Source organism: Ovis canadensis, chromosome 24 (assembly GCF_042477335.2).
Source record: "Ovis canadensis isolate MfBH-ARS-UI-01 breed Bighorn chromosome 24, ARS-UI_OviCan_v2, whole genome shotgun sequence".
Taxonomy (NCBI): domain Eukaryota; kingdom Metazoa; phylum Chordata; class Mammalia; order Artiodactyla; family Bovidae; genus Ovis; species Ovis canadensis.
Window position 1 is genome coordinate 17,884,196 of NC_091268.1, and position 141,630 is coordinate 18,025,825.

General features: G+C 44.6%; 5 protein-coding genes, 3 long non-coding RNA genes, 1 other non-coding gene and 1 pseudogene across 17 annotated transcripts; 7 read left to right on the plus strand and 3 right to left on the minus strand.

The window, feature by feature from the left end:
• Positions 1-4,532: 4,532 nt before the first annotated feature.
• Positions 4,533-13,807, plus strand: LOC138429284 (olfactory receptor 1F1-like). Of its 2 annotated transcripts, XM_069570608.1 has the most exons (2): positions 4,533-5,441; positions 13,775-13,807. In XM_069570608.1, the coding sequence occupies exons 1-2, from the start codon at positions 4,533-4,535 to the stop codon at positions 13,805-13,807; spliced, it is 942 nt and encodes a 313-aa protein (XP_069426709.1). The 2 variants fall into 2 exon arrangements, with proteins under 2 accessions (XP_069426709.1, XP_069426708.1); XM_069570607.1 differs by lacking the exon at positions 13,775-13,807 and having other exon boundaries at positions 4,533-5,474.
• On the minus strand, positions 12,223-24,050 carry LOC138429282 (zinc finger protein 200). Its single transcript, XM_069570604.1, has 5 exons — positions 23,609-24,050; positions 22,547-22,873; positions 21,711-21,802; positions 21,282-21,405; positions 12,223-14,720 (listed from the first exon to the last, which is right to left on the minus strand). Exons 2-5 carry the CDS (start codon positions 22,791-22,793, stop codon positions 14,002-14,004), a joined length of 1,182 nt encoding a protein of 393 aa, XP_069426705.1. The 5' UTR covers positions 22,794-22,873; positions 23,609-24,050; the 3' UTR covers positions 12,223-14,001.
• On the plus strand, positions 15,633-15,739 carry LOC138429811 (U6 spliceosomal RNA). The gene has a single exon (XR_011252901.1). It is a non-coding gene; the product is annotated as a U6 spliceosomal RNA (small nuclear RNA).
• A 5,575-nt stretch (positions 24,051-29,625) lies between the features above and the next one.
• MEFV (MEFV innate immunity regulator, pyrin) lies at positions 29,626-42,688 on the minus strand. 4 transcript variants are annotated; one of them, XR_011252752.1, is made up of 10 exons: positions 42,219-42,627; positions 39,538-40,359; positions 36,927-37,306; positions 36,405-36,500; positions 33,324-33,554; positions 32,902-32,924; positions 31,380-31,495; positions 31,170-31,202; positions 30,578-30,829; positions 29,626-29,784 (listed from the first exon to the last, which is right to left on the minus strand). XR_011252752.1 is itself a non-coding variant. In XM_070289477.1 (10 exons), exons 1-9 carry the CDS (start codon positions 42,493-42,495, stop codon positions 30,591-30,593), a joined length of 2,037 nt encoding a protein of 678 aa, XP_070145578.1. In that variant the 5' UTR covers positions 42,496-42,616; the 3' UTR covers positions 29,626-29,784; positions 30,578-30,590. The 4 variants fall into 4 exon arrangements, 3 of the variants coding, with proteins under 3 accessions (XP_070145578.1, XP_070145577.1, XP_069426683.1); XM_070289477.1 differs by having other exon boundaries at positions 30,578-30,649; positions 42,219-42,616; XM_070289476.1 differs by having other exon boundaries at positions 29,626-30,649; positions 42,219-42,688.
• A 6,692-nt stretch (positions 42,689-49,380) lies between these two features.
• LOC138429289 (uncharacterized) lies at positions 49,381-68,028 on the plus strand. Its single transcript, XR_011252754.1, has 2 exons — positions 49,381-49,722; positions 67,482-68,028. It is a non-coding gene; the product is annotated as an uncharacterized lncRNA (long non-coding RNA).
• Positions 68,029-71,758: 3,730 nt separating this feature from the next.
• Positions 71,759-99,427, plus strand: ZNF263 (zinc finger protein 263). The gene is given in 17 exon segments (XM_069571467.1): positions 71,759-73,193; positions 74,035-74,215; positions 74,658-74,731; positions 74,998-75,124; positions 76,561-76,677; positions 77,161-78,330; positions 89,579-89,658; positions 89,733-89,918; positions 90,095-90,367; positions 91,702-92,160; positions 93,350-93,545; positions 94,251-94,342; positions 94,619-94,745; positions 95,804-95,895; positions 96,182-96,308; positions 98,376-98,486; positions 98,666-99,427. Coding segments are annotated over 17 exon segments (4,512 nt in total). The 5' UTR covers positions 71,759-72,806; the 3' UTR covers positions 99,379-99,427.
• LOC138429290 (uncharacterized) lies at positions 84,299-89,994 on the minus strand. Its single transcript, XR_011252755.1, has 2 exons — positions 89,516-89,994; positions 84,299-87,507 (listed from the first exon to the last, which is right to left on the minus strand). It is a non-coding gene; the product is annotated as an uncharacterized lncRNA (long non-coding RNA).
• Positions 85,380-87,936, plus strand: LOC138429288 (uncharacterized). The gene is made up of 2 exons (XR_011252753.1): positions 85,380-86,485; positions 87,582-87,936. It is a non-coding gene; the product is annotated as an uncharacterized lncRNA (long non-coding RNA).
• A 6,638-nt stretch (positions 99,428-106,065) lies between the features above and the next one.
• On the plus strand, positions 106,066-107,561 carry LOC138429278 (sorting nexin-17 pseudogene; annotated as a pseudogene).
• Positions 107,562-111,715: 4,154 nt separating this feature from the next.
• On the plus strand, positions 111,716-120,752 carry ZNF75A (zinc finger protein 75A). Of its 5 annotated transcripts, none has more exons than XM_069570596.1 (9): positions 111,716-111,935; positions 113,039-113,123; positions 113,522-113,650; positions 113,747-114,040; positions 115,232-115,427; positions 116,094-116,185; positions 116,467-116,593; positions 118,541-118,651; positions 118,838-120,752. In XM_069570596.1, the coding sequence occupies exons 3-9, from the start codon at positions 113,630-113,632 to the stop codon at positions 119,434-119,436; spliced, it is 1,440 nt and encodes a 479-aa protein (XP_069426697.1). In that variant the 5' UTR covers positions 111,716-111,935; positions 113,039-113,123; positions 113,522-113,629; the 3' UTR covers positions 119,437-120,752. The 5 variants fall into 5 exon arrangements, with proteins under 5 accessions (XP_069426697.1, XP_069426694.1, XP_069426696.1 ...); XM_069570597.1 differs by having other exon boundaries at positions 111,875-112,368; XM_069570593.1 differs by having other exon boundaries at positions 113,522-114,040.
• The last annotated feature ends 20,878 nt before the right edge of the window (positions 120,753-141,630 follow it).

Consider the following 141,630-nt stretch of genomic DNA (forward strand, 5'->3'; position numbering starts at 1 on the left):
AAGATTAGGGTGCTATTTTATAGAATACAGTGTAAGTTTCATACCAGGGGACAATATATGCTGAACGTTTTCCCAGGTAGCAATTTATGGGGCAAGGAAACAAGAAGTAGAAGTAGGCACCTCTTTTTGTAATACCTCATGGTGTATTTGTAACATTTTGCTTTTTACCCCAGCAGTACTGGGCTCTGAAGAGACTTCCTGCTGGCCAATTTGGGATCCTTTTGCTACTGGATAAACTGAACAAAAGGAGATTCTAATATTGTTATGAGTTTGACTGTCTATAGAGAGTAGTTTTTCTGCCGCACAGTGGTAGCAGAGAGGATTACAGGTGGAAAGATCTCCCTGAGAGATTCTGGAATTGCCATGTCCTGTGATGGGAGTTAATAAAAGACTAGGAGAGTCTTATATGGGCAAGATCATAAGAAGGTCAGATCTCTCAGACATGAGAATTTAGGTTACTATTCAGATTTTTTTAAAACCTTGAGTAGCTGAGATGCTGGCTAAAGGAAAATGGAACATGAATTCAATTGTGCATAAGGGAGACTTCCCAGGTGGGTCACTGGTTAAGAATACCCCTGCCAATGCAAGAGGCACGAGTTCAATCCCTGGTCTGGGAAGACTCCGCTTGCCACGGGACAACTAAGCTGGTTTGCCATGACTACTGAAGCCCACACTTCAGAACCTGTGCTCCATAACAAGCGAAGACACTGCAACAGGAAGCCCATGCGCTGCAACTAGAGAGTAGTCCCCACTTGCAGCAACGAAGACCCAGCCCAGCCAAAAAAATAAAAGTCAAAAATTTAAGAAGATTGTGGAGAAAGGAAATTATTGATATCAATTAATCATTCGTGGCTACCTATGGAAATGAATATTACATAATTCAGTCATGTTTCCCTCTTTCTGTTATGTTTATATTTATCTCTTGAGCTAGTTAGCTTTCTTCTTTTGTCTCCCTCCTTCTGTTTTACATGTACATAGGGTATGTAGTTATTGCTTAGCTTTCAAGTTTGATTCAGAAGTTATAGAAAGTCATAATGGGATCATGATTGGAGAAGGGAAGATCTTAGTTTGGCTCCTGGATACAGTAACTCATGTTATTCTGTGGTGAGAAGGATACTTGTATTATGTTAGACCAGAGAATTTCTCTATTGAAGGGTAAGTAGGTGAGAGGAGTGTGTGTTAATATACAGCTGGGAGGATGGATTCCAATGGGAGTTTATCTTCTTTGGCTTCCCAACTTCTGTGACTCCTTCCAAAGCTTAGGTAAAAATACCTACCTTGTCATTCTGGTGGGGAAGAAAAGCCTACTTCTTCCTGTGTCACAGAAAACTCTGCATCACTTCTATCCCAGCCCCTCTAGGAGCTAAGCGGTGGGCATGTGTGGACCCATTAGATATCCTGAGTCAGCCTTGACACAAAGAAAGGGAGCAAGGAGATTTTCCTAGCAGTGGCAGCTGTTGCAGCAAAAAGGCATTGCTGGGCAACAGCGCTTCTGGTGGCAACTTGTGCCCAGTGCTAGCTGTGTTGGAGTCATGAGCTGTGAGGTTTCTGCTGGGATAAACCTGCCAATCCAGCCTGTGCTGCGGATGATCCGGGCCACTCCAGCTGCCGTGGGGCCTCCTGAGCCTACTTCTCCAGTTGCACCATGTTTTTAAAGTAAGAATTATCAGTTTCAAGAAAACTTTTTCTGCTTAATTGGCAAGACTATTGCCACTCACCTAAAAACTGTGAGTGAGGCCACAGTACTCAACCATCAGAAAAGGACTTGAGGGACTTCCCTGGTAGTCCAGTGGCTAAGACTTCAAACGCAGGGGGCTCGGGTCAGGGAACTAGATCCCACATGCAACTAAGAATCCACATGCTGCAACTAAGACTGGGCACAGCCACATAAACAGATATTAGGGGTTTCTCGGGTAGCACTACTGGTAAAGAACTTGCCTGTCAATGCAGGGGATGTGGGTTTGACCCCTGGGTCGGGAAGATCTCTTGGAATGTGCTGTGCTTAGTTGCTCAGTCTTGTCTGACTCTTGGCGACCCCACTGACTGTAGGCTGCCAGGCTCCTCTGCCATGGGGATTCTCCAGGAAAGAATACTGCAGTGGGTTGCCATGCCCTCTTCTAGGGGATCTTCCCAACCCAGGGATCAAACCCAGGTCTCCCTCATTGGAGGCAGATTCTTCACCATCTGAGCCACCAGGGAATTCCCTGGAATAGGGAATGGCAACCTGCTGTAGTATTATTGCCTGTAGAATCCCATGGACAGAGGAGCCTGGCGAGCTACATTCCATGGGGTCACAAAGAGTTGGACACGACTGAGCACACACAAAGAAAGAAATATTTAAACAAAGAAATATTAAAAAAAAAAAAAAAAGGAAAGGACTTGAACTCTGAACAGGGTGGCCACTAGTATTCTCTCCAGCTCATTGCTGTTTCTGTGCTTTTATTCTTTTTTTAAATTTTCTGCATAGATTGTTGCTTCTCCACCTACAAGGCAGACAAGAGACAGTTGCAAGCTTCTGGATTTCCCCATCCAGACCAAGTCATACTGGGAATAACCCACAAGTCTTCAGCATCAGTGCAAAATTCCCAAATCCATCACAAATCCTCACTGGGAGGAGATGGTGGATTCTAAATTGGGCTGCTGGAGCCCACACTCCTGTGGGTACGAATTGATGACCATCCCCAGAAAAGGGTGATCCACTGCATGCTGGGAAGACATCCCCACAGAAGTCTGCTCTGGGAGCCTGGGGTTTCTCAGTCGTGAGATGCTGTGCTGTCTGCTACATCTCCCTCCAGGCTGATCCTTTACATCAGATGCTTTACAGGAAGAAGCACAACTCTCCCCCACCCCAGCTTCCCTATCTGCAAATACATCACTAGCTCTACACAGTAAATGACCAGATATTAGATAAAGAAGAGGCTCACTCAGATAACACTGCAATAACCCCACTTTCTGAGCTAAGAAGAAGACCTTTTAATAGCTGAATTGTCAAATATGTAAGCATAAGCCCAGATCAGCAAGGTGATGAAATTAGAAATTTCAAAGGATTTTCTCTGGGACTCCTCTCCACTCAGACTGCTTTATCTCCAAGTTCTGACCCTGAAGTTAGATTATATACTTTGTTTTCATTGTTGGGCTCATAGGGACCAGGAAACAGGTGGGACAATTATTTTCTGCTTGTCTCTAATAAGGCTCTCAGGGAATCTGGTCCCAGTGGCCATGGAGGCTACTGTAAGAAACCATTTCTGGCCAACCTTCCCCTCCTCCAAAAAACATCCTTCCTGCACAGAAAGCTGAGGTCATGAACACTCTGCCCCTCACCTGCTCAGGGCCTACCTATCCTTCTAAGCCTTTCCAAACCTTATAATAAAGAGGAGCGCTGGCCAGTTCCTCAAAGGTGAAGTACACTTGATGGCAACAGCACAAGCTTCTCCAGGTGAGATGGTAACAGTCAATATTTCTTTTTTTTTAGGGGAGGGGGGGCGTTGTGCTGTATAGCATGTGGGATCTTAGTCCCCTGACCAGGGGTTGAATCCACACCCCCTGCAGTGGGAGCTCAGAATCTTAGCCAGTGGACCATCAGGGAAGTCTAAATATTTCTTTATTAATGGGTGAAGTTTTTGGAAGGACCTCCTTCATTAAATCTTTCAGATCCAGGGAGTAGTAGCTGTCCTCAGCCGGAGCTTGAGATAAACCCAATACCAACTGTTTCTCTTCTCTCTATGAACTACTAAGTAGGAGAAAGACTGGGAACCTTAATAGAGACATGCATAGAGGCAGGGGAGGGCTGTGCATTATTTTTATATTTGATATAATTTAAAAAATGAATCCAATGGGAGCAGCAGCGTCTAGGACTTGGAGTTGGAAGTTGAGGGTGTGGGGAGTAGGGGCAGATTCTGACTGAGCAATTCTGCGTGCATGGAGTCACTTCAGTCGTGTCCTACTCTTTGTGACCCCACGGACTGTAGCCCACCAGGCTCCTCTGTCCATAGGGTTCTCCAGGCAAGAATACTGGAGTGGGTTGCCATGCCCTCCTTCAGGGGATCTTCCCAACCCAGGGATTGAACCTGCTTCTCTTCTGTCTCCCACACTGACAGGTGGGTTGTTTACCACTACTGCCACCTGGGAAGCCCTTGAGCAACTCTAAGGGAGGGTTTATTAGCATAACTATGGCTGCTGCTGCTGCTAAGTCACTTCAGCCGTGTCTGACTCTGTGTGACCCCATAGATGGCAGCCCACCAGGCTCCCCCATCCCTGGGATTTTCTAGGCAAGAACACTGGAGTGGGTTGCCATTTCCTTCTCCCAATGCATGAAAGTGAAAAATGAAAGTGAAGTCGCTCAGTCGTGTCCAACTCTTCGCGACCCCATGGACTGCAGCCTACCACGCTCCTCCGTTCATGGGATTTTCCAGGCAAGAGTATTGGAGTGGGGTGCCATTGCCTTCGCCCTGGAGCTTTGATTATTGTACCCAAACCATTAGCTTCTAGGTTTCTGACCTCTGCTTATCATCTCTGCATCTTAGTCCAGCCCCATGGGAGAGGCCAACCAGTCAAGAGTCTCTGAGTTCCTCCTCCTGGGGCTCTCCAGGCAGCCCCAGCAGCAGCAGCTCCTCTTCCTGCTCTTCCTCACCATGTACCTGGCCACGGTCCTGGGAAACCTGCTCATCCTCCTAGCCATCAGCGTGGACTCCCGCCTGCACATCCCCATGTACTTCTTCCTCTGCAACCTGTCCTTCGTGGACACCTGCTTCTCCTCCACCACTGTCCCCAAGGTGCTGGCCAACCACGTACTCGGGAGCCAGACCATCTCTTTCTCTGGGTGTCTCACGCAGATGTACTTTGTTTTCATGTTCGTGGACATGGACAATTTCCTCCTGGCTGTGATGGCCTATGACCGCTTTGTGGCTGTATGCCACCCCTTACACTATTCAGCAAAGATGACCCCCCAGCTCTGTGCCCTGCTGGTCACTGGGTCGTGGGTCACTGCCAGTCTGGATATGCTCTTGCACACCCTGCTGATGGCTCGACTCTCCTTCTGTGCAGACAATGCCATCCCCCACTTCTTCTGTGATGTGACCCCCCTCCTCAAGCTCTCCTGCTCTGACACACACCTCAATGAGGTGATGATACTGACTGAAGCTGCCCTGATCATGATCACCCCGTTCGTTTGCATCCTGACTTCATATGTCCTTATCACCTGTGCTGTCCTGAGGATCCCATCCACAAAGGGGAGATGGAAAGCCTTCTCCACCTGTGGCTCCCACCTGGCTGTGGTGTTCCTCTTCTATGGCACCATCATATTTCTGTATTTCAACCCTTTGTCCTCCCACGCAGCTGAGACAGATGTAGCAGCTGCTGTGATGTTCTCTGTGGTGACCCCCATGCTGAACCCCTTCATCTACAGCCTGAGAAACCAGGACATAAAAGGGGCTCTTGGAAAAGTGATTGCTATGAAATTTTTTTCTGGTCAGTAATGAAATGGGCTAAGAAAATCACAGAGGGAACTAATTTCTAAGAAAATTATATTTTTATTTTTTCCATCATGTAAAACTTAAATTTTGTCTTTTAATCTTGATACTGGAAACCTATATCCTGATCTTTCACTTACATATTATAACAGTCTTTCTAAATTTCTGAATAGTCTCCACAACTTTATTTTCCTTCCCTTTTGTATTTTCATCAAGTTGCTCTAGCAAAATAAACTCACTAGTCACCCTGCTACTGAATTAAAACATAAAGGAAGTTTTACTATTTAAAAGTACAACTTTATATTTTGAAAATGACTGCAGAAAACAAAACACTGATAAATAGATGAAACTGGTTAAAACATCACTGAGAAGGATGAGGGACAAAGACAAAAAATAGGGCACTTCCCCTTAACTTCAGAGAGAGCTAAGATGATATCTTTTATGAAAAAGCACAGAATTTGAATCCAAGGCGATTTCTGTTTATAACAATGATTTTTTTTATTATTCTTTGTAATTGTGTGTTGGTATTTTTGTCTAAAGGGATAAATGGTAGCGTTTTCTATTTTTAGTCTATATATCCAATAAGTATTTGTAATAAGAGGGACAATACCTGTTCTTTCAAAGTCTGAAAGAAATCCCCAACTTTTGCTCCATATATTTTTGTGCTCTATTAGCTACAGGCATATTTATATGTTTTATATAATCTTGTTTTATCCTTTTATTGTTATAGTTCAGTTCAGTTCAGTCACTTAGTCGTGTCTGACTCTTTGCGACCCCATGAATCCCAGCACGCCAGGCCTCCCTGTCCATCACCAACTCCTGGAGTTCACTCAGACTCACATCCATCGAGTCAGTGACGCCATCCAGCCATCTCATCCTCTGTCATCCCCTTCTCCTCCTGCCTCCAATCCCTCCCAGCATCAGAGTCTTTTCCAATGAGTCAACTCTTCGCATGAGGTGGCCAAAGTACTGGAGTTTCAGCTTTAGCATCATTCGTTCCAAAGAAATCCCAGGGCTGATCTCTTTCAGAATGGACTGGTTGGATCTCCTTGCAGTCCAAGGGACTCTCAAGAGTCTTCTCTAACACCACAGTTCAAAAGCATCAATTCTTTGGTACTCAGCTTGCTTTATAGTCCAACTCTCACATCCATACATGACCACTGGAAAAACCATAGCCTTGACTAGACAGTCCTTTGTTGGCAAAGTAATGTCTCTGATTTTCAACATGCTATCTAGGTTGGTCATAACTTTTTCCCCAAGGAGTAAGCGTCTTTTAATTTCATGGCTGCAGTCACCATCTGCAGTGATTTTGGAGCCCAAAAAATAAGGTCTGACACCGTTTCCACTGTTTCCCCATCTATTTCCTATGAAGTGATGGGACCGGATGCCATGATCTTCGTTTTCTGAATGTTGAGTTTTAGGCCAACTTTTTCACTTTCCACTTTCACTTTCATCAAGAGGCTTTTTAGCTCCTCTTCACTTTCTGCCATAAGGGTGGTGTCATCTGCATATCTGAGGTTATTGATATTTCTCCCGGCAATCTTGATTCCAGCTTGTGCTTCTTCCAGCCCAGCGTTCTCATGAGGTACTCTGCATATAAATTAAATAAGCAGGGTAACAATATACAGCCTTGATGTACTCCTTTTCCTATTTGGAACCAGTCTGTGGTTCCATGTCCAGTTCTAACTGTTGCTTCCTGACCTGCATATAGGTTTCTCAAGAGGCAGGTCAGGTGGTCTGGCATTCCCATCTCTTTCAGAATTTTCCACAGTTTATTGTGACCCACACAGTCAAAGGTTTTGGCATAGTCAATAAAGCAGAAATAGATGTTTTTCTGGAACTCTCTTGCTTTTTCCATGATCCAGCGGATGTTGCCAATTTGATCTCTGGTTCCTCTGCCTTTTCTAAAACCAGCTTGAACATCTCAAAGTTCATGGTTCACATATGCTGAAGCCTGGCCTGGAGAATTTTGAGCATTACTTTACTAGCGTGTGAGATGAGTGCAATTGTGCGGTAGTTTGAGCATTCTTTGGCATTGCCTTTCTTTGGGATTGGAATGAAAACGGACCTTTTCCAGTCCTGTGGCCACTGCTGAGTCTTCCAAATTTGCTGGCATAATGAGTGGAGCACTTTCACAGCTTCATCTTTCAGGATTTGAAATAGCTCCACTGGAATTCCATCACCTCCACTAGCTTTCTAAGTGATGCTTTCTAAGGCCCACTTGACTTCACATTCCAGGATGTCTGGCTCTAGGTGAGTGATCACATCATTGTGATTATCTTGGTCTTGAAGATCTTTTTTATACAGTTCTTCTGTGTATTCTTGCCACCTCTTCTTAATATCTTCTGCTTCTGTTAGGTCCATACCATTTCTGTCCTTTATCGAGCCCATCTTTGCATGAAATGTTCCCTTGGTATTTCTAATTTTCTTGAAGAGATCTCTAGTCTTTCCCATTCTGTTGTTTTCCTCTATTTCTTTGTACTGATCGCTGACGAAGGCTTTCTTATCTCTCCTTGCTATTCTTTGAAACTCTGCATTCAGATGCTTGTATCTTTCCTTTTCTCCTTTGCTTTTTGCTTCTCTTCTTTTCACAGCTATTTGTAAGGCCTCCCCAGACAGCCATTTTGCTTTTTTGCATTTCTTTTCCACGGGGATGGTCTTGATCCCTGTCTCCTGTACAAGGTCACGAACCTCAGTCCATAGTTCATCAGGCACTCTATCTATCAGATCTAGTCTCTTAAATCTATTTCTCACGTCCACTGTATAATCATAAGGGATTTGATTTAGGTCATACCTGAATGGTCTAGTGGTTTTCCCTCCTTTCTTCAATTTAAGTCTGCGTTTGGCAATAAGCAGTTCATGATCTGAGCCACAGTCAGCTCCTGGTCTTGTTTTTGTTGATTGTATAGAGCTTCTCCATCTTTGGCTGCAAAGAATATAATCAATCTGATTTTGGTGTTGACCATCCGGTGATGTCCATGTGTAGAGTCTTCTCTTGTGTTGTTGGAACAGGGTGTTTGCTATGACCAGTGCATTCTCTTGGCAAAACTCTATTAGTCTTTGCCCTGCTTCATTCCGTATTCCAAGGCCAAATTTGCTCATTACTCCAGGTGTTTCGTGACTTTCTACTTTTGCATTTCAGTCTCCTATAAGGAAAAGGACATCTTTTTTTTGGTGTTAGTTCTAAAAGGTCTTGTAGGTCTTCATAGAACCATTCAACTTCAGCTTCTTCAGCATTACTGGTTGGGGCATAGACTTGGATAACTGTGATATTGAATGGTTTGCCTTGGAGACGAACAGAGATCATTCTGTCATTTTTGAGATTGCATCCAAGTACTGCATTTCGGACTCTTTTGTTGACCATGATGGCTACTCCATTTCTTGTAAGGGATTCCTGCCCTCGGTAGTAGATTTAATGGTCATCTGAGTTAAATTCACCCATTCCAGTCCATTTTAGTTCGCTGATTCCTAGAATGTCGACGTTCACTCTTGCCATCGTTTGACCACTTCCAATTTGCCTTGATTCATGGACCTGACATTCCAGGTTCCTATGCAATATTGCTCTTTGCAGCATCGGACCTTGCTTCTATCACCAGTCACATCCACAGCTGGGTATTGTTTTTGCTTTGGCTCCATCCCTTCATTCTTTCTGGAGTTATTTCTCCACTGATCTCCAGTAGCATATTGGGCACCTAATGACCTGGGGAGTTCCTCTTTCGGTATCCTATCATTTTGCCTTTTCATACTGTTCATGGGGTTCTCAAGGCAAGAACACTGAAGTGGTTTGCCATTCCCTTCTCCAGTGGACCACATTCTTGTCAGACCTCTCCACCATCACCTGCCCATCTCGGGTGGCCCCACGGGCATGGCTTAATTTCACTGAGTTACACAAGGCTGCGGTGCTAGTGTGATTAGATTGACTAGTTTTCTGGGATTATGGTTTCAGTTCGTCTGCCCTCTGATGACCTCTTGCAACACCTACCATCCCACTTGGGTTTCTCTTACCTTGGACATCGGGTATCTCTTCACGACTGCTCCAGCAAAGTGCAGCCACTGCTCCTTGGACGTGGGGTAGCTCCTCTCGGCCGTTCCTGCGCCATCGCAGCCTGGCACTCTCGGCTGCTGCCCCTGACCTCGGATGTGAGGTAGCTCCTCTCTGCCGCGCTGTGTGCCCAAGTCGCAGCCGCCACCCACGCTATGCATGTTATAAGGTATCCCTTTTATCTAGAGTAACATTTTGTCTAATATTTTGTCTAATATTATTGTAACCATTCAGGTCTTCTGTGGTTTCTGTTTGCATGACATCTCTTTGCATCCTTCTTTCAATTCAATGTGTCTTTGAATCCAAAGTGTGTACCCAATAGACAACATATACTTTGATCATGTTTTTTAATCCAGTTTAATGATGTCTGACTTTCGGTTGAATTTTTAACCCACTCACTTTTTTTTATGGCTGTACTGGGAAGCACGTGGCATCTTAGTTTCCTGACTAGGGATCGAACCCGTGCCACCTACATTGGGAGCACAGAGTTTTAACCACTTGACTGCCAGTGAAGTCCCCCCACTCACTTGTAATACTGATATCTACCATTTAACTTTCTGTTTTCTGTATCTTGTGCCTTTTTTGTCTTTCCTGCTCTTTTGCATTTTTCTGTATTTTCTAATGTAGCATTTTAACACCAGTAATTTTTACTATATTTTTTGGGTTTTTTTTAGCGGTTGCTCTAGGATTAACTGATCATCAGCATCAAATTCATACTAGCTTAATTCCTGTTATATACAGAAATGCTTCTTCTATATGGTTTTATTCTCTCCCCATTTTAAGCATTATTATGTATTATCCATTTACATATTGCATCAATGTTACAAACTAAACAATACAGTCTTGTAATTATTACCTTACTGTCTGCTGTCATTTCCTTAGTCCCATAAAGCTTTACTCCCACCCAGCTTCTTTGCTGTTATTGGCAACTATATTGCTACACAGATGTTACATTTCTATGTGCTATAGACCCAACAATACATTCAGTTCAGTTCAATCACTCAGTCGTGTCCGAATCTTTGCGACCCCATGGACTGCAGCATGCCAGGCCTCCCTGTCCATCACCAACTCCCAGAGTTTACTCAAACTCATGTCCATCGAACGGGTGATGCCATCCAGCCATCTCATCCTCTGTCGTCCCCTTCTTCTGCTGCCCCCAATCCCTCCCAGCATCAGGGTCTTTCCCAATGAGTCAACTCTTTGCATGAGGTGGCCAAAGTACTGGAATTTCAGCCTCAGCATCAGTCCTTCCAATGAACACCCAGGACTGATCTCCTCTAGGATGGACTGGTTGGATGTCTTTGCAGTCCAAGGGACTCTTAAGAGTCTTCTCCAACATCACAGTTCAAAAGCATCAATTCTTTGGCGATTAGCTTTCTTCACAGTCTGTCACATCCATACATGACCACTGGAAAAACCATAGCCCTGACTAGATGGACCTTTGTTGGCAAAGTAATGTCTCTGCTTTTTAATAAGCTATCTAGGTTGGTCATAACTTTGCTTCCAAGGAGCAAGCGTCTTTTAATTTCATGGCTACAATCACCATCTGCAGTGATTTTGGATCCCAGAAAAATAAAGTATGACACTATTTCCGCTGTTTCCCTTTCTATTTGCCATGAAGTGATGGGACCAGATGCCATGATCTTCGTTTTCTGAATGTTGAGCTTTAAGCCAACTTTTTCACTCTCCTCTTTCATCAAGAGGCTTTTGAGTTCCTCTTCACTTTCTGCCATAAGGGTGGTGTTATCTGCATATCTGTTATTGATATTTCTCCCAGCAATCCTGATTCCAGCCTGTGCTTCTTCCAGCCCAGCGTTTCTCATGATGTACTCTGAATATAAGTTAAATAAGCAGGGTGACAATATACATCCTTGATGTTCTCCTTTTCCTATTTGCAACTGGTCTGTTGTTCCATGTCCAGTTCTAACTGTTGCATACAGGTTTCTCAAGGGGCAGGTCAGGTGGCCTGGTATTCCCATCTCTTTCAGAATTTTCCAGTTTACTCTGATCCACACAAAGGCTTTGGCATAGTCAATAAATTACCTACATATTATTTTATCTAATTGCTTTTAAAACTGTTAACAGCCTCTCAGGGTGCTCCCTTGGAACTTGACTTTGCATACTCTACATGTGGGGCACGGAAAGCATTTTCTGGGTGTGGGGAAGGGGTAGAGGTCCTGAGAGTCACCTACCCAAACATCTTGGGGACTCTGTGGCCCAACCCTTGGGCAGGGGACAGGACCCTCTCACCTCTGGGACCTCACCTTCGCCCTTTTCTGTCCAACAGTCATTTAGCCTTTGAAGTTTTCTGGGCGTGCAGGTGGGTCCCTCTGCGTGATAACTGGGTAAACCCTGGCCAGACTTGCAAATGAGTAAGAGAATAATGCTGACAGCCAGTTTTGTCCCTTATTTTAAAGGGTACTGCTGCTGCTGCTGAGTCGCTTCAGTCGTGTCCAATTCTGTGCGACCCCATAGATGGCAGCCCATCAGGCTCCTCCGTCCCTGGGATTCTCCAGGCAAGAACACTGGAGTGGGTTGCCATGTTCTTCTCCAATGCATGAAAGTGAAGAGTGAAAGTGAAGTCGCTCAGTCGTGTCTGACTCTTCGTGACCCCATGGACTGCAGCCGACCAGGCTCTGCCACCCATGGGATTTTCCAGGCGAGTACTGGAGTGGGGTGCCAAAGGGTACAGTAGGCTTGAAATACACAACATGGATAAAGGCCTGTTTTAATGTGGCTTTTAAGTGTTGGGGTTTCTTTTTCTATCTTTGACTACGACTCAAGACAACTGTATCATAAAACATCCTTCTCTTAGTATGCTTTGTACCACAACAAAGTTTAGAACCACTTATTTTAAATGTAACAACAACAACAAAAAAGAGCAATGGGCAGAAAGGAAGAAACAAAACTATTATTTATAGATGGTATAATTTTTAATCACAAATTTTAACAGAACCAAGAAATTACTGAAAATTACATTCAGAGAAGTAGCTAGTTTTGCAAATATATAATTAAGAATAACTTTCCTATGCAAGAGCAACAACCAGAAAAACACAATGGGAAAAAAAAAAACTTACTTTCAAAAAGAAAATTTTGTTTTGTGTAGAATTTACCTGAAGAAAATTAGAAAAACAAGTACTCAGAATACTCTAATCAGTGGAAGGTAGGTTTCTGGATGGGAACAAAATGTGTAAAGGTAATTTTCCACCACTAGTGTACAGGATTGAGCCTATTCCAATCCAGATACCAATTTAAAACCTAAGGAAATCTAAGAGGAGTAAGACTGATGCAGGATCTGAAAATGATACACCACAGGATGGGTCCTGTGAAGGCACCGCTGGCCTTGCCTCCGGCAGACAATTCAGGAAAGTGTGGGTACCAGGAAGCCACAGAGAACAAATGTCCACTACAATGACGACACTGGAACCCTACCTCCTGAGGGTTAATGGGAGCGAGCCACTGGGGAGATAATTTCTAAAAGTAAAACACTATGCTTGTGAGGTAGTGACCACCCATTGCCAAAGGTCTGATGGGAACTAAACAAATGGCAAGGTTCTTGACCAGCCATGGATCCAAGCCAATGTCTTCCTCCCCCTCTGCAGGTTCTTGGGGTTTCCTTCCTGGCAGGTTTTCCTGACTCAACAGAGGGACAAAATTCAGAAGTTTTTCCAGGAGTGGGGCTGGGTGGCCAGGCCTGAGTGACCCAAACTTCTTCTGGCAAGGCAAAGGCATGAGAGAGCTGTTTGAGCAATTAACAGCTGGACAAAATACAGTAAGAACAGCAGACACTTTTAAATTACACTGTGAAGAGGATTTCTGTAAATGTCACTTTTCACCACAAACTGCAAGCTATTGAAATTGATCATTAGTTTTCAGATCACATACAAATGATGGAGTAAGTCTTTGACATTCAGTTGCTGTTTTCCTATATTCCAAAGTAAACAATCCCTTTCATCTCTCAAGCTTTCAGGGTATCGTTAGATGGTGATATGAATGGCTAATAAAAGCTGTTGACTTACTACCAAGTCGGCAGTTTGGTTCTTTTAGGGGAACAGTTTCAGATAAAGATCTTTACATTATTTCTCAGGTGTGAAATCCTATGTGTGTGTGTGTGTGGGGGGGGGGGGAATGGAATATTCTGATATTTCAGTACACTTATCAGTCTTCACCTTAAGGTAAGTGGCCCCCACACTCCTATTTCAAAGCCTTTTTTGGGAAAGGGATCTGTGAGCTGTACACTGTTGCTTAAGTTCACAAAAGAAAGCTCTTTAGTCCAAAAAGCCTGGTTGCTAACTGAGGTATAGCCCTTGAGGATGTTTTGTTTTCCCTGTGAATTTTCTAAAAACTTGAGATTTCAGCAAATTTGAATATTTATCCGATTTTGGCTATAATGAGGTTTTCTTGTCTGTAACTTTTCAGACAGCCTGGCAATTCAGAATTATTTATGGAATATTTCAGTCTGAGGTGGTATCATCAGACCTTTCTCTGATGTCACTTCTGTTTTCGGGTCTTACATGCTGAGTGGGTTTTTTCATGCCGGGTACAGTTTGACAGCCGACCAAATCTTCTCCCACACTTTTTACAACCATATGGCCTCTTGGCCTTGTGACTCTGCAAGTGAATCACAAACTCTTTGTTTTCTGGGAAGGTTTTCCCACATTCTGGACACTTAAGTATCTTTTCCCTTATATGGATTCCTTCATGGCGACTTCGATGAGAATTCTGACGGAAGTTTTTTCCACACTGAGAACACGAATAAGGCTTCTCTCCTGTATGGATTCTCTCATGCTTATTAAGGTTTGTTTTATGATTAAAGCTTTTCCCACAGTGACTGCAGTCATAGGGCTTTTCTCCAGTGTGAGTCCTCTGGTGGGAAATAAGGTAAGAACTCTCATTAAACTGTTTCCCACACAGCGGACAAGTATACCATCTTCTTGTTCTACGATTTCGGGTAAGTGCAATAACATTAATATCCACGTATTTTGAGAGTTCTTCTAGAGGAGTATCATTTTCAATGGTAACTAAAAGATTTCTCATTTTCCTTTCCTTTGGAATAGATGTATTTAACCTTTCTTCTTTTTGGCAATCTGGAAGCTGCTCAGGGACCATGGAACAATCCATTTCATCACAATCTGAAGACTCTTCTCTATGATCTTCATCCTCTACAGGTTCTGTCTGAAGCTCTTCATCCTCAGGATTATTGCCACTGACTGTGGAAACAGAGAGAAAATCTAATAATTTTTGAGGGATATGATACCATGCAGGAAAAACCAAGTTAGATTTCTCATGAGACCATAACCTTGAAAGTCAGAAATCTGACTGGCAGACATTTGCCATCAACACTTCCTCACCCTTACTGAGGATGGGATACATGACTGATAAATCTTTCCTTACCCATAATGCAAGCACACAGTCCTCTTTTTTTTTTTTTTAAAAGAAATGTGGAACTAGACTGAAAGATTTCCATGTTTGTTTTCTGAATAGGTACCAATTACTCAACAAGTTCATACTGATCTTATATTATGTGTAAATCACTGAGCTAATAAGGACCAGGGGGTGAAGGACATAAATATTAAAAGGTACACTTGTAATCTTTAGGAGGCTAGTAAGTAAATGGTAAGATGAGTTACTTCCAGGTTTTCACTATATTATAGTATTAGCTAATATTATTACATCCAATATAGTGAAAAACTGCAAACAAGTCAAATGACCACAACTAAAGTAGGCAAAGTATTTTCACATGGTGTATTATTTTTTTGGACATGAAAGGATTACTACAGCGAACTTTCCTGGCAATCCAATGGTTAAGAATCTGTGCTTCCACTGAGTTTGATCCCTGGTCAGGGGACTAAAGATCCTGCATGCTGCACAGTGTAGCCAAAGAGAAAAAATGATCTACATTAAAAAAAAGGCTACTACAATTGATAAAATGCAAACTATGGTAGAAGTCAATGGTTGTCATTTTTGGGGGGAGAATGGAAACTAGTGACCGAACAGGACCACAAGAGGGATATCTGGGGTTTTAGTTGATTTTAGACAAATATGTTCATTTTGTGGAAATCTGAGCTGTATACTTAGGACTTGTATTTCCCAAAAAAGTCCGTGTAAAATGACAGATTACAGCGCTTGCTCCGGCAGCACATATACTAAAATGGGAAAGATACACAGAAGACTAGCATGGCCCCTGTGCAAGGACAACACGCAAATTTGTGAAGAGTTCCACACACACAAAACCCCCCCCACCAGATTACAAAGAGTAGGTAACAAAGCAAAACAAAAAAGTATGCTATGAACAGGTGGAATGACAAGGGACTTTGTCTGACTCTGGGCAACTTAGTGAAATTAAAGGATGAAATCAACCAGTTTAGATAATGTGACTGATCATAAAGCCAGAATCTGAATTTCTGCTGGATTTAGCACTTTCACACCAATAGATTTTTAAAATTCATTTCATTTAATGATTCCCTTAGGATAATGAAAATGTTGGGCCAAAGCACAGGAAAATTTTTTTTTATTACAGCTCTTGAGATGAACTGACATACTGCTTTCCAAAGGAACTATACAGATTTCAATATAACCATCAACATGTGGCTAGGTATCAATTTTAACTAATCTTGCTGGTAGTAGATATAATTTTCAAATATTTAATAGGTATAAAATGGTTTCTCATTGTAGCTTTATTTTACACTTTGATTACTGCAAACTAATAATTTATCTATTGGCTGACACTTTTATAAATTTAAATAAATTTTATAGGACTTTCCTGGTGATCCAGGGATTGAGAATCTACCTGCCAATGCAAGGGACATGGGTTCAATCCCTAGTCCAGGAAGATCTCACATGCCAAGGAGCAACTAAGCCTGTGCACCACAACTACTGAGCCCAAGCACCCTACAGCCCATGCTCTGCAACAAGAGAAGACACTGCATTGGGAAGCCTGAGCACTGCAACCAGAGAAAGCTTGCCTGCAGCAACAAAGACCCAGTGGACCCAAAAATAAAATAAATAAAAATACATAAATTATATATATTATAAATCTTAATCTCTTTATCACTGATATTTTTTTAAATTAAAGTCTTCCTCTATAATAACCCCACAACTTAAAAGCAGAAAATGAGTCTTTTAAAATCCAATAAATTTCTATTGTTTTCTGGCCATTCTTTTATGATTTATTTTTATTTAACTCTGATACTTTTGAAGTTTAGTATCACACTGTTTGTTGTTCGTAACGTGTCTAATATTGGTAGGTAGTCAGAACATTCACCACTTTCACCAATTTGACGGAGTACATTTACAGTACAAGTCTGGCTGCTGCTGCTGCTGCTGCTAAGTCGCTTCAGTCGTGTCCAACTCTGTGCGACCCCATATACGGCAGCCCACCAGGCTCCCCTGTCCCTGGGATTCTCCAGGCAAGAACACTGGAGTGGGTTGCCATTTCCTTCTCCAGTGTATGAAAGTGAAAAGTGAAAGTGAAGTCGCTCAGTCGTGTCCGACTCTTAGCGACCCCACGGACGGCAGCCCACCAGGCTTCTCCGTCCATGGGATTTTCCAGGCAAGAGTACTGGAGTGGGGTGCCACTGCCTTGGGCACTGATATCTTTACATGATTTTAGTTTTCCTATTTAGACCTGTTTCTCTCCAATATTCAAAAAAATCTCTTCTATTTACCATATAAAACATCTATTTTACTCCTATTTCATAGTCATTCTGAAGGAGAGCTCTCATTATTTTGTGTTTAAGAATGCTACTGATATTTATTTATTCCTACTGACCTACTGTAAAACTATTAAATATCATGTTTTAATTGATCCTTTAAAATTTTCTAAATATAAATCATATTTTGATTCCTCCTCTTTTCCAATATTCATTCTCCCTAACCCCTTTTTCTTATATTAGGTTAAATTAAAGAACTAAGCATCTGTTTTGAGAACAATTAACGAAACTCAACTGCATTTTACATCCCTTTATTGCACTAATGAAGGCGATGGCACCCCACTCCAGTACTCTTGCCTAGAAAATCCCATGGATGGAGAAGCCTGGTGGGCTGCAGTCCATGGGGTTGGTAGGAGTCGGACACGACTGAGTGACTTCACTTTCACTTTTCACTTTTATGCATTGGAGAAGGAAATGGCAACCCACTCCAGCGTTCTTGCCTAGAGAATCCCAGGGATGGAGGAGCCTGGTGGGTTGCTGTCTATGGGGTCGCACAGAGTCAGACACGACTGAAGTGACTTAGCAGCAGCATTGCACTAACTTTAAAAATAGAGAAGAATTTTAGTAGCTGATATATGGCTCTAAATCAAAATATGAAAATTACACTGAAAAGCCTTACTCTAATCCCCGTCTCATTCCAATCCCAAAGAAAGAAAGGCAATGCCAAAGAATGTTCAACCCCACAGTTGCATTCATCTCACATGCTACCAAAGTAACGCTCAAAATTCTCTAAGCTAGGCTTCAACAGTATGTGAACCGAGAATTCCCAGATGTTCAAGCTGGATTTAGAAAAAGCAGAGGAACTAGAGATCAAATTGCCAACATCTGGTGGATCAGAGAAAAACCAAGAGAATTCCAGAAAAACATCTACTTCTGCTTCATTGACTATGCTGAAGCCTCTGACTGTGTGGCTCACAACAAACTGTGGAAAATTCTTAAAAGAGATGGGAATACCAGACCACCTTACCTGCCTCCTGAGAAATCTGTATGCAGGTCAGGAAGCAACAGTTAGAACCAGACATGGAACAACAGATTGGTTCCAAACTGGGAAAGGAGTATGTTGAGGCTGTATATTGTCACCCTGCTTATTTAACTTATATGCAGAGTACATCATGCGAAATGGTGGTCTGGATGAAGCACAAGCTGGAATCAAGATTGCCGGGAGAAATATCAATAACCTCAGATATGCAGATGACACCACCCTTATGGCAAAAAGTGAAGAGAAACTAAAAAGCCTCTCGATGAAAGTGAAAGTGGAGAGTGAAAAAGTTGGCTTAAAGCTCAACATTCAGAAAACGAAGATCATGGCATCCGGTCCTATCACTTCATGGCAAATAGATGGGGAAACAATGATGGACTTCATTTTCTTGGGCTCCAAAATCACTGCAGATGGTGACTGTGGCCATGAAATTAAAAGATGTTTGCTCCTTGGAAGAAAAGCTATGACCAACCTAGACAGCATATTAAAAAGCAGAGACGTTACTTTGTCGACAAAGGTCCATCTAGCCAACGCTATGGTTTTTCCAGTAGTCATGTATATACCTACAATTTACTGCACTTTATCTGTTTAAATATTTATTTTGTCATAAAAAGTTTAAAAATTTTTATGTATTTACCTTATTGATCTTTTAAGACTTCTGGATTTTTGAGTCTTTATTAGAAAAGTCATCCTATCCCATGGTTATAAAGGAATTCCCCCACATGCTCTAATTGTTTTTTTAAAAAAACATTTAAAACCTTTGACCCACCTGGAGTTCTTCTTGGTTTGCAAAGTAAGATATGATTCACCAAGAGGCTAAGTTTTCATTGGACCTTTTATCAAAAAGTCTCTCTTTACCGTGCTGACTGGGGATTCCAACTTTATCACAAACTAAATCCCCATGTGTATTTGAAGCTATTTCTGCACTTCTTATTCCATCCCATTGGTCTATCCACTCACATGCCAAAATTATATATTGTTTTCATTGCAGGTTTTAGAGGCTGCTTCGCTAAGAGTCGGACACGACTGAGCGACTTCACTTTCACTTTTCAATTTCCTGCATTGGAGAAGGAAATGGCAACCCACTCCAGTGTTCTTGCCTGGAGAATCCCGGGGATGGGGGAGCCTGGTGGGCTTCCGTCTATGGGGTCGCACAGAGTCGGACACGACTGAAGCGACTTAGCGGTAGCAGCAGCAGCAGCAAACACCTGGTAGGCTATAACTCTCCTGCCCCACTGCTCTTCTTTCCAGTTTTCCTGGTTACTTGCAGTTATTTTTCCACTTGAATTTGAAATCACACTGTCCAGTTCCGGGGGGAATATCCTATTGGTTTTAGTAAAGGGACTACATTGAATTCATAAATTAACTTGAGGAGAACTGACCTTTTCAATATTAAGTCTTTCTAACCAAGAACATGGTATTTCTTTCCATTCATTCAAATTTACTTTTATGTCCTTTAGAAGTGTTTTATTTTCATCATTTTTGCACATTTCTTAAGTTTATTTCTAGATGCTTAATCTTTTTTTGTTCCTAATGCGTATCTTCTAAATCACTGGTCTCCAACCTTTCTGGAACCAGGGACTGGCTTCATAGGAAGATAATTTTCCCATGGACCCTTTGGGTAGGAGGGTGGGCTTCAGGATGATTCAACCACATTACACTTATTGTGCACTTTACATCAGCCCCATCTCAGATCACCAGGCATTAGATCTTGGAGGCTGGGGACCCCTGTTCTAAATGACTGTATTTCCATAAATGATTTCTGTATAAAAATTTTACATCTCATTGCCTTACTGAATACACCTATCATACGTAATAAGTTTTCAGACATTCTCTAGAATTTTCCAGCTACATATATGTATCATATGTAAATAGATGTAGTTTTATTTTTCTCTTAAATTCTTGTAAGTTTAGTTTCTTTCTCATTTAACTGTACTAGCTAACACCTGAAAAGAAAGTGAAAGTGTCAGTTGCTCAGTCGTGTCCGACTCTTCGCAACCCCGTAGACTATAGCCTGCTAGGTTCCTCTGTCCATGGGATTCTCCAGGCAAGAATACTAGAGTGGGTAGCCATTCCCTTCTCCAGGGGATCCTCCCAACCCAGGGATTGAACCCAGGACTCTTGCATTGCAGGCAGACTCTTTACCATCTGAGCCACCAGGGAGGCCACCCAAAACAAAATGTTAAATAGTAGTAGTGATAGTGGGCTTCGTTGTTGTATCCTAATTCTAGTGGGAATGCCTCTCAGTGTTTCCCTTTAAAGATGATAATGGTGGGACTTCCCTGGTGGTTTAGTGGCTAAGACTTTGTCCTCCCAATACAGAAGGCCCAGATTCAATCCTTGTCAGGGAACTAGATACCACATGCAGCAACTAAGAGCTCACATGTTGCAAGTAAGACTCGATGCAGCCAAATAATAAATATTAAAAAAAAAAACCCTGCTCTACTACTTACTGCTGTGTGACCCTCAACAAATTTAACATTTCTCTACTTCAGTTCCATCATCTATAACATAATAATGATTCCTATACCCCACAGTGCTATCATGAGAATTACATGAGATAATAAATGCATGTAAAGTACTTAGAATAGTGTCTAGCACATACTGGCATACATGTGCTTAAGAAATGCTAGATAATACTTCCATCAAAAATGGGATATATTTTCTCTTACACTAGTAGGTTTCAACACCAATGACAAAATAAGACTTAAAAAAGAATTAGTCAAGTGTCCAATGAAAATAGTGATGTAAAATGTATCTGTTGAGAATACCACTGGATACAGAAAGTGGATTCAGAAACAGTATGCGTGCGTTTTCTGTTTAAATGTATGATGTTAGCACATCAGCTGCAGGTCTTGATTACCAAGACAGATGCCCTCCACCCTCACTGCCCCAAAGATACAGGAAAAATGGCCACTCATAGCTGAAGAAGGCTCTGCCACATAGAATAAAACAAAAATATGCATGTGAACATGTACTTAGCTGGTGTGACCAGTGTCTCAAAAAAAATTTGAGATGAAATAGAATCATGCTTTTCCCATATCCTTCAATCTAAACTTACAAGGGACTTGATTTCTTACCCAGTAACATCATCTCCCCAATGCTGTCTTCTTCCATCTCTGAGGTGGGCTGCTGAGCAGGATCCAGGCTTACACATTCTTCTTGGGAGTGAAATACATTCAAATCCTCAAAGACCACCAGTTTCTGAAAGAACAACAGGCCCCCTTCCTCTTAGCAACAGAGGTTCCTTGACAGCCTTGCTGTTAAGAAAGACTGAGACCCAAAGATTGGGGAAGGGATGGTGAAAGGGATCTACAAGTCTCACGCAGACCAGAAAGCCAGGCTCCAAGAGAAGCCAGAGGAAAAACAGAACAGAACTGTCTAAGAAGGCAGTGAAGAATGAGCCCAGTCTTCCTGCTGACTCCCTAGAGTGTGTTTTTATATGTGGGAGGGCTGCGAGAGCAGAGAGGGTGATGTACCCAAACAATGAACAGGAAAGCTGAACCCACCTCAGATTCAGATTTCAGACACAGAGATACTGTCTCCTGTTTCTGTTGGATTCCTTCTCTAGGTAGAAGCTTCACTAAGGGACGAGGTTGCACTGGGGAAAGAGGAAGGTGCAGTTAAAAGAAAGTCAGTGACCCTAATAGAAAGATTCTACCCACATTTTGAAGCCAGATCATTCCTTCGGTAGGTAACTCATAGCTTTTCTGCTCCTACGAGCCCAGTCAAAGGTCAAGCCTCAAACCACAGGGTCTTGAACTTACATGGCGTCTTTTCATTAAGAAAAAAAAGGTGATTCCCCTAAGCACCTTTTAAAATTTCCATTACCATTAAGGGGAAGGTTGGGGTAAAGTCTGAAGATGTCCACAGCAAGCACAAAAGTTTACAAGATTCCACATAAGCTGAAGTCAATTCAATAATTCATATACATTTCTTTATCCTAAAAACATACTCCCCAGGCTTCCCTGGCCGTTCAGTGCATAAGACTCCACCTTTCTAATGCAGGGGGCACAGATTTGATCCCTCGTTGAGGAACTAAGATCCCACATGCTGCATGTTGTGGCAAAAGAAAAAAAAGATTCCCCCTCCCGCATGCGTGAGTAAAATTGACACTACAAAAAAAGTTAGTCTATTCTATGGCTTTACAACACACTTAGCAAATCACTCAAACCCAGCTTGGGGAAAAAAAAAATACTCCCTCTTCCTGGCATGTTGACTTATCAGAATCAACTCCTTTTTTCAAAACCCACCTTCCTAACTTGAATTCCCTATTACTATGGAAGCCTAGCTCAATCCCCAGTACCACCCTCTTTCTTCTAGTGAAACAGTATGTGCTTCTTACCTCTATTCTGAAGGTTTGAGCTCACATCCTTGACAATAACCAAGGTCTCCTTGATTTTCTGACTGGGTTGGACTAAGCTTGGCTTGGGCAAGAAGGTGAGGAAGTGCTCCAAAACCAGTTGGTGGATGGTCTTGGGTCCACTAGTAGCATCTCGGAGTAAGTCTTGGCCCAGCTTGGAGTTGGGAGGGACTCTCAGTATAAAGGACCGTTTTGGCTTGGTGGGCATAGGGACCACTTTTGCAGCCATCGTGCCTTGAAATCACACACCACACTTGTTTCTGCAGAGCTTCAAGAGCCACCTCTTACTGGAGAAAACCTATCAGTCAGCTGTAGATGAGAGAAACCATGGGTCAGGCTGAGCATGCCTCTACTCCAATGTTTCTTGGGCGGTGAGGCCACGTGAAATCTAAATCAGTAAGGAAAGATAAGCTGGGGTAGGGAACTCACGACTGAAAGGAAGACCCCTGCACCTGATACTCTCAGCAAGACCTGAAAGGAATATCCTGCGAATGGAAGATGTCTAAACCTCAAGGGCCAAACAGAAGGGAGCAAAGACAACCGGCAGAAGACCAAGGGTCTTCCTCATGATAATGCGAAGCTCAAACTCCAAACTCCAGGAAAAATGGTTTCACTCACGCTGGGAAAAAAAAAAAAAAAAAAAAAGCAACGGGCCAAAAGACAGGAAATCCGAGGTTCAATAACGAGGGCATCTGGTTAGAGGTCAGCTTGGCAACTGAACCTGGCCTCACCGTAGCCCTTGGACCGCATGTCCCTAGGATGTCATTCAGGGGGCAGTTGGCCCAAGGAGCAACCGCAAGGCAGCATGAGGGGTCTACATGTGGCCAGCCGACTCTTTTCCGCCCTCAAAGTCTTGTAAGAGGAACAGGGGGCATCCCGGTAGGGCTCACCGGTCCAGGCCCACTCTGCAGCCTCTCCCACTGGCCAAGGAGCACCTTCACCGCAAAGCCCAGCTGGTTGCCTGGGGTGCGCTCCAGCAATGGCCCCTGTTTCGCTCCCTAGAGGCCGCCTCAGTCTGGTTCCCGCCCTCCCGGAGCCCCTCACCTTTTGGGGTTCTGCTGTGCCTGGGCGCACGCTGGGGACAACCCCGGACCCAGACTCAGGGAGGGACTGGGAAACTAGGCGCGAGAGGCCCAGCCCAACCCTCGCCCTTCGGGGTGTCCTCACTGGCAGCCAGCTATTATTTGTGTGAGCTGCGGTTAGTTGGTGAGGACGACCGGGACGCGGTGTCTTCTGGGAGACCGGGTGTCTAGGCGGCCGTGATGTCACGCCCGGTGCCTCGTTTCCGGCGCGGAAGCCTGGTCTCCTCGCTTGGAGCGGGCAGTCTGCGCTTCAGAAGGCGAGGCTCGAGGCCGACCAGCAGGACTTTCAGGACCGCAGGGAGGCCAGGTTGGCAGCATCCGCTTTCTCTGCGGCTGTACCTGGGAGAGGGAAAGCTAAAGGCTAGCTCCAGCCCGCCAAACCTGGTTGGCACCACTCCAAGTACAGAAGAGCCAAATACAGGGGCTGCTGGGAAATGTAGTTCGGCGCCACACAGCCAATGGGAGATCGTCAGGCTCAGCGGTTGGGGCCGAGCAGGATCTGGGCTCGACCGGAAGCGGGCTGGCGGCAGGACCGGAAGGTCTGTGCGAGGCGGCCGCAGTTTCCGCCGCAGCACCTGGGGTCTATCAAAAAACTGAGGTGGCGGTGAGTTGGTGGTGGGTTTTGGCCTCTATCGGGTCTAGGGTTCTGTTCCAGCCGTCTCTTTCGGTAGGGGCCGCCCGTTGGTCAGAGCCAGGCGACGCTCCCCTACACTGCGGTCTGGACCGGCCATCTTACTTTCTGAGGAATCCTAACTGTCCATTCCGCTTCCGTTCTCCGTTTATCTTTTCTTTCTGCCTTGTTCACATACTCGATTCATTCGCCAGGGAGGTATTGGTCAAGATTTTGGGCCACACAAGAGCAGAGATTGCCTTATTTCTCTGTGTAAGTCATTGTCAGTCAGGATGACTAAACTGAAAATATAAACGAGTCTCTTTTCTTAACGGAAACTGAGTGATTCAGCCATGGTCTAAAATGTGTTTTGAAGAGACTATTGTCAAAACTGTGTGGCAAAAAATCGCAAACAAAAACTGTATAGCAATAAGTTAAAGAATACCTGTCTTTCCAGACATCAAAATTACCAAACAAAAACCTTCTTTAGCCAAAGCTGTATAGTGTGAACTACGAGTGAATAAATACAACAATAAATGCTAAAATTGATCTGAATATATGTGTCGACCTTATGAAAGGGTGGCTTTTAAGCTTGGTACTAGCAAAAGTTGTGTGTGCTTCCTGCAAAAAAGGAAGACTCCTGTCTTTAAATACCGCCAAATTGGGATTTAGTAGCTAATGAAAGAATATTTACGAGAACGCTAAGTTTAATATTGAGGCAGAGTAGGAAACTGAGGCGCCTTAAAGTAGAATATAAACTTGTGAGAATGTATGAAAAAAAGAAACTTTAGAAAATAATATTGATCAAGTCAAACAAGCGGTAGACTGGAATGTAATTGTGCAAGATAAGTCAAATAAAGAATAAGGCATTCCCAGCATACAGAGCTCCTGCCAACTGACCGAAGACTGAGGCAAAGGCCATGGAACCATTCCATACAGGAGGAAAGCTAAATGATATTGACATTTGAAAGATGTTTAGTGGGAATTCCCTGGCCGTCCATTGGTTTGATTCCTGGTCAGGGAACTAAGACATTGCATGCATGACAGCGTGGTGAAAAAAAGAAAGAAAAGATGCTTAGCCACAGTTTGGCAGTCTTTCAAAATATCAGCATAGAATTATTATCAGTTCAGTTGCTCAGTCATTTCCGACTGTGCAACCCCATGGACTGCAGCATGGCCAGGCCTCCCTGTCCATCATCAACTCCCAAAGCTTGCTCAAACTCATGTCCATCCAGTCAGTAATGTCATCCAACCATCTTATCCTCTGTTATCCCCTTCTCCTGCCCTCAATCTTTCCCAGCATCAGGGTCTCTTTCATGAGTCAGTTTTTTTTATCAGGTGACCAAATTATTGGAGATTCATCTTCAGCATTAGTCCTTCCAGTGAATATTCAGGGCTGATTTCCTTTAGGATTGACTGGTTTGATCTCCTTGCAGTCCAAGGGACTCTCAAGCGTCTTCTCCAACACAATAGTTCAGAACCATCAAGAATTACTATAGGATCAAATAATTTCATTCCTAGGTATAAACCCAAGAGAAATGAAAACCTATACACAAATGGCATTGTTCATACTGGCTAAAAAGTAGAAACAACCCACTTGTCTGCGGAACAGATTAAGAAGATGTATATCCATATACTGCTAAGTTGCTTCAGTTGTGTTTGACTCTGTGCGACCCCATAGACGGCAGCCCGTCAGGCTCCTCCATCCCTGGGATTCTCTAGGCAAGAACACTGGAGTGGGTTGCCATTTCCTTCTCCAGTGCATGAAAGTGAAAAGTGAAAGTAAAGTCGCTCAGTGTCTGACTCAGCGACCCCATGGACTGCAGCCTACCAGGCTCCTCCGTCCATAGGATTCTCCAGGCAAGAGTACTGGAGTCGGGTGCCATTGCCTTCTCCATATAATGAGTTATTTAACAGTTAAAAAAGGAACAAAGCAGTGATACATGCTGCAACATGAATGAACTTTTGACACACTGTGCTAAGCCAAAGAAACCAGTCACACAAGACCATATATTGTAATTCTTATGTGAAATGTCCAGAACAGGCAAATCTGTATAGATAAAAAATAGATTAGTGGTAGGCAGGGCCTGAAGGTAGAGGGGAAAGACCAGTGATTGCTAATGGGTGCAAGGCTTGTTTGGGGGGTGATGAAAATGTTGTGGAATTAGTGTTGACCCACACATTGTGGATATACTAAAATCCATTAATTGTGTATTTAAAAGGGTGCATTTTATGGGCTGTGAATTATATCTCAATATAAAAAAACCACCTGACAGGGAAAATTACATCCTACAAATACAAATATTTAATATTTAAAATATTTATGTCAGTTCAGTTCAGTTCAGTCGCTCAGTTGTGTCCGACTCTTTGCAACCCCATGAATCCCAGCACGCCAGGCCTCCCTGTCCATCACCAACTCCCGGAGTTCACTCAGACTCACGTCCATCGAGTCGGTGATGCCATCCAGCCATCTCATCCTCTGTCGTCCCCTTCTCCTCCTGCCCCCAATCCCTCCCAGCATCAGAGTCTTTTCCAATGAGTCAACTCTTCGCATGAGGTGGCCAAAGTACTGGAGTTTCAGCTTTAGCATCATTCCTTCCAAAGAAATCCCAGGGCTGATCTCCTTCAGAATGGACTGGTTGGATCTCCTTGCAGTCCAAGGGACTCTCAAGAGTCTTCTCCAACACCACAGTTCAAAAGCATCAATTCTTTGGCGCTCGGCCTTCTTCACAGTCCCAACTCTCACATCCATACATGACCACAGGAAAAACCATAGCCTTGACTAGAGAGACCTTAGTCGGCAAAGTAATGTCTCTGCTTTTGAATATACTACCTAGGTTGGTCATAACTTTTCTTCCAAGGAGTAAGCATCTTTTAATTTCATGGCTGCAATCACCATCTGCAGTGATTTTGGAGCCCCCCAAAATAAAGTCTGACACTGTTTCCACTGTTTACCCATCTATTTCCCATGAAGTGATGGGACCAGATGCCATGATCTTCATTTTCTGAATGTTGAGCTTTACACCAACTTTTTCACTCTTCACTGTCACTTTCATCAAGAGGCTTTTGAGTTCCTCTTCACTTTCTGCCATAAGGGTGGTGTCATCTGCATATCTGAGGTTATTGATTTTTCTCCCGGCAATCTTGATTTATGTAAAAGTACTACAAAAAACTCATTCACTATCTGGATCCCACATAGCAAGTAGTTAAAGGAACGGTACCATTTTTATAGACTTGATGGAAGCAGGTTTTCACATGTTGAGGTATGGGGAAGTCATTCTTGCTTATAAATGATTTGGCTTGAACTTTATGCTAATTAGAATAGCCTGCTTTATGGCTTGTCTAACTTACACTGTACATATGCTTTAACCATTAAAAAAAAAAAAAAGAATACAGCTACCAGACTGTTGAAAATGTCCTCTTTGAAGATAGGGATAGATGTTCCCTTCCCACCCCCATAACACCAATGCTAGTACTCCATTAAAGATGAGTTTCTCTTCCCAGACACCAGGGTCATGCTAACTAGTTGTGTGCACGCTAATCTGCCTCGTTTGAAACCTGTCGTGTTTGATGTTTTTGTTCTTTTTTATTAATGATTACTTTTTGGCCATGCTGGGCCTTTGTTGCTGTGCATGGGCTTTTCTGTAATTGCTGGGAGTGAGAATTACTCTCATTGCAGTGTGTGAGCTTCTCATTGTGGCTTTTCTTGCTGTGTCTTGAGCTTGAATAGTTGCAGCCCGTGGGCTCAGTAGTTACACCTCTCTGGGTCTAGAGCACAGGCTCAGTAGTTGTGGAGCATAGGCTTAGTTGCCCCACGGCATGTGGAATCTTCCTGGCCAGGGATTGAACCCATGTCCCCTGCATTGCAAGGCAAATTCTTAGCCACTGGACCACCAGGGAAGCCCGTGTTCCTTGTTCTGCCAAAATATAAGACTGTGATTCAGGCATCCAAAATAGAGCAGGATAGTGATTGTGATTCAATTTCAGACTTGTGCTTGCATTATTGAGAACCTCAATTTTCTGAACTGTATCAAACTCAAGGATGGCACAAACCATTCTCAGAAATGTATTTGCTAGTAGCTGCCAGCTGCAACCTAGTGGGCCAAAGTCTCCCCTTGTAACTTTGTAGCCATTTTGGACCCCAACCAGTCCTTACTTAATAAGCACTCTTATTCTTACCAGCATCAATTATAATTCTTGACAAACAATTAGCTTTGGGGTTTTGCCTATAGAGCCTCCCCCCATTTTGAGGTTCTATGGAACACAATTCACATACTTCTTAAATCTGTGTCTCCCAGGCTGTAGTCCTCAGTTTGGCTTGACTAAAACTATTACTATTACAGATTGTTTATCAAATATGTGTGTTGACAGAATGAAGCAAAAAGTTGAAATTCACATGGAAAAATTCATAGCCTCAATTTCAGGTAATGAAATAAAACACAGGTAAAATCTCATTACATTTCGACCATATGAGCAAAAATTTTGTAAATGATCAACACTACTTCAGTCATGAAACATTTAAAATCTCTCTGAAGGATTGTATGACCAACCACTGCAAGTGTTGTCAAATAGTTCACATTCTGAAACAGTTTTAGGATAATGGGAGGGAAAATCATGTGTATGGGAAGGTGGCAGAAAATATACACCAAGATGTTCATGGAAAGATAGCAAGGGAGAATTGGTAACCACAAATGCCAAACACAGGGAACAGCTGAGCAAACAGGGCACATGAGCTGTGTCAGCATGTCGATTATGCATGTAGAACAAAGCTCCATGAAGAAAGGAAAGCATGTGTTTTGTGCTCTGGTCACAACCATGGAGAATCTAGGCTCCACTGTGAAGATGGGAAGAGAAGTTAGAGTAGCAGGAGTTTGTGGTTCCGTCTTCCTTTGATCCTCCTTTTTTCTTACATCCCTCTCTATATGTCATTTTATTCTTTGGGTGTGTGAATTTTTTTCTTTTGAAGTATAGTTGATTTACAATGTTGTGCTAATCTCTGCCATACAGCAGTGTGACTCGGTTATACACATACAGACATTCTTTTTTTATATTCCTTTTCATTTGGTCTATCTCAGGAGACTGGATATAGTTCCCTGTGCTATACAGTAGGACCTTGTTGTTTTCCATTCTCAACGTAATAGTTTGCATCTACAATCCCCAAACTCCAAGTCTGTCCCTCTCCTTCCCCCTCTCTCTCTCTATGTCTCTTTAAATGGAGAATTAGCTAGAACCTAACATTCCACAGACCCACAGATTCGCCGATAGAGCTCAGGAAGAATAGTAACAGCAGCCCCATCTCCTTCATGGTCTTCTGTATGCAAACAGCATCTCGCAGTAATCAACTGAGTGACAACAAATGCAATTAGAACTATATTTTTAAGTGATTTATTTATGAGGTCCAGCCACAGTTCATTAATCCAGGTACAAAAGTGATGTGTAGTGATCTAGTCTGCTTGTTTGTCTTCAGGCTTCCTAAGTCCTCAAGACAGGGGAAGGTAGAATGAAGGAACACATCCTTGCCAAAGGTCCTGAGGGAAAATGAGGATAGGCTCTGTCTCAGGAGCATCTCAGGTGCTAATTCTTAACAAGGGTTTATTAAGTAATAGCTGTGTACTCTGAAATCCTTGTATCATCTGTATGTGTGTTCTCTTTACCCTTACCAGTATTTGTGACCCACCCTACTTCTGCTTCTGTTCCATAAACTCCTTGGGCACGGGGACTGTTTTTTTATTGATTATATTCCCCACAGCACTGGAACCCAGTAATGACAGCCGAGTGTATGGATTCAAGATTCAAGGCCAGGAGCCTGAAGGGAGATGCAAAGTATCAGGTATTCAGGGAGGCCGTGGCCACCCCCACTGGACAGATGGTCAGAGGATCCATGTTCTTCTCTCCATCATGTGTCCTGGGGCTGAGGATAGGTTGAAGGGGCTCAGGGGGAAGGTAGCCAGTGGCTGTGAGGGATGTGGGATTTGGCTGTCACATTGTAAAAGGAGATGTCCCCATCTTGTAGTCCACGGAGATGCCCCTATGCCAGCAGGCTTCCCCCATCTGGATCTGGAGAAAGGTGCATGCCTGGCATTCATTTTACTGCCTCATTGTTTCTACCAAATGCCCATTCTCTGGTGACAGAGTCATGTTCTCCTTGCTGCTCGTGGCTGCGTTGCAGACACCCAGGACCCACCCTGGCTTGTCTCCCACCTTCACTTCTCAGTCATGGTGGCTAGAGAGCAGGCTCAGAGAGCCCAGCACCACGAATCAGCTATTGAATTTTCCTGGACTAGCAGGCAGATGGTCCCACTTATTTTCCCCAAGGCTCACACTCTTCATGTCATCAGAGAAGATGAAAGATGAGGTTGGAGTGGACAGTTTCTGCTTCCAGAATCACATTAACTGCAGAGAGAATTAGAATTCCTGACTTCAGGTCCATGGACAACATCCCCACAGGGTTTTCCCCACATCCAGGAAATGTGGACAGGGTCCTTCTTCAGGAACGCACTGGGGGACCGATCAGGGACCCAGCAGGCCAAGGCTACTCGCCTCAGAGTGCCTGACCACCAATCAGTTCTGCAGCTACAGAGAAAAAGGAGATAGGGGCAATGCTGAGCATCCCCAGTCAGAGGGACTACATCCACCCCGGTCCCCACAACAGGAAAGACAAGGACCCCTCCTCCCTGCTCAGGACCTGCCCGGCTTCCTCTGACTTTATAGGCCCCTGTTCCTCCCTGGGACCCAAGCCAGCCTTGGATATTCTGTGGTCTGGCAGTGACCCCGGCTCAGAGACTGTGAGAACTTGTCATGACTTTTCTCCCACCTTTGTTATAGGTATTTTTTTTTTCTCTTCTAAATAATACCTAGAAATCAACAGCACAAGGGACCCCTGGCCAGCACAAACTACCACCACCATACTCACCATTGAACGTTTCCACTTCTGACCGCAGGGTCTCTAAAAGGAGAAAAGGAGTTCGAGTTAGGTTCTCCAGATGGGGACAGATCTGGGAGAGGCTGAAGGCAGAGTCAGGATGGACAAGGAAGACGGAAAAGGGATACCAGGGGGTCTAGGCTATACGGCTCTTGAGGGCAGGTGAGGGTGCGCCTCCCACTGTCCTGAAAGCCCACCTACCCAAGAAGTGCTTCACGCGCTTCTCCACAAACGCTGATTTCTGGTAGAGCAGGTGGATCTTCTCTTTCACCTCTGGTGGTGTGGCCCACAGCTCAGGGACAGTCACCATCTTGGCCCTAGAGACAAAAAGACCATTGGCAAAAGAGGGATGGAGCATGGGGGTGGCCCAAGGTCTCATGAACTGGAAGGGAGGTGCAGCTTCCACCAGGCACACCCAGCCCAGACCCACTTCACAAAGAAAGCTTCCTTCCTGGGCTTCAAGTTCTAAACACTGGTCCTCAACGCTGGCCATGGGGTGGGCTCTCCGGGGGGGGTTTTAAAAACCACAGACACCAGAGGACTTTCCTGGCGGTCCAGTGGTTTAACACTCTGAGCTTCCAATGGAGAGGGTGAGGCTTGATCCCTGGTTGGGGAACTAAGGCCCTGCATGCCACAGAGCAATTAAACTCACACAAGGAATGCCCAGTGCAGCCAAAATTTAAAAAAGGAATAGGGGATTTCCCTGGTGATTCACTTGTTAAGGCTCCACTGTAGGGGCCACAAGTTTAATTCCTGATTGGGAAACTAAGATCCAAGATGCAGCCCAGCCATAAAATAAATGTAAAAAATAAAAGGAATGGAATTCTGGTACATTCTACAACATGAATGAACCTTGAAGATATGCTAAGTGAGATAAACACAAAAACACAAATATTGCATAATTCCACTTATATGATGTAGCTAGAGTAGCAGAATACATAAAGATGGTAAAATGGTGGTTGCCAAGGGTCGGGGGAGGGGAGATTGGGAAGTTGTATAATAGTATGGAGTTTCTGTTTGGGCAGATGAGAGAGTTCTATGGCTGGATCATGGTGATGTTCAGTACTGTGATGTACGATGATATGAAGGTACTCACTGAATTGTACATTTTTAAATGCTTAAAATGGCAAATTTTGTGTTATATGTATTTTACCACCAAAAAAAAAAATTCTTAAAAAAATTGATGCTTGGGTCATACTCCTGAAGATTCAGATTTAATTTGTCAGCCAGGGCCTGAATGTCAGGATCTCGTAAAGTTCCCCTGGGTGATTGTAGGTTCCAGCCTCCTTCCCCTTCCCTTCCTCCCCTCCCTTCCCCATCTCTTCCCCTTCTCTTGCCCACCCCCTCCACCGCTGCCTGCTGTGCTTAGCAGATCCACTTCTGGAAAGTGCCTCTCTCCCTGTGCCTGCAAGCAGGCAGTCCTGCAGAACAGTTTTCACAAGGTGAATTGCACAGGACACAGGCTGTTATTCCTAGAAAGCCACCACCATGCGACAGGTGTGTTCATTGGGTTCCGTCTTCAATCCTGCACTCCCCTCCTGATCATGCTCCCATTCTTCCTACACAAATCCAGAAAGGCCTTCGGAAGCTGCAGGAGATGGGAGGAGGCACATCCCCGGGGTTGGGAGCATCTCCCTCCTAGGGCTGCCTCCCCAGATGCTACCTGCAGGACCCTCCCCCCCCCCCCCGACCACCAAGGGATCATCAGGGGATCTCTTGGTACCTGTGCAAGGTGACTCCAATGTCCTAGGAGAGAAAAGAGAGAAGTTCTCCATCACCAGTGTTGTAAGGGCTGTGCTGACTCCTGGCCTCCCTGTCCCAGAGTGTCAGCAAAAACAGGGCCCCTCTCCCCAGTTCTAATCACCAAGGTGGCAACTCAGCTGGGGCCTGACCACAACCGTACCCAAAGTCTGCTGACATCTGGGAGATGCTGATGGATACCCTAGATTCTAGGCCACCATGGGTTCCTGAGGGTGCATTGCAGGGGCCTGAGCACAAGAGGCATTATGGGTCACCAAGGACAAGTCCCACCCCAGCCCCAAGGGCCTCACCACTGGGTTGGGGAGAGCTGATGGCAGTATTGGGAGCCCCTGTCATCCTACTGGGCATGGTGGACAGAGGAAGGCCAGGCCCAGCCGCGCTCACCTTCATAAGCTCCCACTCTGGCTGGCACTGCTTGGCCTCCAGCTCCCCAATCAGCTCGTCGAGAAGGGCGATGTCCCTCGTCCCTCGGGTGCCATATGTCTCCCTAACCTGGCCGATGGTCTGGCCCAACTCCTCTAGCCAGGCCACAAAGAGCCGCTCCTGCTGCTCTAAAAACTGGCACAGCTGCTCCAACTGGTACTGGATTCTCTGCTTTTGGGTTTCAGCTTGTTTCTGGGGAACAGAAGTTAGGGAGATGTAGGGGCCTGTCTGCTCAGGGAATACCCAGAAGCCCACTTTCCAAAGGGAGAGTCCTCTCTCCTCCCCCTGATTGGGGGCAAGTCAGTCCATCTATTTGGATGCAAGTGAACTTGACTTCCAGTACTCTTGCACACTGGCCACGCTTGACTTTCTCATCACTAGAAAGTTGTGGTGGACACATGAAGTTGCTCTAGGGTAACTTTCCTTCGTCCAAGGAGGGAGAGGACCCTTCACATAGACCGTACAGAAGAAATCTCATTTTTGGCTCAGAAGGACAGGACTAAATCTCAAGTTCTTTAGAACCAAAAATGTCTCTGCACCTTTTGTTGTTAATTTTAATATGGGCACATTCCTTTATTAGCAAAACTGCTAGACACAACAAAGACTGCTAGTGGGTAGAACTCTGGTGTAAATTCCAGACAGCCCAGGGCCTCCCAGGATGCTTTATGGATGTTTGCCTGGCCCCTGTTCCCCTGCCACCTGTGGTCCCCTAGTTGACATACGATAGTGGTTCCGACACTGCCTGGTATCTTTCTGTAATTAAGGAGTAAGACTATGAACTCGATGCATGTGGAACCTCACACCTTCCCCTGTAACATCAGCAGCCTTTGCTGAATCACATGCTGGGTTTCGCATGCGGAAGAGTGTTCTCCCGGTCTTCACAGCACAGCACCGCAGACACACACCCGTGCCTCTGGTCTGCACAAGTCACTTTCCCCATCACTCACTGTCTGAGTCTAGACTATCAACAAAAAAACCAAGACTGGGATGCGGCATTTGCTGTTTCTGTGGCGTAGATGGGCTTCTCTGGTGGCTCAGACGGTAAAGAATCTGCAGTGCAGGAGACCTGGGTTTGTTCCCTGGATTAGGAAGATCCCCTGGAGGAGGGCATGGCAACCCACTCCAGTATTCTTGCCTGGAGAATCCCCATGGATAGAGGAGCCTGGCTGGTTACAGTCCATGGGGTTGCAAAGAGTCAGACATGACGGAGCAACTAAGCACTAAACATGTGGGGGTAGATACTCCCACATGTGTCTAACTTGAGACTTGTGGCCAGTCTCAAGCTTCCAATGTGGTGTTCCTAAACATGGAATCTGGGACACCTTTTGTTGTTGATGGCAGTAATGTGGACTTTTTTTTTTTAAGAGGACAGGTCAACCATCCTGTTCAATGGCCTATATTCTAAAATTCTCTGATAATTTTGCTCATGATTAAATTCAGGAGAAACATGCGGTGGGGGTGAGATTGCCATAGACCTAATGCCGCGCTCTTTCTAGCCCATCCCATTGGGAGGCAAAGACTATCCAGTTTGCCATCATCAGGATAGGGATTCTATGGTTGGTAATTGGTTAAGGAGGGGTCTGCCAGTCACTACTGTAAATATATATTATTTCCTTTATAATTACTAAGTAATTTGGGGAGTGGTACTTTGAGAGTGTGTAAGTATGCTATTCTCTGCCGGTTTTTTCCTAAAAAATTTAGCTGCTGTTGCTGATCCCTGTCAGTGTCAACTGTATAGTGGAAATCTTCTAATTTAATTATTCTTCTTCTGTACTTGTTTTAGCTGGCTTTCTGCTGTAAAAAGGCGCTTTCCCTACCCTCTTTTCTATGATTAAAAAAATTTTTTTTCATTATTTGAAGAGGAGGAGGTGAAGGCCTGAATACAGCATTTCCTTTTCATAAGGGCCCATTGTCACTGTGCCTGAAGGGAAGGCTGGACACTTTTCTCTCCCTGGGTTTCCCTGAGCAGCCCAGGAGCCCAGTTCCTGCCTCACCATCCTCCACCCCACCGGGAGCACCCCTGACCTCTGCTCCACCCACAGGTTCAAGCCACCTGGGGTTATAGGAAAGGGTTTTCATTTGACTACCATTCAGCTGGCTCAGAGGTTAAAGCATCTGCCTCCAATGCGGGAGACCTGGGTTCGATCCCTGGGTCGGGAATATCCCCTGGAGAAGGAAATGGTAACCCACTCCAGTATTCTTGCCTGGAGAATCCCATGGACCGAGAAGCCTGGTAGGCTACAGTCCACAGGGTCGCAAAGAGTCGGACATGACTGAGTGACTTAACTTTCTTTTTTTCAGCAGTTTCCCAAAAGTCAGACACCTGGACAGCTGCCACCCACCTCCCTCTCATCCTGCCCTTTGTTTTCTTTGCCTGTCTCTTACTGCCGTATGGTGTGTCCTGACAAGTTTGGAACTCAGGGAGATGAAATCCAACCAACAGAAATGCATCAGACAAATCAAGGCTCTGTGGGTTAGTTAGGCACCTTTGCACGAAGGGAAAACAGGAGCAACTAAAGCATGCAAGAGTCTGAACAACAGCTTAACAGGAAGGCTACTAAGTGGTACTTGTTGGAATCTGGGGTGTTACAGAACCACAGTTTTAAAAGAAAATGTCCACTTTAACCATTTGAATTTTAAAAATAAATATGGCTTTTGTAAAAAAAAAAAACAGCAATTATAAAAACAACATGGAGCAGTATTTAAAGTAAAAAGTCTCTCCTCCCCTTTCCTCAATCCCATTCCTCACTTACAGCATCCGTTTCTCTAAACCATTTTGTGGTGAGTCTAAGAAAGTGTGACCGGGTCCTGGGAGATGCCCCTTCTTGCTAGAGGCGGACTCCATCCCCAGGGACAAGCTCATCTCTGGACACCTGTTATTCCTTGCCCCCCAGGAGCAGGTGACTCTAAATATGTGATCAGCTCTGTTTCCCTGTGAGCCAGTACAGGACTTGAGGGACCCCTGCTCACTCTGGGTTCCCTGCTTCCTTCTACAGGGGTGAACCCAGTCAATGACAGGCCACAGACCACCCCTAACCTTACCAGGGAGTTTACTGTTTTCTTATCCTCCTGAGATCTCTGCTCCTCTCCAGATTTTCTCAACTCCTTCAGATGGTCCAACTGCTTCTGAATTTGCTCCTGGAAAAACACACACACACACACACACAACACTTGTTGAAGCTTAAACTTGGCCCCTGGCATCTTTAGTTGGTGCCAACCCTAGATGGGAAAATTTGCTTCAGGGAATAAAGCTGAGGGTGCTGCAGCCAGGAGCATGGGAAGAGGTAACCAGAGGAAGAATGACCCCATCACACCAAAAGAAGCAGGGCCAAGAGGTGGTGAGAAAGATTTCTTGTGAGCACCTGGATTCAGCCGTTTCTGAAGTTAGATTCCCATAGACCTCTGAGCTGCATGCAGCATCCCTCTTTGCTGGCTCTATTTGTATGTGTTTGCCATTTACAGCCCAAGGATGCTGGCTAATGCACCAGCTCCTAGCATTTCAGGGAAACCCCCTGGTGTGTTCAGATGCCCAGCAGAGAAGGGTCCCAATGCAGGAAGCCCTACCTTGTATTCCAGGGCAGCCTCCTCAATGGGGCGCACCCGGTGGCCCCGGTGCTCCTGGCTCAGCCGGCAGATAAGGCAGATGAGCTCCCCATGGTCCTCGCAGAAGAGCAGCTGCGCTTGCTTCATGTGACGCTCACACTGTGGCAGGCTCTTGGGGTTCAGGCTGGCCATCTGCAGGCCCTCCTGCCACTCACGGCTTCCATGGCCCTTCCCCGGGAGCAAGTCCTGGCACCGGGGGCAGCTGGATGAGCGGCTGAGTGAGGCCTCAGGGTCCCCGGAAGCCGAAGAGCAGCTGCAGGAGATGTGCACACAGCTGCCACCAGCCGGGTCTCCTTCCTGGGCACGGCAAAGAGGACACACAGCCTTGTCCTGCAGCCTCCCTGAGGACACAGCAATGGAAAAGCCTCCTGAGTGACAAACCCAAGATGCTACCAGGAGACGCTGTCAATCAGCGTGGTGAGAATCTGTGCCTGGGACGTGAATATTCTGTTAGACTGAGGCCTTTTCCTAGCTTGTCCTCCCCCAACTTCCCTCCAGTGAGAACACTCGAACTGAGGACTAAGGCCTGGATCTCAGGCCAGTCCTGAAACTTGGAATTCTCGGGCATTTATCCTAAAGAAAGGCATTTTGCTATAAATTCTATGCCTTTCTCCTGCACATACACTGACACAGGTGATATAAAGATGGGAAGACATTCTACCGGTGTTGGCTTTACCACGTACCACCACTGAGAGGGTGCATAACTTGAGTTCCCAGAGGATGGTTACTCGCTTGTGGTTGAACCCACAGACCCTAGCAGAACCCCTGGCACCTGGTAAACATTTGGGAAGTGTGTGTTGAATGAAGGAATGAATGAGCCACTGCTCGCATCCAGATTCAGAAAACATGATGTGAAAGTAGAGAAGTAACTTTACAAGGCTGAAGGGTGTAACCCACCGTGATGACCTACAGCTGTGACCAGCTCTGCTCCAACACCAGCACAGCTTCATAAAGCAGAAATGATAGGAGACACAAGAGGAAATAGAAACACAATCCACGAGTCCCCTCCCACCTCCTCCTCTCTCAGGGTCCCAGGAGCTCATATCACATCTGTAAGAGACTGCGAGCTCCCCAGTGACAGTTTCCCACTTCCCTTGTGATGACATTGTTTGCGGTCCATATGACTGCTTCCCACCCCTGCTCCCCCAAAACTACATTTCCCAGCCTCCCTAGCGGTTAGGTGTGGTCATGTGACTCCAGACACACCTCGTTTCATTGCACTTCCCTTTATTGGGACACTTCATTTTTTACAAAATAAACGTCTGTGACATCCCTGTGCTACCAGATGAGGATGAACGTTCTTTATCAATAAAGTATTTTTAAATTAAGGTGTGGATGTTCCCTGGTGGTCTCGTGGTTAGATTCAACCCTTTCACTGCCATGGCCCAGGTTCAGTCCCTGGTGGAGGAACGGAGATATCACACACGCCATGCAGCGAGGACAAAAATAAAAGGTATATACATGGTTTTTTTTAGACATAATTGTACACTTAATACAGACTACAATATAGTGTAAGCATATGTACTGGAAAACCAAAACTTTCCTGTGACTGGCTTACTGCAATATTTGCTTTATTGCAGTGGTCTGGAACAAAACCCACGTTATCGCTGAGGTATGTCGCGTACATTCTGGCCAAGAGGATGTAAAGAGAGGCATCATGGGCAGCATCTAGAAACTTCCGAAAACCTTCCCTAAGTGATACCATTCTCCTTTGTCCCTCCAGCCTGTTGCCTGGAATGAGGATGCTGCCATCTGAGACCATGAGCTTCAAACTCTGTGGAGCAGAAAAGCAGCAGGAGCTGGGGTTCCTAGCCAGAGGGTACCACATTCATCCCAGACTATGTGTGTCATTTTTATGAAAGGGGAACAAATGTCTATCTTGTTTCAGTTCTGTTACTTTGGTGTTTCTGTCATTCACAACCCATCAGAATCCCAAGTTCTGCCTCTTTAGTAAAAGAGACCTATGATTTTGGCCACCAGCTTCCCCTCTGCTCAGAGAGACAGACTGGCAGAATCTCAGCCCCTTGACATACTGCCATGGAATATTGTAAGATGATATTTACCTAGTCTTTCCCAGATGATCAACCTGAGGTTCAGAAGCCCTTGGGGATTCTAAAGAAGTGTCTAAGAGCTAACTAGCTGAAATGTAGGCAACATTGCAACATTTTGTGAAGATGTGCAGATATGCCTTTTTTCAGGATTCAGGGCCTACAATCAGATTTTCAAAGGATTGAGGCCCTCAAGGTGGACCCAAGGGTCCAGTGAAATGGATAGAAGAGAGATAAAAGCAGGCTTGTGCATCTTCCCAGGTGGTACAGTGGCAAAGAATCTGTCTGCCAGTGCAGGAAACACAAAGAGACACAAGTTTGATCCCTGGGTTGGGAAGATGGCCTGGAGTAGGAAATGGCAGCCCACTCCAGTCTTGTTTGGGAAATTCCATGGACAGAGGAGCCTGGCCAGCTACAGTCCACAGGGTCACAAAGAGTTGACTGTGCACAACACACGGGAAAACCTGCACCAGTCATCATTCCTAAGGGTACCAGGTCTTCTGGACTCTGAGGTCCTTTCTTACCTGAAGACGGAGAGACTTCTGGATCTGAAGGCTCATGGGGCACACTGGAGGCCTTCGGAGCCCCAGTTCCACTCCTCTCTGCAGGAGCTTTGGGTTCTAGATGCTCCCCAATCATCGTCTTTCCAGCCAGTGGTACACTGAAAGGTGTATTCCTAAGTGCTGTCCCCTCCAGGGTTGTGGCATGCTCTGGATTCCTAGAGCCTTTCTCCAGAGTCACAGTCGGCCCTGTTTTCAGAGTGGCCACTTCGCTGGCAGTGGTTGCTGAGCTTGGATTCTCAGTGTTCATTTTCTCCTGAAGCAGAAGAATTTCTGGATTGAGGGGTCCTGTCTCTTCTGGAGAAATGGTAAATTCAAGACTTTTGGGTCGCTTCTTTCCTGAAGGTAAATACACTTCCGATATCTTTGTTTCTCTCCTTCCTGGGGATCCAGCGAGTGACCCGCTGGTGAGTCCCTGGAGCCTTCCTGCAGAGCTGGCGTTCCTCCGCAGCCTGACGCTAGGACAGCTCCCTTTCTCCTTCTCCCGCAGCACCTTGCCGAGGAAGGGGCTTCTCTTGGAAGACAGAGTCGTGTTCCTGGCCCCCAGCTTGCTCTGCACCTCCAGGCCCTCAGGGCCTTTCTGATCTCGCTGTTTTCCCAGAGGCTTCTTCTGAGACCCCCTGCCAGCCTCAGGCTGGCTGGAGGATGGGCAGCCAGCCCCATCAGCACTTTGTCGCTGTTTGTCACCTTCCAGGCCATCTAGGGTCTTTAGGCTCTTGGGCTTCATCTCCCCAGAGGAACCCGACGTTGCTGAGCTGTCTGTGTCACCTTCTTGTATCCGACACACTGAAAAGACAATGAGATGGAAAGGCATGGGAATGCCCGATACTCAGAGTCAACATTTGGGGAAAGGGAGAGGAGAGAACCCCCTCCGAAATTAGGGGAGTTCGGGACGTTCTAGACAGTGGCAGTCAATTAGCATTTAATAAGATCATATTCATTATCTGCTGTCTTATTTCTGAAGTAGTACTTTTCAAAACTTTTTTAGGCAGGAGAACTATTCTTACATAGAATAGTTTATTGGAATACATTTGTGTGTGAATTACAGATCTACAAAACTCAGTTATCAGTCAATAAAGATAGGCACAGAAGTTTGAAATCAAGGGTCATGAGGGACAGGATGGGGAACACGTGTACACCCGTGGCAGATTCATGTTGATGTATGGCAAAACCAACACAATATTGTAAAGTAATTAGCCTCCAATTAATATAAATAAATTTATATTTAAAAAACTTTAGAAGCGAATTTTTTGCTGTAACTTTGGTTTCATGAAATGAAGAAAATCCTACCTCATCCAGTTTGGTGTAAACAGTTTAAAAAACAAGTTTGCCTGGAAATTTCAGGGCAATATTTAATTAAAGAGAAATGACAGGGCTGAAATTCAAGGTTCCAGAAAAAGTTCAAGTACAATATGAACTATCACACCGATGGCCTCCAATATTTTAAAATTTGGTTAATGGCACATTTTAATATGAATTAGTTAGTTTTGTAAGTTAATTCATAAATTTTGAATCAAGTATTTGCCAACTTTCTAAACAATCCCTGAAATGTCTTCCTGGGATACAATTTGAAAACCGCTACTAAATAAAATAACCTATAATTAGCACCTTAATTTTGGTTTGAAAAACCCCATAGTAAAATTAAGATTGCTTAAAACACTTTGTTGTTGGCTTTCCAGGAAAACATATTTTACAAAAGCTGCCTCAGGAACTGGTGAAAAACCCTGAAGAGGCTCATAAACAAGTTTTAAAATACAAAAAAATTAATTTTAAAATTATCCTCATTAAATTATACCAGGTTCAGGTTATAGTCTAGCTTTATCACTCTTTCAAAGAGCAGAGAAATTTTGTTATGTAAACTCTTCTACCTCATAGGAGGACATGAAAAGCATTCCTGGTATATTCTTAAAATCTAGAAATAGAAGAAAATTTAAGACATGAAAGAATAGTTTTTTTAAACTGGTCCCAGAGTAGCACCCCTGCCCCCACCAAATCTCAAAAAAACAAAACAAAACAAAACTCTTGAAAAGTAGAAATCCAACAGACCACATTCTTTGATCACAGTGTAATAAAATCAGAAAGTGACAACAAAGGGGTAGAAGAAGAAGGAAGGAAAAGAGGAAAGAAAGAAAAGATGAAAAAGAAATGAGGGAAAGAAAAGGAAGGAAGGAGAAAGCCCTTTTGAGAATTTTAGAATACTTTTGTGACATGTGTTAGAGGAGAACTCAAAACTGAAAAGAGTTAACAATATTACCCATCAACCCAGTCGATAGGAGTGGTTAGTTTCTTGCTCAACCAAAGACTCATCTGTAGGTGTTAATGACAAATGAAGTGAAGAACTCTACCAGCAGGCATCCAGCTCCTGCCTCTCCTGATCTGGCCCCATAATCAGAACCTCAACCTCCTGGGTTTATTTTTTTAAAGCCACTGGGAGCCTTAGCTTTGCTCCAGCTGCAAAGACCAGAGAAGGGGACAGAACTTGATTGGCTGAAGAAGTCACAGGAGTTGTCGCAGACCTGGGACTCCTGACCCCCAAGTCAGTATGATGCACTGGTCTGAACACAAGTTCCCTCTTGTACCTTCCACCCGACTCCACGAACAGCCAGCAGTTGCACTGAGAGAGGAGGGCACTTGGGGCCGCTTACCTGGGCTGATCAGCTGGTGAAGCTCCTCTGCCAGGAGGTGCTGGTTGATGGCCCTCAGGACCTGCAGGGTCAGCTGCACAGCATACTCCTCCCCGTAGTGGTTGACCAGCAGAGAGGCCAGCTTCACCGGCTCGGCTGTCTGCAGTTGGCCCCGGGGGATCCGGGTGTGCTCCTTCTCCAGGCTGGTGTTCTGCAGCTTGAACTTGAACTTCTCGAAGTCATAGGGCAAAAGCTCCTCCAGGGAATAGAGTAGATGGTCACTCCGGGTCCTGACCATGGTGTTGACCAGGAGAGACTGGAGGCAGTCGTCCTGCTTCTGAGGGAAGAAACTACTGTCTGTCCTGGTGCCCCGAGAGTGAGAAGATGCAGCTTGTGAAATAACGGAAAAGGCACAGGAAATGCTCTGTGTTTTGGTGGGAACTGAGACTCAGGCTGTTAGTGTGTCATTGCTGGCTTGCGTCCTCTTCCTCAAAGAATCAGAGGCTTTTCCAGGTGGGAGGGCTCAATGCCTTGTCAGACACGTGGTGGTCCTGCACGCCAGCTCTCGCTGACCCAGGCTGGACTTCGGAGTGGTGGGTTAGTCTTTGAGGGAGGGTCTGGGATTGGATTTCAGATTCTTGCTCTTTGGAAGCCTCTCAGATGCTTCCCTCCTCCCTCCCAGGAAGGTGGGAGTGAGAGTGAGGGGGAAGGTGGGAGTGAGAGTGAGGGGGAACAGAGTCCCTGGTCCCATGCTGGAGAGAATCATGATAGGGTCAGTCCCTCTGGTCAGCTTCTCTCCTCCAGACTTGGGGTTTTATTGACCCTCTGTAGCCAATGGCAGGAGGATGAGGAGCAGCAGATACAGCCCTGCAAGCTCTGCTCTTCCCTGCCGGAGGAGACAGGTGAGGTCTGGAGGCACGGCAGGAGAAAAGCCCTGGGATAACTCCTTTGGACGTAGTTACAGTTGTCTGGTTCTTCCAGCAACAGAAAGGCCTAGGAATGCCACGCCTGGGACCACCATCGTGATTCGTTTGTCCCAGCGTTGACTCTGCCATGACTTCCTAGGAGCAGACCCCGGAGGGAGGGTGTCATACATGTACGGTTACTGAACACATGTTCTGGACCAGGATGCTGGAGAAACAAGGGTGAAAAAGGTGTCCTTAGGGCTCACAGCCCAGTGTGGGGCCTCAGCCATGGCTCCGAAGCTAATGGAGGTGGTATGGGCGGAGTGACTTCTTCCTCTTTGAACTGCTCTCTGTCTGCTACAATGATTTTTATCCTCAGTTTTGTTTTTGAAAAATTTCAAGTTCACAGAAAAGTTAAGGGCATAGTACAATGAACACGTATATGCTCTCAACCCTTGTTCATCAGTTGTTTATGTATTATTTTTGGTGATTCTCTCCCCTCATGCACATGTGCACACTTCTGTTTTTTCTATTTTGAAGCATTTAGTAATAAGTTGAAAACATATCAGGTATCATTCCAAATACCCTAACCATCCTAAATACTAAGAACAAGAATATGAGGATAATTACTTATGTATTTATTTATGGCCATGCCTCAAGGCTTGTGGAATGGAATCTTAATTCCCCGACTGGAGATTGATCCTGGGCCACAGCAGAGAAAGCATGAAGTCCCAACCACTGGGCCACCAGGGAATTCCCAAGGATATTGTTTTTTTTTTTTTTCCCCAAGGATATTATTTTAAATAATTAGAATACTGTTATCACACTCAAGGAATCTAATATTGTTAACAATACTACAATCAGTCTGTAATCAAATGCCCTGGTTATCCTGATAATGTCTTTGATAGCTCATTTTGAAAAAAATTTTTTCCAATCTAGAATCCAGTCAGAGATCATGCATTACTTTTAGTTGTCATATCATTGTAGTCTCCTTTTATCTAGAACACTTTCACATTCCCCCACCTTTTACTTAAAACATTTTTACTATTAATATTTTTTTTGGCCTTGCTGTGCAGCATGTGGGATCTTAGTTCACCAACCAGGGATCAGACCTGTGCCTCTTGCACTGGGAACAGAGTCTTAATCACTGAACTACCAGGGGGTTTTCTCCCCTCACCTTTTAAATTAATTAATTTGTTGTTTATTTTTGGCTGCACTGTGTCCTTATTGCTGAATGTGGGCTTTTCTCTAGCTGCGGAGAGCAGGGGCTACTCTCTGGTTATGGCACAGGTTTCTCATTGCAGTGGCTTCTCTTGTTGCAGAGCATGGGCTCTAGGGTGCTCAGGCTTCAGTAGTTGCAGCACATGGGATCAGTTGCTCCGAAGTACGTAGGATCTTCCCAGGCCAGGGATTGAATCTGTGACTCCTGAATTGGCAGGTGGATTCTCATCCACTGAGCTACTAGGGAAACCCACCCCTCACCTTTTGAAATTCTTCGTTTCAAGACATTAATGTTTTTAAAAAAGTCTGTTTCAAGTACAACGTCCCTCAGTGTAGATTTGTGTGATTGTTTCCTCATTATTAGATTGGGGATATATCCTATTTATCCTTGGGAATCTCTCCATTGTAAAAGGTCGCTTTCTTTCTTTGTTATTAACATGTACCTGGCGTGTGGAAGGGTCTTGTGCTCTCAGTCTTTCACCCCACGGTGTTAGCCTTCATTGATGATCCCTTCCGAAATCAGTTGCTAGAGTGGTGGTTGCAAAATGGTGACATTTCTATCACTGAGTTGGCAAATGATGCCATATCCTGATTGAAACTTGCTGTCTTCGTCATGAAATGTTTGGCTTACAGATATTTTTTCCAAATGTTTTGTTGGTGATACAGTTACCCCTGAATGATGCTTACTCTGTGCTTTTTTTTTTTTTTTAAATTCTGTGCTTTATACCCATTGTTCTCTAAAATCTGTGCAGCATCCCTTCAGAGCAGGATTTATCACCTACATTTACAGCTGGGATTAGTGGGTTAGAGACCTGCCCCAGAGTCAGGGTTCAAACTCTCTCTATTAACCACTTTGTAATACTGTCTCCCTCCAATAATGATACTTTATTTTACTATTCATCACTAACCCTGAACGTCACCTTTTCAGCTGACCAGTGAGGCTCAAAATGGGCCATGCTGACCATTCCAGCAGGTCAGTGACAGCATTCTGATGCCTGGCTGAACAAACAGCCCTGAGTATGACCAACCTGGGATCAAGGCTTCCTTGAGTTCCGATTGGTTGAATTTATTTTGTTGTCTGGATGGTCCATGTGATTTGTATTCCCAGTGTTTGGGATTTAACAACTGATAACACCCAGTTTTCTGGATCCTGGTGAGAAAATAAGACCCAAACCCAACATCTTCCCTTAAAAAAAATGGATGAACTCAAATGCACCTTTATGGTGCAAATATCAGATGTGTGAAATTCACAGTTTGGGCCAGAAGGGTTTTAACTGGGATTTTTCTGGGACCAGGACCTGCACAAGATTCCGGAAGGCAGTCTCCCACTGCTTCCACAGAAGTGATGAAATTGTGCAATGCCACAAAGCATCCTTCCGGTTCCTGGGAGTTCTGACGTTGATCTGACTGGCCAGGAAACTCCTCTAAGCTAAGACTAAGGCACCTATGACCAAATCGCATAGGAAGTGGGACTTTCCACTCTACAGCAGGATGTTTTGCAATTTCAGTGACGCTCTTTGCAACAGGAGCAATTCTGAGGCAGAGAAGTATTGAAAGATAGTGCTTTGCTGCCGCTGAGGCTTTTCTAGGTCAAGAGAGGCTCATAATGCTTTCATTTTTTGTGGTTCCAGTGATTGTTTTCCTTTTTAATATTTATTTATTTGACCACCCCAGGTCCTAGTTGAGGCACTCAGGATCTTTGTTGCCAAGTGTGGGATCCCCAGTTGCGGCATGTAGGGCGTAGTTCCCTGACCAGGGATTGAACTCAGGCACCCTGAATTGAGAGCTCAGAGTCCCAGCCACTGGACCACCAGGGAAGTCCCATCCAGTGATATATTTTTAAAATTTTACTTATTTATTTATTTACTTTTGCCTGTGCTCGGTCTTTGTGCTGCTCAGGCTTTTCTCTAGTTGCAAAGAACGGGGGCTTGCTCACTAGTTGTGATGCGCCGACTTGTCAACACGGTGGCTTCTCTTGTCAGGGAGCATGGGCTCAAGGGCGCCCAGGCGTCAGTAGCTGCAACACATGGACTCAGTATTTGCGGCTCCCAGGCTCTAGAGCACAGGCTCAGTAGTTGTGGCACACGGGCTTAGTTGCTCTGCGGTATGTGGGAATCTTCCTGGATCAGGAATTGAACTCGTGTCTCCAGCATCGTCAGGGAGATTCTTTACCACTGAGCCACCAGGGAAGTCCCCAGTGATTTTTTTTTTTTTTTTAATGAAGAAATTTGAAAATAGCATTATAGTCTTCAGGATGCATTTTAGATGTTTGATTAACAAATGGAGTGTTGATGAGCTCTTCTTTCTGTACATCTGTGACTATACGTGTGTGCACATCCCCCAAATAAAGGGACATGACAAATCTAGATCCAGTGGAACTGCTGCCAAGGGTCCAACCTGTGCGGTCAGCCCTGACCCTTGACCTTTTCTCCATTCCGGGTCATCAGAGGTATCACATTCGACAATGTTCAAATTTGGATCATTTGGGGCCTTTAAAATCAATATGTATTAACTTTATAATAAGAAAAAAGATAAGTTAAAAAAAGTCATTTCATAATTAGTTTAGCTTCAAAGCACATATCAATCCTGTCTTCCCAGCCCTCATGATTAAAGAGGTTTATGGTGTTGAATATAATTAAGTGAAAGTGTTAGTCACTCAGGCATGTCTGACTCTTTGTGACACTATGGACTGTGGCCCACCAGGCTCTTCTGTCCATGGAATTCTCCATTCAAGAATACTGGAGTGGGTAGCCATTCCCTTTTCCAGGGGATCCTGAACATAATACATATCTATTATTAAGAGAATGGAAAGCCCTGTTGGGAAGATCGTGGAAGAGTTCCTGTGTTAATCTTAAATTGAAAATAATGGATCCCACTGTAACTCAAATTCTCCCTCATCCACCAGTATATTGAATTTTAAGGGAGAAATCTGACACTTTGAGAGGCTAACCATTCAAGTTCAAAGTGAGTTTCCAGGTAATGAACTTCCCTCTGAGAAACATATTGTAGCTGTTGTCTCTGCTGCTGCTGCTAAGTCACTTCAGTCATGTCCGACTCTGTGCAACCCCATAGACGGCAGCCCACCAGGCTCCCCCATCCCTGGGATTCTCCAGGCAAGAACACTGGAGTGGGTGTTGTCTCTGAGGGTGAACCAACTTCTGGGACAACCTCTGACTCCCTCAGCGGGTGGAAAAAGTGGGAGAGGACGCCAACTCTCCAAAGTGGGGTGTGATGGGTGGCTTTGACCTGTCCCAGGTAATGCATTAAGAGTGTCAGAATAGGTTACCAAATGAGAGCTTCATTTGCATTATGGTATGGATGTGAGAGTTGGACTATGAAGAAGGCTGAGTGCTGAGGAACTGATGCTTTTGAACTATGGTGTTGGAGAAGACTCTTGAGAGTCCCTTGGACTGCAAGGAGAGCCAAGCAGTCCATTCTGAAGGAGATCAACTCTGGGATTTCTTTGGAAGGAATGATGCTAAAGCTGAAACTCCATTACTTTGGCCACCTCATGCAAAGAGTTGACTCATTGGAAAAGACTCTGATGCTGGGAGGGATTGGGGGCAGGAGGAGAAGGGGACGACAGAGGATGAGATGGCTGGATGGCATCACCGACCCGATGGACGTGTTTGAGTGAACTCCGGGAGTTGGTGATGGACAGGGAAGCCTGGCGTGCTGGGATTCATGGGGTCGCAAAGAGTTGGACACGACTGAGCGACAACTGAACTGAACCTTAAACCAGAGGCTTTATACGTTATAAAGTGCTGTGTTTGCTGTTTAGTTGCTAAGTCGTGTCTGACTCTTTTGTGACCCCATGAACTGTAGCCTTGCAGGCTCGTCTGTCCATGGGATTCTCCAGGCAAGAATACTGGAGTAGGTAGCCATTCCCTTCTCCAGAGGATCTTCCAGACCTCAGGATCAAACCTGGGTCTCCTACACTGCAGGGAGAAGCTTTACCATCTGAGCCACAGGGAAGCCCCATAAAGTGCTCTACACATTATTTATTCTGATTGTTAAATCTAGATGGAGAGTAAGTGGGTATTCATTTTACTCTTTAAGTATTTAAACATTTTACATGCGCCCAACCGTGGGAGGCATGTGGAATGGAGGATCTTAGTTCCCCCACTAGGAATGGAACTCGTGAACCAAGCAGTGGAAGTGTGGAGTCTTAACCACTGGACCACCAGGGAAGTCCAAACATTTTACAATTTAAAAAATTGGAAAACAATTTATTGTTTGTTCTACCAGTATTTATATGGCCCCTATTAGGAGGCTGGCCTTGAGCACACAGTCCCTAACCGCCAAAGGCAACTGCTTTCCCTTCCATGCATCCTTTGAGGTTAGGTTTACCTAATTCTGTCTCCTTCCACCTCCCACTTCTCATCACTGGCAGAGCTGACCCCTCCTTCCTGGTGCTCTGGTCATTTCATTCTTGCTCATCACCTTGCACTGAAACTGTTGGCGAGTTCGGAAGCTGCATGGAGTGATGAGGAAATATGCGACTCTAATATCTAGGACCTGTGTGACCTGGGCAAATTATTCCACTTCTCCGAAATTGTTTTCCTATCTGTCAAATGGGTTGATAATGGAAGTCAACCAGATAATGTTTGCAAGCGCCGCCGGCATCGTGGAAGAAATCCTAGCTTCATTCTATGGTGTTCCAACGCCTGGCACGTCGTGGGAGGTGTCCACAGATGAGGACAGGAGATTCCTGCTCCAGCACTGTCATCACCTTCAGGACCCCTTCGGTCCAAACTCCGCGCTTGCGGCAACAGCGGTTAGTCTGCACGAAGAATGGCCCGAGGATAAAAAGGGGAAGTGTCAGCGCAGGGCAACAGCAGGCGGGCAGGCGCTGAGGTGGAAATCGGCTGGGCACACCATCTCTGCCAGGAGCCCGCAGGGCCTGCTGGAGGCAGAGAAAGGCCCGACAGGCGCGACTCACCGCTGGGTCTGCCCTTGCAGCGCCCGCATTTGTGCGCAAGACGCTCGGAAGTACATCCCCCAGGAGGCCCCGGGAGTGTGCGGAGTCAACAGGAAGGCGGGTGGGCGGGCCCTCCGGCGCCGTGTCTCTTAGCGGTGCTGGGCCGCCGTGGTGAAGATTGGCGGCTGCGGTGGCCTGTAGTTGCTTCCCGCCTGAGCGGCCGCTCGCCGTGCTGAGAGGCGCGGTCGTAGTCGCTGGTATCCCGGGAGCTACGCGGGCAAGTGGAATTCGCTGGGCCCGCGGCGGCCGGCGATTCCCGGGCTTCGGCGCCACGGGGCTGCGCTGGGTCTGTAGGTCCCCAGTTATGGCAAGTATTTACCGAGTGCCTGCTGTGTACCTCTTCCAGTGGCAGGGGCGAGGTGGTCACGGGCAGGCAGGGTCCCTGCCTCGAGGAGCTTATCACCTGAGGAGGAGAGAGGTGTGTAAACGGTAATTTCCAATCCTAGGAAGAAGTGTGAAATAGATTGTTCAGCCCAGCACCAGCACTGCCGTCTTCTCGGTTTTCAAATGCTGCTCCTACTAATCCTGATTAGTACCGATTCTTAAACTTGTCTGTATCGTGATTCCTTTTGAAAAGTCTAGTGATATGGCTATGGACCGTTAGGGCAGTGGTTTTTTGGCCGCCCCGCGCGGCTTGCAGCATCTTAGTTCCCTGACTGGGAATTGAACCCCGGTCTGGTAGTGAAAGCCCTGAGTCCCAACCAGTGGACTGCCCGGGAATTCCCTTTCGTTTTTCTTGTTTGTGTGTTTTTCAGGAAAGAAAAAAAAAGGCACTTGCAACTACAGTTATGTATATCACTTCAGGGGCTTCATGGGCTTTCTGAAGCCCACCTGCAGAAATCTGCAGGCGGCTCTAGATACAGACACCCCCTCCCCTATGTCAGCTAGAGCAGCCCCTACGTTTTAACTGTTTTACCTTCAAGAAAGATCTACTGCAGGAGAAAAGTAAAAAAGAGGGAACACTCAGGTTGATGGTCTAGCTGTAATTGTAGATCCAACATTCTTTTTTGAAGTCCTTGCCATCAAGACTACTTTCTAGTCTCAGATAAACATAACTAGACTGAATTCTAGTTAACTAGACTAACATGGCGGTGTGGGGGGCATCTTCTTATTCAGATCATTCTCAATCTTATGGAACATTCCCCTGCCTGCTACACTTGCCAGTTAGAAACTGTAAACAATTTAGATGACCATCACTTGGGGGATGGCTTAGTAATTTTGGAAAATCCTTCTATGCGCTGTACTGCATCCCTTAAAAGGGAGTGTAGATTTCCAGGAATTGGGCCACCGCCCACTTTTTGACCTTTCTGGTGCGCCTTGGAACTGTCATGGTGCCTGTGGGAGTGTCGTTTAGTTTGCTGATGTGTTACAGTGAGCACTTCCCAGGTGGTGCAGTGGTAAAGAACTCGCCTGCCAATGCAGGAGATGCCGTTTCAGTCCCTGAGTCGGGAAAATACCGTTGAGGAGGAAATGGCAACTGACTCCAGTATTGTTGCCTGGAGAGAGGAGCCTGGAGGGCTACAGTCCATGGGGTTGCAAAGAGTTGAATATGACTTAGCCACCAAGCATGCCTCCCTTTCCATGTGCTAATGTGCAATGATGGTCAATATATTAATATATTATTAAATGAGAAGAGCACGTTTACCATGAGATGTGATAATATAATCCCATGTTATTAAATAACGGGAAAAATTTTTGTTCTTGCCCGTGTGGCCTGCAGGGTCTTAGTTCCCTGACCAGGGATCAATCCTTGCCCCCTGCAGGGGAAGTGTGGAGTATTAACCACTGGATCGATCGCCAGGGAAGTCCTAGGAAAAATAATTTTTAAAATTTGAAAATCTGAAGATAGATTCAAGAAATAATATGACAACCTCTAGAGAATAGAATTGGGATTAGGAGGTTGTGCTTTTTACAGTTTTAAAATGTTCTCTATGCATTTTTGTGGTTTTCAGTGAGTATGTAAACATTTTATGACACATGGAACATACTCCGTGAATGTATTTCCAATGTAAAACTTAAAAGGCAAAACAGAAAATACAGCATGCTTAATCTTAGAGGCAGACTTTCATACTTTGCTCATTATTTTTATAGTAAAAACTGTAAAAAAAAAAATCTCATAACTGAAATATTTTTAACTGGAATGCAGACGATTAGAAAAGTGGTTTTTAAAAAGCAGATTGTGCCCATAGAGAAACTAATGTGTGAAGTTTTCAAGTAATATGTGAAGTTTGCCAGTAATGAAGGAAACACGTTGTTGTTGTTGCTTAGAGGCTAAGTTGTATTTAACTCTCTGCGATCCTATGGACTGTAGCCTGCCAGGCTCCTCTGTCTATGGATTCTCCAGGCAGGAATACTGGAGTGGGTTGCCATTTCCTTCTCCAAGGGATCTTCCCAGCTGAAGTCTCCTGCCTTGGCAAGCGGCTTCTTTACTGCTGAGCTACCAGGGAAGGGAGCACTGCACAGACCTAGCTGCAAAGTAGGCACACACGCAGAAACATACACACGCTGCAGGTATCAAATTAACACAGACTTTTTAACAAGAATCTATAAAGTCTCATACCTTAACTCCCCTGAAGATATAGAACTGAAGCTAAAATTTTAAAAATATAGTTGAAATAAGAAAAATGACTGAAAGGCTGTTTGCTCAGGAAAGCCTTAGGACAAGTTTCTTCACCCACAGATCAATATCAAAATTCAGGTGGCATTTCACCTGTCCTGTAGAGAGCACCCTCACATGTGAACTCTGCGGCTGCAGCTGGAAGCACAGTGGACACCACCCCACTCCCATCCCACCCCCAAGAACAGCCCTCCAGCAGCTTTCTTTCTTTGCAGCACAGGGGCTCTTTGTGTCTGCTTCAGTTATTGCAACACACAGGCCTCGGTAGTTGTGACTTAGCTGCTCTGTGGCATGTGGGATCTTAGTTCCTGAACCAGAGATTGAGCCCATGTACCCTGCGTTGGTAGGAGTATTCTTAACCTCTGGACCACCATGGAGGTCCCTGGAAGCAGTTCCTAATGTTGCTGAGAGATGATTTCAGGATGGGTACTCATTTCAGAATTAAAGATCATGACGTTTCCTGGAGGGCCCTTAGGATGTATTTTTGGGAAACTGTGAAATTGCCTGTAAGCAGAGTGTACCATGCTTCACTCCTTACCATACTGTGAGCCCCTTGAGGGTGGATTCAGCAGTCTCTTCCTTGAGTTCCTTGATTTTAGCCTAGATAACATTCTCATCACACTGAAAGAATTGCTGCAGATTCTGAAAAGTCACAAACGAAAAAATCTTAAAATGGCTTCCGCCAGATTTCTCTGCTCAGAAAACAAACAACACGGCATCTTAAGGAGGCCTGTCTCAGCTAGAGAAAGGGATGAGCCTCTTCTAGGTCCATTTGTCGCCTATCTTTATTATCAGCTTTAATTAGGTAGGCTGCTGTTAACAGTTGCTATATGAAATCCACACAGTCCAGTGGTTAGAACTCCACACTTTGACGAGGGCTTGGCTAGGCAACTAAGATTCTACAAGCCTCCTGGCCTGGCCTAAAATAAAATCCATATATGATAGTTTTTTGTTTTGTTTTGTTTTGTTTTGCTTTTAAAACCTCTTAGTAAGGGAAGACCAATTGGAGAAGGCAATGGCACCCCACTCCAGTACTCTTGCCTGGAAAATCCCATGGACGGAGGAGGCTGCAGTCCATGGGGTCGCTAAGAGTCGGACATGACTGAGCGACTTCACTTTCATGCATTGGAGAAGGAAATGGCAACCCACTCCAGTATTCTTGCCTAGAGAATCCCAGGGATGGGGGAGCCCGGTGGGCTGCCATCTATGGGGTCACACAGAGTCAGACACGACTGAAGCGACTTAGCAGTAAGGGAAGAGGAAGTAAAAAACAAAAGCAAACACCCAGGAGGCAGAATTGGGAAGCAATTAAACTCTATCTCACTTCCCCTTCACTCACCACCAAGGATGCTTCTAAAGACACAAGAACACTTGAGCAGTCCAAGACTACTCTAGATTTGCTCCTAGAGATGGATCCCTTGTTTTCTAGGGCTTTGAGTATAATTAACAAGTTTTTTAAATATAAGTCTGAAGAAAACTGAAATGAACTTTTCAAAGCAGAAATAGAATGAATCTCATTTTCTAATGAATGAAGTAAAAAAATTTTTTTTTATATAGAGAAATTTTCTGGAACAGTTTGAGCAGTTGGCCAACTCTTGGCTCAAAGAGGAAATAATAAAAATGGCAGTGATGGGAATTCCTTGGTGGTCTAATGGTTGGGGAACTGAGATTCCACACACTGCACAGTCATAAATAGAATATGAAAACTGCAATGACTATTTTGAAATCATCAATAAAGACATTACTTTATATAGAAATTATGAAATATAACCAGAGCTGCACATAGAAGAAATTGTTGTTCTTGGATCCTTAAGTCGTGTCCAACTCTTTGTGACCCCATGGACTGTAGCACACCAGGCTTCCCTGTCCAGGCACCCCTGTCCTTCACTGTCTCCCAGAGTTGGCTCAAATTCATGTTGGTGATGCCATCAAACCATCTCATCCTCTGCTGGCCCCATTCTCTTAGAAAAATATTTACAACCTCAAATGCTTTTCTCATCAAATAACAAAAGCAATAAAATACACTGATATTTATTGAAAGTTTATTTTGTATAGAGCCTGCGTGTAAATATATTTCATTAACCTTTTTGGTACTTATGAGGTGGGCACTGTTTTTTTTTTGCCCTTTTCAGAATGCTTAGAAGCAATAAGATATATCCATGCAGTGTTCTATGTTCTTAGTTTCCAAGAGGTATTATTCAACATCTCTCTTTGTTCAAAGCTACAAACATTTAAAGTTTAGTATGTATGGGTACATTATGGGATAAAGAAATGAGTTACTGCTGTTCTCTATCTTGTAAAACTCTAGTCATATGTGTGATATTGATATATGTATATTGGAAGGGCAGGGGAAGATTGCAGTTAATCCTCCTAGTTAAGAAGAACTGTGTTAAGTGCTAAAAATGATCTCTAAACAAAGCACTAACACCCCAAAAAGATGTCCTTTTCATTATAGGGGTCTGGAATGCAAAAGTAGGAAGTCAAGAAACACCTGGAGTAACAGGAAAATTTGGCCTTGAAGTACAGAATGAAGCAGGGCAAAGGCTAATAGAGTTTTGCCAAGAGAATGCACTGGTCATAGCAAACACCCTCTTCCAACAACACAAGAGAAGACTCTACACATGGACATCACCAGATGGTCAACACCGAAATCAGATTGATTATATTCTTTGCAGCCAAAGATGGAGAAGCTCTATACAGTCAGCAAAAACAAGACTGGGAGCTGACTGTGGCTCAGATCATGAACTGCTTATTGCCAAATGCAGACTTAAATTGAAGAAAGTAGGGAAAACCACTAGACCATTCAGGTATGACCTAAATCAAATCCCTTATGATTATACAGTGGACGTGAGAAATAGATTTAAGAGACTAGATCTAATAGATAGAGTGCCAGATGAACTATGGACGGAGGTTTGTGACATTGTATAGGAGACAGGGATCAAGACCATCCCCATGGAAAAGAAATGCAAAAAAGCAAAATGGCTGTCTGGGGAGGCCTTACAAATAGCTGTGAAAGGAAGAGAAGCAAAAAGCAAAGGAGAAAAGGAAAGATATAAGCATCTGAATGCAGAGTTCCAAAGAACAGCAAGGAGAGATAAGAAAGCCTTCCTCAGCGATCAATGCAAAGAAATAGAGGAAAACAACAGAATGGGAAAGACTAGAGATCTCTTCAAGAAAATTAGAGATACCAAGGGAACATTTCATGCAAAGATGGGCTCGATAAAGGACAGAAATGGTATGGACCTAACAGAAGCAGAATATATTAAGAAGAGGTGGCAAGAATACACAGAAAAACTGTACAAAAAGATCTTCATGACCCAGATAATCACGATGGTTTGATCACTCACCTAGAGCCAGACATCCTGGAATGTGAAGTCAAGTGGGCCTTAGAAAGCATCACTACGAACAAAGCTACTGGAGGTGATGGAATTCCAGTTGAGCCATTTCAAATCCTGAAAGATGATGCTGTGAAAGTGCTGCACTCAGTATGCTAGCAAATCTGGAAAACTCAGCAGTGGCCATAAGACTGGAAAAGGTCAGTTTTCATTCCAATCCCAAAGAAAGGCAATGCCAAAGAATGCTCAAACTACCGCACAATTGCACTCATCTCACACGCTAGTAAAGTAATGCTCAAAATTCTCCAAGCCAGGCTTCAGCATATGTGAACCATGAACTTTGAGATGTTCAAGCTGGTTTTAGAAAAGGCAGAGGAACCAGAGATCAAATTGGCAACATCCGCTGGATCATGGAAAAAGCAAGAGAATTCCAGAAAAACATCTATTTCTGCTTTATTGACTATGCCAAAGCCTTTGACTGTGTGGGTCACAATAAACTGTGGAAAATTCTGAAAGAGATGGGAATACCAGACCCCTTACCTGCCTCTTGAAACCTATATGCAGGTCAGGAAGCAACAGTTAGAACTGGACATGGAACAACAGACTGGTTCCAAATAGGAAAAGGAGTATGTCAAGGCTGTATATTGTTACCCTGCTTATTTAACTTATATGCAGAGTACATCATGAGAAATGCTGGGCTGGATGAAGCACAAGCTGGAATCAAGATTGCCGGGAGAAATATCAATAACCTCAGATATGCAGATGACACCAGCCTTATGGCAGAAAGTGAAGAGGAACTAAAGGGCCTCTTGATGAAAGTGAAAGAGGAGAGTGAAAAAGTTGGCTTAAAGCTCAACATTCAGAAAACGAAGATCATGGCATCTGGTCCCATCACTTCATGGGAAATAGATGGGGAAACAGTGGAAACAGTGTCAGACTTTATTTTTGGGGGCTCCAAAATCACTGCAGATGGTGACTGCAGCCATGAGATTAAAAGACGTTCACTCCTTGGAAGGAACGTTATGACCAACCTAGATAACATTGAAAAGCAGAGATATTACCTTGCCAACAAAGGTCCGTCTAGTCAAGGCTATGGTTTTTCCTGTGGTCATGTATGGATGTGAGAGTTGGACTGTGAAGAAAGCTGAGCACTGAAGAATTGATGCTTTTGAACTGTGGTGTTGGAGAAGACTCTTGAGAGTCCTTTGGACTGCAAGGATATCCAACCAGTCCATTCTGAAGGAGATCAGTGCTGGGTGTTCTTTGGAAGGAATGATGCTAAAGCTGAAGCTCCAGTACTTTGGCCACCTCATGCAAAGAGTTGACTCATTGGAAAAGACTCTGATGCTGGGAGGGATTGGGGGCAGGAGGAGAAGGGGACGACAGAGGATGAGATGGCTGGATGGCATCACCAACTCGATGGACATGAGTTTGAGTGAACTCTGGGTGTTGATGATGGACAGGGAGGCCTGGCGTGTTGCGATTCATGGGGTTGCAAGGAGTCGGACACGACTGAGCGACTGAACTGAATTGAACTGAAACAAAGCACTGGCAAATAGAGAGGGAAAAGATAGAAGTAGTGACAGAATTCTTCTTCTTGGGTTCTAAAATCACTGCGGACAGTGACTGCAGCAATGAAATATGAAGACATTTGCTTCTTGGCAGGAAAGCTATGAGAAACCTAGACAGTGTGTTGAAAAGCAGAGACATTGCTGACAAAGGCTCATATAGTCAAGGCCATGGTCTTCCCAGTGGTCACGTACAGTTGTGAGAGCTGGACAATAAAGAAGGTGGAGCACCAAAGAATTGATGCCTTCGAACTGTGATGCTGGAGAAGACTCCTGAGAGTCCCTTGGATCGCAAGGCAATCAAACCAGTCAATCTTAAGGGAAATCAACCCTGAATACTGGTTGGAAGGACTGATGCTGAAGCTGAAACTCCAGTATTCTGCTCATCTCATGCGAATAGCTGACTCATTGGAAAAGTCACTGATGCTGGGAAAGATTGATGGCAGAAGAAGAGGCGTCAGAGGATGAGTTAGCTGGATGGCATCACCAGTGCAACAGACATGAACTTAGGCAAACTTTGGGAGATGGTGAGGGACAGAGAGGCCTGCATGCTTCAGTCCATAGGGTCGCAAAGAGTTGGGACACGACTAGGTGACTGAACAACAACAGCAAACAAAGCACTAATAGTTCAAGACGAGGCAATGAAGAAAGGAAGATGACCTCAACGGAGATAGGTTACCTTTATTCAGGCAAGGAGGGGTGACGGTCGGTCTAATGACCAGGCTGAGCGTGCACGGGATCAGGGAGGCTTCATATTTAAGGGGAGGTTTGCGAAAGCGCTACGGGAAAATTTGGTCACGCGGGGCGTTCTGGGTAGTCTTTAGCTGAGATGGCAGTTTGCGGTTGAACAGGGGTGGGCGGGGGGCCTCCGTGCCGGGGGTTGAAAGTCTCTGGCTGATGCAATCTGCCAGAGTATCAGGGTGGGACTTTTCAGTTCAGTTTTGTTTTCTCTGAAGTCAGCTGGTCCAGCGTGGGCCTTTGAAGTGGTTATCTCCTTCTTCCAGGCCCGAAGACTCCTTCATTCCAGACCCTGAAATCATAAAAAGATGGGGGGAAAGGGCACCGTATCTCTCTGGCTACTTCCTGCTGGGTAGAGGCGACGGCTCTGGGTCTGGAATAGAGGCCTGTCCTAGGGCCCAGGGTCTCCTTTTCCCGAGGCTGAGGTGAGGCTCTTAAGAAGAATGGTCTTCACTTGGACTTGAGAGATGGCCCAATTGAAAGAGATTGAAGAAACAGGGTCCAAATAAGAGGAATAAAATGATAAGTACCAATGGTCCCAAGAAGGGGAGCAACCAAAGGAGGGCCAATTCGGAATAGGCTTTGGGAATGGAAAGATTTTGTAACTCTTTTATGCTGCGTTTGATTCTGTCTCTAAGTTCTCTGACGCTTCCTTGGACTATGCCTGTTTCATTAAGAAAATAGCAGCAGTCATCTCTTAGGAAAAGGCAGGTTCCTCCCTTTTCCATGGTGAGAAGGTCCAGGGCTCGTCTGTTTTGTAGGGCCACAGAAGCTAATGAGTTAATTTGTCTTTGGACTGAAACAAAAGATCCCACCACCTGCTCCACATCCTCATTGAGTTCTTGGGACAGCTTGTAGTAGAAATGGGCGGAGGTCGAGATGACCCCAATCCCTGTGCCCAGGGCTGCCGCTATGCCAGTCCCAGTCAGGAGGGGGGCCACGATAGCTTGTTTTTTCCTGTGGGAATGTTCCACTTGGGGGTCAACTATCTGTTGTATCTCTTCTTCTTTGAGGATTGTTAGACCCAGGGTCAGGAAGACCAAGATGCAAGGTCCAGGGGGGTCGGGGGGAGACATGAATATGCGTAGGTCCCACAGAGAAGGAAGATTCCTGGGTTGGTGCAATTATTTGTGCTGTTCCAGAGAACCCAAGTGGAACAGGAGGGAGTGGTTTGTGAGACCAGTGTAGTTGGAGCTAGAGTAATTGATACAGGTTAGGTTTGAAGGGGCTGAAAGAAGGATATTGTCAGAAACTGGCCCAATGAGTTGTGTGGCATTCTGTTAGGGAGGGGAGGTATAGCTGCCCTGTGGCAACCATGTGGAGGGTAAAGGGATTGCTGTGTGTGGTGATGGAGACAGTGACAGGCATATCCGGCACCGGGATGTGTGTTGTGTTTCCTGGAAGAATTGGAAGGAGGAGTTAAGAAGGTGGGTCAGGTGTCGCTTGTCAGAGGATTAGGAGAGGCTGTAGTTGGGAAAGGAGGTCCAGGTGTCTATAGGGCTCGGGGGTCACCTGCATCTGGGAAATTAGGTCTTCTATGACCTGCTTTTGGTTCCTCTTAAGTTATTGGTCTTGTGCCCCTCCCCTGTCTGAGTACCCGCAGTGGGTAGTGGGATAGAAGCATGTGTCTTTTCCATTTGGCATATAGCAGTTGCTCAGGGAGCTCCCTATCTTTTCTATTTTAACAGTGAGTAGGGATCTGGACTTCCCCCCAGTGCATGGTTTAGGGGCCTCATTATAACATGAGGAATGAACATAGGAATAAACGTCTAAGCAGGGGTAGGGACTAGCCAAAAGGCAGGGAGTGTAACAAGGGTAAGGAACAGGGGAGTTATGGGTCTGTTAGTTAGGCAGCACAGAGGACATAGCACCCTTGGAGTAGAACGCAGTAGGCGATACCGACAAGGAGGCGTAGGGTGGGTGACCAGTCCCCAGGGGAGACAGTTGTTAGGCCTATAGCAAAGATTAAGAATGTGGTTACAGCCAGAAAGACGGGGAGAGGCGAGAGGCAGAAGGCCTCGAGTTTGTGATAGCTTGAATCTGAAAAGGAAGAATGTTCATAAGGATATAGAATGATGTAGAGAATGAGAGTAAATAAATCAATCTCATCTGGACTTAGGTTGTAGAAGGTTCCCTGACGCCACACTTGAGACACCAGCATGGTCAGGCCTTCAAAGGAGGTTCCTGTTGGGGTGGTGGTCCAGAGGTCTTGTAGTAGTTGGGTCAGGAACAGCTGCAGGTTGAGGAGTGTCCAGGTCATTCAGTGTCTTCTTGGATGGTCGACAGAGGTTGTCCTCAGGTGATTTTTATGGAGGTGGGCCCTGTGAGGGAGACCTGATAGGCATTAGTGTGATTGGAAATAACCCTTTTTAGGTGAGAGAGGTGTACCCAAGTGGTGACCTTTTTGAGTTTAGCTGCTGTCGAGGTAAGAAGGATGATTTTGAATGGTCCCTGCCACTTTGGGGTGAGGTCATCCTGGGGATTGTCAGACAGATAGACAATGTCCCCAATCTGTAGAGAGGGCGAGGGAGCTTGGGGGTCAGGGGCGGGCAAGTTGTGGTTGATGTATTTCCAGAGGGCATCACAGAGTTCTGCCATCAGAGGGGAGTGAAGGGAGCTTGATAGGGGAGGAGGTTCAGGGGGAAGTCCAGGGGGGTCATGGGCCTTCCATAGATCACTTCAAAGGGGCTCAACCCAGGGGGTTTTCTGGGCAAAGCCCGTATTTTGAGGAGAGCAATCGGCAACAGTTTGGTTCAGTCTAGATGTACCTCGAGGGATAATTTGGTGAGAGTTTCTTTGATTATCCTCTTCATCCTTTTTACCTTCTCTGAGGACTGGGGATGGTATGGAATGTGAAATTTCCAGGGGATCTGTAAGAATTGGACAATTTATTGGGTGACCCTGGACGTGAATTCTGGGCCATTATCAGTCTGTAGGCATGAAAGTAGGCCAAACCTGGGGATAATTTCTGTGAGGAGGACCTGGGCCACAGTGTGGGCTCTTTTGTTTGTTGTGGGAAATGCTTTTACCCATCCCGAAAAGGTGTCCACAAGGACCAGGAGGTATCGCACTCTCCGAACTGGGGGCAAGTGAGTTAAGTCTATCTACCAGTCTTGTGCTGGGAGGCTGCCTCACATTTGATGGGTTGGGAAGGATGTAGGTTTGAGGTTGGAATTGGGATTAGTACGTTGACATGCCTGACAGGAGCAGGTAAGGTTATATAAATAATGTTGGTCAGCAGTCGATATGGGGAAGTGGTTACAGTTGAACTGTTGGAGTACCTTGGACGAAGGATGAAAGAAAGAGTGTAGATAGGAGAGGATTTCTCTAGTGGTGGAAGGGTCGGATGGGGTCAGGGCTAAGATGGCAGGGGACTGGAGAGTGAGATGGGACAGAGCTGCCTCTTTTGCCTTCTGATCTGCGGCTTTGTTGCAGGTTGGTATGAGACTTCCTTTTTGATGTCCCCTACAGTGGAGGATGGTGGCTTTGTTTGGTGAGAGTGCAGCCTCTAGAGGCTTGTGGTTAAGATCTGAATTGATGATGGGGGATCCCCTTTGGGTGAGGAACCCTCTTTCTCTCCATATCAGGATGTTTGAGTGCAGTATATTATAGGCATATTTGGAGTCCATTTAGATGTTAACTCTTCGATTTTTAGCCAGGGTCAAAGCTCAGGTGAGAGCTATTAGTCCTGCCTGTTGGGAGGTGGTGTGAGGTGGCAGAGGTGAGGCTTCAATTATCTGTGTCCCGTGGTCGTGATGAAGATCTGCTTGAATGATGGTATATCCTGTCGCGAAGGGTGGGGATTTTTGAGAGCTGCCATCAGTGAACCAGTGTGGGGTGTCAGGGTCTAAGATGGGCTGATCTGTTAAGTGTTGGAAGGGATTTTGGGTAAGATCCACTGTTAGACTGCAGCTATGTAGGGGAGGGCCTGTTATAGAAGGCGTGGGTGATAAACTGGCAGGGGGAGAATGAGAGTTGGGGGTCAATGAAAAAGACGTGTAGAATTTGTACCCTGGAAGAGGGAAGGGAGAGAAAAGCCCAGTGAGATAGCTGGTCTCGGAGGGTGTGTGGAGAGCAGACTGTTAAGGGGGCATGCCTAGAGAGCTTGTTTGCTTCAGGCACCAAGGCTGCGATGGCAGCCATGGCTGGTATGCGGGAGGCCACCCCTTGGTCACAGTGTCAAGTTGTTTCGATAAATAGGCTATGGGACCCCAGGTGTCTCCGGCCCTCTGGCATAGAAGCCCCAGGGCCTGTCCTTGGTTGGAATGTGCACAGAGGAAAAATGGTCTGGTGTAACCTGGCAGGTGGAGAGTTGGCACTCAGAGGAGGCTCTGGGTGAGCTGGCAAATAGGATAGGCTAGCGAGGAGGGGTTCCTCTAAGGACCCTTTGCTTGCCTCATAAAGTGGCTTTGCAATGTGGGAGAAATTGGGGATCCAGATATGGAGAAAGTTTAGGAGACCGAGGAGAGACAGGAATTCCCGTTTGATTTTTGGAGGCAGACAGTCAATTCAGGCCTGGATTCTGCCTGGAGGAATGGTTCTTTGTTGGTGGGCTGAGAATCCCAGGTAGGTGACTTCTGTCTGGGCTATTTGGGCCTTGGATCAGGATACCCAATAAGCCCAGGACCCTAGGGCCTCAAGGAGTTTGGCAGTATGTTGGAGGCAAAGTTTTTGGGTTGGGCTATAAAGGAGGTCATCTACGTATTGGAGAAGGTAACTAGGGGCCAGGTCGAGTGTCTGTAGGTCCTTTTATAAAGCCTGTCCGAAAAAGTGGAGGCTGTCTCTGAACTCTTGGGGAAGAACTGTCCATGTTAGTTGCTGGGAGACATGAGTCTTGGGGTCCTGCCAGGTGAAGGCAGAGAGGGGTTGGGAGAGGAGATGGAGGGGGATGGTGAAGAAGGCATCTTTAAGGTATAATACTGTGAAGAAGGTTGTAGTCAGGGGAATGGTGGACAGAAAGTTGTAAGGACTGGGGACTACTGTGAATGTTGGTATGATGGTCTCATTGATTTTTCGTAGATACTGGACCAATGTCCAAGAGTTTGTTCCCTTCTTTACTGCCAGAATGGACGTGTTTTGTGGTGAATGGGTAGGAATTAAGATGGAGGCTTAAAGAAGATGGTCAATGATAGGCTTAAGTCCCTTGTCGGCCTCCAGGGTGAGAGTACTGTTGTTGGATGATTATGGCCGAGGGGTCCTTTAGGGTAATGTGGACTGGGGGATGATGTTTGGCTATGGATGGGTGATCAGTATCCCACACTCGGGGGTTTACGGTGGGTAGAGCCAAGGGAAGGTCAGGAGTAGGGGATGGGGATGGTCTGGGTGCAGTCTGCATATAGAAGATAGAGACTGCCTCTAGAGGGAGTATGGTAATAGAGACCCCTAATTTGGATAACAAATCTCTCCCTAGGAGTGCCCCTGGGCGCTGAGGCATTATGAGGAATGAGTGTATGAGGGTGGATTTTCCAAACTGACAGAGTAATGGAGGGCTGGTTTTTGGGTTTAAGGGGACTCCAGGGACCTCCTTGATTGTGAGCTCTGAGTTTTGGGTTGGGCCAGTGTAGGAGGTTAAGAGAGAGAAGGCGGCTCCAGTGTCTACTATGAAGGAGATCTTTTTCCTGGCCACTATCCCATCTACCCTAAGTTCTGAGCCCATGTCCGAGGCATGGGCTTGGGGGCTGGAACCTGGGTCCCGTCACTGGAACAACTCTTGTAGGGTTCGGCTGGGGTTTGGGGGAGAAGTGGGGACCTCCCCAGGGGCACCAGAGTGTTCCTGTGGATGTTCTATCCTCCAAGTCTGGGGGGTAGAGACCTGGCACCAGGGTATCCCTGGGGACAATCCATCTTCCAGTGTCCCCATTGGCCACAGGTCGGGCATGCCTTTGTGTGGGGCTGTGGGTTTCGGCATGCCTTTGCTCAGTGTCCCGATTGATTGCATTGGAAGTAGGGTCTGGGGGTGGATCTTAAGCCCTGGTCTGGGATGACTTAGGCTGGGTTGATCTCTTCCCTTAATTGCTGCTGCCGAAAAGGCATATTTAGCTTTTCTCTCACGGTCTTTTTCTCTCCTAGCCTCCTCCTCTCTATTATTGAACACCTTGAAGGCTACTTCTAGAAAGTCTCTTTGGGTCTCTCGGGGCCCTTCTCTAGTTGTAGAAGCTTGCGTCTAATGTCAGGGGCGGACTGGCTGATGAATTGAACATGAAGGTAGGGTAACCCAGCAGAGGTGGTGATATCTGGTTGGTATATTTCTGGACCGCCTCGGTGAAGCGTGCCAAGAACAAGGCTGGATTTTCGTCCGCCCCTTGGGGGACTTCCCTGACTTAATCATAATTGACATGGGTATGAGCATTTTTCTGCATGCCCTCTAGGAGGCAGGTGATCATGTGATTCAGTCTCCTAATGCCTGGGTCACCGGGTTGGTATGTCCAGTGGGGTTCTAATTGATGCACCACCTCATCAGCAACTGGGTTAGCCAGGTCTTGGTTATTTAAGTTATCAGTGTGGGCTTTTGCCGCTTGCCAGATACGATCTTTTTCAACTGGAGTGAGTGACATTTAGGATATAATATATGTCACTCTGTGTGAGATTATAGGCCTGGGTGAGCCTCAGGAATTATTTTTCTGTATCTGGTAGGGTTTTCAGAAAATGATCCTAACTTTTCTTCTATCTGGCTCATGTTTGACAATGAAAATGGCACATGGACTCGGGTGGGGCCCTCTGGTCCCGCCACCTCTCTTAGGGAAATGTGTTTGGTACGTGATCACATGGCAGGGGGGAAGGGAAGAGGGGAGGGGGAATTGGAGGAATGGGGTAACGGGGTTGATGGAGACTCAGGAGAGGTTTCAGAGTCAGTACGTGAGGCCAGCAATTTTGATTGTCCAGTTGGTACTGAGGCTAGATCTGTATACAGAGCCATTCTAAGTGGCTAGCTTTGAGTTCAGTGAGTAAGAGTGGTTTGAGATTTTTGAGGACCCAGGCCAGAGGGGAATCTTTTAGGATAAATTGACTGGACCCCATGATTGGGAGGCAAGCAGAAGCTCCTATTGTGAGTTTGGGTCATCACCCGTAGTCACAATAGGAGTTATCAGAAGAGAGCTCTGTATCGAGACAGAGCGTCCCCCACCATCGCTTAAAAGTGGCCTTAGGCTTGGAGTCCCCAGGACCCAGAGAGGACCTCTAGAACACTATCCGGATCTTACCTTAATCTAGGGGCTGGAGTGAGTGGAATGTTGGATGCGGAGCGGTCGAATGGCAAGAATTCCCTGTTCCGGAGGTTGTCAGAGAGAGAGGAGGGGGATAGAGCCAGAGGCCTGGGGGTACATAAGTTACAGATAAAACCTTAGGACAAGGCTTGCACCGCTCACAGTTCCAGGCTCCAGGATGGGGGAAAACAACAGAGAGAGAGAGAGAGGCAAGTGCTTTGCCCTCTCCTGGGGTTCCGCACCAAAAATGTATAGTTTGAGACAAGGCAATGAAGAAAGGAAGACAACCTCAACGGAGACAGGTTACCTTTATTCAGGCAAGGAGGGGCGTCAGTCGGTCTAACTACCAGGCTGAGTGGGTGCAGGATCAGGGAGGCTTCAGGTGTGGGCTCAATCGTGTCTAACTCTTTGTGACCACCATGGACTATATAGCCCACCAGGCTCCTCTGTCCTTGTAATTTTCCAGGCAAGAATACTGGAGTGGGTTACCATTTCCTTCTCCAGGGGATCTTCCCGACCCAGGGATGGAACCCTCATCTCTTGCGTCTCCTGCATTGGCAGGTGGATTCTTCACCACTGGCGCCACCTGGGAAGCCAAACGAAACAGGGAGCCCCCCCAAAATTAATTCTGACTTGGGGTAGGGGAAGGGTCAGCTGCAGTGGCTGGTTGCCACAGTTCAGTGCCTGTACCTTGAAGGTCTTTACAGCTTTGTTGAGGAATCTGTGCTTTATCGTCAGGGCAGTGGGGAACCGCTGGTGGGTCTGTGTGTGGGGGTGAAGGTTTGTGTAATGACTATATTTTTATTGTTGCAATTCTGTTTTTGCTTTCTCCCCTCAGAATTGTTTCTCAGATGTGGAACTGCTTGATAAAAGAGGTGAAATAGGGACTTCCCTGGTGGTCCAGTGGTTACAGGGCACTTGGGTTTGATCCCTGGTTGGGGAACTAAGATCCCACGTGCTGTGTGGAAGAAATATTTTCTAAAAAAAAATTTTTTTTTCTTAAAAAAATATATTCTAAAAAAATGAAATATTTTAAATATTCTTAAAACACACTGTCAAATCACTTTTCATAAACTATAGTGCATTCATGGGTTCTCTTTCCTATGTGGAGATGTTGGTGTCTACCAATGTCTGAATGAAAGAAGCTTCTCTTAACAGCCAGGGCACTTGTGAGGCTCCTTTCCTGAATGAATCCTCTGGTGCTCAGTAGCTCTTCTGATGTCGAGAGGTTCTTCCAGTTTGGAGCTCTTAGGGTTTTCTCTCTCTGTAGAGTGGTTATGATGATCTATAAGCTTTGGGAATTTCCATGCTAACTTTCTAAATGTTTTTAGTCTTTTTCTTTGTGTAAAATAGAACCATGGGACATATCCCCCTTTAACAATGAATGGATGCAGAGTTCGCAGGGGTTTTTTTTCTTTTTCTAGTTTGAAGAAGCTTCTTCATTTTCTCTCCTGATCTCAAAATCTGAGAGAAGAAATAGAAATTGAACATATCACCCTGATCCAAGGAGAAAGAGTTGTGTTAAACCAGTCATGGGATGATAAAAACTCCTAAGTAGATCCCAAAACTTTTTCTTCCAATTAAGACAGAAATTTTGTTTCTTTTTTTCTTTCCTTGAACACCCAACTGTCTTGAAGTCAAATCACTGTTGCATTTCTTTGGAATCCTGCAATTTCTTAACCTGTAACTTTTCTCTGCTCCCTGGGGAAGCTCAGGCCAGTTTTGGTACTGGACATCCTGGCCATGATAAAGACAGGAAGCAGGTTAGTATAGGTCCCCACTGGTGTTTCTGAATTCAGACTGAATTCTGGGGATGACCTCTATATCAATTTCTGTTTTCAGTTTGGATTATTTCATCTGGAATTTCTGTCAGGCAGTTTTTCAACATTAGGACAAAACTAAAACAAGTGGAAGGCTTCTTTTGGGCTTAAGGCCATTGTCCTCCAGTCTAAGGAAGAGCAGTTAATTCTGTGTTAAAATCAATAAACTAAATTAGCTTTATATATTATCTTCTGAATATTTTGATAATAGAATTATCTAAGTTAGGACTAAAATGTAAATTTTGCTAAAATTCCGAGTCTTTTAAGGCTGAGAAGCATTGTCTTATTGAATCCCAAGAAAAGAGAGAGAGGTGAAAGTGGGAGTTTTGGAACTGTGTCCTAGACTAATGTCAGTTAAGTGATTTTCAAATAAAAATTGGTATCTGAACTGGGCTGGTTGGTGACCAGCAAAAAATAATCTTTACATGTTTTGGCTCAATAAGTCTACAAGTGGATTATCTAGAAATTAACCAAAACAACTATCTTAACAGTGTTTCTGGCAATCTAAGGAAAATTTTCTCCAGCTCAGTTTCCTGCCATGCCGACCTTTCCTTTTGTCACTGGAGCAGTTACAGTTTGCTCACTCTTTCTGTGTCCCTTCTTCTCCCTCCTCACATCTTACAGTCTTTACTGTTCTGGAGTAAAATGTAGGTTGATAAGTAGTGATTTAAGATCTAAATAGAGGAAAATATTCAATATTAACATTACCAAACAATATTAGCAAGTTAGTTTGGTTAATGTTAACTCGAAAGAAAATTTAAATTTCAGAACATTTTATCAAAATGCCTTATTTTATATTTTCATGGAGAAGGGAAATATGATAAGATTAATAAAAATAAAGTGTGTTTCAAATGAAATGCCATTTAAAGTCACTATTTTTCTGTTTGGATTTCAAAGCTAAGCATGGAATCAAAGAGTAATGTGAACCTAGATGTCCATCAGCAGATGAATGGATAAGAAAGCTGTGGTACATATATACAATGGAGTATTACTCAGCCGTTAAAAAGAATACATTTGAATCAGTTCTGATGAGATGGATGAAACTGGAGCCGATTATACAGAGTGAAGTAAGCCAGAAAGAAAAACACCAATACAGTATACTAACACATATATATGGAATTTAGAAAGATGGCAATGACGACCCTGTATGCGAGACAGCAAAGGAGACACAGATGTGTATAACAGATTTTGGACTCAGAGGGAGAGGGAGAGGGTGGGATGATTTGGGAGAATGGCATTGTAACATGTATACTATCATGTAAGAATCAAATCGCCAGTCTATGCCTGACGCAGGATACAGCATGCTTGGGGCTGGTGCATGGTGATGACCCAGAGAGATGTTATGGGGAGGGAGATGGGAGGGGGGTTCATGTTTGGGAACGCATGTACACCCGTGGTGGATTCATGTCAATGTATGGCAAAACCAATAAAAAAAAAAAAGAAAGAATTTGCTTTTAAATTAGGAACAAGAAAAAAAAAAAAAGAGTAATGTGTTACAGGTCAAGACAAGCCTAGAGTCATAGATCATAGGAAAGCTGTACTTAAATGGGAAAAAATCAAAACTGGGGAGAGTGGCAAATAGCAAAGGCTTAGGTGGCAGAAACCTGCAGGCCAGGATATCCTAAGGTGAGGGTCAGGAAAAGCATTTCAGAATGACAGGAGCTGCTTATGTGCTCCTGCGCCAAAGAGCACAGACTTGAACATCTTAACGTTGTTGTTGTTCAGTTGCTCAGTTGTGTCCAGCTCTTCGTGACCCCATGGACTCCAGCACACCAGGCTTCCCTGTCCCTCACCATCTCCTAGAGTTTGCTCAAACTCATGTCCATTGAATCAGTGATGCCATCCAACCATCTCGTCCTTTGTCATCCCCTCTCCTCCTGCCTTTAGTCTTTCCCAGTATCAGGGTCTCTTAACATGATTTCATGATTTCATCAGCTGTCAGTTTGAAAACCAGGCAGACAACTACCACCCCCACCCCCTTGAGTACAAAGGAATCCATGAGACCCAGGCAAGGACTGAAAGCAGCTCCAGAGGCAGAATTCAGTACCCATGAGAACTAAGACCAGGAGTGGTAGGGCTTTTTTAAATCTGAAATTCAAAAATTATGTTTTCTTCTACAAAATAGGGAGCCACTGATAGCTAAGGACAAGAAAATATAGTTAACTTGTCCAACATGGGTTTGAACTGCATGAATCTGTTACATAAAAGATGACCAGGACACCAAAAAGAGTGTCTAACAGGCTTTAATGGCGAAGCGCTACCAGGCGGGGTTCCCGGACCCGAACGAGGCAGGTTGAGGAAGTCCGTGCCCGGACCATGTTGGGGGGTGGTTTATCTAGGTTCCTTGTGAGGGATGGTCTGGCAAGATCGCCAAAAAAGGTACGGTTAGTAGATGGGGGTTCGGATAGGTTGTTAGGTCGAGGTGTTGCAGGCTGATAGGTCTTTTATGCAGCTGGGGTGGGGATTGTTTTAGCTGGTGAAGTGTACTATCATTGGTCCTGGGGATCTGGGAGGATCCTTCCGTTAGGGACTTTCCTGCCGGCAGGAGAGAGGCGGCCCATCATGGCCCCCGGGGGCAGGCCTTACAGAATCCACTTACACATGGGAATTTTTCACTAAATATGTGTTACAGTACTATACAATCCATGTGTCATGGTTGGCTGAATCCATGGATGCAGATATGGAAGGCCAACTGTAAAGTTTACATGAATTTTCCACTGTGCAGAGTTAGAGCCCCAAACCCGCACTGCATTGTTCAAATACCAATTGTTTAAGAAAGTAAAATCAACAGTGGTTACTCAAGGGCATACTTACTTCTCGTACTTTTCACCAAGCCTTAAAATAGTGTTTTCTAATCTTTTTCATCATTTAGAGAACTTGATGAAATCCATGGATCCACTTCCTAGAAAATACACACACACATGTAGTTTTCTGTACAATATCAAAAGTTTTATAAAATCTCCAAATCCATCCACGTGACCCTCTAGAACTGTTGATGAGAGCCACTACCTAGTGGGTCTTAGGAACACGAGCTGCATTTTAAGTGCTCAGTAGCCACCATCACAGGAAGTTCTCTTGTAGTTAGAACTGCTGCTGTAGAATTTCATGGACCCTAGGTTGAGAACTCCTGCCCCAAATGAACCTGTATAATCCTGTTGGCCTGTAATCCCATTCCCCATCAAATTGCTATTTGACTATAAAATACCATCTATAAAAGCTATTTTTCTTTTGGACTATAGATAGACCTCAAAGAAATGGAGGAATACTATTAGTAATTGTGAATAACTGAAGATCTCTCTAGCTTTAAGTACCTGTTAATAACCTAAAATCAAAGGGAACTTAGCAAATGATTATCATTCTTTTGTTTTGGGTTTTTTTTTTTTTTTTGGCTGCACCATGAGGGTTGCAGGATCTTATTTCCCTGATCAGGGATCAAACCTGTAAGGAGTCTTAACAGTGGGTCACCAGAGAAGCCCCTCATCCTTCATTCTTACCATCTCAAGGTATGTGTAGTTTGCAAACATTACTATGCCCCACATCTGTAATAATAATCCTAGTAGCTTTTCTATAACGTAGGGTAAGCCTTCAGGAATTTGCTGTGCATTGCATGTGTTCAGTCATGTGCAAGTCTTTGCAACTCCATGGACTGTAGCCCTCTAGGTTCCTCTGTCCATGGAATTTTCCAGGCAAAAAATACTGTAGGGTTGCCATTTCCTACTCTAGGGGACCGTTCTGGCCAAGGGATTGAACCGGCGTTTCTTTTCTCTTCTGCATTGGCAGGTGGATTCTTTACCACTGTGCCACCTGGGAAGCTATGCATTAGTCACAGCTAATATTGAGTTCCAACCCTGGGATTTCTTTGGAAGGAATGATGCTAAAGCTGAAACTCCAGTACTTTGGCCACCTCATGTGAAAAGTTGACTCATTGGAAAAGACTTTGATGCTGGGAGGGATTGGGGGCAGGAGAAGAAGGGGATGACAGAGGATGAGATGGCTGGATGGCATCACCAACTCGATGGACTTGAGTCTGAGTGAACTCCGGGAGTTGGTGATGGACAGGGAGGCCTGGCGTGCTGTGATTCATGGGGTCGCAAAGAGTCGGACAAGACTGAGTGACTGAACTGAACCGAATATTGAGTTCATAGTAAATGCCAGGTATGATTCTAAGCATCCCACATGTTTTAGCCCATTTAATCTTCACCCAATATTATAAGGTGAGTTTAGTATTATTCCCTCAAAACAGATGAAGGAACTGAGATTTGAGGCTTAATGAGATTAAATAAGAAATGGCAGCCCACTCCAGTATTCTTGCTTTGGAGAATCCCATGGACAGAGGAGCCTGGCAGACTACAGTCCATGAGGCTGCAGAGTCAGACACCACTTAGGGACTGAGCACACACCCCCAACGAGATTGAATAACGTGTCTGAGATGACAGAGTAAATGCCAGAGAAGTGGTTTTTAGGTTAGAATCTATTGTCTCCTGAAATGTGAATGTCTAAAACATGGGAGGAAGAAGACTTAGCAGACTCTGATTCTGAAAGGGACCTATACCAGCCTGTGTGCCAGAAGGCCTCTGGGTCTGCATCTACCACAGCGGCTTGTGGACCTATTCTCTGGAGTGGAACAACAAAAAAGCAAATTCTCTGGGCTTTTTCCATCCTGTCGTTGAAAGTTGACCCTCTCCGTCCCCACACCCCCTTTCCGGTCATGGCAGCCTGAACTTTTAACGACAGACTAAAGTGTGAATCTGGGCAAGTGACTTAACTGACACTGTACATGGGGATGATAATAATAGTGTCTAGTTCCTACAATTTTGTGTGCCATGAGCATCCAGATGCATGTCAGCAGGGGCTCAACAAACGATTACTGTTTTTCACGATTCAACCCCACGGCTGAGACCACAAGCCTAACCCTCGCTGGAGGCAATGGACTAGCTGAGCCGGTCTGGGCCGTGGACACCTGCCTCACTGCTGGGCAGCCCTCCCCTCAGCAGCACAAAGCCTGGACTGCACCGGCCAAGAAATCAACCTTCCTTTCACCTCTCACTGTGAAAATTCACGGTGGACCTACAAGAGAGGTGAACAAGAAAAAGGCACGCCCCCGACAAGTTTAAAATGAGAAGCCAGTGCGGGCTGGGTCCCGACCGGCCCTGAGGAACATCCAGCCGCCAGCGGTGGGACCCTGGGCTGACAGGAGAGCGCCACGGGACACAGGAACACTCCTCACGACTGCGCCCGCGACGGGCTCCATAGCGCCAGCACCTCCAGGGCGCAGGCGCGGGCCCCGCTGCCCCGTCGACGGCGTCTCCCCGAGAGCTCTGCGGCGGCGCTGACCTGGCCGGGGCCACTCTTCCCCGGCTCTCCCAAGCGCCGAGCGGGCGGTCGAGTGAACCGTGGCTCAATTGGCCCCCGAGGCTGCCTGGGCAGGTGAGCCCTCTCCTGCAGCTCCCTTAAGTTAGCGGGTGAGGGCCGCCTTGAAATCCGTTTTGACCAGGGCAGTGATTCTCAAAACTTGTCTGTGGAGGAAGAATTTCTCCAGTTAGATTTTCGGGCCCACCCCGACACTCAACAGCAAGGGGTCTCGCGTGACTCGGAGGTCTGCACTTAAACTTCCCGAGGAATTTTGACCCGGTAGCCCGCCGGTCTACCCGTCGCACCCGATAAAAGCTTGATTTCCACTAACCGACCTAACGATCTCGCCCCTAAGGTTTCTGGGATCTCGGGCTCGCGCGACGGTCCCGTCTCCCTACCCCAATTGGCCCCTCCTTCGTCCCGCCCTCACAGGCAAATATTTCCTTCTGACTGGTCAGCGGTAAGTGTGTGGCGAAACCTGACCCAATGGGCGCTAGAGTTCTCAGAACGTAATCCGGCAGTTGGTCCTGAGCAGTTCCGATTGGTTGTTGACGCCTAACGCGCGTTGAGACTTCCGGCGTGTGTGCCGAGCGCGGAGTCCAGTGAGGTGAAAGGCGTGGAGCTCAGGTCCTGTTCTAGGGCGGTCTTGGCGGGGGCGGGCCAAGGGGCGGTGCGGCGGCGCCCGCGAGCAACTGAGGCTCAGGCGCAGGAACCGTTTGCGCCCGGGTTGGAGCCAGCTTTCTCGGCCAGGGTTTGGCGCCCCGGGCCACCTGGCTGTTGCGGACTCCAGCCATCCTTGCGCTGGGCCCGAGGCGTCTTCTTTGGCGTGCGCAGCTGGTTTCGCGGCCAAGGCGGTCTGGGGGCCTGAAGATGGCGTCGGGTCCGGGTTTCCAGGACCGGGAAGGGCTCCTGATAGTGAAACTGGAGGAGGACAGTGCCTGGAGCCAGGAGCTGCCCCAGCCAGACCCAGGTCCCAGCCCGGAGGCCTCTCACCTGCGCTTCAGACGGTTCCGCTTTCAAGAGGCCGCTGGGCCCCGGGAAGCCCTCAGCCGGCTGCAGGAGCTTTGCCACGGGTGGCTCCAGCCGGAGATGCGCACCAAGGAGCAGATCTTGGAGCTGTTGGTGCTGGAGCAGTTCCTGACCATCCTGCCCCAGGAGATCCAGAGCAGGGTGCAGGAGCTGCACCCGGAGAGCGGCGAGGAAGCGGTGACTCTCGTTGAGGATATGCAGAAAGAACTTGGAAGACTGAGACAGAAGGTAAGATAAAGACCTGTTTTATATGCGGTTTGTTTGGCCCCAGTTGCCCATACGAGTTTACTTGGTTGCCCTGAGTAGATCTTAGATGGGCAAGAAGACTTTTTGTAGATTAGTGAGGAACTCTCATTCTCCAGATTTGCCCCAAGTTGACAGACAGTGAAGAGTGCCCTGTTTCCACCTGGAGCAGTGTCTTTGAGTTAGAGTAAGACCAGGAGTTAGCTTGCCAGGTTCAGATACTCCCTCTGCTTCACACTAGCTTTGGGACTTTGGGCAAGTTACTTAATTTCTTCTGGCCTCAGATTTGCCGCTGGTAAAATGAGAATGTTAAAATACTTCTCTAAGGTTTTGAGGGTGAGAGAGAGAGCAGCATGTAGTTTGATCATGCTCTTGGCTTAAGAGTTAGTGCTTAATAGCTGTTAGCTATTGTTACATTACAGTCTGCAGTCTAATCTTTACAAAGCTGAGTGGCAGTTAATAGTGGAATTTTAAAAGTTTGCAACTGAAGCTCTGAGGCCATATGCCCCAGGGCCACCCAGATTTACCTTATCCAGTAGTGAGGAGTGGATGCATCTAGAAGAGGTGGGTGAAAGTGAGAGTGAGGTGGGTCAGGAGCTGAGTGGGGAAGGTGTGCCCTGGGAGTGAAATGCCCCCGAACCCCACCCCTCACACACATTTTCTCAGGATCAGAAAAGTTTGGTTTTAGTGTAACTTATTCTTCTCTCGCTGGGTCTAAAGGGTTTGCCAGTGGTTCTCTGTTGAAGGCTTGCCCTCAGAATTCTGTATTAATGTCCCTTCCTTTTGGGCCCTGTTGTGATGATGAGTGATGTGGGTTGGTTCCCAGGTCACAAACCGTGGGCGGGGAACAGAAGTGCTTTTGGAGGAGCCTTTGCCTCTGGAAACAGCACAAGAGTCACCGAGCTTCAAGCTGGAGCCCATGGAGACTGAGCGAAGCCCTGGCCGCAGGCTGCAGGAGCTGCTAGGCCCTGGCCCCAAAAGGGACCCTCAGACTGTAAAGGAGAGGGGTGAGGAACAGTTATCTGGGCAAGTGGGAGGGAGGAGGGGCTTTGGGGTTGCCCCTGACACTGGCAGGATGCAGCCTCACTGCCAAGGAGGGAGTGTTTCTAACCTGAGGGTCCCCAGATAAGAGTAACAGAGCTAGAAGTGGTTTGGATTCCACTAGGGGTGGGTAAAGGGAGGGGGATCTCTTAGGAAGTCTTTTTGTATGCAGAAGAGAGACTTTCAGAGCTCAGTGAATGAGGCTTGAATGCTTGGGCCAGCAGGAAAGACTGCTGGTACTCTGTTGTTTTGGATGCCGCTGTATTATCCCTCCGTTGCCTTCTGTTCAGTGTTGGGTTCTCCTAGCAGAGTCTGGGTGTCAGGGCACAGTGGACACTGTGTTGTGATAATCCTTGGGTTGCCAAGATTTAAGAATGCCATTCTCATCATCATTTCTGTCACCTTCAGCATTATCTGCTCCCTGGCTTTCTCTCTTTCCTCCCGAAGGAAACATGGAAGACAAGGAGCTGACTGGGCCCCAGGTGATGTGGAAGTTCTCATTGTCTCCCCTCAGTTGTTCTTGTGGGAGTGGGGTCCTTTTGCCACTTAGAGAGGATCCTTACCACCTCACCACATGTACCTCCCCTCCTTCTTTGTTTGTCTCCTCCACACTTCACTTGTAGGCCTAACACCCTTCTTCCCCATGAAATGACTCCTTGGCACCCCTGGGTTTTGCCCTTTAACCTGTGACTCTGCTTGAATTGTTCTTGGTGCCTTAGGGCCTAAAGGTGATCTTGTGCTATTTCAGTTGCCTGAGAGCTTAGAGGACGTGGCTATGTACATCTCCCAGGAGGAGTGGGGGCGTCAGCATCCTAGTAAGAGGGCCCTCTCCCGGGACACGGTGCAGGAGAGTTATGAGAATGTGGACTCACTGGGTAAGGACTTCTTTTCCAAGGATGAAGACTGAGCCATTTCTGACCAGGGTCCTGTCCCTTAGCCACTTGTCTCCTGTGTGTTAAGTTCTGAGTTTGGCCAGGAGACCTGCTTTTGCCTAAAGTCCCTTGGACTAAGATCAGTTAAATATTTGTGAAGTGCCACAGTTGGCACACTTAAGGGCCCCAGCTGTCAGAGATGAGGGCAGGGAGTCTGAGCTATGATGAACTTACCAGGGCAGAACAAGTCAAATCCACTGACGCTCACCACCACCCCCATCCCCACTTCCCACGCATCACCCACAGAATACTGTGGGGCTCCAAGTTCCTGATGCCTTGAAATTTTAAAATGCCTATTCTTCCAACCTCACTTATGTTTTCTGTGCTCCATTAGTATTTCTGGGCTCTTCCCCAGAAACACAGGTTTCGGGGCACTGGCATCAACATTCTAGCTTAGTGACTGTCCCAGTCCTTGAACATTGAGGAAGGGAGAAAGCTTTGTAGAAATTTGGAAATGATATATATTCAAAATGAGTGTAACTAATTTAAACATAAATTAAGGTGCGTCTTCATGTTGAACTATTATGCAGAGATAAAAAATGAGGTCTGTAAAACAGGGCCAAAAACTGATTGTTGGATTAAGTGGAGAGTGTGTGGGCACTGAATAATTCCTTCATCTTTTCTGCATGTGTAGAAATTCTCATGATAAAAACTTGAAGAAATCTTGAAAAAAAAAAAAACAAAAACAAAAACCAGGACTGTGTATGTTACCATTGTAGCTATCTTGATGCATACCTGGTAGAAAAGAAGTTTGGTTGCCTGCACAGGGGCCTTCTCCAGGGTCTCTGTCATTGTGCTGTGGCTTGGCATCCTAAGTTGAGCACAGTTCTTTCAGTGAGTGCTAAATAAGAAGAGTTCAGATCACGAGTTCTTGGGACTAACCTTTTTAAAAGTCCATGTTTGATGGAGTTGGAGTGAGCATAACACAGGATGGCTCTTTGGGGTTTTAATCTCAGAGTCCCAAGTCCTTTTCTGATTGTCCATCATATTACATTTTTTCCTTCTGGAATTGTCCCAACTTAGTTTCATAAGGGTCAAGGCTCTTTCACAGTATTAAACTTTGATTCCTCAAGAAACTGACCACTCTGACCATGTGCATTTGAGTGTTGTTTTAAATACAAAAGTTTTACATTGTCATTGCAAAAAGTCCCAACTACCACACAAGTGTACAAAGAAAAAAGCCATAGTCTCCCTCATCTAATTTCTTTCTCTGGAGGTAACAGTGGGAATAGTTTAGTGTATGTTCCAAGTAATTGCTGTCAGACTTACTGCACCTTCTGTATCCATCCACTGAAGGCAGGGAGCAAGACTATCTTTGTTTCTCTTGTCTGGTTGAGGAAAGTGGTGACATAGAAATCCTTTTCTTTCATTGTGGTCAGAGTCTCAGGTTCCCAGTCAGGAGGCCCTGAGCACCCAGGTGGAACATGGAGGAAAGCCCTGGCACCCCAGTGTCCAGACTTGCAAGGAGGGTCTGAGCTCCAGGACCCCGGCTCCAGGTAAGAAAAGCAGCTGAGCAGCCTGCCCAGCTAGTCTCCAGCTGTTGGGAATAAGGTATTTGAGGGTCTTGGTGTAAGGCTAGCCTGTCCCCACTGCCCACTTCATCCCAGTGATAGCAGGCGAGGTTCCCAGGGTGCAGAGTGTAAAAAGGCATTCATTCCTGGGTTCACTTGGCCACTATTGTCCCAGTCTTGCTCCATCCCACACTTTTCCCAAAGGACAGAAGCCAGGGGCTCAGTTGGAGAGGCAGGTCAGGGCCCCCACAAGGGAGTTCAAGGCAGGTTTGAGCTTTCATTCCTGAGTGATGTCCCCACGCCTCATATGGCTGCCTGTCTAGAGTGAGTTACCAAAATGGGGAAGATGGGAAACTGAGGAAGGGCGAGGCCTTCTGGACTTTTGACCTACAGGCAGTATCATGCATGGGATTTCCTTTTCTCCTGCATAGACATAACATGGGGGTTTGATTTCTCTTGCTCTTCCAGGGGAAGAGAAATTTGAGAACCAGGAAGAGTGTGCTCAGTCTGTTTCCCTTGAGAGCATCCACCGTCAGGCGCTGCTGCCTGGCCAGGCCAGAGGGGAGGTACCCTGGAGTCCTGAGCAGGGAAGGCCTCGGGACAGGGCAGAAAAGCTTTGGGAGCCTCCCACAGAGGATCGAATGGAGCAGTCCTTAGTGGGGGCCACAAGTTGCAAAAAACTGGGACGACCGACAGAACTGCAGCCGAAGAAGCTCCACTTATGTCCTTTGTGTGGCAAAAATTTCTCTAACAACTCGAACCTGATTAGGCACCAGAGAATACATGCAGCAGAAAGACTGTGCATGGGTGTGGAGTGTGCTGAAATCTTTGGTGGGAATCCACACTTTTTATCACTACACAGAGCACACCTGGGAGAGGAAGCCCATAAGTGCCTCGAGTGTGGAAAAAGCTTCAGTCAGAATACCCACCTGACTCGCCACCAGCGAACCCACACAGGTGAGAAGCCCTATCAGTGTAATGTGTGTGGAAAGAGCTTCTCTTGCAACTCCAACCTCCACAGGCACCAGAGAACGCACACAGGCGAAAAGCCCTACAAGTGCCCTGAGTGCGGGGAGATCTTCGCTCACAGTTCCAACCTCCTCAGGCACCAGAGAATTCACACGGGAGAGAGACCTTATAAGTGTGCCGAGTGTGGGAAAAGTTTCTCTCGCAGTTCACACCTTGTTATTCACGAAAGAACTCATGAGAAAGAGAGGCTGTACCCCTTCTCTGAGTGTGGGGAAGCAGTGAGGGACAGCACGTTCTGTCTTACAAATCCTGGGACCCACCCCAAAGCAGAGAAGAAACTCTTCCAGTGTTTGACTTGTGGGAAAAGCTTCCGGCAGGGCATGCACCTCACCAGACACCAGAGAACACACACAGGAGAGAAACCATATAAATGTAACCTCTGTGGGGAAAACTTTTCTCATAGATCCAACTTAATCAGGCACCAGAGAATTCACACGGGAGAGAAACCCTATACCTGTCACGAATGTGGGGACAGTTTCTCTCACAGCTCCAATCGGATTCGTCATCTGAGAACCCACACGGGAGAGAAACCTTATAAATGTTCTGAATGTGGAGAAAGCTTTTCCCGGAGTTCACGCCTTATGAGTCATCAGAGAACTCACACTGGATAGAAACGATGGGATTTCTTTTGGGCCCAGATAAGGTGGCCTGTTCAGAGGGACGTGTTATTCAGAGTTCATATTCCTTACCCATCGAGTAATTACCCTGCCCCCGCAGGGCAGGGTCCTTCTGAGGGAAGTACAGAAGCAGCAAAGGATTAGCATAAAACTGAAAAGGAATTCCGTTGGAATTAGTGAGACTAGCAAGTCTTTGAGGCTACCCACTCAGGGTGGAATTCTCTGTGAAGTACTTCCTGTCCCAGGACATTATCCCCCTCGGCATATTTAGCCAGCTTGTGACATATTTAGCCAGCTTGTGACATGGGTGCCTTATTCTGTGCTGTGTCCATCCCAACAACTTTGGGAATCCACAGACTTACTGCTTCCTCACTTGGAACATTCATCAGGAATATTTGGGCTCCTGAGGCCCTTGAGAGCAAAGAAGAGTGATCAGGTCTCCTGGGAAAGCAGGAGACACCAAGATACTGGTGGTGAGTTGCAGCTCTTCTGAAAGCCTGGCTGGGAAGCTCATAGGCAGTCCCGGGCACCCACGGTCAATGGCCTGACCATATTGGTCATTGGCAGGTCCTCACCTCAAACAAAAAGGAACAAGAGACCTAAGGGAAATAGTACGACAGAATTTGCAGGTCTGCCCGGAAATAGGCAGAGGAAACTATATAAGTCTGAATTAGTTTACCCTTTGCAGAGATCAAGTCTTCAGAAGGTTCACGGAAGATGGGTTCCCTGGGAGACTTTGAAAACATGGATCCTGGGGAATTAGGAATCATGCCCACCCTTGTTGAAAATGTGGTTGGATGTTAATAAATATCTTCAGGAAACATGAACGTGTGACTCATCATGGAGAGCCTTTGTCTTGTCTGCCATGTTGATCTGTCTTTGTCCACTTTGGGAGGAGGACCTGCTTTCTCTTTGTGGTCTTAACTTGTTGCTAAGGAAGGTTCTGAAAAAGGTGACGACAGGCGGAGGGAGGGAGGGTGGGTGTGGCCCTGGCTGGCTCCAGGCTGAGGTGGCTATATGGAAACAAGGGTCAAGCCCAGTGGCTGCTTCGGGTGATGTCATAAAGGTGTCCTTTAAATTTGTGTGTGTTTTTTCCTTCTCTAGTGTACAGCAGTGAACATGCCTTTTGATTGTTTAGAATGTCTGCTTTCTTGGCAAAGTAAAGATCTGGCTCTTCAAAAACAAGTTATTTTGGTCTAGGAAATGGTTGCCAGGAAAAAATGGTCCCGGTATGACTGAGTTATTGCCCATGAGTGGAGACAGACTTTGGAGAAGGCAATGGCAACCCACTCCAGTACTCTTGCCTGGAAAATCCCATGGGCACAGTCCATGTGGTCACTAAGATTTGGACACGACTGAGCAACTTCACTTCCGCTCTTCACTTTCATGCATTGGAGAAGGAAATGGCAACCCACTCCAGTGTTCTTGCCTGGAGAATCCCAGGAACGGCAGAGCCTGGTGGGCTGCCGTCTGTGGGGTTGCACAGAGTCAGACACGACTGAAGTGACTTAGCAGCTGCAGCAGCAGCAGGAGAGAGACTTGAGGGAGAGGGCAAAATTATTAGGGAAAAGCATTACATTTTACAATGGGGAATCAGGAATAGGAATTCAGGAGTGTGTTTCTGTGGAAAAGAGGATACCAGAAAAATTCTAAGAGTGGGAAATGCTGATGCCAGGAAAACATTGCAGGTTTTGACCCTGGAGGAAGATACCAAATTAGCTGTTCTTCAGGAGGAAAAGATGAAATATTCCATTGGCAACAGACTATTAAATATAGCACTATTAAGTGAGGGAGGTACCCCTGCATGCTCCTCACCCTTTCTTATATCTGTCTTTCATTTCTTTCCCCTTCAGAGCAGTGGTAGTGTGGGGCTTGGGCGCCGGGGGAGGGAGGTGAGGATTTGAAAGAGATTCATATGGGATGGAAGGTGGTGGGAGCAGGTCAGGCTGCTGTGGCTGTCAATGCCATGAAATGGGTGGCTGGTATAAAGTTGATGTTACTAAGCACTCTGGTTAAGACGGTAACTTATGTGGGTTGTGAACCTCATAAAAATGGAAAGCACTCCTTTAAAACCCCACTTACCCCTGAAGCCCCATAATATGACCCATACAGATCTCATGATGTGCTCTAACTGGCATTGCTCCTACTTGGGAGTACTACAGTCAGAGCGAGAGGCCCCTCATGTGTTCACTCCTGGCACAAGAAGGCTTTCCAAGAGGAGACTTCACCGAGTCCGCAGTCCAGCTCCCCTTCTAACAAACTTAGCATGCAGAGCATGAGATGGTATCACAAAAGATTGCATGTAAGACACTTAGCGCAGAGCCTGGTATATAAAATACTCATCTATTTGTGCTACTTGTGGACATGTAAAACTGGGAAATTGCTTTTCTTCTAAGTACCTGGAACTGAGATCAATGTAAGACCAAGCTGGAGAATTCCCTGACGGTCCAGTGGTTAGGACTCAGTGCTTTCACTGCAGTGGCCCAGGTTCAAACCTTGATTGGGGAACTAAGATCCTGCAAGCCACTCAGGTGCAGCTTGTGGGAAAAAAAGACCACGCTGGCAGGAATATTCAGGTGGTAGTCTACTGTTACAGGCAGGATTGATGACTTTGTAGTCATATTTTGTTTTTTCTTGAAGTCATATTTGAAAAAGCAGGTCAGAGGTCCTTACAGTAGGGTTCCATGAAGGCGTTGCAAGGGAAGGTTAAGTATATATACTTTTACGTTACTCCTACTTTTACCCCACTAGTCTTCTTGGGAAAGAAACCAGAAGAGATCCCAGCTGGCTTTTTTCTCAAAAAGAAACTAACACTGGGGGCAATAAAGACCCCTGCCCTCACAGTCCAGATGGGTACAAAGGAGGCCTGGGAGATGTGGACTAACCCTGAGCAACAGTCTCATACCCTTGTAGCAAAAGTAGTGCCTGAAGTCAGCAGAAAGGCTCCTGGTACCATGCATAAGCAATGTGAAAAAGCCTGGCACAGGCCATCTAGAAGCATCAGGTGTGACAATGGGGATAAAGCCCCATAACACCAGAGACCCGACAGAGTGATAAAACAGCACTAAGTTGTTTAGTTTTTATTTTCAGGAAGAGCCATCAGCAATCACTGAGTTTTTACTCCATTTATGAAAGAACCTATCTTCCCTGGTGGCTCAGACGGTAAATCGTCTGCCTACAATGCAGGAGATCTAGGTTCAATCCCTGGGTCAGGAAGATCTGGAGAAGTAAATGGCAACCCACTCCAGTATTCTTGCCTGGAAAATCCCATGGATGGAAGAGCCTGGTAGGCTACAGTCCATGGGGTCGCAAAGAGTCTCACTCGACTGAGCTACTTCACTTTCACTTTGTGAAAGAACACGTTTCAGTGCAGTTAGGAGACAGAATGGTCCAGGGAAATTCAACGACAAAATGGTTAATGAAAAATGACTCAGGCCTACCCCCACCCGTCCACAACATCTCTGACAAAGTGAATGTCCTTAATTCATCACTGAAACACTTTGAGCATCCCAGAAACTGTGTTAAGAAACCAAAACTGGTGGCTCACCAGGATCCAAACCTGCTTCAGGGAGATGGTGAGATTTCCCCAGGTGGAAAGGATGAGAAGAGAAAATTCTAAGTTTCTGAAATGTAGGCAATGGTAACCCACTGCAGTATTTATGCCTGGAAAGTTCCAGGGACAGAAGGTGTTGAGCCTGGCGGGTCACATCCATGGAGTCTCACAGAGTCGACGCGACTGTGCACGCTGCACACACCGCACGAACGCACGCCAGGGTGTGTTTAGGACCTAAAGAGGAAACTGTCTTTGCCTCTCCATCCCAACTTCCCCTCTAGGTAGGAAAACGTTCTAAATCCTGGGTGTGGTTCCCCATCAGAGGGTGAAGCTTCTCTTGAGGCTGTTTCCCAGTCTCTTGGGAGGGGGTCCAGGTTAAGTCTGGGAACCGTGCCACAGCCACTGGAACAAGAGCGAGGAGCCTGGGTTTCTCTGAGGACCTCTCATCTTCAAGATTTCTAGAAGCCAAAACGTCAGTCCTTTCTCAGGTTTAGGCAAAAAAACGAGGCTGCAGGTCCCACAGCTTAGCTTCTGGCGGCATCTGGCAGCGGGCGCGGCGCGCCTCGGACCACCTGAGCCTCACCAGCATGGTCCCTTCGAGGATGGCTCCCAAGCCGGCCGCAGAGGAGCAAGAACAGCGGGGTGTGTGTTGGGGGGAGGTGCTAGACGGCCGCGTCCCAGCAAACCTTTCCCCTTCCTCGAGGGCCTGGGGCCGCCTTGCGCAGCCAGCCCGCACCTGCCACACTCCGCGCGCGGGCCCCCCAGGTCCTTGCCGGGCCGCGCCCCTTCTCAGGCCCGCCCTCCGCGCAGGCCCGGTCCCGGCCGCCGCGGACCTCGCCCAGTCTTCGGCTTTGACTCCTGGCCCAAGGCCGGGAAGGCCGAGCAGCACAGTTTTCCTCTCCTTCCACCGCGAGCAGTTACTGGCGGAGCGACTACACTCTCCGAAGCTTCCTCGTCCGCAGGTGCGCGCGCTAACCCGCAGTCCGACCTTCTCTCGTGGGCCAGCAGGAGGCGAGCTGGTACCGGTGGGCAGGTCTCGGGCGGGGAAGGGTGGGCCTAGGGGCCCACGGCTCACTGGGAGCACCTCTTCAATTTTGTTTTAGTTCGCTGTCTCTGGCCACAGGATGGGGAACTGATAGGAGAGGAGACCAAGAAGACAGCTGCAGAGTGTGATGCAACCTGGACTAGGAAAGGGGCAGTAAGGAGGGAGAAGTGGAGACGAGGTCAGACCTTCAGGATGCAGAGCCTACAGGACTTCACGTGGGTCCCGGCCGAACTCTTAAACTCTTCGGATGACCTCCAGGGCATTGAAAATCTGTCCCTGGTTTGTCTTTGCTCCTGTCTCCACTAGTCGCCCCTACCGCAACCATCCAGGGATCTCGATGCTTCCCAGGGACATACATTCTGACACCACAGAGCCTGTGCTCACTTCCCCTTTGCCTAGACTGCCTTTCCCCCTGCTTCCCCCACACTTTAAAGGCCAGCTCAGAAGTCACACTTGCCCGTTCCCTATTGTCCAAGCAGTCATAAAGCCCTCTGTGAACTCATTTTGGCTCTCACATACCCAACTGTGGCTTGTTCCTATTCCTAAATACCCAGCACAACAACGTGAAATTTGCACAATCAATGAATATTGTTTTTTCGCAGGGGGAGTGGGGGTTGCTATTCGCAGGATTTGTGGGGTCTCAAATGCCGACCAGGGACTGAACCTTCGTTGTAGCAGTGAAAGTCTGGAATGCTAACCACTAGGCCACCACGGAACTCCCTCAATGAATACTTTTGAAAAGGGTATGACTGCAGGTCATATATTCTGAGACTTTATGAACACTGGGGTGAAAATGGATGTTAATGCAATGAACTTGAGAGCTATCCAGTATGCTCATCTGACATTCCCCCTCAACTTCTTCCACCATCCATTCTACCCTAGGGATTGAAAGATATCTCAACAAATGCTAATTTGTAAATAACAAAAATGTTAATAAAATATAAAACTGTATTTACAATGTAACTTACCTATTTTAAAGATACATGTAATATACCAAAGTGTAATATACCAATGAGAGTCCATCATTAGTCAATAATATTTGAGTGCTTTTATCTTTTTTATGTTATCTTTTAGAATTGGCATGTTACTTCCACAATAAGAGAAAAACAAACACTAAGTAGGTGGTAACCCATTTACAGGAGCAGTGTGTCATACCATCAAATTGAAGAGTCTGTCCTCACCTTCTTAAATAACTAGGCAGCATAAATATAGCTGCTTTGTTATATGCTATGAATAGATTTAGATTTTAATGCTTTCCCCACATCCATTCCACCCATAATCTGGGACAGTAATTCCTTATTAAAGCGTTTGCCCCAAGTAGAAATGGATTAAATAATGTATTTATACATAAAAAAACCCAAATTTATTCCTTTCAAATTGTTTATTTTATAAACAATATAAATGGGCATTGCTATGAGGTCAGTTGATAAAAACAATGACAATCCACAACAGGTCTAGTTCATGTATCATCACAAAACTGCAGAAATCTTGAAACACAACATCTAATTATTACAACCAGAAGTTGAAGGAATACTGAAGGAATACTTAATATTATGAGGCCTCGGTTTCAAAAAGCTACCAGTTCTAGAATGGATTCTATTCTGGAACTGTTTCTTGATTATTTCTTGTTGCATCTCTTTCAGTGTAAAATGGAACCTTTGAAACTCAGGTGTGACATCGACAAAGTCAAGTAGGTAGTCCAAACTCTTTCCTACAGCAGATAACTTAAATTCATCAGCCTCCTCTTCAGCTCCTTTTTGAACAACTTTCTTTGTAATTCCACCTTTTGCTTCTGGGGGGCTACCCTTTTCTTCTTCACCCACATTGAACCATACCCTATTGTCATCCAGCTTGGTTTCCAACTCCCTACATTTCTCAAGAATTTCTCTATAATCCCCATCTTCTAAGCCTTGAAGATCATATTCATGTTCCTTTTTGTAAAGAAGATTTTCCCATGCATTTGCTATCGTTATTTGCTTTACTTCATCCCAACTCTTTGCCCAGTTAAAAACTGCTCTTTTTAGGCTGTAGACTTTAATCTTGGAAACTACTTTTTCTCTTTTTTCTTGTTCATCATCACTTTCTTCAAAAATTACAAGACTTTCCTCAAGTTGCTTCCACCTGTAAAGTCGTTTGCAGCTCAAGATCACGCCTTGATTCATTGGTTGAATTAAGGTTGAAGTGTTATGGGGAAAGAACATGCATTTTATTCGACCATCCTCACTGGTTAGTAATTCAGTAGAAGGGTGAACTGGAGAACTATCCAGAAGTAACAAGGCCCTGACATCCTCCTCTTGGAATCTTAGAACATTAAGTTGGAAGTGCCTGACCTCAGGAACAAAGTTTTGAAAAAACCATTCTGAAAACAATTCTCTGGTGAACCAAACATCTTTACTAGGTTTGTATATCACAGGTAATGTATATGTGTCCTCTTTTACACTTTTGGGCAGCTTTGATTTTCCAATAATGATCGACTTCAACTTATGAGTACCATCTGCGTTTGCACATAAAAGAGCAGACAATTGTTCTTTGTTTATTTTCCTCCCTGGCAGGCAAATATCTTTTCTGCTTGCCTGAGTATTTTCTGGCATTGACTTCCAAAAGAGGTCAGTCTCATCCCCACTGTACAGCTGAGCAAGACACAACTTCTCTTCTTTGATAAGCATGGACAGTTTTTGTCGAAATGACTCAACATTTTCCGAAGCTGAACTTAGGACTTGTTCCACACATACTTTTCGGTTCCCAATTGCATGCCTATTTCGAAACCTAAAAAGCCAACCAGTGCTAGCTTTGAAGTCTGTTCGCCCAAAACACTGTGCGAATCTCTCGGCAGCAGCCTGAAGCTCCACACCTCTCACAGGGACACCAGCAGAGCATTTCTGTTGGTACCACATGTAGACAGCGTTGTCCACGTTGCCATATTTGGCTCCAGTTGTTCTCTTTCTCTTCTCAGCCCCTACTAATGGCACATCCTGCTTCAGTACAAAGTCCAAAATCAATTTCTTATTCTTTTTAATGTCATAAAATGTTGACTTACTGATTCCAAATTCATCCGTTACAGTTTTAAGAGATCTTCCAGCTTCAATCCTACTTAGAACCTTCATTTTCTCCTCCAAATTCAGTGTTGTATATTTCCCTCTCTTATTCATACTGAATTTGGTTTCAAACAATCAATAGGGGTAAAAAGAAAGACACCTTACTTAATTAGAAAAAAAATGAAAAAAAAAAAAACCCCATCCCTTCCAAAAACTAGCACAAACTCCCAGAAGGCACAGGCATTTATGCTGAAGGGTACACATATCCCTAAAAGGGATAAAGGCTCATGTAGTGCTGGTCTAGAGGTAAAGGTCTGAACTCAGAGTTATCACTGCTAACGTCCTGTCTAGCTGTTGCTACTGCAAGACATGGATGATCAATCTTCAGAACCCTGCTTCTGAATGCTGCTGCTTCTCTTCCTCTCTCTTTACAGTAGCACCCGTCACGAATAACAGGAATACCTGCATACTCTTCCTAACTGAATATAGGAAAGACACAAAAGGAAGAAAAAAGGTGAGGTGTGCTCACAAGAACAGACTTGATAAATAAGTAAGATAAATCTCAATAAAAAGTAGTGCTTCAGAAGGGAGTATGAAAGCCTGAAAGGCAAGGACAGAATAATATTGTGTAACAGATGCAGTGTGGCTTCTCTCCTGAAACAAGCTGATTTTCCTCACTGCCAGAAAGGAAAGCAGTAATCATATTGCTCTACCTGTAGTGTTCACTGGGCAGCAGTCCGTCCACGTCCACCTGGATAAAGACTAAGCCACCCTGACACTGAGATGTCTGGAGAGTTGGAATTCAGGAATGGTAGTATAGAATCTTTAGGCGAAGAAGAAAGTTAATAGGTTCTGTTGTCCATATGAATGAAATCCAACATTTACTGCATTCAATACAGCATTCCCAAAGACTAAGCTTTAACTTGAGTGTTTCTTATGTTTACCAAAGTAATCTGTTAAGTTTATAAATAATGTGTGTTATTGGCACTTTTCCACTCTCAGATATTCTTCCTTGTATACATTTTGTGTATTTTCAAGTGTTATTTATAACTAAAATTCTTCCATATTTGGGATATTGTCAAGTTTCAGCATCATGGCAGTTCTTAGAGATGAGCCCAAAAGTTTTATAAAAATTTTACAATAGTAAAAAATTTAAAAGATTTGTCCTTGAGATTGTTTTCCTAAATTTACATTGAGTGTTCAGTAACAAATTTTCTCCATTTGAGATTTTATTTGATTTCTCTTCAGCATAGATTTTACTTAATTTGACCCAAGACTCAGTTTTTCCACAGCTTGAAGAAATTTAAACGGTTTCTCTACTGATGATTCGTATCTCTGTTTCCCATAAATCCTTTCTGTTGGCAAACTCTTCTATAGCTCTGCACCCTCAAATATTCAAGTCCTCCTGGTGTTGCCCAAAGCCATTCACTCCATGTCTTTAGAAATGTCCTACTCTAGGTTAATTTCATGGTTCTCCTTCCAGATACACAACCTCATGGGAAGTAACAAAACTGCCACTTTTATCCATTCCAGGTGCTATGAAGAAAGAAAAGTATGTCAGAGAAATGAGAAAAATGATTGGTATTTCAGTTATTTTTCTTCTCTTTTAGGGCAAAGCCTGACTGACCTTCATTCATTTCTTGACTACACAGGATTCTCAAAAGCCTCTCACCTAGAAGAACCCAGACCACTAGTTTTCCTCTAACATTTGTTGCAAGAAATGTCAACTGCTTTACAGAGTACTAAGAGGCTCAAGAAAGAATAAAAAATGAATAGGGTGTGAAGCCAATGACAGGCTAAGCTCAAGCAACCTTCTAAAAAAAGGCAGCTCTAACTAAGGCGATTACTATTAACCAAAAAAGGAAAGAGTGTTAGCCAACAACAACACTATTAAACTCAGCCAAAACATTCAGCCTGCTATGGCAGTTGTATGATGTCTCAGAATAAACTGCATGCTTTCATTGCTTTCCAGCTGTACATTCATCGTTTCTCAAACTGTGCCCAGGCAGAGAAAGGTAAAATCAAAAGGGAAGATTTTCAGGGGACTTTAGTGGGTTCCTCAGCAAGAATAAGGAACTGTGGCCCTTATCCTTAACATTCAAACAACAACAGTCATCAGGGGCCCTCATTCACAATTCAGTATTTTGTGCTTTCTTTCCTTTTCTTTTTTTCAGAGGGTCTCTTTTTCCACTTTCTTCTCCCTGTATTCAGTAACCAGCTCCCTACCCATGTTATGACTCAGGCCTGCCAGTGACACTCAGGGGCACAGCTGGCAGAATTCCATTTATTCAGTTTAACAAATTCCAATTTTATGTTCTGCTTGGTCCAGATGATGAGGATCTCAATGCTCTGAGTTACATGTGGCAGACTTATTGCCCAGTGGTTCTGAGAAACTGGAAACAGCAACTACTTTGAAGAGACTAAGTCACAACTTGAAGTTCTAAGGAAATGAACCAGCTTTGAAACATATTCAAGTGACTTAGACAGATACTTTTTTTTTGGCCATGTTGCATAGTTTGTGGGATCTTAGTTCCCCAACCAGGGACTGAACCCATACCCTCAACAGTGGACACAAGGAGCCCTAACCACTGGACCACCAGGAAATTCCCAGCAGATACTATTATCACCTCTGTTTAATCCTTTTCTCTCACTCAAAAAGAATCAAGATCTATGCCTTGAAGTGTAACACCAGTGTACCTAAAAGCAAAAGTAGCATAATGACCTGGTAATGGTCTCTTATTTTTGTTCCTACCTTAAACTTAGCTCCAGATGAGCTGCCCTGGAAAGGACCTCCCTCAAAAACCCTCAAATGATACTCTTTATTACTTTATTTTATTAAATGCAATCTCTTCACTTCCATTCCAGGCTTTTACTCTAAATATACCCCAATTACATTGAGTAAAAAAAAGAAAAGAAACAACTAAAGATTTTCTCACATGCTCATCTCTGCAGCTTTCAAGACTGCTCTTACCTTTCCCCCTGCCTGGAATATGGCCCCACTCTCTGCTGCAGGGCAAATCCCTCAAGGACTTCTGTAACTTTTTCCTACCCCCAAATCAACCTTCCTTGGAACTCCCACAGCGTTCAGCTTATGTGTTACTCTTTCCAACCTGTGTTACCGATATTTGTGAAATTGCCTCAGTCCTTTTCCCAGATTTCTTGAATCAAAGGCACCGTCCTACCGACTCTGTAACACTGGCTACACGGGGTAAACTTGACTAGACTAGGCTGATACTATGAAAACACTGACAGTTGAAAGCGGACAACCTGAGACACTCAGATTCCTATAAATATGACTCAGTAAATATTTATGGAATGCCTACATTACCCAGGAAACTCTATAAGACATAAATAAAGAAGGTTGCCATCCTCCGGGGAGTGCGCTGTGGTGGAAAAAAAACATAAGACAGGAAAAAGGACCCTAAATTCCATTGGAACACCCCCATTGGTGAATTACCTGACCTTGAACAAGTCACTCTTTAGCTCTCAATTCTCTGTCAAGGAGCTCTACGAAAGGAACACTACTGCACAAGGATAAACCTACCTCACAAGAAAAAAACAGAATTGTGTGAGCATGCAGGCCCTGAAACGGGTACACATCCCCCAGGGGCCGTTGATCCTGACCGGGACAAAACGGGCTTGTACTGGCGGAGACGCCACGAGCCCCGGGACCGCAGCTCCGACACGGCGCGCTAAGCCGCGGGAAGGTCGCGGGCCCCACGCGCGGAAGGGGACCCTCAAAGACGGACCCGGGTCACTAGGCTCCGCCGGCAGCCCGAACGCGACACAGGGACGACCTGGACGCACGGGCCTCACAGAGCTGGGACGAGAGACAGCGACACCCGAGCGTCAAGTCGCGCGCTGGGCCTTCTAGGCTGGACGGACTTGGAGACTCGGCGGTCAGTAACCCTTTCTTGCTGCCAAGGCTGAAGTCTGAGCAGAAGGAGGTAGCCCAGCAGCGCCTGGAACCGCAGCGTTAGCGCCCCAAGCGGGGCTACGAGGGCCCCTCCCCGGAAGGGCGTCACTTCTACTTCCGGTTGGAGTGCTGATCTTGGCGCCAGGCGGACAGCAGAAGAGGTAGAGTGGCTGGGTGGGCCTAAGTGGTTCCAGGCCTGCGCCCCAGGACCCGCCTCTGAGTGGCGTGGAGCCGGGGGTTGTGCTCCACAGAGCGGCGGTTAGACGCTTGGCGGCTTGCGGTTGCACCCCGGGAAGAGGGAACGGCTTCCACGAAGCCAAGCTGTCTGAGGTAACCTGGAAGCGACTTCCCCTTCGGCGCCGGCTCCGGAGCCGCCGAGAGACGCCTGTCACTGCTCGCGGCCGCTGCAAGGCAGCTGGGGCCGTTTCGGAGCCGGTCGGCCAGACCACCCCGGGCGAGGCCCGACGTCAGGCTCCTGAGGCCGCTCTGCACCCTTTGCGCGGGTGGCGCCCGGGCCCGCGCGGCTGAAACCCGCTCGGACACTGCCTGCAGGCCCAGTGCTCGCGGACGCGCCCCGAGTCGTGTCCACTTGCCCGCCTCCGCCGGCGTTTCTTTTACTGGTTGATGCGACCGCGGGAGAAACGAGAGTCCTCGCCTCAGAGATCAGCCTCTGTGATGCAAAAGTTCGTTAAGTGTCCCTCGTACCCCCTGAGCCGAGTGGGCATTGAGAGCCGGCCTTTTGTAGGCTTCCGGCTTCATGGGCAGAATTTCTGTGCCATTTCTGCTGGGTCACCTCAGGGAAATTGAGATTCACGAGGCCTCGCTCAGAGGTCTAAATGACCCTTGGAAAAGCTGAAAGTAATCATCACCAACTCACATGCTCTCCTTTTTTATCTGCTTGACATTTGGATAAACATTTTGTGAACAAGGGTCACCTGTAATTTTTCCTAGATCAAAATACACGTATAAATCTTCCGTATAGTTTTCTTTACACATCTTGGAAAGAAATGCCAAGATGAATGTTTTCAGTTAGTTGATTTCTTGTGGGGAGCCTTTTTTTTTTTTTTTTTTTTTTGCTTTACTTTGGGGAATATGAGATCTGAATTCTCTGAACAGGGATCAAACCCTTGGCCCCTGCACTGGAAGTGCGGTTTCTTAATCACTGGACCCGCAAGAGACTCCCTTGGGAGATGCTTTTTTCAAGAAAATAAGGCTCCAGTTTTCCTAATTACTTTCCTTGTACTCTGGTCTCATAGTTTCAGCTCTCCTGGCAGTAATCACAATGGAAAGTAGCACCTCAAATGGTCCAGGAAGTGAAGGTTTCAATCTCAAAAGGATGAAGGGTAATACAAGTGTACCCACTTACCAAAGACAGAAGACTAGGATGATATGTTGACATTTTAAGAGAAACTCAAGAATATTCTCCTAATCTTTCCTTGACTTGGAGAGGATGGCATAAGAAGTGCATGAGTTAAGTATTTGGATAATCCCAAAACTCGTGGGAGCCAGTGGGTACTGGGTTTTTCACCTGCTAACCTTTCCTGATTTTTTTTTTTTTTGAGAAGGAGAAGTGACTTATTGGAATTTGTCTTTAATAAGCTGTCTGTGTTCAGTTGGTTAATAGAAAAGGAGCAAAACACAGTCCTGGCAGTTGATTTTTAAAGTTCATTTTTCTTATAATAAGTAGCAAGTAATAAAGTTCATGTGACAATATCTTACTGACATGAGCTTGTTTCTGCTCTCAGTGCCTTAGGAAGAAGATCCTTTTATTGATTTTATTCAAAACCAGATCGGGCCTCAGTTGTCAGAGGTAGCCACTGGTGGGGTGTCTAATACAGGAGCAGAATTGTTCCTGGAGAAGAATGATGACAGTAGATCTGAAGGTGGCTGACTTCTTGAACCCTCAGATCAGAGCTCTTTGGGAGACCAAGGGACCTGTGGCAGAGAACGCCAGTCAGCATAAGAAACATGCCCCACAGACGGACAGTCTCAGTCCTGAGAGGTCTCACCAGCACTTCCGGAACTTCCTCTATCATGAAGCAGCTGGACCCCGGGAGGTAGTTGACCAGCTTCAAGAATTATGTCGTCGGTGGCTGAGGCCAGATATTCATTCAAAAGAGCAGATCTTGGAACTTGTGGTGCTAGAGCAGTTCCTGACCATTCTGCCCGGGGACACCCAGACTCTCATAAAGAAGCACCATCCACAGAGCATCGAGGAGGCTGTGGTCCTCGTAGAACACTTGCAAAGGGAAACTGGCCAAACAAGGAATGGGGTGAGGAGAAAGATTCTTGATGTGCAGTGAGATAAGAGTGAAGGTGGATATATTGGGGCAGTTAATTGGGAGAAAAAATGGATTAGGTCACTATTGTATTGCTCCTCTAGCACTTGTGAAGCAGGACCTGAAAGCACAGACCTACAGCCTTAGTCAGCCCATAGGATTCAGAGATCCTGGCAGAGACTTCCCTGGCCTTAGGGACAGAGTTGAGTTTTGCTCTTTTTGGAGCCAGGGTGTGTTGAGGGTAATGAGCCTCGTCTGGCTTGGCCAAGGAGATGGACCTCAAATTCTTAGAAACATACAAAAAGCACTAAGGAGCTGGAGAGTTCAGGGCAGATCAGAAAAGAAAGGACTCTGAGAGACCAAAAGAGAGCGAAGATATGACAGAGAAGGAAAAAAATCACAAACAACTAGGGGACGACTGCCCAGGAAGGGGAAAAAGTAGAAAGAACATAGGGAAAGAAAGATTTGAAATCCCAGCAGAGAAGCTGAGAGAAGAAAGACTCTGAGGGATAGTGTCCTCTGTACCATAGGCGAGAGCCTCCACTGCCCTCTCTCAGTGGTTGCCCTGGCTCTGCTCTGAGTGGGGATCCAGGACATGCCCTTGGGCAGGTGACAGCTCACCAGCTGGCCTCAGGCCCATTGTGAATACCTGGAGGGCACATTTTTTAATCAAAATCATTTGGGGATAGGACAGAGCCATTACTCTTAGCCGCTTTTTTCTCCATTTCATCCGCATTGTCTGTGAGAATCTTCCCAGACTATGTGGAAAATCTGGTTGACAGGACAACTTTTAAATTCAATTCCTTAATCTTTTGAGAGAATTAGAAGACAGGAGACCACTAAGGCAAGGATCTAAGTTGGGAGAGAAAGCCTGTCAAGGCAGCATGAGAACAGGTGGCCTGTGCAACCCTGTTAGTGGGCCGAACTGGGCTGAGTTCAGAGGGTGGGACTGCTGTCTTGGAGAGCTGGCAGTAACCACACCCTTTACTGGTTTCTCCCAATTTTCCCGAGTTTATGGATCGTTCTTGTGGAAAATTGGTGGCTGGTATCTCTAGGTCTTTGTGTCATTTCCTTCAGCGTCTCCCTCTTTCCCCACAGTCTGCACTCTGCTTTTTCCTCCCTCTCCCATCAAGCCCAAACCAAAAGTCAGTTCTGTGGTAACAAGTATGGGGGTTATTTCTAGGTTGCAGTCCAGGAGCTGGGAAAGGAGGCAGTGCTCTTGGGAGAAGCAGCAGAGGCCCCAGGCTTTCAGCTGAAGCCAGCAGAGGCCCAGCCAGTGGGCATGTCCCTGGAGGAAGAAGTTTGGAATATACAGCAGGGTCTACAAGAGCCACTGAGCAGGAATACCCACAAAGAACCTGAGCCCGTATGTGAGAGGGGTAAGGATCTTCATGTTACTTTTCTCCTGGGAGGTGGGATATAATTTAAGCCAGAATGTGTGAGTGCTTTCTGGTTACCCAGCCCTGTGGATCTACTAATGCAGCTACATTAGCAATTAGGATGCCCCCAGGTGGCGGGAGAATAGGTCAGGTGGGGTTGAGGATGGAGGTTGGCCTAAGATACAGAAATCTCCCAACTGCAGAACCCTGGTAGTAACACCAGCAATTGTTTTTAGAAAAGTAAAGATGGTCTGGCCCACCTCATCCTGAAAATACAGAAGAAATCTGAATCAGAATGGGTGGTTAGTGACAGAATGTTAATAACAGAATGTGTATACTACTGTGTACCAAGGAAAAAGTAATAAATGATTTAAAAACGATCTCCTACTGTACACTGGAGTCCTTGAATACTTCATTTGCAAATATGTTTAAACTCTCCCAAGGTGAACAATTTATGTCATCAGAGGAAAATAATAAAAAGTTTTCTTTTGTTAATTTTGCTTGTGGAAACTGCGGCACAGCCTTGTAGAGGCTGGTAGATACTTGGTTCTCATTAACAAGGAGAAAGCCATTTCTGGGCACCACATGCTTATAAGGCGTCTCATCAGTCCTGAAAAAATCGGGGTCTTCTGTCTTTTAGAACTGAATATAGTGTATTAGAAACATAAGCAAGAAATATTTACTATGGCTCCATTTCACCCACAGTGGTGCCTGCTCACCGGATCCTAGCCTTTCCTGAGCAGACAGACACCAAAGACTGGACAGTGGCACCTGAGCTTGTCTTGCCTGAGTCCCAGGTGAGCTGTGCTTTCCAGATTCTTGGGCGACCTCTCCCTGCTGCCCATGACCCACCCTGCCCAGCAGATGCTCAGAGGACTTAACCCAGATTTTCTCAGGACTTTGGGTACCTGTTTGCTGAATCCTTACCTACTTCCTTTCTACCATCTCACTTAAAATTAATTCATGTGCTGTTAGTTCCTTTAGTGACTGGCTTACCATGCAGTTCATGGCTCAGAAGGTTGGGCCGCTTTTGAAGTGGCGAGTACCTGGCTAAAGTCCATTCTCTTCTTTAGAGCTTATTGACATTTGAAGAAGTGGCCATGTATTTTTCCCAGGAAGAATGGGAGTTACTGGATCCCACTCAGAAGGCCCTCTACAATGACGTAATGCAAGAAAACTATGAGACTGTCATCTCTCTAGGTAAAGTTTCTTTTTCCCCTTCCCTCTGCACAGCAGTGGACTAATCTGTCCTGTTTTGGGGGTACTGAGAATGCACCCTTGTGAGAGACTGTTCTAGTAGCTGACTGGTTCTCAACTAGATAGTGTGGGCAGGGAAAAGTTACACCAGATCACCAGCAAGCTTTTAACACGTGTACATTCTCATTCCTTATCCTAAATCTTGATTCTTCTCTTTTTCCCTCAAAATCGCTCTTCTCTTATCTTTCCTTTACCCATTATTTTAGGCTAGAAACTTGTGGTCATCCTTTGCACCAATCTATTTTAACCTTCATAGTACTAATGCATCACTAGTTCTCTTGGCTCCACTTTACCATGTGGCCTGAGTCCAACCAAGTCTCAGCTTCCTGTGCTTTAGCATTGTGGTGTAAGCAGTGGCAATCTCTAATAAGGTCCACCTCCATACTTGGCACCCCCTGCCAGCATTCCTCCCTGCCTGCAGTCTGTTCTCCACACAGCAGCCAGAATCCTTTAAAAAACCAGTTCATATCAGAACATGGCTCGACATCAAAGCCTTACCATGATTTTTCACACATTCAAAATAAATCCAAACTTCTTATAGAGGCACCCAAGAACCCCCAAGTTCTGGCCCCTCTTCACTTTCCTCCCATCTGCCACTCCTGCCCTGCTCAGTCCTTTTTAGCCACACTGGTCTTCTTGGTGTTTCTTGAACTCACCAAACTCATTCTGACCTTTGGATTTTCTGTACCTGGCACACTGGACTCAGTACTGCATTGTACAACACCTCTAATTTTTGTCCACCTCTGAAGAATTCATGTCATGTAAAGAAAAAAACAAGATTTCCTTTTCTTAACTTCACTCGTGAAAATTGAAGAGTCAGCTGGGAAACCTGTCTTAGGGGCTAGCAGATGCTTGTTTAAAATGAGATAGCTATTTCTCAGTACCATGTAACACTTGTAAAGTTCTATCTCAACTGAAAGAATCAGGATCTTCTATACTTTTGAATTAAGCCTAGGATGTTCAAAGATGGGAGGGAGAGAAATTTTCTTGTTCTTCCACAGCTGTGCCTGCTCACCAGCTCCTAGCCTTTCCTGAGCAGACAGATACCAGTGAGTGGACAATGGCACCTGAGCTCATTCTGCCTGAGTCCCAGGTGAGCTGTGCTTTCCAGCTTCTTGGGGCTGCGTCTCCCTGCTGCCCATGACCTGCCCTGCCCAGCAGGTGCTCAGAGGTGTGTTAACCCAGATGTTCCCCCTGGGGAACTGAGTATTTTCTGGGCTGTTTGCTGATCCCTTGCCTACTCTCTACCATCTCACTTTAAAATAATTCATGTGCTATTAGTTCCTTTAGTGACTGGCTTACCTTGTAGTTCATGGCTTAGAAGATTGGGCTGCTTCTGTAGTGGCAAGTACTGAGCTGAAGCCCGTTCTCTTCTTTAGAGCTTGTTGACATTTGAAGAAGTGGCCATGTATTTTTCTCAGGAAGAATGGGAGTTACTGGATCCCACTCAGAAGGCCCTCTACAATGACGTAATGCAAGAAAACTATGAGACTGTCATCTCTCTAGGTAAAGTTTCTCCCCTTCACTTTGCATAGGAGTGGACTAAACTGTCCTGTTGTTGGCGTACTGTGAATGCACCCTTGTGAGAGTCTCTGTCTAGTAGCTGACTGGTTCTCAATAAGATGGTGTGGGCAGGGATCACCAGATCAACAGGGAGCTTTTCCCCAGTACACATTCCTTACACTGTTGGAATTCTTGATCTCTTTTTCCATCTAAACTTGCCCTTACATCTTTCTCATCTCTGTAAAAGGCATCCCCATTCATCGACTTGCTCAGAGCAAGCAATGTCCGGTCATCCTTTACCTTGATCTTGCCATAAGGCCCCACTACGTCTAGCACTCTTGCTTCTGCCTCACAGTGTAGCCTGAGTGTCACATCTCAGCTTCTTGTGCTCGTAGCATCCTGGTCTCTGGTAGCAGCATCTCTATCGAGGTTCTCCTCAGTACTTTCTTCCTGGCACCCACTGCCTGCCCTCTCACAGTCTGTTTCCTACATGGCAGCCAGAGTCTTTTAAAAACCTGCCCAAATCATGACATTTTCTGCTTCAAACCTTACAAAAACTTCTCATAACGTTCAGAGTAAATCCAGGTTCCTTACCAAGACCCAGGACCCTCCAAGTTCTGGCCCTTCCTCATCAATCTGCTGTCGTCTCCTGCTGCTTGTGCCCTTGCTCTGGACTCTAGTCACATTAGCTCATCTTGTTTCATGGACTTAATGTGCTCATTTCTTCCTCCTTCCCTCTGCCTGGCCCACCTTTCTGCCTCATGACAAAATCCTCATTTTAGGGTTCTGCTCAGATGTTACTTTCTTAAGGAGATTTTTTATACAACTTTATATCTCAAGTAGCTTCACAGAAGCAGAATCTTAAAATGTTCTCTTACCCTCTCTTAGTTTTCTTCAAAATGTGTATCACTTCCTGACATTTTATTCGCTTGTCTGTTGATGTTAGATTGTTTCTCTCTGCACGAGAATATAAGCTTCATGAGATCAGGGGACTTGGTTTATTTAGCAGTATGTCCCTGGCACATAGAGGGTGCCTGGTGCACCATAGCCACTCACTACGTATTTATGAGATGACTGAGTGATGAATACCTTCCACACTTGGCAGTAAGATTTTGAGAAAGTCCACTAAGTAATTCTTGTCTGTTTCCTCCACCTGGATGTGAACCAGTGAGCTATGGGAGTGGTAGAAATCTTTTCTAGTCCAGTGTTTGGTGCTTGAGAACTAAATAAAAAGTTAGTTTTATTTAGTTATTTTGTTTCACTTTTACTAAATAAAAGTAATGATGGCATGTATCATTTATGCCTGATAAGCCCACCCATGGACCTTTGCATTGACTCCCCTGAACCTGGACTTATCCAGTTTATAAGTCTTCCTGTTTTTGAACTGTGGTGTTGGAGAAGACTTGAGAGTCCCTTGGACTGCAAGGAGATCCAACCAGTCCATCCTAAAGGAGATCAGTCCTGGTATTCATTGGAAGGACTGATGCTGAGGCTGAAACTCCAATACTTTGGCCACCTCATGCAAAGAGTTGACTCATTGGAAAAGACTCTGATGCTGGGAGGGATTGGGGGCAGGAGGAGAAGGGGACGACAGAGGATGAGATGGCTGGATGGCATCACCAACTCGATGGACATGAGTTTGGGTGAACTCCAGGAGTTGGTGATGGACAGGGAGGCCTGCGTGTGCTGCGATTCATGGGGTCGCAAAGAGTTGGACACGACAGTAACTGAACTGAACTGAACTGAATAGTTAATAGGACTAGTGTGTGTATTTCTTGCAGCCTTTGCAGTTTGATTCTACCTTAGTAGAATGTGGGATATTCTTGGTAGCAGAAGATGGGGATCATGCACTGTATTCACATGCCTTATATCTTTTTCACTGGTCCAGCTCAGGTTTATTTCTCAGTCTCCGCTTTGCATATCCATCCACCAATGAAGTATGTTATAAACCTGATATGAGATTTGGTGTTGTGAACTATTCAAGCATCCTTTGCTGTTCCTGAAATAGTTTGAAATTAGTGAACTGTTGTTAAGTTACCAGTCTTTGACCTCAGTTTTTCTGTTTCACAGCATTATTTGTGCTCCCCAAACCTAAAGTCATCTCCTGTCTAGAGCAAGGAGAAGAGCCATGGGTTCAAAGACCCCTGGAGTTCAAGGACAGTTCTCAAGAGCTGCCTACAGGTAAGTAGACCATGGGAAGAAGGGAAATGTGCCATGATAGGAATCTTTGTAAGGATTTCAAATTTTACAGTTCTGCTTATCTATTTTTTTAAAAACTAGTGTTTGTCCAGTTTTTCTCTTCATTTACGGTGGCTTACTTGCTCTGACATATAGTAAGCTATTTCTCACATTTATTCCAGCAGGGCTGAAGCTTAAAAATGACAGTGAAAATATTCAGTCTCTATGTCTTTCTGACTTAGAAATACAAGCACCAGTAGCTATAGCATCAAGAAAGGCCAGATTGAAAGTTCCCCAGAAAACAATTGGCAAAGAAAATCATGGTGATGTGCATAGGGTGGGGAAATTGCACCGAGATTTTCCGGTGAAGAAAAAAAAGAAACTTTCAACCTGGAAACAAGAGCTGCTGAAACTTATGGATCTTCAGAAGAAAGAACGTGCAGCAGAGAGGCCTTTTAAATGCCAGGAATGTGGGAAAAGCTTCAGAGTTAGCTCTGACCTCATTAAGCACCAGAGAGTTCACACAGAAGAGAAACCATATAAATGTCAACAATGTGATAAGAGGTTTAGGTGGAGCTCAGATCTTAATAAGCACTTAACAACACACCAAGGAATAAAACCATATAAATGCTCATGGTGTGGGAAAGGCTTCAGTCAAAAGACAAATCTCCACACACACCAAAGAACTCACACTGGAGAGAAGCCCTTTACTTGTCATGAATGTGGGAAAAAATTCAATCAAAATTGCCACCTTATTAAACATCGGAGAACTCACACAGGTGAGCAGCCTTACACTTGTAGCACGTGCAGGAGAAACTTCAGCAGACGCTCAAGCCTTCTTAGACACCAGAAACTCCACCAGTAAAGGGAAGTTTGTTCAGTGTCCTCAGTCTAAAGAAATTTATCAAGTGGAGCTTGACTTTAAAGTTAAGAAAAATACAAAATTATGAAGCATGAAGAATTTTTCATCAGGAAACTTTGAGATATAAACACGTTTCATAGAAGGAATCAAGGTTCACTCTTCAAAAGATTTGTTAGTAGTTGCACTACTTGCTGTTTTTACTAAAAGCTTCCAGGGAATTCCTTAGCAGGAGAGGTGTTCTAAGAACATTCTGAGTAAAGCAAAAAGCTGTTTGGGGCTTGTATATAGCAAAACAGCAAATTCAGCTTTGCATAGCAGATACAGCTATGAAATAATCTTCTTTGGCCACAGAGGTAAATATTGTTGGTTTGCATTGATTTTCCAAGGCACTCAAACTTAATATGATGGAAACATTTGTATTATAGATATAATTTGTATTATATCTTCCGAAACAAAAAGCAATAATATGCATGTTAAGTTGCATACCATTGTCTTCCAGGTTTGCCAGTTTCCATAATCTCATGGGCAGAAATGAATTCTAATGTAAAACTTTTGAAGAACCAAATTGTATTTTCTTAACTGTCCCATCATTGGGTGTTATTCACAAATTTGGACATTGAGTACCTTGTTTAACTTTTTAGCAAATTCAGCTCTTGAATCCTATTAGTACAGTTTTTACTCAGATGAAATATTTTCTTCAGCAATATCGATTCTGTCTAGATGAAGTGATCACTATTTTATGCCTCTCTGCCTGTGAATTAATCACTAGTATGCCTCTTAAAAAGGGAGAGCACCTCTAAGAAGGAGATAAAATGGAAACCGGTTGTAATCTTTAGCCATGTAAAGAAGAACTTTTTGCAGTAAAAGAAACTAGACTCTTTATATCACAATATCAATAGGATAAAACAGCCATGAAAATGAGCACTTTTTTTCAAGGTGTAAATGGAAATTAATGGGAATTCAGGATCATCTTCTCAGGTTTTTATCTGTTTGCATTTTAATTTGGTTTTTGTTTCTTGTTAAGAACAAGGAGAAAGTTATATTTGTGTGGGAACTAGAGTGTTTTCTGCACCAGGATCTTGTGGCTCCCTGGGCATGTTATTCTGGGAATCCAATAAGCTGGAGACCAAGTTCCCAAAAGGGGAACTAATGCTGGGCGGCAGGCAAGGATGAGCAAATGCACCTCTACACTGGTTAACTTACACTGTAACTGTTAAGCAGGCAAGGGCATCCTACTTCTGTTTTCTCCATCCTTTCAGGTAACAGCCTTAGGTTAGGAATTTGATGGACTGCTAGAAATCTCCTGAGGTTGTGAGTTTTCTTGTGACTCCCCCTTTTATCTGCTCAATGATGCAGGTATGTTCCTGGTAGAGCATTTAGGTGTAATCAGGAAGGAGTTAAATTATCTCTCCCAAATCTCTGACTTTATAAAGTAAGGAAATTAGACTTAAAGAGATCCAGAGGCTTGTTACAACCACATAGTTAGTGGATCTGTGGGCTGTCACTTAGCTGCATCAGTCAGGCCTGAAGGCAGGATCAGCAGGACTGATCTATATGTTGTTCTGGTCCAGCCAGCCTGGATGATATTGTTCCTAGCTAGTAAAACATGCCTGTTTCTTGATTGGTTACTGACACATTCTTAAATCTCCATTTTCTCTGTGAAATAGAGATAATGCTTAACTCAGGGTTCTCTGGGGATTAGAGGGATTGATGAAGGAAAAGCACCTGATAATCTGACTGATAGTGGGGTCTCAGACACTGTACACATCCTTCTCTTTCCTCTGATCCACAGTGGTGTGTTGGGTAGACTGACCACATTGAAGGAGCAGATCCATTTGTGGCTGTTGCAGCTTCTTCCAGGAGCTGAGCACTTGTGGTGGTGGTTTGCTCAGTTGATTTGTTCCTTGGCTTCAGTGCTTTATGGTGTAAGCCACCTGACCTGTTGATGTGTCTTTCTCAGCAGAATTTCATTATCTTCCGTAAGATGAACTCTAGCAAGTATTATTTCCTAAGTGCAGGTAGCTTTGCAGCTCTGGTCTGTATGGATCTTACTGAACATCCTTGGTCTTAAACCCCTGGGACTCTTGTCTCTTCTCCCAGTATATACAGGTTTGGATTTCTTGCTGGTGCTACATTCATTCATTCAAGTTAATGAAATCCTGTTATGTGCCCACGTACTCTTCTAAAGTAAGGATACAGTAGTGGACAAGGATACAAAATGCATATCCTCATGGACCTTGTATCTTAGTGAACAAAAAGAAGGGAATGGTTAGCTGTTTTTGTTTCTTGCAGTTAGGGTCCAGAGAGTTTTGAGCAGTGGGTTGTGTGCAGAGGTCTCACTTCTTGGCTGAAACATTTATTTGTTGGTGCAGGACCCTAATGCTGTCTTTTCCTGCCTCAGCCATGTAAGCTTATGGAGAGAGGAGACAAAGTTCAGAACAGTCTGGAATGCCTAGCACCCAACATTGGGGAGCAGCACCTGTTCTGGAGAGTTCCCTAGACCTGTAATGGACTTTGTAGGAAGGATTAATAAACTTTTGTTGTGTTAAAACACTGGGATGTTGGTGCTGTGTGCTTCTGCAGCATAACCTGGCCTGTCTTGTTGGAAACATTGGATGGCACATGTAACCCAGTAGGTTTGACAGTCTTCTTGAAACAGGAGAAATGTGAGCCTTAGAATGAAGCCAACACCACAGCAGACAGAGCAGAGTGATAAATACTCAGGTTTTAGAGACACCATTGAGCTGTAGGATCAAGCATCACCTGATACCTAGAATTGCACTGGACTTTTCAGCTACATAAATCTATACATTTCTTATTATTTAAGCCAGTGTGATTGGCATTTCTGTTCATTGTAACTGAAATAATTCTAATATAGAGAGCAATAACTGATTTAAGATAATATATGTAGGAGAGGAACAGTGTTCTTATATATATACTTATTTAATTCTTTCATTATGAAATTTATCAAAATATCTAAAGTAGAGAAAATAATATGACCCTTATATAGGCTTTAACAATTTTGCCAGTTTTTACATTTACCTTCTCCAGTGTTTTGTTTTTATTTTGTTTGGGGTGGGTGTGTTTTGGAATATTTGAATATTTGGAATATTTTGTTTTGGAATATTTGAAGCCAATCTCAGACATTATGACATTTCATGCATAAACAGTTTCTTTGTTAGAGATAAAGAATCCTTGATAGTCTCTGCCCTAATCCGTCTATGAGAAAGAATTTCCAGTCAACAGAGGCTGTCTCCACATGGCACAAGCTTAACTGAGAACATGGGAGCTGTCTTTTCCTCCCTCAGAGGGCTACCAGAACTTAACCAACAGCTTCTCAATATGACTCTGTAAGAGGACCCTCTTGGTCTCCTCCACACCCCACGGTATTCATTTATGAGAACCAACAGGCAGCCCTAATGCCTCATAATTATAAGGGTGGTCCACAAGGAATCCTAGATTCCTGTAGTGATCACTTGAGCAACTTATTAAAAATTGAAACTTCATGATCAACTGCTAACTTTTAACAAGCCCCAGTGTGATTTACTCATTAAGAGTTCAGTAGTAATAGTTAATTGTTGGTTTCCTAGAAGCCATCAAAGAACAAAATAATTGTAATTACTCTTTAACATTTTCATATGGGACATTTACCCTGAAGCTCAAAAAGTGCCCTCATTTGCCTACTTTTCATTGGTGGTCTTTCTTTTTTTTCTTGAAATAATGTGTAAATGAATGCTAAAAATACTATAGTAAAAATACTTTTTACTATAATTTGTAATCCACTTCCTTCTAAGCATTCCTGTTTGATTGTATTTTTTACAATTAGCATTTAACCATAACATTTCAGTAACTGGTAAGATGAAAAATGAAGTGGATATTTAATATTCCTATTCTAGTTTTCCTCCTTATTTGGTACCATACATTCTCTTAATGAAGTTTCTCTCCTTTTTTTGTGGTTGGTGTCCACTTGTTCCCTTGATCCCCTTTCTGTTGTTCTAAGGTTATTATTCTGTGCTTCAGCAGTCAGTGTTCTAATAGTCAAGAAGTGTGGTGCAAACTACTTTGACAGATGCCTTCATGGCCAGTTCAGCTTACCTTACTTTATAACTATTGACTTAATCAACAAAGTGTTTTTTGCAACCAGTCCTGGTGCCATAAGCTAGGATTTATCACCTTTAATTCCCAAATTGATGTATTAACGGTGCTGCCAAAAACTAGTTCTGTCTTTATCTCTGCCTGTGGATGTTTGCTCCCTAAAACTGTTGGAGAGATATGTACTGTGAATGTTCGTTTATTCATTCAACATCAGATATTGATATAGAGCACTTATGTGCCAGGAGCACTGTCTTAGGTGCTGAGATTTTATGTTTATGAACATTTTTGGTTTTGCATTTTTGCTTCTAAAGAATGCTGGATTGGGGATAAAGTGGGCATTCTTTAGGCTCCTTCTCCATGGTTTAAACAATTTGTATAATATTTGTTGTATTCATTTGTTTGGCACTTTGGCTTTCCATGGTCAGTTTCCCACTCTCCCTTACCTTCAAGACCAACCACAGCTTCCCGAAAACAGAATAGGAAAAACTCTACTGTCTTACATACCTTAATGTTTTGTTGGGTTTTTTTAATGTGGTTGGGTTGATTTAAGCTCTTTACATTTTGAGAGTGAATTTGCACAATTTGGAGAGCATCTCCAATAATTTTTAATAAAATATTATAAGTAGAGACATAGTTAGAGCATTAGAGCAGAAATAAGAAATCTAGATACATTCTCAGTCATGAAGACAGAAAGCCAACTCCTCTGAAAAGTTGGGCACTTTAGTATATCACCAATTATATCCTACTTGCCAAAAGAGTATTTTTAAAGCTTGTGTCAAGTTTTTATAACTACAAACCCCCAAATGATGAGAAACATCATCTCAGGAAGCATTACTTGACACTAAAGAAACTCAGTCGTAGAGAGATTATTATTGAAGAATTTGAGTAGACATTTCTCACAATAAGATATACAACTGGCCAGTCAGCATATAAACAGGCATTCAAAATCATTAGCCTTCAGGGAAATTCAAATCAAAATCACACTGAGTGAGTTCCCTGGCAGTTCAGTGGTTAAGGCTCTGTGCTGTCACTACCAAGGGCCCAGGTTTGATCCCTAATTGGGAAAATAAAATCTCACAGTTCACCAAAGAAACAGAAAAACATTGAGATACCACTTAACCTCCCCTAATATGGCTATAATCAAGATTAATACATGTTATCAAGGATGTGAAGAAATTAGAACCCTCATACACTGCTTGTGGAAATTTAAATTGTACAGCCATTGAAGAAAACATTTGACCAGTAACTTCAAAAGTTAAACATACAATTTCCATTTGTCCCAGCAGTTCAGCTGTTAAGCATTGTATATACCCAAGAGAAATGAAATCTTATGTCCACAAAATCCTTATATATGAATATACATAGCAGCATTATTCACAGTAGCCCTGAAGTAGAAAGGGCCCCTAAATCTACCAACTGATAAATGGATTAAAAATGTTATAGTTGTACAATGGGATATTATTAGCAATATAAGAATAATGGAAATATGATACATGCTATAACATGGATGAATGTTGAAAACATGCTAAGTGAAAGTAGTTAGACATAAAAGTTCACATGTCCTACATATCAAGAATAGACAAATCTTTAGAGAGCAAATGTGAATTAGTATTTTCCAGGAACTGGAAGCTGCAGGGGGTCGAGTTTGCTAAAGATACGGGGCTTTTTCAGGGGATGATGAAAATGTTCTGAAATTAGTGATGATGAAATGTAAATATACTAATAAACTGATGAATTAAATACTTCAAATTGTGAATTTTATTATGTATCTTATATCACAATTTAAAAAGTGACAAGGGATGTAAGTATGTATCATAATGCTGTTTTGATCTGCATTTCCTTAATGACAAGTACACTTCCAGTATTAATACTAGCAGGTGGGACAGGGAAGAAGATTGTGGACAACAAAAAAAGGAAAATAAAATATAGGCTTTGAAAAGAAGTAAACTAATTTTATGAAGATTTGCAGAGGCAGGGGTTAGGTGTCAGAGTGGAGAACCAGTAAAATAGGAAAGAAAGAATATTGTATAAAGATTGGAAAAGCACTAGAAAAACTAATAGTATTAGGGTTCCAGCTCCGGGTAAGTTGAAATAAGCATGCTTCACCTTTTTTCTCACATAGACAACAACCCTAAAATCTGGGTAAACTGCATGGAGCAGCTATTTGAGAACTTTATTAATCGCAGGTGAATTGGAGAACAACAGTAGAATTCAAAGCATCACAGAACTGATAGTGAATTTACAATTTATGTTCTCTGATATTCCTTTACCTCAGATTAACACAACTAGCAACCTGGAAATGAACACTAGTAACATGGAGACAAAAATACAACATTTATTTATGACAAACTCAGGGAACTAGGAAAAGAATGGAACTTCTTCAACCTATAAAAGAGCATCTATTTTTATAATTAATTTTCCCACAGCTTGTGGGATCCTAGTTTCCTGGTCAGGGATTAGACCCACGGCACTGAAAGCACCAAACCTAATCACTAGGTCACCAGGGAACTCCTAAAGAGCATCTACTTTTTAAAAACCCATTGTAAGCACCCCGCCCCTGTACGCTGAGACTGCGGAGATGCGCTGAGGAGCGGAGGTGAGCGTGCAAAGCCGCTTCGCCCCTCATAGTCCGGAGCCCGGCCAGGCCCTGCTGCAGGGAATATGTACTTTTCCATTCCTGAAACCGAGTCACGCAGCGGGGAGAGGGGCGGCTCAGCCAACGTGGTTTAGAACATTCACGTGAATGGAGTCCTGCACTGTTGGGTGCGCAACACCCAGCTCCTGGGGCTGCTCGAGCAGCTTCGGAAGGAATATGGGGCCAGTGTGCTTCCTGCATTTTCCCCAAAGAAGCTTTTGGCTTTGACACCGGCTGAGGTGAAACAGGAGAGAGCAGTTAGAGAAGTATATGCAAGCTGTTCGGGAAGACCCATTGCTTGGGAGCAGTGAGACCTTCAGTAGTTTACTGCGTCAGGCACAGCAGGAGATACAACACGTTCTCACAGAAGAGATCTCTTTGGAAATGCTGCTCGGCAACGGGCAGAAAGTTCTGGTCAACATGCTAACTTCAGATCAGACTGAATATGTCCTGGAGGGTGTGGCTGCAAAGCTGGATATTCCAGATGACTTGATCGGCTACTTCAGTCTCTTTCTAGTTCGAGAAAAATAGGATGGAGACTTTTTGTTTGTACGGAAGTTGCAAGAGTTTGAGTTGCCTTATGTGTCTGTTACCAGTCTTCAGGGTCAAGAGTATAAGACTGTGCTAAGGAAGAGTTATTTGGACTCCACCTATGATGACAGTGTCATGGAGAACCGGGCTGGCCTGAACCTGCTTTATGCTCAGATGGTAGCAGACATTAAGCGTGTGTGTGGATCCTGGTCGCCAAGGAACAGTAGTAGCTCAAATCACTGCAGGAGGTCTCCAAGAAGGAGTTCCTGCTGCTGGCCCAGACACTGCGGCACTATGGCTACTTGTGTTTCAATGCCTGTATGGCTGACTTACCAGAGAAGGACTGTCCGTCTGGTGGTGGTGAGCGCAGGCAACAGTGAGGCTCCGCCTGCCTGGCCAGCAACTTCGTGAAGTCTCCTTCCCGGTCACCCGCATGCGATGCTGGTGGGTCACCTCCTCTGTGCCACTGCCCAACCGAGGCACAAGCAGCCTCGGCCAGGGTGAGGTGCGCCTGGAATTGGCTTTTGAATACCTCATAAGCAACGACCAGCTACAGTGGGTCACCATCACCGGCCCCCAGGCTATCATGATGAGTATCTGCTTGCAGTCCATGGTAGATGAACTGATGGTGAAGCAATCTGGCGACAGTATCAGGAAGATGCTGCACCGGCTGGTGGGGGGCACCCTGAGATGCTCAGACAGCCAGCAAGCCGTGAAGTCACCACCGCTGCTTGAGTCACCAGATGCCACCCGGTAGTCCATAGTCAAACTCTCAAACAAGCTGAGTGCTGTGAGCCTGCAGGTGATTGGCACTCCCGGTACAGATGGCAGTGCCAGTGCTGTCCACGGCAGTTTCGCCTTCAAGGGCATTGGAGACGAGTACTTGTGATCTCCAGCGCTCGGATGTCTGCCCTTTGCCCTGGGGGAATGTTCAGAAGCTAGCCCTGTGCCTGTATCCCACCCTGCCTCCCAAACAGGGAGTATTTTCCTTTGTCTTGTCCCCTTTTCTCTGCTCGGCCAGGGGCCTCCTAACCCACCTCTTTTTCCCCCTCTCTCCCCCATCCTAGGGCTGGCCCTCAATGCCAAATTAGCATGTAGTATTTTGCACAAAGTCCATGGGACCATGGCTACCTGCCTGGGGAGGAACTACAGTTCCCTCCAGGCTGCTTCTGGCTTCTAGGGGCCATGAGCCAAGGGGATGGGCAGAGGTCTGTGTATGGTCTGGCCCAGCTCCCCGTCATTAAATTCAACCTGATTGCTGCCTAAAACAAACAAACAAAACCTATTGTACATATCACACTTAATTGGCAGAGACTGAATGCTTTCCCTCTGAGATAAGGAACAAAACAAGAATACCCACTCCTGTCACTCCTGTTTAGCATTGTACTGGAAGGCTTGGCCAGTCCAATCAAGAAAGAAAAGGAAATATAAAACAGCCAGATTGGAAAGGAAAAACAAAACGCTGTTATTCACAGGTGACATGATTGTCAATGTAGAAAATCCTAAGACCTTACCAGAGTTTCTGGAGTAAGTACATTTCGTAAGATCACATGATGCAAAGTCAACAAATTCTCTTTCTATACACTGGAATTAATATAGTTTACAATAGCTTCAAAAAATTAAATAGTTATAAACCTAGTGAAACATGAAGTCAAACAAGTCCTACATAAATGGGGGGAATTAACCATGTTCATCTGTTTTGATCTTTACAGTGTTCCTGTTTACTGTATTCATTTTATAGATGATGAAACAAAGCGCGAGAGAGATCCACTGGCTACCACAGCTAATTATTTGCAGACAACAACAAGGTTCCCAAGTCTCTAGGTTTCTGACGTTCTAGGATATCTTCCTGCATTTATTTATTTAACTAGCTGAGCAGGGTGTTAGTTGCTGCACGTGAACTCTAAGTTTCAGCACGTGGGATCTTTTAGTTGCGGCGTGTGGGATCTAGCTCTCCTGCCAAGGGTCGAACCCCACACTCCCTGCATTGGGAGCGCAGAGTCTTTAGCCACTGGACCACCAGGGAATTCCCTGCCTCCCTATTTTGACAGCAGGGTAACTGGATGGCTATATTGACAGGAAAGAGGTGGGTGGGGGAGAAAGGGACAGAATTGTGTTTGATTATGGGAAGAAGTGAAGGAAGAGCAGTGATTCTCGGTAGTAGTAGTACTACGGTGACTGTCGTCTGTAAACGGAGGGAGAACATGTGCTACAAGGACCCTTCAAAATCAGAGGAGGGGAAGCGCCCAGTCAAACTGAAAGGTAGTAACCAATAGGAGGGAGTAACAAATAAGCGGTTTAAATAGGTTATGACGCGACGAGGATCCCGTCTTCTCATTGGGTAAAACTGCTGTCGATTAGCGAAGGAGCGGAACCAGACGGGGAGGGCGCTGGGTGTTCCATGGCAGTTTTCCGGCTTAGCCTTTGCGCATGCGCCAGACCTTCTGTAAAAAGTCACGGCTTGCACGGTGGCAGCTTCCGGCCGCGCTCTGGGAAAAACAGCCTGGTGCTTGACTGACTGGGTTGAGGGCAGTTTTCCCGGTGGGCAGACTCTGCGGCTCCGTCCTCTCTGAGGCTGTAGTCGTGTCTCGGATCCTTGAACGGAAAGACACTCAGTGGCCATGAGCTACAACCTCCTCTGTTTGGAGAGGCCTGGGAACGCGGAAACCTGGTGTGTGGGCCCTTTCGCCCTTCGCCCTGTCCCTCACTTTCCCCGTGAAGTCGCCTTTGAAAGGCCCTGAGCCTCTTGTTCTTGTGATTTACGCGAATAAAGCACTGGTTCACCAAGGCCCTATGGCACTCATGTGCTGGGCAGGGGGGACATAAAGACAGCTCAAAACTCCTTGTCTTCAGAGAGCGCCCAGACTATGCAGTAGATTACCCCGCAGAAACAAATTCTGGTGTTTGGGTGGGTAATGTAACTGAGCAAGGGCTTTGTGCCTGTGGCGCAGAAAGCCAAACTGACCGCAGGTGTTGCATAATAGAGGCGGAGTGCGCAAGACAACAAACACCTGTCCGGCCCCCAATATTAATAATGCTGAAGTTCAGAAATCCCACCTTAGAGCCATAGGAGTGAAAACAAAAGGGAGACCGATCTCAGGGACATCTCAGCCGAAACCAATTTTCATCTTCGTTTGTACTCTTAATAATGCTTAAGTATTGGACACCCAGTCAGTAAACCAGGTGTGAAGACCCTAGCCGTCTTTGTCTTTTTTCACCCATTTATTCATTTGCCCAATGTTTATTTTAGGACTAGACACTTCTTGAGGTGCTGTGATTCACCAATGAAACAAATTACCCACTCTTCAAGAACCTTACATTCTGTGGGGATGACAGACGTTAAACCTATTAATAAAGGTCAAATAGTGAGATATGCTTAAAATTCCTATAAGGTGGTACTTCTCTCACACCAACCCAGACCATTTACTCTGCACCTTCTAAGTGCCAAGCACTGGGCCAGATGCTATACAAATAGCATTTATAATCTTTTTCTCTGTGCTGCATGGTATTGTTATGCTCAGATGAGAAATAGAGGCATAGGAATTTCAGTATTTTCCCCAACATCATTAGTATGGGTTGAGCTGGGACTGGAAACTAGTTGATGGTCAAGGCCTGTTTGATTTCCATTAGGTAACTCATCTGTCAGCCTGATTATACCCACGTTGTGGGGATTGAATTTGGCAACTTGGAGACCTCCCACCAGCTCTTTCAGACTCTCCCGTTATCAGCAACTGCTGGGCCTCACAAGCTTTCAGCCAGCTCTGGGAACCTTGGTCATGATGGTTGGACCCCAAGCTGCATTCAGGTATAGGATCCTGGAGCTGAAAGTAATTCATGATGGTTCTGCACAGGGAGATCCAAACCTGGGTGAGAAGTGAAGCACTGAGAAGGCAGTGAGCTTGGTGCAGCATCTGGAGTGAGAACCCAGCAGAGGAAGGCATGGTGAGAAAGGGAGCATGGAAAGAGAATGGAAATCAGATTGGAGATGGCCTCAGTGAGGGGACAGGCAGTTGAAAAAAGGTGGAGAAGCTTAATTTAGCTTCTGCTTAAGCACTTGTCTTCCTCATCGGTGTCCATGCCAGTTTTTTATTTTTGTTTCTCCACGCTGTGCAGTATGTGGGATCTTGGTTCCCCAACCAGGGAGCAAACTTGTGCCCCCTGCAGTGGAAGCACACAGTCCTAACCACTGGATTGCCAGGGAAATTTTCAATCCCGATTTTAGGAGAACAGATTTCCTTTTTCCCTTTGAAGGAAGGAGGGAGAGTTCTTAATAGATCTTGGTTGCAGAGAACAAAGGAAGGGAGGTATCTGTCCCTGTAGAACTCAAGCTTTCTCCCCACACATTATAATGATCCAAGCCATCTCTGTAAGTGTGAATCTTCTGGTTCTTGATGTGTCTTGTAAGACAGAGGGATTGCAGTGCTCAGTCAGCTGTGGGAACTTTGCATCTCAGTGGCTAGCTTGCACCTCTCACAAAGCAGATTAATAAGACAAAACTGCCTTTGTGAAAATTACTATCTTATTTTAAATGGAATTAGAGCTCAAAGGAGCAGATATCATGCCCCACCTCTAGACATCAATTGCATCAGCAACAGGAAGAAGGTTTACTTTTCTACCCACCAGAAGAATTTCTCCTGGCCCAGCAAAAGACCTGCCAATGGGAGATTGTCAAAATTCAGCCAATGAAAACCCACTACACTCCTAACTCCCATTTTTCTCCTCTGATTCTTGAGTCACGTTCGCCAGACTTGCTAACGGTTGCGAGTTTACATATTCCAACCCTAAATTGTCCCCAAATTAATTTTTCTGACAAAAATAACAGGCTATTTTATTGTTTTAGGTAAACACCAGGTACTGGAGGAGGCTGTGAGAAGCGGCGGGAGCCCAGCTCGGGTACCGGCAGGGATGGTGGCCGCACCCGGCGGGACGATGGGTTACCGCCCGCCACCCGCAGCGATGGAGGAAGAAATGGCCGCGAGAGGGAGGCGCCCATGCAGGGACCCCAGGCTCCAAGGGCTTGAGATTACGTGGCATCAACTCTTTCCCGCTGACAGGCTGCTCCCTCAGTTGCAGCCGTGATAAAGCAATGGGCGGTGCAGAGCCCTCTCCGGAAACACGTCACTTCCCCTTCCGGTTGGCCGGGTTTTCCGGCCCAGGGGAATCGAAGTGAAACCCGGCATTCCCCTCTTCCCCCCGCCTCTAGCCTCTGAGTGGCGCGCTAGGCGGCGAGGCGAGGGCAGTCCTCCTCAGAGCCGCCGTTAGACTGGAGGCGACTTGCAGTTGAGCCCTGGGAAGAGGGAGCGGCTTCTGCGAAGCCAGGCCGTCTGAGGTAACTTAGAGGCGGCTTCCAGTTCGGCACCGGTTCCGAAGGCGCCGAGAGACCCCCGCCGCTGCTGGGCAGCCGACTGACCTGGGCTAGGCCCGCCGTCAGGCTCCTGAGGCTGCTTTCTGCACTCTTTGCGCGGGTGGCGCCCCGTGCCGCGCAGCTGGAGGCCTCTCGGATACTGCCCATAGGCCCAGTGCTCGCGGGCGCACCCCGCGTCTTGTCCACTTTGCTGCCTCTACCGGTGTTTCCTTTACTGGCTGATGTGACATTCATGCACTGGAGAAGGAAATGGCAACCCACTCCAGTGTTCTTGCCTGGAGAATCCCAGGGACGGGAGAGCCTGGTGGGCTGCCGTCTATGGGGTCGCACAGAGTCGGACACGACTGAAGCGACGCAGCAGCAGCAGCAGTGACCGCGGGAGAAACGAGAGGCCCAGGTTCAGAGATCAGCTTCTGTGTTGCGAAAACCTGTTTAGTGTCCCATGCGCCCTCTGAGCCGGCTGGCCATCGGGAGCCGGCCGTTTGTGGATACCGCGGCTTCCTGGGCAGAATTTCTGTGCCCTTTCTTCTGGTTATCTCAGGGAAAGTGGGACAGACAGCTCTTTCCCCCACCCCCACCAGCATCGCTTAGAGGTCTAAAAGACCCTTGCAGAATCGAAAGGAATCAGTAGCAGTTGAATGTAATTAATCTCTTGACTGTGCTGGGTCTTTGAAGCGTGCGGGCTCTTTGTAGCCGGTGGGCTTTCCCTAGTTACCTGTTAGACTCACTTGCCCTGGGGCGTGTGGTATCTTTGTTCCCTGACGAGGGATCAAATCCAGGTCCCCTGCAGTGGAAGGCGGATTCTTAACCCCTGGACCACAGGGAAGTCTCACCACTTGACATTTGAATAAACAGTTTGTGAACAAGGCTCAGCTGTAGTTTTTTCCTAGGTCAAGAGAAACTTAAAATACGGATATAAATCTTCTACATAGTGTTTTTTTTATATGTCTTGCAAAGAAATGCCAAAATAAATGTTGGAACAACTAGTTATTGAGGGATGCTTTTTCAGAAGAATAAGGCTCTATTTTCCTAATTACTTTCTTTCCGCTCTGATCTCATTGTTGCAGCTCTCCTACAAGTTTTGATACAATGGAAAGAAGCACCTCAAAAGGTCCAGGAAGTGAAGGCTTTCATCTTCCCAGAAGGACAAAGGTTATAGAAGTTGTATCCGCTTATTAAAGACAGACTAGGACAATATGTTAAAATTTAAGACAAACTCAGAATATTCTCCTGATCTTTCCTTAACAATAGAGAATGACATAGGAAGTTTTTCAGTTAAATCTTTGGATAATCCCTGAACTCCTTGCAGCCAGTGGGTATTAATTTTCTCATCCATATATTTTTTCTGATTTTTTTTTAAAGGCAAAGTGATTTGTTGGAATTTGTCTTCAGTAAGCTATGCTGTATTAAGTTGAATAATAGAAAGTAGAAAAACATAGCCCTGGTAGTTGATTTTTAAAGTTCATCTTTCTCATTATAACTAGCAGATAGTAAAGTTCATGTGACAGGATCTTACTGACATGCACTTTTTTCTGCCCTGAATGCCTTAGGAAGAAGATTATTTTATTGATTTCGTTCTGGACCAGACTGGGCCTCAGTTGTCAGATCTGGAGCTGGTGGTGTATCCGGCACAGGAGCAGAATTGTTCCTAGATCAAAATGATGACAGTAGATCTGAAGGTGTGTAAGTACTTGAATGCTCATTTCAGGGCTCTGTGGGAGACCAAGGGACCTGTGACAGAGAACTCCAGCCAGCATAAGAAACATGCCCCACAGATGGATAGTCTCACTCGCGAGAGGTCTCACCAACACTTCTGGAACTTCCTCTGTCATGAAGCAGCTGGACCCCGGGAGGCTGGTGACCAGCTCCAGGAATTATGCCGTCGGTGGCTGAGGCCAGATATTCATTCAAAAGAGCAGATCTTGGAACTTGTGGTGCTAGAGCAGTTCCTGACCATTCTGCCCGGGGACACCCAGACTCTCATAAAGAAGCACCATCCACAGAGCATCGAGGAGGCTGTGGTCTTCGTAGAACACTTGCAAAGGGAAACTGGCCAAACAAGGAATGGGGTGAGGAGAAAGATTCTTGATGTGCAGTGAGATAAGAGTGAAGGTGGATATATTGGGGCAGTTAATTGGGAGAAAAAAATGGATTAGGCCACTATTGTATTGCTCCTCTAGCACTTGTGAAGCAGGACCTGAAAGCACAGACCCGCAGCCTTAGTCAGCCCATAGGATTCAGAGATCCTGGCAGAGACTTCCCTGGCCTTAGGGACAGAGTTGAGTTTTGCTCTTTTTGGAGCCAGGGTGTGTTGAGGGTAATGAGCCTCGTCTGGCTTGGCCAAGGAGATGGACCTCAAATTCTTAGAAACATACAAAAAGCACTAAGGAGCTGGAGAGTTCAGGGCAGATCAGAAAAGAAAGGACTCTGAGAGACCAAAAGAGAGCGAAGATATGACAGAGAAGGAAAAAAATCACAAACAACTAGGGGACGACTGCCCAGGAAGGGGAAAAAGTAGAAAGAACATAGGGAAAGAAAGATTTGAAATCCCAGCAGAGAAGCTGAGAGAAGAAAGACTCTGAGGGATAGTGTCCTCTGTACCATAGGCGAGAGCCTCCACTGCCCTCTCTCAGTGTTTGCTCCTGGCTGTGCTCTGAGTGGGGATCCAGGATATGCCCCTGGGCAGGTGACAGCTCACCAGCTGGCCTCACGCCCACTGTGAATACTGGGAGGACACATGTTTATCAAAATCATTTGGGGATAGGACAGAGCCATTACTCTTAGCCGCTTTTTTCTCCATTTCATCCGCATTGTCTGTGAGAATCTTCCCAGACTATGTGGAAAATCTGGTTGACAGGACAACTTTTAAATTCAATTCCTTAATCTTTTGAGAGAATTAGAAGACAGGAGACCACTAAGGCAAGGATCTAAGTTGGGAGAGAAAGCCTGTCAAGGCAGCACGAGAACAGGTGGCCTGTGCAGGCCTGTTAGTGGGCCGAACTGGGCTGAGTTCAGAGGGTGGGACTGCTGTCTTGGAGAGCTGGCAGTAACCACACCCTTTACTGGTTTCTCCCAATTTTCCCGAGTTTATGGATCGTTCTTGTGGAAAATTGGTGGCTGGTATCTCTAGGTCTTTGTGTCATTTCCTTCAGCGTCTCCCTGTTTCCCTGCAGTCTGCACTCTCTGCTTTTTCCTCCCTCTCCCATCAAGCCCAAACCAAAAGTCAGTTCTGTGGTAACAAGTATGGGGGTTATTTCTAGGTTGCAGTCCAGGAGCTGGGAAAGGAGGCAGTGCTCTTGGGAGAAGCAGCAGAGGCCCCAGGCTTTCAGCTGAAGCCAGCAGAGTCCCAGCCAGTGGGCATGTCCCTGGAGGAAGAAGTTTGGAATATACAGCAGGGTCTACAAGAGCCACTGAGCAGGAATACCCACAAAGAACCTGAGCCCGTATGTGAGAGGGGTAAGGATCTTCATGTTACTTTTCTCCTGGGAGGTGGGATATAATTTAAGCCAGAATGTGTGAGTACTTTCTGGTTACCCAGCCCTGTGGATCTACTAATGCAGCTACATTAGCAATTAGGATGCCCCCAGGTGGCAGGAGAATAGGTCAGGTGGGGTTGAGGGTGGAGGTTGGCCTAAGATACAGAAATCTCCCAACTGCAGAACCCTGGTTATGATACTGGGAACTCAGTTCTTGAGAAAAGTAGAGAGGATTGGGTCCACCTGTCCTTGTAAAAACAGAAGGAATTAAGGGATTATCAGTGACAAAATGTGAATAAAATTGTGTACAGGCAAAAAGTAACAATAAAAAATTTTAAAAAGCTAAAGCAACTTTTCTTACTGTACACTAGATTCCCTGAGTATTTTATTCTCAATTCATGTCATGACTGGATAACAGGTTTTTTCCTTTCATAAATTTTCTCAGGAAGATTAGGGAACCTGTTTTAGGGGCTGGTAGATTCAATGGTTTTTATTTACAAGGAGAGAGCCATTTCTAGACACCATACACGCTTGTAAAGGTATCTCAGGTATCAATCCTGAAAACATGGGAATCTTTTACATTTTAGAAATGAGCCTAGTATGTTTAGAAACAAGAGAAATTTCTGTGGTGCTTTTTCACCCACAGTGGTACCTACTTACCAGATCCTAGCCCTTCCTGAGGAAACAAACGCCAAAGACTGGACAGTGGCACCTGAGTTCATCTTGCCTGAGTCCCAGGTGAGCTGTGCTTTCCAGCTTCTTGGGGCTGCTGCTCCCTGCTGTCTGTGACCCATCTTGCCCAGCAGGTGTTCAAAAGCATGTTAACTCAGATGATCTCCCAGGGGAACTGTTTACTTCCTGGGCTTACTGATCCCTTCCCTCTTTCTTTTCTGCCTCCTCACTTTAAAAAATATCATGTGTTGTTCCTTTAGTATCTGGCTAACATACAAATCATGGGCCAAATGGTTGGGCTGTCTTTCAAGTGGCAAGTTCTGAGTTAAAGCCATTCTCTTCTTTAGGGTTTGTTGACATTTGAGGAAGTGGCCATATACTTTTCCCAGGAAGAATGGGAACTACTGAATCCCACTCAAAAGGCCCTCTACAATGACGTAATGCACGAGAACTATGAGACTGTCATCTCTCTAGGTAAAGATTCTCCTCTTCCCTTTGCATAGGAATGGACTAACCTGTCACATTCTTGGTTTACTTTTACCCCCGTGAGAGTCTCTGTTTCAGTAGCTCGTTGATTCTCAGGTAGTGGTTCACCACGGGAAAGGTGTATCCGGATTCCCTGGAGTTTCTGCCAAGTTCACATGTTCATTCCTTATCCAAAATTTTTGTTCCTCTCAATTCTGCTTTACTCTCCTCTATCCTGTCTCCCTGAAAGACACAACCATTAACCTAAAGTTGAGGCCAGAAAACCCCTGGATCATTTTTTACTGTGATGTTGCCATCATACCCTACTACTAACACATCGCTGATCATCTTGGCTCCACAATCACAGTGTAGTTTGAATTGGATCATGTCTCAGCCTCTTGCGCTGTTCACATCCTCATCTCAGCCACAAGATTCATCTCCGTACTTTCTTACTGGCACCCATTGCCACCGCTTCTGCTCTCCCACCCTCAGTTTTCCACACAGCAGCCAGTCTTTTAAAAACCTAATCATGGGGTATTTCCTGGCAGTCCATTGGTTAGGGCTTCTCCTTTTCAATACCAAGAGTGTGGATTCAATCCCTGGTTGTGGAACTAATATCCCGAAACTGCATGACCCGGCCGAAAAAAAAAGCCTGATCAGATCATGACATTTTCTGCTTAAAAACCTGTCATAGGAGAAGGAAATGGCAACCCACTCCAGTATTCTTGCCTGGAAAAGTCCATGGACAGAGGAGCCTGGCAGGCTGCAGTCCATGGGGTTGTATGACTGAGCACATGTGCATGAGGGTGGAGGGAGATGGGTTGGTAGCAATAAGCTGGTAGAACTTTAAAGAAAAAAAAAGAACAACCTATGATAACTTCTCAATATATTCAGTTTTAGAACCAAATTCCTTACCACGGCCCCCAGGATCCTCCAAGGTCTGGCTTCTCATCTTCCTGCTGTCATCTCTTGCGACTTGTGCTCTTGCCTCATTCTTCACTCTTGTCATCTTGCTGTTTCATGGACTTCAAATGCTCATTTCTTTCTCTTACCCTCTGCCTGGTACACTTTTCTGTCACATGACAAAACTCACCTTAGGGTTCTGCTCAGATATCATTTTCTAAAAGAAGCTTTTTTCACAGTCTTATCTAAAATAGCATCACAGAAACAGAATCTTAAATGTTCTCTTACCCTTCCTTAGTTTTCTTTAAAACATTTATCACTTCCTGACATTTGTTTGTCTGTTGATGTTAGATTGTCTGACTCTGCATGAGATGATAATCTCTGTGGTAGCAGGGGATTTGGCTTATTCTCCACTATGTCCCTGGTACATAGAGGGTGCCTGGTGCACCATAACCACTCAGTACATATTTATGGAATGACTGAGTGAAGAATACTTTCCATACTTGGCAGTACAATTTGGAGTAAGTTCATTAAGTAATTCTTGCCTGTTTCCTCCACTGGATGTGAACCAGTGAGCTATGGGAGAAATCTTTTCTAGTCCGGTGTTTGGTGCTTGAGAACTAAACAAAAAGTTAATATAATGATGGCATGTATCATTTGTGCATGATACATGCCCATTGACCTTCACATCGACTCACCTAAACCTGGTCTTATCCAGTATAAGTCTTCCTGAAGACATAATAGCACCAGTCTGTGTTTCCTGCAGGCTCTGGAGTTTGGTTACTCCATAGTTGAATATGGAGAATTGGTGTCAGAAGATTTGGAACTTGCACTGGATTCCCGTCGATCTAGCTTAGGTTCATTTCTCAGTCTTTGCTTTTCATGCCCACTCACAAATGCAGTATAGTGTAAACTTAATATTGAATATGAGAGTATCCATTTAACCATTCAGGGTAACAAACGGTTAAAGTATCTTTTGCTTTTCCTGAAGTAGTCTGAAATTAGTGAACCATTATTAGTTCTAGTTGTTGACCTCAGTTTTTTATTTCACAGCATTATTTGTGCTCCCCAAACCTAAAGTGATCTCCTATTTAGAGCAAGGGAAAGACCCATATATTCAAGGATCTCCAGTGTTCAAAGACAATCCTGAAGAGCTGCTTTCAGGTAAATAATACCATGGGAAGAGGAGAAATGTGCCTAGATTAGGAACCTTTCCAAGGGCTTAACATTTTAAGATTCTACCTCCCTATATATATATTTTAAAATCAGTGAATGTTGTGCTTTTTTTCTATCCCCATAGTTATCTTGCTGTGCCATACAGTAGACTGATTCTTATGTTTGTTCCAACAGAGATAAAGCTGAAAAATGACATGGAAAATCATCAACTCATGTGTCTTTCTGACTTAGAAATACAAGCACCAGGAGACATAGTATCAAAAAAAGCCAGTGTGAATGTTCATCAGAAAACAACGGGCAAAGAAAATCATGGTGATGTGCATAGGCTGGGGAAATGGCACCAAGATTTTCCAGGGAAGGAAAGAAATAAACTTTCCAACTGGTGGGAGGAAGAGCTGCTGAAACTTATGGAGCTTCATAAGAAAGAACGTGCAACAGAGAAGCCTTTTAAATGTCAGGAATGTGGGAAAAGCTTCAGAGTTAGTTCTGACCTTATTAAGCACCAAAGAATTCACACTGAGGAGAAACCGTATAAATGTCAACAGTGTGATAAGAGGTTTAGATGGAGGTCAGATCTTAATAAGCACTTAACCACACACCAAGGAGTAAAACCATATAAATGCTCCTGGTGTGGGAAAAGCTTCAGTCAAAATTCACATCTCCACACACATCAAAGAACTCACACAGGAGAAAAGCCCTTTACATGTCATGAATGTGGAAAAAAATTCAGTCAAAATTCCCACCTTATTAAACACCGGAGAACCCATCTATAACACATGCAAGCATCAGTGAATGCTCAAGACTTTGACACCAGAATTGACACCAACGAAGAAAAGCTTATCCAGTGTTCTTAGTCTAAAAAATTTACCAACCAGAGTTTAACCCTAAAGTTTATGAAAAATTTCAAAATTAAGAAGCATAAAGAATTTTTTACCAGTGGAAAATTTGGTGATATAAACATCATGTTTCAGAGAAAGAAATTAGGGTTGACTGTGAGAGGAAACAGTAGTAGTTAGTTGTACTACTTACTGTTTTTACTTAAAACTATCACTGAATTCCTTAGGAAAATAGGTGTTCTAAGAACCCGAGTAAGGGAAAAGCTTTTGGGATTGTAGCTGACAGAATAGCAACACCAGCTTCAAATAGCAGATGCAGTCATGAGTCACCAGTCTCCTGTGGTCACAGAGGTAAATATTGTTTTTCATTGATCTTCCAGCCACTGTTAAGCTCTTATGATAGAAACATTTGTAGCATAGTTTTTCAAAATAAAAAGCAGTAATATACGTGTTTCATTACATACATTGTCTTTCAGGTAGCCGACTTAGCAGTTTCAGTAGTCTTTTGGGGCAGAAATGAATTGTAATGTAAAGTTTTCCAGAAACCAAGTTGAATTTTCTTACTTTTGTCATTGGACAGTGTTTGCAAAATTGACATGGTTTTGACTTCCTTTATCAATCTTTATTTCTATACCTCTGAGATCTTTTTAACACAGTTTTTACTGTGATGAAATAATTTACTGGTGGAGAATCTGCCAGGTGAACTGATGCACCATCATACCTCTCATTGGTGATGTTTGAAAAAAGAGTGTCTCTAATGAGGTCATGTGGACATGAATTGGAATTTTTACCATTCAGTCTATATTAGACTGCAGGCTACAGTGCATGGGGTCACAAAGAGTTGAACACGACTTAGCAACTAAACAACAACAACATAATAGATGTAAAGAATTTTCTGTAGTAAACTAGACTGCTTACCTCACAATGCCAATAGGATAAAAGAGCCATGAAAATGAGTACTTTTCTGAGGCCTAAATGGGTATTAATGGGAATTCAGGAACAATTTCTCAGTTTTTTTATCTGTTTGCATTTTAATTTGGCTTTTGTTCGTTATTAAGACCAAGGAGAGGATTATGCTTGTCTGGGAACTGGAGTGTGTGCAGTAGGGAGGATCCACTGGGTCACTGGGCATGGTACTCTGTGAATCCAGGGAGCAGGAGACCAAGTTCAAAGGTTTGGGAGCTGATGCTAAGTGGTAGATGAAGGTGGGTGGACCCATACCTCCCTTGGCTGACAATAAACTGTTAAACAGATGAGATCTTCTGTTTCTGTTTACTCCAGCACAGCATAGACTGCTGAGAATCTCTCTGGATTCTGGGTTTTCTTATAATACCTTTTTATCTACAGCCCTGATTCAGATGTGTTCCTTTTAGAGCTTTCGGGTAATGTTAGGAAAGGAGTTAAATAATGTCTTTAACATATCTCTTAGAAACAAGGAAGTTAAGGCTCAGAGAGATTTAGGGACTTGTTAAGACCCCATAACTAGTGGATCCGTTGGCTGTCACTTAGCTGTAACTAGTCAGGCCTGAAGACAGAATCAGTTGGACTGATCTGTATGTTGTCCCTGGCCAGTCAGCCTGGATGACATTGGATCTGTTTCAAGTTTGTAAAACTAATTTCTTGGTTACTGAAACACACTTAAATCTTCATTTTCTCTATGAAATAGAGATAAAGCTCAACTCAGGGTTTTCTGAGGATTAGAGGGATTGATGAAGGAAAAGCATCTAACGGCCATGCTGGTAGTGGGGTCTCAGACAGTGTCCACGTCGTTTCCTTTTCTCTGATCCGCAGTGGTGTGTTGGGTGGACTGACCACACTGAAGGAGCCAGTGCATCTGTGGCTGTTGGAGCTCCTGAGCACTCATTGTGGTGGTTTGCTCAGTTGATTTGTCCCTTGGCTTCAGTGCTTTATGGTGTAAGTCACCTGATCTGTTGGTGTGTCTCTGTCAGCAAGATTTCATTTCCTTCCCCAAGATGAACTCAGTCAAGAATTATTTGCTAAGCACAGCCAGCTCTGCCTAGATCTTACCCAACACCCTCAGTCTTAACACCCCTGGAACTCTTATCTCTTCTCCCAGGATACACCTATGGATTAGTTGCTGGCACTGCATTCATGTATTTGTTTTAATGAGGTCCTATTATGTGTCCAGGTACTTGGTTTTTTTTGAAGAGCAGACTTTCAACAAGCTTTTTTTTTCTTCCTCTGTGGTGGGTCTTTGTTGCAGTGTGCAGGCTTCTCTTGTGGCGAGCGGGCTTAGTTACCCCAAAGCATGTGGGATCTTGGTTCCCCAACCAGGGATTGAACCCACTTCCCCTGCATTTGAAGGCAGATTCTTAACCACTAGACCACCAGGGAAGTTCCCACGTACTCTTCACAGCTAAGGATATGATATTGGACAAGGAGACAAAATGCTCATTGTTGTGGAGCTTGTATCCCAGTGAACAGTAAGAATGGGGTGGTTGGGACTCCTGGCGGTCCAGTAGGACTCCTCACTTTCACTGCTGAGGGCCTGGGTCCAGTCCCTGGTTGGGGACCTGGAATCCTGTAAGCTAATGTGGGACAGCCAGAAAAAAGGGCGGGGGGAGGGTGGTTATCCTTTTTTGCTCCTTTTGGTTAGGGTCCTGAGATAGTTTTGAGCAGTGGGTTGAAGCACTTATTTGTTGGTACAGGACTCTTTTGCTGTCTCCTGCCTCAGTCATGTAAGCACAAAGGAGCCACGAGATCAGAACAGTCTGGAAAGTTGGCCTCCCACACTGGGGAGAGGTATCTGTTCTAGATGGTCCACCAGACCTGTAATGAACTTTGTAGGAACAAGAAATAAACTTTTGTTATGTTAAATTACTGGGATGTTGGTCCTCTGTGTTTCTACAGCATAACCTGACCTGTCTTAATTGGGCTGGCTCTTCTGGTAGAGCTCAGAAACCTTTGTCATTCTGCCTGGTCTTTGGTCCTCGGAAGAGATCTAGTTTCCTCTCAGTGGATGCTCCACTGAGATGATGTAACTGTAACACCAGTGGAAACACTTGGGAGCTTACAAGATTGTAGGTGATGGGAAAGAAAGACTGGATTGCTTACCCAAAACAAACAGGTCAGTTGTTGAAGTGGATGAGGCAACCATCTCTCCCTCTCTCTGACCTGATTCCACTTTGTCTTTGTCCTCCACTGCACCACTGCTCCATTGGCCCCTCATGCACTGGAAGGGTTTCTGTCCATCAGTGGGCTTGAGAGGGGTAGGGATTTCCTTCCATTCCTCATGTGAATGTAGCAGACTTCAAGTAATCGTTTGTTAAATACCTCTTGTGTCTTTTGTGAGTTGTGCCTCAGAGAACACAGGACACAAGTCACCAAATTTTCCCACAGTATCAAGAGGAATGTGGCTTCTTTCCCTGGACTGAAAGGTGACAGTTGGGAAGAAACTTGGACAGGAACACAGCAGTACAATCCAGTTGGGGAATGAGAAACCTCCAGTGGGAAAGTCTTAGCCACTAGTTAGCAGCACGGTGTCTTATTCCTTATGTTTGGAATTTGGGTTGGATGTGTGCAAGTTAGAAGGCATTTCTATACCTCATCACAGGAATGAGAGCTGATTACTAAAACAACAATATAAAACTAAAACTATTGAACCTTGGTTCAAAAATGAATTCAGGCTTGATCTTGGGTTCAGTCTCGCTAATGTGACCTTTGTAACCAGATGATTTCTAGGACAAACCAGAAGGTGCTTTATGTTTTGTGTGTTCAGTTAAGAGTCTTACAAGTGGCTCCAGGGTTGCTTCTGAGAAGTAGATCACTGAGCTAGTCTAGCCTCTAGATCTCCGACACCCTCTCTGCACTGATCCATCCCAGTGGTCACACTCTCGGGACCATTTCATGCCCAGAGTTCTGGCCATTAAGCTGACTGTAACCTCAAGCTGATCTTGAGAACTTTCACTCTCTTGACTGGAGGGGAAGTACAGGAGGAGAGCTTGGAAACTAAAACGCTGGTGTTTTGATCAGCTTTTGAAACTATGAGAATAGTGTTTAATTCTGCTGGAGAACTTGAGACAAAGAATCCTAAGTAGCCTTTTCGATTCTTCAGGATAAGGTAAGGATGCTTGGAGCTCTAGTTCTTTGTCCTAGCGACCATGTTTTCTGCTGTACTTAACTCTGCAGTGTGCTTATGTGAATGAATGACATGCCCTGCACGAGGCAAGTGAGAAGCCCTGCTCTTTGGTTCTGCAGTGACCTCTTATGGCAGAAACCCTGTCAGGGGTTCATACCAACCTGCCAATGGACTCCCCTGGTGGCTCAGACAGTAAAGTGTTGCCTATGATGCAGGAGACCCGGGTTCAATCCCTGGGTCGGGAAGATCTAGAGAAGGAAATGGCACTGCACTCCAGTATTCTTACCTGGAAGATCCCATGGGCAGAGGAGCATGGTAGGCTACAGTCCATGGGGTCACAAAGAGTTGGACACGACTGAGGGACTTGACTTTTCTTTCTTTTCTATCCATCTGGACAGTTTCCCAATGCAGAAGATTTGAACACTGTAAAGGGTTTTCCAGACATTCACTGAACCATTTCACCACAGACCAGTGTTTACTGAGCACCTTGTGCATTCTCTGACTCATTCCCACTCACATGTAATGGATCAAGGCTACCCATTGTTATTATCTCAGGAGTGTTCCCTCCAGGGCTCACAGAGATTATTTGCTGAAGGCCTCCTCAACATTGTGGGTTCTCTCCTGTATAGTCTCTAAAGTGCCCTCAGTAGAAAGTGTTGAAGCTTTAGCCACACTCTATTTCTAGGTTTCTTTTTAAACAAGTTACAAAAGCATATTGTTGCTGAATCTCACACTTGGAACTTTTATAGTTTCTTCCCTGTGTGGGTTCAGTGGGGAGCAAGGCTGGAGCACTGTTCAAAATATCACCCAAACCCAGTGTACACGTAGGGTTTCTTTGTGTATGAATTCTCCAGCGGACAAGGGTACTGGGCTGCACTGAATTTCTTTCCACAGTCAGGCATCTTGTCAGGCTTTCCTCCTGTATAATTCATCCATGATGATAGTGCCTGCACTTCACTTAAAGCTGTTTTCCCATCTGGCTCTTGTGAGAGGAATTATGCAAGCCAGCTCTTGTCTTTCACTCAGTTTCAGATGTAGGAAAGCTATCAGAATCACTTTTCATTTCCACCACTGTAGGGTGATGAATCTCAAACTGCTCAGGTCTAAGCACTAGTACAAAAATGTAAAGGTTTATTCTATTAGAATATACTGCATCTTCAAGGAGGAACTTAGTAAGAAGTCTTTCTGTTGAATTTTTAAGCCAATAAATGTAACATTTCCAACATTGTGATCTTCACACTTAAGTATGTGTCTGTGACTTGGACAGGGAAGCCTGGTGTGCTGCAGTTCATGGGGTTGCAAAGAGTTGGACACGACTGAGTGACTGAACAACAACAATGACTTGTACACCGAACAGTTTCAGAGCATCTGAAAAAAATGTAAATCTAATGTTCATGAAGAGAAGAGTTCGGTATTTTAAGCTTTAAAGCAATCTTTTTAAAAATGTTAGTAGATTGGGACTTCCCTGGTAATTCAGTGGCTAGGACTCTGCACTCCCAAGGCAGGGGGCCTGAGTTCAATCTCTGATCAGGGAACTTGATCACACATACCAAAACTGAGTTCACATGGTGCAACTGAAAGATCCTACATGCTTCAACTAAGACTTGGTGCAGTCAAATAAATAAATATGAGTATTTTTAATGTTAGTAGGGTAAGGAACAATAGTTTCCTTTTTGACTGCATTGGGCAGCTTGCAGGATCTTGGTTCCCCAACCCAGGATCAAACTTGCCTCCCCACCCCCTGCAGTAGAAGCAAGGACTCTTAACCCATGGACTCCCAGGGAAGTACCCCACCACCCCTTTTTTTTTCCTTTTCTGGTTTTTTAAAATTTAGTTTCTTACGTGGAGTTTGGGAAATGTTTTAAATGTTTCCTTCATCCTGTAACTATGATAAGCATTACCCAACATCAAAGCTATTTATCCTCCTTAAAGGAGAGGCTCATATTTCTGGTCTTTTATCTGTCTGGCTGCACCATGTGGCTTGTGGTATCTTACTTCCCCAACCAGGGATTGAGCCTTCGCCCTTGGCAGTGAAAGCCTGGAGTTCTAACCACTGGACTGCCAGAGAGTTCCCAAGTCTTACTCTGAGTTAAGAGGCACTTGTACAATATTCTCCTCTTGGCTCTCTCCACAGCTCCCACATTTTGAAACCCAAGCTTGCACAAGGGCTTTATCTTCTCTTGACCTTCACTCTTGTTCAATCAGTCATATCTGCCCTCACTACTCTGAGTGCTGTGCTTCACAGCATGTATCACAAAGTAGAGTTACTTGGTTGTTTTTGTCTATCTGCATCCATTAGAATATAAGCATCAAGAGGGCAGTGGCTTTGTCCTGTGTAGCCTTGACTCTTAAGTGTTGGGCACAAAACTGACATAATAAATATAAGAATGAAAATACAGTTGATTCTTGAGCAACACATGGAGTAGGTTGGGGGTGCCAGTTGCTGGACAGTTCAAAATGTGCGTATGACTTTACTATTGGCCCTCTGGATCGTGGTTCTGCAACTTCAACCTGGCATGGATCATGTACTTTCATACCGAGTTATTCAGTAGGCTCCACATGTGAGTGGGGCCTCACTGTTCAAACCCATGTCCTTCAAGGATCAACTTACATCAAACAGAAAAAAGCTACCATAGGCACCAAACATTAGCTTTGGTCACTCAGAGCACCCCTGTCCCAGGGTTCTCTCTTCTTTAGGTATTGACTGGTTGACAGATGTGTGATGGCTGTGAGTTCTCATCTTGTTCTTCATCAGAAAAGACGGAAGCAAAGAGCTTGTAGGTCTTGTCAAGGAACGCACAGAGGTGTCCTACATTGGGTGCCTTGGAATGTCTAAGGCTGTCATTCCAGCTGCCTGAATGCTCTAGCTTGGAGCTCAGGGAGCTTCACCCTGGGGTAGGAAGACTGGATTCCATGTGCACCCCAGGGAAAGCACCTCCACTCGGGTTGCCTCTCCTCCCAGCACGCTCCCCCACCACGTCTGCTCTTCAGTGCTTGCATTGGACCCGAATGCTTGCAGTTCATCAAGGGCCTGGGTGCACACACAGCCCTAGGGGGTCCTTCAGACCCTTGGCACGGCTTCCCAAGGACTCTCAACACTGAGGTGTGTAAAAGGACCTGGAAGGGCCTTGGAAACCTCTTCTGTCAGTGGGTCCCGAGCTGGTAGGCAGAGAACACTGAGATGTGCAGAACTATTCCGTGAAGGATGTGTTATGCACCCAAGTCAATCGGGACAGTGGGTTAAAGTCCAGTGTAAGATCTTTCAACTTCAGAACTCATTTACTCCCCAGGAGTTTCTCCGTCCTTGGTTAGAAAGATGGCTCAGGATTAGGCCTATGACCTTAAGCCGATCCCATCACAACTTGTTGGAAACACTAGAACAGATCCAACACTTGCAGGATGATACATGTAACCCGGCAGATGTTCAGTCTGCTTGAAACAAGAGATGTGAGCCTTAGGATGAAAACAATACCACAGAAGGCAGAGCAGTGATATATATGATGCAGGTTTTGGTGACACCGCTGAGCTGTCAGATCAAGCATCACCTGACACCTAGAATTGCCCTGGACTTTTGAGTTACTAATAATAAATCTATAACTTCATTTTATTGTTTAAGCCAGCGTGAACTGTAACTGAAAAGAGTTCTAATACATAGAGCAGTAGCTGATTTAAGATAATAAATATTGGAGATTAAGAATCCTTATATATATATATATTTAAAAAAATTCATTATGAAAATTATCAAACATATAGTAATTATATGATGAACCCCTATGTAGACTTCACCAGTTATCAACATTTTGTCTATTTTGTTTCACTTATTCAGTTTTTGTTTTTATTTTATTTTGGAATATGTTAAAGCAAACCTCAGACATTATGACATTCAATGAATAAATAGTTCCTTTTAAAAGAGATCAATAAATCTTGACAACCATACCCTAATCCGTCTATGAGAAAGTATTCCCACTCAACAGAAGCCCTGTCTCCACAAGAGGCAAGCTTAATTAAAAACAAGGGAGCTGCATTTCCCTCCCTCAGAGGGCAACCAGAGCTAGACCAACAAGTTATCAAGATGACTTTGTAAGAGGCCCCTCCTGATACACTCCCCCTCCCGAGGATATTCATTTATGAGAACAACAGGCAACCCATATGCCTCTTAATGAGGGTGGTCCACAAGGAATACTAGATGCCTGTAGTGATCACCAGAGCAACTTATTAATAAGGTGAAACTTCATGATCAGCTGCTAACTTTTAACAAGCCCCAGAGTGATTCATTGAGTTAAGTGGCAGAAAATAATAATAGCAATAACTCTCTAACATATTCACATGGGACATTTCCCCTGGAGCGCAAAGTACCCTCACTTACCTACTTTAATTGGTTTTCTCTTTTCTAATTGAAATAATGTGTAAATGAATACTAAAAGCATTAGAATTTATTATAATTCCCTCTAACCATTCCTGCTTGATTGTATTTTTATTAGCATTTAACCATAACATGTTGGTAACGTCTAAGATGAAAAGTGAAATGGAAATTAAATATTCCTATTCTATTTTTGTCCCTATTTGGCACCACACTTCCTCAAAATGAGAAATTTTCTCTTCTTTTTCTTGGTTGGTGTCCATTCCTTCCCTTGATTCTCTTTCAGGAGTTAAAGTAGTTATAGTGTGTTTCAATACCCAGTGCTCTGATAGTCAAGAATTGTGTGTGGAAAATGCTTTGAAAGATCATTCCATGGCCAAATAATACTTGCTGTAATTTAACATTTATAAAAATCAACAAACCAAGTGTTATTTGTAACCAGCATTCTTGGTGCCCTTGTTGTTCAGTTGTTAAGTTGTGTCTCACTCTTTGCAACCCCATCAGCTGCGGCACGCCAGGCTTCCTTGTCCTTCACTGTCCCTCAGAGTTTTCCCTGAACTAGTAGTGTTTGCCACCTGCAGTTCCCAAATTAACACTTACGTAAATCTGCTGCCAAAAATGGGTTCTTCTTTTATCTCTGCCTATAAATGTTTGCTCCTGAAAACTTTTGGAGAGATATGCACTGTGAATGTTCATTTATTCATTCCACATCAGGCAAATGTTTATTGGGCACTTTCTGTGTGCTGGGCATTGTTTTTGGTGGTGGGATTTTATGTTCACAAACATTTCGGGTTTTGCATTTTTGTCTCTAAAGAATGCTAGGTTGGGGGTAAAGTGGGCATTTTCTAGGTTTGTTTATATGGTTAAAACAATATGTATAATATTTACATCATTCATTTGTTTGACAGATTGGCTTTCCAAGGTCAGTTTACCACTCTGCCTTATTTTCAAGACCAGTCGCAGCTTCCCCAAACTAGAATAGGAAACACTCTACTGTCTTACAAAACTTAATATTAATTTTAAAAAGATGTAATTAAATTGGCTTAGGCACTCTACTTTTTTGAGAGTGGACTTTAGCAGTCACATTTGGAGAGTATCTTTGATATTTTTAAGTTTTTAACTTCTTACGGATAACATGACTAAAAATTAAAGGCAGAGACAAGAAGTTCTAGATGCATTTTCAGTAAATGCAGAGAAAGCTACAAAAATTTAGGCACTTTAATATTCAAGCAATTCTACTTGCTATAAGGGGTTTTTTGCTTGTTTGGCTTTTGTTTGGGTCTGTGTCTTAAATTTTCACAGCCATCAACACCAAGTGGTCAGAAGCTTCATCTTAAGCAGCATTATTTAATCCTATATGAAAGGAATGCAGTGGTAGAGAATTTAATATTGAGAATATTGAATTTAATATTGAATAGGTGTTTTTTATAATATTTATTTATTTATGGCTGCATCAAGTTTTAGTTGAGGGCACGTGGGCTCTTTGTTGTACAGGCTTCTCTCTAGCAATGGCACAGCATCCAGAGCACAGGGTCTCTAGTTGAGGCACATGGGCTCAGGGATCAAATCTACATTCCCTGGACCACCAGGGAAATCTTGAAAAGGGCAAAGCTTTAAATAGACATTTCTCACAATAAGATACACAAATGGCCAATCAGCATATAAAAAGGGACTCAACATCATTAGCCACCATGAAAATGCATATCAAATCCACAATGAGATACCACTTATATCCACTAACATGGTTATAATTTTAAGATAATAAGATGTTTTCAAGGATGTGAAGAAATTAGAACCCTCATACACTGCTGGTGGAAATTTAAATTGTACAGCCACTGTAGAAAACATTTTGGCAGTAACTTCAAAAGTTAAACATAGACTTACTGTTTTACCCAGCAATTCCTCTGCTAATTATATTGTTGTTGTTCAGGTTTTAAAAGTGACGATGAAATGTAAGTATGCTAATAACACCACCGAGTTAAATACTTCAAAATGGTGAATTTTATGATATGTGACATATCTCAATTAAAAAACTAAGAAGGGACTAAAGCAGAGGGTGACAAATCAGCTTCCAGGTAACAAATAGTAACAGGTAGGACAGGGAAGAAGATTGTGGACAAGAAGAAAGAAAGACTAAGGGAAGGCTTTGAAAAGAAGTAAACTGATTTGGGAAGGCTTCTGTGGAGTCAGGGATCAGGTATCAGAGTAGAGAACCTGTAATATAGTAAAAGAAATAAAATGAATAGAGATTGGAAAGGCACGAGAAAAAGCATTATGAATATTATTCGGGTTCCATTTCTAGGTAAGAAGTAAGCATGCTTCACTTTTTCTCTCACCTAGACACAAACTCTAAAACCTGCGTATAATGCATGGAGCAACTGTTTGAGAACTTCAAGCCGTTAATAGCAGCAGGTGATTTGTAGAAGAATACCAGAATTCAAACTACTACTGAATTGATGATGAGTCTACTGTTTATGTTCTCTGATACCCTTTTACTTCAGCGCAGCACAACTAGAAACTGAAAGTGAGCACTTTAGTGAAAATGGAGACAAAATACATTTATGACCAAAATTCCCAGGAAACTAGGAATAAAATGGAACTATTTCAACCTGTAAAAGATCATCTGCTAGAAAACACATAGGACTTCCCTGGCAGTCCAGTGGTTAGAACTCTGGTTCTGTGTAGGAGGCACAGGTTCAGTTTTTGTTCACAGAACTAATACTCTGCATGCCACATGGCCCCCGCCCCCAACAAGAAAGACCAAAATCCCTATAGCTCATGCTGCTGCTGCTAAGTCACTTCAGTCGTGTCTGACTCTGTGAGACCCCATAAACGGCAGCCCACCAGGCTCCCCCGTCCCTGGGATTCTCCAGGCAAGAACACTGGAGTGGGTTGCCATTTCCTTCTCCAATGCGTGAAAGTGAAGTCACTCAATCGTGTCGAATTCTCAGCAACCCCATGGACTGCAGCCTTCCAGGCTCCTCCGTCCATGGGATTTTCCAGGCAAGAGTACTGGAGTGGGGTGCCATTGCCTTCTCTGCCTATAGCTCATATCACACTTAATTATCAAAGATCAAATGCTTTCCCTTTTGAGATAAGGAACAAGAGAAGAATACCCACTCCTGCCACCCCTATTTAGCATTGTACTGGAAGACATGGCCAGTACAATAATGAAAGAAAAGGAAATTAAAAAACAGCCAGGTTGAAAAGGAAAAACAAAGCTGTCTTTATTCACAGATGACATGACTAAATGTGGAAAATCCTAACCCTGTGAAAATTTCTGGAGTAGAATAAGTAAATTTAGTAAGATCACAGAATGCAAGGTCAGTAAACAAAACATTCTATTTCTGTACACTGGAAACAATGTAATTTACAATAGCTTCAAAAAATAAATGTTAGGCATAAATCTAACAAAATATGTACAGGTTATATATACTGAGAACCATAAACCACTGGTGAAATATATAAATCAAAGGAGTCCTAAATAAATAGGAAAACAAATCACATTCATAAACTGAAAAAACTCAACATAGCAAAGATGTCAGTTCTCCCCAAACCAGTCAATAGATTTAATACAATGTGGAAAGATAAAAGAACTAGAACAGCCTACATAGTTTGAAAAATAAGAAAAAACTGAAGAAATTACATCACTTGATTATAAGACTTTCTCTAAAGCTATGCTAATGAAAAGTATGGTCTTGGTAAAGGGGAAGACACACAGATCAATGGCATAGAATAAAGAGTCCAGAAGTAGACCCACATAAATATGGCAAGTTGATTTTTTAAATTTATTTATTATACTTAACGGCTAATTACTTTATAATATTGTGGTGGGTTTTGCCATACATTAGCATGAATCAGCCACGGGTGTTCACGTGTCCCCTTGTCCTGAACCCCCTCCCGCCTCCCTCCCCATCCCATCCCTCAGGGTTGTCCCAGTGCACTGGCTTTGAGTGCCCTGCTTCATGCATCGAACTTGGACTGGTCATCTATTTCACATATGGTAATATACAAGTTTCAATGCTATTTTCTCAAATCATCCCACCCTCGCCTTCTCCCATGGAGTCCAAAAGTCTGTTCTTTATATCTGTGTCTCTTTTGCTGTCTAGCATATAGGGTCATCGTTACCATCTTTCTAAATTCCGTATATATGTGTTAATATACTGTATTGGTGTTTTTCTTTCTGACTTACTTCATTCTGTAAAATAGGCTTCAGTTTCATCCACCTCATTAGAACTGACTCAAATGTGTTCTTTTTAATAGCTGAGTAATATTCCATTGTGTATATGTACCACAACTTTCTTATCCATTTGTCTGCCTATGGACATCTGGGTTGCTTCCATGTCCTGGCTATTGTAAACAGTGCTGCGATGAACATTGGAGTACATGTGTCTCTTTCAGTTCTGGTTTCCTCAGTGTATATGCCCAGTAGTGGGATTGCTGGGCCATATTGGCAGTTCTATTTCCAGTTTTTTAAGGAAATCTCCACACTGTTCTCCATAGTGGCTGTACTAGTTTGCATTCCCACCAACAGTGTAAGAGGGTTCCCTTTTCTCCACACCCTCTCCAGCACTTATTGTTTGTAGACTTTTTGATAGCAGCCATTCTGACCAGTGTGAGATGGTACCTCATTGTGGTTTTGATGCAAGTTGATTTTTATAGGCAAATATTTAATGAGGTGACAGTCACATAAAGCAAAATTGACCATTTTAAAGTGAACAGTCAAGTGGCATTTAGTACATACATAATTTTGTGCAACTGCCACTTCTGTCTAGTTTAAGAATATTTTCATCACACCCAAAGAAAACTTCATTCTTGTTTCCCCATAGTGCCTGGCAAATCATAAACCTGCATGTTGTCCCTCTGGATTTCTCTCATCTGAACATTTAATTTAAACATAATCTTATATGTGACACATTGGGCCTGATTTTCTTTCACTAGAATAATGCTTTTGAAGTTGATCCACATTGTAGCATGTATCAATCAGCAATTCATTCCTTTTTGGCTGAATAACACAATGTGTTTATCCACTCATCTGTTGATAGACATTTGTTTCTGCTTTTTGGCTATTGTGATAGTCCTGCTGTAAATGTACATATACAAGTATTTCTTTGAGTATTTGTTTCAGTTCTCCTGGGTATATATCCAGAAGGGGTACTGTGGGGACGTATTTTAGTTTTATGTTTAACTTTTTTTTTTTTTTGCTGTACCACCAAGTGGCTTGCAGGATCCCAGTTCTCCGACCAGGTCTTGAACCTGGGCCACGGCAGTGAAAGCATCCAGTCCTAATCACTAGCCCTCCAGGGAATTCCCACGCATGCTCAGTCACTTTAGTCACGTCCCACTCTTTGCAACTCTATGGACTGTAGCCTGCCAGTCTCTATCCATGGGATTCTCTAGGCAAGAATATTGGAGTGGGTTGCCATGCCCTCCTCCAGGGGATTTTCCTGATCCAGGGATCAAACCCATGTCTCCTGCATCTCCTACACTGCAGGCAGATTTTTTTACTGCTGAACCACTGGAGAAAAGGTTAGGAAATTCCCAGTTTCATGTTTAATTTTTGAACAACAAACTTTTCTATTGGGTCTGAACTCTTTTTGTTCCTCACAACCCTGTGACAGCAAATCTAACAGCACCATTATCCCAACAACATTGTCTCACTTTTTGTTTCTGTGTCACATTTTGGCAATTCTCACAGCATTTTAAGCTGTTACATTATTATATTTGTTATGGTGATCTATGATCAGTGATCTGTTACAACTGGTACTGTTGTCATTGTTTCAGCATTTTTTAGGCATAATGCTATTGCATACCTAATGGGACTTCCCTGGTGGCCCAGTGGTTAAGACCTCACAATTCCAACGCAGGGAGCACGGGTTCAATTTCTGGTCAGGGAACTAAGATCCAAAAAAAAAAAAAAAAAAAAAGATTGCAGTATTCTCTAAATATAACTTTTATATGCACTGGGAAAACAAGAAAATTCTGTCACTTTCTCTGTTGTGATGTTTGCTTTGTTGCAGCATCTGGAACTGAACCCTCAGTATCTCCAGGGTATGCCTATATGTTCTCATCAGGGGTTCCTTTTTTTCCTTTCTTCTTGCCAACACTAGCTATTTTTCTAGTTTGCATTATTATTGTAGCTATTTAAATGAGTATAAAGTGCTTTTTCATTAAGTTTTTGATCTTCATTCCCCCAGTGACTAATGATGTGAGCTGCTTTTTATATGTTTGTTCTCTTCTTTGAAGAAATGTCTCTTTGAGTCCTTTGGCCATTTTATTTTATATAGTTTTATATTTATTGATTGATTGATTTACTGGCTGCACTGGGTCTTTGTTGCTACTTGTGGGCTTTCTCTAGTTGCAGTGAGCAGGGCTCCTCTCTAGGTATGGTGCTTGGGCTTCTCATTGCAATGGCTTTTCTTGTTTCTGAGCACAGACTAGAGCACGGGCTCAGTAGTTGCGGTGCACAGGCTCAGTTGCTTCACCGCCTGTGGCATCTTCCCGGACAAGGGATCCAGCTTGTGTCCTCTGCCTTGGAGGCAGACTCTCAATCACTGAACCATCAGAGAAGTCCTCTTTGGCCATTTTAAAATTGAGTTGTTTGTCTTTTTGAGTTGTAGAAATTCATTGCTACTGCTGCTAAGTCGCTTCAGTCGTGTCCGACTCTGTGCGACCCGATAGACGGAAGCCCATCAGGCTCCCCCGTCCCAGGGATTCTCCAGGCAAGAACACTGGAGTGGGTTGCCATTTCCTTCTCCAATGCATGTAAGTGAAAAGTGAAAAGTGAAAGTGAAGTCGCTCAGTCGTGTCCAACTCTTAGCGACCCCAGGGACTGCAGCCAACCAGGCTCCTCCATCCATGGGATTTTCCAGGCAAGAGTACTGGAGTGGGGTGCCATTGTCTTCTCCAGAAATTCATTATATTTTATGAATACTAACCCTTATACAATGTATGATTTTTAAGTATTTTTTCCTTTTCTGTAGATTTTCTTTTCATTTTCTTGACAATGCCCTGTTGTACACAAAATTTCAAAATGTTGATGAGGTCCAGTTTATCTTTTTTTTATTTTGTTGCTGTAGCTTTGGTGTTGTGTCTAAAAATCCATTGTCAAATCCAAGTTGATGATGATATACCTGTATGTTTTTTTCTAAAAGTTTTACAGTTTTAACTCTTATATTTAGGTCATGGATCCATCTTTGTTAATTTTTGTGTATAGTATGAGGTACTGGTCCAACTTGCTTCTTTTGCATATGGCTATGCAGTTGACCCCAGAGAAGGCAATGGCAACCCATTCCAGTACTCTTGCCTGGAAAATCCCATGGATGGAGGAGCCTGTTAGGCTGCAGTCCATGGGGTCGCTAAGAGTTCAGCACTACTGAGCAACTTCACTTTCACTTTTCACTTTCAGGCATTGGAGAAGAAAATGGCAACCCACTCCAGTGTTCTTGCCTGGAGAATCCCAGGGTCGGGGGAGCCTAGTGGGCTGCCGTCTATGGGGTCGCACAGAGTCGGACACGACTGAAGCAACTTAGCAGCAGCAGCAGCACGCAGTTGACCCAACATCATTAGCTGAAGAGCCTCTTCTTTCCCTCATTGAATAATCTTGTAACTCTTATTGAAAATCAGTTGGCTATGGTATATGGGTTTATTTCTGGGGTCATGCCAACATCTGTTGGATCATAGTAAAAGCAAGAGAGTTCCGGAAAAACACCTACTTCTGATTGATTGACTATGCCAAATCCTTTGACTATGTGGATCACAACAAACTGTGGGAAATTCTTAAAGAGATGGGAATACCATATCTCCTTACCTGCCTCCTGAGAAACTGGACATGGAACAATATGCCAGCAAATCTGGAAAACTCAGCAGTGGCCACAGGACTGGAAAAAATCAGTTTTCACTCCAATCCCAGAGAAAGGCAATGCCAAAGAATGTTCAAACCACACAATTGCACTCATCTCACATGCTAGCAAAGTAATGCTCAGCATTCTCCAAGCCAGGTTTCAATAGTACATGAACCATGAACTTCCACATGTTCAAGCTGGTTTTTAGAAAAGGCAGAGGAACCAGAGATCAAATTGCCAACAGCCGTTGGATCATCAAAAAAGCAAGGGAGTTCCAGAAAAACATTTACTTCTGTTTTATTGACTGTGCCAAAACCTTTGACTGTGTGGATCACAACAAACTGGAAAATTCTTCAAGAGATGGGAATCCCAGACCACCTTACCTGCCTCCTGAGAAATCTGTATGCAGGTCAGGAAGTAACAGTTAGTACAGGACATGGAACAACAGACCGGTTCCAAACTGGGAAAGGAATACATAAAGGCTGTGTATTGTCACACTGCTTATTTAACTTATATCCAGAGGGATATGCATATAAGCTGGGAGGGATGAAGCACAGCTGGAATCAAGATTGCCAGGAGAAATATCAATAACTTCAGATATGCAGATGACATGACCCCTTTTGCTTGCAGAAAGCAAAGATGAACTAAAGAGCCTCTTGATGAAAGTGAAAGAGGAATGTGAAAAAGCTGGATTAAAACTCAACATTCAAAAAGCTAAGATCATGACATCTGGTCCCATCACTTCATGGCAAATAGATGAGAAAACAATGGAAACAGTGAGAGACTTTATTTTGGGGGCTCCAAAATCACTGCAGATGGTGACTGTAGTCATGAAATTAAAAGATGCTTGCTCCTTTAAAGAACAGTTATGACCAACCTAGATAGCATATTAAAAACCAGAGAGATTACTTTGCCGACAGAAGTCCATATAGTCTAAGCTATGGTTTTTCCAGTAGTCATGTATGGATGTGAGAGTTGGACTATAAAGAAAGCTGAGCGCCAAAGAATTGATGCTTTTGAACTGTGGTGTTGGAGAAGACTCTTGAGAGTCCCTTGGATTGCAAGGAAATCAAACCAGTCAATCCTAAAGGAAATCAGTCCTGAATATTCACTGGAAGGACTGATGTTGAAGCTGAAACTCCCAATACTTTGGCCACCTGATTCGAAAACTGACTCATTTGAAAGGACCCTGATGCTGGGAAAGGATGAAAGCAGGAGGCAAAGCGGATGACAGAGGATGAGATGGTTGGATGGCAATACCGACTCGATGGACATGAGTTTGAACAAGCTCCAGGAGCTGGTGATGGACAGGGAAGCCTGGCATGCTGCCTTCCATGGATTGCAAAGAATCAGACACGACTGAGCCACTGAACTGAATTCTATTCTAGATGTCTGTATGTCTCCCCTTAGGTCAGTACCATGTCATTATGATAGCAGAAATTTTAGTTCTCTGACCAGGGATTGATTCTGTGCCCTCTGAATTGTGGGCTCAGAGTTTTAACCACTGGACTGCCAGGTCCCCTAATCATCTTCTTAATGAGCTTTTGGATCTGGTTTGTTAGTATTTTGTTGAGAATTCTTGTATCTGTATGCCGAAGAGATATCGGCTGGTAGTTTTCTTTCCTGGTGGTATCTTTGTAGCCAGTGTATTTTTGACAAAGATGCAAAAGCAAGTCAGTAGAGAAAGGTTAGACTTCAGTAAATTATGGTTGGACATCCATATGCAAAAAATGAATCTCTGTCTAAACCTCACACATTAGAAACTTCTCTGGTGGTCCAGTGCTTAAGAATCTATCCACCTTCCAGTGACATGCATGGGGCAGCTGTGCCAACGAGCCACAACTACTGAGTTTGTGTGCCACAGCTAGAGAGAAGCCACAGGTGGTAACTAGAGAAGCCCACACATTACAATGAAAGATCTGCATGCTGCAACAAAGGTCCCTCTTGCCACAAATAAATGAATGAATGTTAAAAAAATAAAACAGGGACTTCCCTGGTGATTCAATGGCTAAGACTCTGAGCTCCCAATGCAGGGCCCTGGGTTGGATCCCTGGTCAGGGAGCTAGATCCCATATGCCACAAGTAAGAGTTCACATGCTGCAACTAAAGACCTGGTGTGGCCAAATAAATAAATATACATATAAAAATAAATAAACCCCACACCTTATACAAAAGTAACCCATAATGGCTCATAGTCCCAAATATAAAATCTAAAATAATACAACTTCTAGATGTACACATGAAAAAAATCTTTGTGACTCTGCCATTAAGCCAAGAGTTCCTTGACATGACACCAAAGCAAAATACATAAAAGAAAAAACTTTGTTAAAATTTTTAAAATTTCATATGAAAGACACTTAGAATAATGAGAAGCCTGCTTTGAAAAGAGTCTGGTAGTTCCTCGAAAGACTAAACATCTATATGACCTAGAAGTTCCATAACTATGTATGTATACAAAGGAAAGAAAATGTATCTACACAAAAAGCCACTGACAAATGTTCATTAGCAGCATTTTTTATAATACTCATTCAGAAATAAAGGAGTAGAATACTAAGTTATGCCTTTAAATGAACAAGCCTTGAAAACATTATGATAATGCAAAGAAGCCAGTCACACAGGATCACATACAATATGAATCTTTTTACATGAAACGTCCAGAGTGGATAAATTTCTGTGGGCAGAAAATAGACTGGTGGTTATCTTGAGCTGAGGGAGAGGGAGGAATATTGAGCAAGAAAGGTAATAGACATGAAGTTTCATTGAAGAATGATGAAAATGTTCTAAAATTTATTATGCAGATGGTTTGCACAACTCTATAAATATCCACAAATCTATCCATTGTATAAATAGGTGAATTGTATAGTATGTGATTATATCACTAAATCTGTTATAAAAAATAATAAAAAGACAAGCTGTTGACAGCGAAAGTACATTTGAATATCACCTATCTGACAAAAGACTTGTATCCAGAATATAGAAGCATCTCAAAACCCAGTTTTAAAGTGGGCAAAAACTGTAAACAGACATTTCAACAAAAAGGATATACAGATGGAAAATTAGCAAATGGTAGTTATCAGTATCATAGCTATCAGAGAAATGAAATTAAAACCACAGTGAAATATCATGATACACATACAGATTGAGCGAAAAAGAAAATATTGACAACATCAATTGCTGACAAGAATGTGGAAAAACTAGATCAACTCATGCATTGGTGGAGGTAATAAAATGATACAACTATTCTGGAAGACAGTTTGGTAGTTTCTTATCAGTTCAGTTCAGTTCAGTCATTCAGTCGTGTCCGCCTCTTTGCGACCCCATGAATCGCAGCACACCAGGTCTCCCTGTCCATCACCATCTCCCAGAGTTCACTCAGACTCACGTCCATCGAGTCCATGATGCCATCCAGCCATCTCATCCTCAGTCGTCCTCTTCTCCTCCTGCCCCCAATCCCTCCCAGCATCCGAGTCTTTTCCAATGAGTCAACTCTTCTCATGAGGTGGCCAAAGTACTGGAGTTTCAGCTTTAGCATCATTCCTTCCAAAGAAATCCCAGGGCTGATCTCCTTCAAAATGCACTGATTGGATCTCCTTGTAGTCCAAGGGACTCTCAAGAGTCTTCTCCAACACCACAATTCAAAAGCATCAATTCTTCAGCACTCAGCCTTCTTCACAGTCCAACTCTCACATCCACACATGACCATTGGAAAAACCATAGCCTTGAATAGACGGACCTTAATCGGCAAAGTAATGCCTCTGCTTTTGAATAAACTATCTAGGTTAGTCATAACTTTTCTTCCAAGGAGTAAGCGTCTTTTAATTTCATGGCTGCAGTCACCATCTGCAGTGATTTTGGAGCCCCCCAAAATAAAGTCTGACACTGTTTCCACTGTTTCCCCATCTATTTCCCATGAAGTGATGGGACCGGATGCCATGATCTTCGTTTTCTGAATGTTGAGCTTTAAGCCAACTTTTTCACTCTCCCTTTTCACTTTCATCAAGAGGTTCTTTAGTTCCTCTTCACTTTCTGCCATAAGGGTGGTGTCATCTGCATATCTGAGGTTATTGATATTTCTGCCGGTTCTTGATTCCAGCTTGTGTTTCTTCCAGTCCAGCGTTTCTCATGATGTACTCTGCATATAAGTTAAATAAGCAGGGTGACAATATACAGCCTTGACATACTCCTTTTCCTATTTGGAACCAGTCTGTTGTTCCATGTCCAGTTCTAACTGTTGCTTCCTGACCTGCATAAAGATTTCTCAAGAGGCAGGTTAGGTGGTCTGGTATTCCCATCTCCTTCAGAATTTTCCACAGTTTATTGTGATCCACACAGTCAAAGGCTTTGGCATAGTCAATAAAGCAGAAATAAATGTTTTTCTGGAACTCTCTTGCTTTTTCCATGATATAGCAGATGTTGGCAATTTGATCTCTGGTTCCTCTGCCTTTTCTAAAACCAGCTTGAACATCAGGAAGTTCACGGTTCAAGTATTACTGAAGCCTGGCTTGGAGAATTTTGAGCATTACTTCACAAGCATGTGAGATGAGTACAATTGTGCAGTAGTTTGAGCATTCTTTGGCATTGCTTTTCTTTGGGATTGGAATGAAAACTGACCTTTTCCAGTCCTGTGGCCACTGCTGAGTTTTCCAAATTTGCTGGCATATTGAGTGCAGCACTTTCACAGCATCATCTTTCAGGATTTGAAACAGCTCAATAGGAATTCCATCACCTCCACTAGTTTTGTTCGTAGTGATGCTTTCTAAGGCCCACTTGACTTCACATTCCAAGATATCTGGCTCTAGATTAGCGATCACATCATCATCATTATCTGGGTCGTGAAGATCTTTTTTGTACAGTTCTTCCGTGTATTCTTGCCACCTCTTCTTAATATCTTGTGCTTCTATTAGATCCAGACCATTTCTGTCCTTTATTGAGCCCATCTTTGCATGAAATGTTCCCTTGGTATCTCTAATTTTCTTGAAAAGATCTCTAGTCTTTCCCATTCTGTTGTTTTCCTCTATTTCTTTGCATTGCTCGCTGAAGAAGGCTTTCTTATCTCTTCTTGCTATTCTTTGGAACTCTGCATTCAGATGCTTATATCTTTGCTTTTCTCCTTTGCTTTTCGCCTCGCTTCTTTTCACAGCTATTTGTAAGGCCTCTCCAGACAGCCATTTTGCTTTTTTGCATTTCTTTTCCTTGGGGATGGTCTTGATCCCTGTCTCCTGTACAATGTCACAAACCTCATTCCATAGTTCATCAGGCACTCTATCTATCAGATCTAGACCCTTAAATCTATTTCTCACGTCCACAGTATAATTGTAAGGGATTTATTTAGGTCATACCTGAATGGTCTAGTGGTTTTCCCTACTTTCTTCAATTTAAGTCTGAATTTGGTAATAAGGAGTTCATGATCTGAGCCACAGTCAGCTCCTGGTCTTGTTTTTGCTGACTGTATAGATCTTCTCCATCTTTGACTGCAAAGAATATAATCAATCTGATTTTGGTGTTGACCATCCGGTGATGTCCATGTGTAGAGTCTTCTCTTGTGTTGTTGGAAGAGGGTGTTTGCTATGACCAGTGCATTTTCTTGGCAAAACTCTATTAGTCTTTGCCCTGCTTCATTCCGCATTCCAAGGCCAAATTTGCCTGTTACTCCAGGTGTTTCTTGACTTCCTACTTTTGCATTCCAGTCCCCTATAACGAAAAGGACTTCTTTTTTGGGTGTTAGTTCTAAAAGGTCTTGTAGGTCTTCATAAAACCGTTCAACTTCAGTTTCTTCAGCATTACTGGTTGGGGCATAGACTTGGATAACTGTAATATTGAATGGTTTG

Excerpts from the sequence above, each read along its gene's own strand:
- LOC138429284 (XM_069570608.1), top strand. The coding sequence starts at position 4,533 with ATGGGAGAGGCCAACCAGTCAAGAGTCTCTGAGTTCCTCCTCCTGGGG. Across the intron at positions 5,442-13,774 it reads TAAAAGGGGCTCTTGGAAAA|CTCTTTAGTCCAAAAAGCCT; the intron begins GTGATTGCTATG and ends CACAAAAGAAAG.
- LOC138429282 (XM_069570604.1), bottom strand. The coding sequence starts at position 22,793 with ATGGCTGCAAAAGTGGTCCCTATGCCCACCAAGCCAAAACGGTCCTTT. Across the intron at positions 21,803-22,546 it reads CTCAAACCTTCAGAATAGAG|TGCAACCTCGTCCCTTAGTG; the intron begins GTAAGAAGCACA and ends CTCTTTCCCCAG. Across the intron at positions 14,721-21,281 it reads TGGGGAGATGATGTTACTGG|TCAGTGGCAATAATCCTGAG; the intron begins GTAAGAAATCAA and ends CTGTTTCCACAG.
- MEFV (XM_070289476.1), bottom strand. The coding sequence starts at position 42,495 with ATGGTCAGGACCCGGAGTGACCATCTACTCTATTCCCTGGAGGAGCTT. Across the intron at positions 36,501-36,926 it reads AGGCTGCCCTGGAATACAAG|GAGCAAATTCAGAAGCAGTT; the intron begins GTAGGGCTTCCT and ends GTGTTTTTCCAG. Across the intron at positions 30,650-31,169 it reads AGAAGTGGAAACGTTCAATG|TTAATGTGATTCTGGAAGCA; the intron begins GTGAGTATGGTG and ends TTCTCTCTGCAG.
- ZNF75A (XM_069570593.1), top strand. The coding sequence starts at position 113,630 with ATGATGACAGTAGATCTGAAGGTGTGTAAGTACTTGAATGCTCATTTC. Across the intron at positions 115,428-116,093 it reads TGAGCCCGTATGTGAGAGGG|TGGTACCTACTTACCAGATC; the intron begins GTAAGGATCTTC and ends TTTCACCCACAG. Across the intron at positions 118,652-118,837 it reads TCCTGAAGAGCTGCTTTCAG|AGATAAAGCTGAAAAATGAC; the intron begins GTAAATAATACC and ends TTGTTCCAACAG.